The sequence below is a fragment of the Schistocerca gregaria genome, chromosome 3, assembly GCF_023897955.1.
Source record: "Schistocerca gregaria isolate iqSchGreg1 chromosome 3, iqSchGreg1.2, whole genome shotgun sequence".
NCBI lineage: Eukaryota > Metazoa > Arthropoda > Insecta > Orthoptera > Acrididae > Schistocerca > Schistocerca gregaria.
The window spans coordinates 473,271,049-473,415,227 of NC_064922.1; the positions used below are offsets into that span (position 1 = coordinate 473,271,049).

General features: G+C 40.1%; 1 protein-coding gene across 2 annotated transcripts; it reads left to right on the forward strand.

Moving 5' to 3' along the window:
• Positions 1-11,843: 11,843 nt before the first annotated feature.
• Positions 11,844-95,403, forward strand: LOC126354494 (lariat debranching enzyme-like). 2 transcript variants are annotated; one of them, XM_050004223.1, is made up of 10 exons: positions 11,844-12,063; positions 18,676-18,874; positions 32,979-33,270; positions 59,200-59,300; positions 67,163-67,289; positions 73,695-73,772; positions 77,217-77,359; positions 90,910-91,282; positions 92,171-92,417; positions 94,747-95,403. In XM_050004223.1, the coding sequence occupies exons 2-10, from the start codon at positions 18,678-18,680 to the stop codon at positions 94,860-94,862; spliced, it is 1,674 nt and encodes a 557-aa protein (XP_049860180.1). In that variant the 5' UTR covers positions 11,844-12,063; positions 18,676-18,677; the 3' UTR covers positions 94,863-95,403. The 2 variants fall into 2 exon arrangements, with proteins under 2 accessions (XP_049860180.1, XP_049860178.1); XM_050004221.1 differs by having other exon boundaries at positions 11,887-11,998.
• Positions 95,404-144,179: the final 48,776 nt, after the last annotated feature.

Genomic DNA, 144,179 nt, shown 5'->3' on the forward strand with positions numbered 1-144,179 from the left:
CTTTCAAAAATTTATTAATGGCTCATAAAAAGGTCACCATTTGACTTCAGGTTTGACCCAAAAAGATCAGCACAAATAACTTTTTGTCTTCGATTCTTTTAATTGCCATAAACTTCTTGACCATTGATAAAGAAACTGCATTAATTTTATCAATAATAATCATTACAAGATAGACAAAAATTATAATTTGAACAGTATCAATAATATCATTCATTTTAATTCTTCTTGGAGGATTATATGAAAGAGTTGTAGTTAAGTGTAATATTTCAGTTGCATTCAAAAAGTACTGATATTAGTCGACCGACCTCATATACAGGATGGTCCATTGATAGACCCACCCCAAATATTACACAAAATAAGCATCAAACGAAAAAACTACAAAGAACGAAACTCATCTACCTTGAAGGGGGGAAACCAGATGGCGCTATGGTTGGCCCACTAGATGGCGCTGCCATAGGTCAAACGGATATCAACTGAGTTTTTTTAAACAGGAACCCCCATTATTCATTATATATTCCTGTAATACATAAAGAAATAAGAATGTTTTAGTTGGACCACTTTTTTAACTTTGTGATAGATGGCACTGTAATAGTCACAAACGTATAAGTACGTCGTATCACGTAACATTCCGCCAGTGTGGACGGTATTTGCTTCGTGATACATTACCCATGTTAAAATGGACTGTTTACCAGTTACAGGAAAGGTCGATATCGTGTTGATGTATGGCTATTGTGATCAAAATGTCCAACGGGCATGTGCTATGTATGCTGCTCAGTATCCTGGACAACATCATCCAAGTGTCCGGACTGTTAGCCGGATAATTACGTTATTTAACAGGAAGTGTTCAGCCACATGTGAAACGTCCACCACGACCTGCAACGAATGATGATGCCCAAGTAGGTGTTTTAGCTGCTGTCGCAGCTAATCCGCACATCAGTAGCAGCCAAATTGCACGAGAATCGGAAATTTCAAAAACGTCGGTCTTGAGAATCCTACATCAACATCGATTGCACCCGTACCATATTTCACTTGGAATTGCATGGCAACAACTTTCCAAGTTGTGTACAGTTCTGCCACTGGGCACAAGAGAAATTACGGGACGATGACAGATTTTTTGCAAGCGTTCTATTTAGCGACGAAGCATCATTCATCAACAGCGGTAACATAAACCGGCATAATATGCACTATTGGGAACGGATATTCCACGATGGCTGCGACAAGTGGAACATCAGCGACCTTGAGGGTTAATGTATGGTGCACCTGTATGGGAGGAAGGATAATTGGTCCCCATTCTATCAATGGAAATCTAAATGGTGCAACATATGCTGATTTCCTATGTAATGTTCTACTGATGTTACTACAAGATGACAGAATGGCGATGTACTTCCAACATGATGGATGTCTGGCACATAGCTTGTGTGCGGTTGAAGCGGTATTGAAAAGCATATTTCATGACAGGTGGATTGCTCGACGAAGCACCATACCATTGCCCGCACGTTCACCGGATCTGACGTCCCAGGATTTCTTTCTGTGGGGAAAGTTGAAGGATATTTGCTATCGTGATCCACCGACAACGCCTAACAACATGCGTCACCGCATTGTCAATTCATGTGCAAACATTACGGAAGGCGAACTACTCACTGTTGAGAGGAATGTCGTTACACATATTGCCAAATGCATTGAGGTTGACGGACATAATTTTGAGCATTTATTGCATTAATGTGGCACTTACAGGTAATCACGCTGTCACAGCATACGTTCTCAGAAATGATAAGTTCATAAAGGTACATGTATCAAATTGGAACAACCAAAATAAAATGTTCCAATGTACCTATGTTCTGTATTTTAATTTAAAAAACCTGCCTGTTACTAACTGTTTGTGTAAAATTGTGAGCCATATGTTTGTGACTATTACAGCGCCATCTATCACAAAGCGAAAAAAGTGGTCCAACTAAAACATTCATATTTCCTTTCATACTACACAAATATGTAATAAAAAATGGGGGTTCCTATTTTAAAAAACGTTATTGATATCCATTTGACCTATGGCAGCGCCATCTAGCAGGTCAACCATAGCACCAGCTGGTTTGCCCCTTCACGCTAGACAAGTTTCATTCTTTGTAGTTTTGTCGTTTGATGCTTATTTCGTGAGATATTTGGCCAGGTCACGATCGATGGATCACCCTGTAGATTAAGAAGCGAGTTTTTGCAATCAGCTTCTATCTCGAAGTTTGGTAAAATATTACAATTATTCTATTTTGATTGAAGGCAAAGAGAGTTGCATTACTGTTAATAATGTAATTGAACAATTAAGTTATAATGAAGGAAATGTAAAGTCAATATGAAAGCTATTAATTTTTCATATTCAATTCATTTAACATCTCTAACAATTATGTAGTTTAAATAATCATTACATTTTCACTGTAAAAATAATACATTTATATTTATGAGTACCACCTAAAAATAAAAATATTTCCAAAAGACATATTAAAAGAAAAATTAACCAAAACAAATGTTAAAAAAATAAAAGTTAAAAGATAAATCTTAAATCATCGTTGAATATAACGATATAAAAATTACATGAATTAACAACATAAACCCTGACCATCTAATAACTCTCCCCAGCCATAATCAAAAGACTTTATGAAAGATAAGCCATATTTAAAGGAAAATATCTAACAAACGTAGTTGAAAGAAAAGATGTAGATCATATGGAATGAGCAAATCTAACAAAATGTAGTATATTCAAGGAAAATTAATCCTATGAAATATCAAACTTAAAAATAAGGTAACCAAAATAGGAACATAAAACAACAGTAATTGTCAGAAAATTTGAATGAGGAAAATCAATTATATGAGAAATAGGAAAAATCAGCCAAGAGTTGTGAGTTGCATCAGCACAGCTGTTGCAAGCATGATCATTGTCAGCTGGATGGTGCATTACGTGAAGACAGCCTACCACTAGAAATTCAAACCAGTAATATTTGTAATAAACGACTGTGGAAGTGAGATGGTTTTTTAACTGTTTGTTATTTGGCTTATTTGTCTGGTTGTTCCTGGCACCCCATCGAATATATTACATTGCTTTGATTAATTTTTTGCAGTAAACAATCCATAACGAATGTGTTTTTTTACTGAATCGTAAGCAGGGGATTCAGAGTTCGAATCCTGGTTCGGTACACATTTTCGCTCGATGTCCCCGATTCTGTTTAATGTCCTGCTGCAGCTGACAGCAGTGATACCTCTTCCGTTTACATATAGTACTTCAATGATGCGGGGTCTGCATGGTGTCTTTTCCTTTCTAAGGAAGAGACATCACACATTCATATAGCTAACAAGCCTGGCTGGGCAACCGATCCAGTTTCTTCAGTGCAAATACATGAAAGACGTCCAAACTCCTGTGAGAATATGTAAGGAGTGAATGGGAGTATAAGGGCAGAGACTGCTGAGGTGGCGCTTGGTGAGAGTGTGGATCGCCCTTGAGTTGTACCGAGATAGTCCGTGCAGTTGTGATGACGCTGTGTCCTGGATGTCCCAGTGGTTACTGCACCTGCCTAGTAAGCAGGACATCCAGGGTTCGAAGCCCAGTCCAGTGCACATATTCACTCGACGACACTGATATGGGTTAATGTCCCACTTCAGCTGATGACAGTGATCCCATTCAATTTACATACAAATTTATGTTCCACATGATGCGATTGGTTTGTGTAGATGTGATTTGCACCCAAAGATTTGAACAATTATACTAAAACCTACAGTTCCTATTGACACATGTGCACACAATTCACACCTTCATAAATTTCTGGTGCACACATTATGGTTTGTCTGCACAGATGTGATATGGGATGACATTTTCACAGACAAATCATTGTGTACTTTAAGTTAAATGGCTTTTTAACCTTTCTGACTGTCAGGGCAGCTGACATGACAGTGAAACATCATGTGTTTCCACTGGTCACTTCACCAGCAGGAGCAGTGGTAGGGATGAAAGTACAAGCATAGTTCAATAAGTGAAGTCATTACACTGCCTGGTGCGAAAGTTTTTACCATTTGACAGCTGGAGGGGCACTAGCACACCAAGTGGTGACAAGACAGATAGATAGTCACATACATGGAAAGGATAATGTTTGTTTTTAATTATTTTCTGTTTAATTAATAAAATGTGTGTTCCTAAAGTTAGTAAATTCCCAAGAGACCTGAATTACTGTGAAATACATGTAAAACCACCCGAATGAGATAGATTCAATGACATAAGTTACAGCTTAATCATGAAAAGCTACTTTCGCATATGTGTATGTTTGCAGCTTACTCCACTGAAAGCAAGAGAATATATGTTTATATTTCATGCTTTTGAAACCTATATTTCTATTGTTGTCTAAAGTTATTATCATTTGTAAATGTAATTATCTTTTGATTTAGAAGTAAATGTTTTGGAAGTTCTTGCCGTTTGTATTTCAAATTTAGCAACAATTATTGGACTGGTTTATCTGTCTTGAGAAATTTTCTGCTTTTGACGGTTCATTATCACGTCTGTGTTGTTTTCTCTTAAGCTAAGGATAAGGTGGCTTATTTTGTACGTTAAATAATGGATTACATTCTCTGTAGGTCTACTACCAGTCCAAATTAACTGATTTGGCTGAAAGTGTAATGAACAAAACTCCACTTTGTTTGGTAGATATGCTACGTCTTCCTGCAAAAGATCACCTCTTCCAGTGCTTATCAGCAATTTTTTGTTATGAAAGAAAAACGACGTTATTCACTAAATATCTAAATGCTACAAGAGAATAAAAAAAAACTTTTCTGTAATTTACTTTCCATGGTCCTTAGGAAACAAATGAATGACAAATGTGGTGTCATTATGTAGTTACTGTCGATTTTTATGGCAGTAAATACACTACCTATTGTAAAAACTATGTTACAAACCAATATAAATCTTTAGTATTCGCACTTATCCGCTATTGTATTAGAAGTGCTGCTTGCTTGCTACTTGGAGCATTGTTATTGCTGTGGGTATCAAGAGCGAGATAGAGTGTCGCTACTCTTATGTCTTTTTTTATTTATTTTTTACTTTTTTATTAGTTTCTAGCATATAAACTTTTTATCCATCACAATTTAAATATATTGGTACACAAACACATGGCAAGTTAACATTTGTCTTCAGATCGAAATTATTCTACTTATATCACATAGACACAGCTGATAGCAAACCACTTCCTTTTATTTAAGTACAGTAGTCACAATTCCGTTTAAATTTTTTTCTTTTTCAGATCTAAATCTGGATATCGCGTCGTAGGTCCTCCTGGCTGTATCTCTAGGAACTGGAACTGTACAAAGTGACTGGCAGGGACCATGTTCTAAATGTTCCTTTAAAAAGTTAACTCTGCCTTTCTCATAACTTCTACGCTGAATAAGATGCGGTTTATGTCACTAATTGTTTGCTCTTCACACTGACGGCTAGGTTGTCTCCGATACGCCGATTTTATATATATGGGTAGGGAAAAATCCGTGATCGAGATGCATTCTCGCACTGGGTGTTATTATTCTCCTTGAATGTTTGGATTTCGCAAACCATCGCTGTCTTGATGTGAGAGTCTGTATATGTGCATGGGTTTTACCTCTTTTTTGTTGACTTTCATTCCATTCTTCCTGCTATGAGAGAAGCGCTCGTGCTCTTATTACAGGCAGTATTCAGTGTATGGGAATTTAATATTCATAGGTGTTCCGCTGCTAATAGCATCACTCGCTACTTGATCGGATTTATCATTGTATCGAATCTCAGAATGTGATTTGACCCATAAATATCCTGTAATTTGATCAGTCTTCTTAACTTTGTGGTAATGATCCACTATGTCGAGAATGGATTTATTAGTTCTTTTGTCCCAGTTCCTGTAACTAATTGCTTTCAGAACGCTTTGAGAATCGGTAATTATTACTGCTTTGAGAGATCTTGCATATTTGATTGCCTCTATAATAGTGAAAGTTTCAGTTAGAAATATGGAATTGTCTCCTGCTAATTGAAACTTTCTTCTTTCTGCAGATTTTGGGGAGAAGAAGACGCATTCGATATGATTTTCCATCGTCATTTTTGTGCCATCTGTATAGAATTGAAGATATCCTGCCCATTGTTTTGCCAGGCATGATGGAGGTGAAAACTGCCCATATCCTTTTTCTTTGCTGGAACAGTCGACATATGTTACAGGCAATCATATAGGAACGTTAGAAGACCCTCACTTAGGTCTATTTCATTTGTATTTCCAGTGTTCGTACTGATCATATAAATAAAACGGCTGTTTCCTCATGTTTTGTTATTTCCTATTTGGGAGAGCGTGTTCCACCCCTTTATCAGTGAATGTTTAGTGTCCTCAGTTCGCTGCAATATATAACACAGGATTGTTCTGTGAATATGTAAAGGCATTTCTGATGCTTCCAGGAGAGGTCATTTGTGGGAGAAGAATGCATAGCAGAGGGTTAAGCTTCTGTACTGTAGTTCATCCAGCATCGCTACGTACTTGGTAGCAGCAATGTGATAGACTGTGCATCAATAGTCTGTATGGGAATGTATCAAGATGTGATATAGAGTGAGCAGAGTGCTGGAGTGAGCTCCTCACCATACTCTTGTCACCGATTTGATAAGATTCAATGCTTTTTTGCACGTACTGACGATAGTTTCAATATGAGGGACCCAACTCACTATGGAATCGAAGAGAACACTAATAATCCTTATATGAGAGTTTAGTGGTATTTTATGTCCAATGAGCCTTGCATTGTTCAAGCCTTTTGGTATAACTTGGTTTGTGAAAGGGACAAGTACCGATTTTTCTCGTGAAGTCTGTAACCCACATGTATATCATGTTTGATCCACTGCGCCCACGCCTTTAATAGCTTACACACAGCCTGATCCATCCCACTGGTCGATACATACAAACAAATATCATTTGCATACTGGAGGGGTTTAACTGGAGAAGGGATAATTCTCTTCAGCTCCTTAGTATATAGTGAACAGAGTGTGCAGCTGAGGACAGCTCCTTGTGGAAGACCTTTTTAAGACAACGTGGTCCAATTACTATATTTCGGAAACTGCCTTTTGTAAACCATTTGTGGTGGAATTCCAATGGATTCCAATTCTGTAACAACACAGGTACAAGAAAATTATCATACGCTCCAGCTACATCCAGAAAGATAGTGGTTACATTCTCTTTTCTTGTTGTTGCGCCATACATATGTGGGGTTACGCTATTTAAATTTTCCATTGTTCCTTTGCCTTTTCTAAACTTATATTAACTCGACGAAGGGATATGATGAATTTTAACCACCATTCCAAGACGACTGTTTAACAGGTGTTCTAAGGTTTTGCCAATATGGGAAGATAGAGCAATAGGTCTACATGAGTCGACCTAGTCTTCATCTTTATGCAGTTTTGGTGTAGGTTCTACTACTTTGTGTTGTCCAATCTTCTGTTAGTGTGTTGTTCATCCATATTTATTTATTTGTCCATATAAATCTCTTTTTCAGTATATATATTTTTCACAGGATATTGGACAGAAAACCTTTTTAGCTAATGGTTTTTCAAATGTCAAACATACATTATTTAAATTTTTATGACAAATTGGATCTATACAGTTAATAATTACAAATTTCTGAAATACTGTATATTTGTAACTTATTTCTACAATTAAAGATACTAATCGCATTTTTGCTTGTGTAAGATACTGTGAGATTGAACAGTAGCAGTTTTTCAGAAGTTAGGCTGTCACAGACTTTTTAAAACATTGTAGTTCAGGGAGAGATTTTATATGTCTTGGTAATCTGTTGTAAATTTTTGTTCCTGCATGATATACACCTTTTTGACATAATGTCATGTTACAATGATTATCATGTATGTCACTGTCTGACCTGGCATTGTAATCATTGACACTTTTGTTTTGAGGAAAAAGGTTTTCTTTCCTCAGTATGCTTTTTTTGACATGCAAGACTACTTCCAGTATATAAATGCAGGGAAGGGGTAGGATATTTAGATCTTTAAAGAAAGGTTTGCATGGTTTTCTGCTGCTCACTCGTTTCATTATTCTTAAAATAGCCTTTTGTTACCTGAAAACTGTTATGGCCTGATGTACATTGCCCCAGAAAATAATACTGTACTTCAGTATTTAATGAACATGAGCAAAGTATACAGCCCTAACGGTTTCTACACTAGTATTGTTGCTGATAGTTCTTACTACATAGCTTATATTTGCTAGTTTTGAATTTAGGAATGTGACATGAGTGCTCCATTTAAGATTCTCCTGGATATGAATCCCAAGAAATTTAGTTTCATTGACAGCACTAATGTTTGGGTTATCTATAAATATTACAGGTAGTGCCGGATTTTTATTTTGGTAAGTGTGGAAATTCATGAGTACCGTTTTTTGGGGATTAACTGTTAGCCTGTCTCTGGTGAACCATTCAGACACTCTTTTTGTAATATCTGATGCAGATGCAGTAAGATTTTCTTATTTATTCCCTTCAAGCAATAGACTGGTGTCATCTGCAAACAGTACTGGTTAAGAATCCTTAACGTGTGATGGGAAATCATTAATGTAGGCCAAAAAAAGAAAGGGAACTAAAATGGAGCCCTATGGATCACCATGACTTAGTCCACATGGTTCTAAAAGATGTATCTGGAGTTCATTTCCTTCCATGTACTTAATTTCAATTACCTGAGAGCGATATTCCAAATATGATTCAATCCACTGATTTGGCATACCTCTTACACCATACCATTCAAGCTTCCTCAGGAGTATAGAGTGATCAATCACATCAGAAGCTTTTGTTCAGTCCAAGAATAAACCTAAGATATTTCTGTGGTTGTCCACTGGATTTAAGACATGGTTTATCAGATTGAAAGTGGCTGTTTCAATTGATCATTGTGGTCTGAAGCGATGTTAACATCCAGAAATAAAATTATTCTTGTCGAAGAATTGAATTAGTTTTGAAAGGAACACTTTTTCAATAATTTTCAAAAACCCGGACAATAGAGACACAGGCCTATAGTTACCCATACATTGATGATCACCTTTTTTAAATAGGGGTATTACTTTTGACATTTTCAGTTGCTAAGAGAAGACACCACATGATAAGGATGAATTTCATATGTCCAATAAAGGCGAAAGTATTTGTCTTGCTGTTATTTTTATAATATAATCTGGAATATCATCAATACCAGTTGAATACTTACTCTTCAGTCAATTAATGGTATTTAGGAGCTCTGTTGGGCTTACTGCACTCAGGAACATGGATATATTATTTATTTAGATAGATGAAAGTTATTTCCATGTTGTATTAGGTGGATTTCCAAATTATTCCTTCACTAATTTTCCAGCAACAGTTCCATAATAAGAATTGAGACTGTTTGCAACTGCCCTAGGGTCAGTGACATTCTTGCCATCATGTGATATCACAATATTTTTGTGAGTTGTCTTCTTCCGCATAAGATCCTGCACAACGATCCACGTGGACTTACTTTTATTGGATGACTTCATAATATATTTGTCATTTTCCTTAATTTTTACCTCTTTTATGACCCGTTTCAAAACTAACTTGTATTTTTTGAAATAATTGATAACTTCTAGATTGTTGTGAGTTTTTGACTGTAGAAAAAATTCCCGCTTCCTCTTAAAAGATACTCTAATGCCTGATGTAATCCAGTTTTTGAATCTATCTGTGCTTTTGGAAATCACTTTCCTTTGTGGAAAGGCTATGTCAAAGTTATGCTTGAAAATGTTCAAAAATTTTTTCATCTTTTTGTTGGTACTAGAGGTATCATATACTTCTCTCCAAGATTGTTCGCTGATTAGATACTGGAAGTATTCAAAATTTTTCCTACTATAAATTCTTTTATGGATGACGTTTTCTATACTGGTCGAAATGTGATTTACACAGATGGTCAGTAATTGTGAAAGTTGGTCACTATAGCCGGTATCAAAGTTGTCTGATGTACACTTGTCCATGTTCACACATACCTGATCAGGGAGAGTGAAACTAGTTTTTGTTACATGTGTTGGAGAGCTAACAGTCAGACAAATATTGTAGACTTTTATAATATTTAAAAACGTTTCCCTAGGAGGGTTAAATGTCTGTAACAGTTTTCTGAGTGCCATGTCTGGGATATTTTCTGCCATTTGGTAGTGTATGAAGACTGTGGTACAAGTACATAGAAATTTTAATTGCCTTTGGAAATAGGACTATATCACAGTCTAACATAACCGTCGCAACACTCAGTGCTGTAAAAGTTGTTACCATTTGACCGCAGGAGCGACACTAGCGCTCCAAGTGGCGAGAAAGGATGCCAGATGCGTCGTAAGAATAATGTTGCATCTCTTTCCCACGTCATATACTAAATATTTGGACTATTTTTTTTTTTTTTGCCTCCAAGAGTTTGCGTAATATCAGAAGAAATAGATGTTTTTAAAAATGACTCTAAAATGAGCACAAGTAGGGATAAAAATCATGAATCCATTGGCAAACTACGACATGTTCTTGAAGAAACACTTGTGACGTTGGATAGAACTCCAGCTTACCAAGTTGATATCAACGAATTACAAACACATATATTCACAAGGAAGAAGCACTGACATTTACCTCTATGTGCAAAAGGAATCGACGCACCGTTTGTCATTCCGTAGGCCTACAGTCTTTTAACCATTGTTGCTTGTCGCCACAAGTACGAGGGCGAGCTTCACCTTTTATTATTCAAAGTGAGACAAGCAACTGCCAAACAGTGGGAGCAATATACTGTGAGTGTAATCCCCTAGTCCTCAAAGCCAATAACACTGTGAGAAGAGCTCTCATATGTGAAATTTTCCATTAGGGACTTTTTATCCAATGCTAGTTGCCCTAGTTCATCACTATGGAGAAACGTTGTACCTTCTGCTTTAAAAGGTGGAACATATTGTCACTTAGCGCAAACAGCTTATTTTCGTCTTTCCATCTCGCAAATGGCACGCTAATCTGGCTTAACAAGTCAAGGGCATCTTTTTTTAAATACCGGGGTCCTACAGTCTTCAAAATTTTTTTGTTCTTCTTCACTTGATCCTTCTGATACAGTTTTTGTTGCTGTCTGTACTTGGACTGAAAGGTACTTTTCTTGTCCCGCAATAGTTTTGCTCCAGGTATAGCGATCTGCATATTCCAATACTCCACTCATTTTTTGTAGACACGAATAACTGTACTTAATTCTTCCACTTCATCATCAAAGCAGGTCTGTGTTGACGATTCAGATGAATCTGGCACTGGTATGTGCTGAGTTTAGCTGGCTGCTACTGTGGCATAGGAGTTTTTACAGCTTTAGATTGTCGAAATTTTATGGCACTTTCCTCTTCATCGTCAGTTAAGGTGGCTTACTTTTGTTTTTTATTATTGTCTGCATTCATGAACTGACTTTCTTCGACCCGTAGCGTACAAAACTTAACATTATTATCAAGGTAAATAAGGTCTTTTTCATAAGATCCTCTCGTCTGCTATTCACTAGACGTTTTATGCTCCTAAAAAGAAACATTAATCATCGTTATACATATAGTTTGCCAGCGAATCTTGAGGATACAATTTAGTAACATGATGGTTTAGGCCTCCCAGGGTCCTTAGGAAACAAAAAAAAGACAGATGTGGTATCTTCTTCTTGTTGTTGTTGCATTTATTGTGCTACGCTACGCTCCCATTTGTAAAAACCAGTGTACAAACCACAATAAACAATAACTATTCACCTACGCTTTCACGATGTCAACACTTTTACTAACTGGCCGCTTGGTGCACTGTTGGCGCAGTAGGCAGCAAAATCGAGGCGAAGTGTCGCGACTGTTATGTCTGTGACTATACTCTCGATAACACTTTGACCTGACGATGCTTAACTGTTCTCTCTTTAGCGTCTAGCGATGAGAAGTGCATTGGAATTACGAAAAGTGACGACTTTTATTGTGCAAAGTTGGAAGAAGATGAGGTTAACTGTTATGTGGTTATGACGCAGGTGGATATAAAAAAAACATTTAATGGTTTTGTTTAATCTATATCAACAAAATTCATATGCATAAGGTAGGCAGACCACGCTATGCGATTATTTCTCGTGGAAAAATTGATTCATTTTGAAGGTAGCAGCTACAGTTTGGTATTAGTTTCGGAGGGAAGTTTACAGCATTTGTCTCTTGGTCTTAATTTCATTTGGACGTTTACCGTATTTGTATTTTCGTCTTAGTTTCGGTTTACCGTATTTGAAGCAGTCCGGACCCATCACGGCTGAGGACTTAATTTGTCATTTCTTTTTGTTTACAGTGGTGTAGTATTTTCAGTGTTTTAGAAGAGGAAAAATGTAGCAAGTGGTTTACATAATAGGACATTGACTCTATAGTAAACATGAAACTGTTTTTATGGAATATATACCATGCGTGGTCCCATGTATGGTATGATAAACATTGTGACACTGAAACACACCCTCTTCAGTTTTCAGTTCGTTTGCAACAAATTACGATTTTGAATTCTTATTGTTCCGTACTTTTGTGTAGATCTGTTTTAGCTGACATATTTCCCCTTAAGATTTTTTGTTTTTGTTTACAGAGTTGTCATTCTTATTGAATTTGACACTGCCATTTCCTTTCTTTAATCAAAAATTTAGGTTTGTGTATTGACACACACCTGTGGAGTTAATTTGCTTTCTTCTACATACGTTCACGTTATCCGAAAAGCTGTTGATGTACGTATTAAAAGTAGCATTGGTTCAAGTATTGATAAATCCATGATCGAACAGTGACAATAATATGTAAAGGATAGATTTCTACTCACTGTATAGTGCAGATGAACTGGAAATCAGGGATAACAAAAGGGCTGCTGGAAATCAGGGATAACAAAAGGGCTGCTAAACAAGTGACCTTTCAGTCAAAAGGCTTTCTTCTGAAGTGGTTAACACCACCACACACACATTCACGTGAGTGAGTGTCACACGTGCATGACCACTGTCTCTGGACATGTGAACGCTGAGGCCTTGGTGAGTGACAATGTGCGTGAGAGTTGCGCTTCCACCTGAATGCGTGAATATATCTCTCTCTCGTTTAGCAGTCGTTTTGTTGTGGCTGCCTGCTACTCGAAATCACCATTATATGATGATTGGCAATGTATCCTTTCCATAATACTATCATTGGTCGAATTTGTAGAATGTATGGTTAATTATATTGATTCAGATTGATGGCCAAAAGTAACAACTTGAGTGACACCATAAGTATGACTTAAGATTTTTAAAAAGCTTTAAAGTCTTGTAATGGATTTTTTACTTTCAGCAAATCTGCTGAAATGCTTTAAGGTTCTGCAGTACTTGTTTTTCTAAAACATCCCAGTATTATTAAGGGGAACGCGAATGCTGTTGATTTTGTGTTGGACCTCTTATGCATTAATCTGTGCACCCTGTTATCATTACAAGTCACTTTAATTTTGTGGAACAGCAACATTTTACTGAATAATACGCATAGCAGGAGAAGAATTTTGAGATATTTAAAAATAGGTTTACATTGAGATATTATTGTGTTATTTAATAACAGTGATTTTCAATTACACCGTATAACTACTTTGTGATTCGTGTTTTAGTGAGTCAAGTGGTAGGGCCAGACGTTTCTTGGGCTCCATATGCTCACTGTGTTGCTCGTTATGCAGTCACAAGCGTTGCCAGGTGGTACAGACTGCAAGGGGTTGGAGGAGACCAGGCAGGACACACTGGAAGGGTGACAGGGGATGGGGAAGGGCTGCCAAATATGCAGTGCTTTTTGCATGATCTGTTGTGTTGCAATAAAAATATTTTTATCCAAATAAGGCAAGACTGTATCTACTGAAGTCGGTACTTTGGCAGTTGTATTGGTTTCACAAGGCTATTGAAAAGAGCAATCTCCGATTCTGAATGTTTATATCAAGTGATCATAAATAAGCTATGTGTTTTTTCACATCTGGCAGTCTCATGTCATAGTTTGCCCTTAGTTATAAGAGATATTATGAGGTTTTGAAATTAAGAAACCTACAGCAGTTAATTTTGAGAACTTACAGTGAAAAATGTATTCGCTTGATACTTTTTGTTCAGCTTTGTGTTCCACAGCTGAAGTTGTCCCAGGGCTCTACCTTTATCCTAAATTTGTTTTCTTGTTTACTGACTTCACAGTTGTGTGTGTGTGTGTGGGGGGGGGGGGCACTTCCTTCATGAGTGACTGTAAGGTTTTAATTTTATTCCTAGGAATTACCTATTCTATTTGCATACCACATGCTTTGTGCCTTCCTAATAACATTTTTAGAAACCTTACAATACTGTCTGTAATAGGCTACTGTAGCTCAGTTATGATTATTTGTAAGGTTTTGATGTAATACCCTTGATATCCTTATATCTTTAGTCATCCACCCAGGTTGCCAGTTGGTGCTAGCTCCTTGTTTTAAACGTTCTAATGGAAAGCAACTTCAGAGGAACACAATAAATGTGTTGAGGGAAACATTATAATATTGTCTGCACTATCATCACTATAAACATCCAATCATTATTTTCCCTTAATGAGTTTTAAAACAGTCGATGTTACCATGTGATTAATATTTCTAAATGGTTTGTAATTATATTTAATGTGTGTGGATACAAATTCCTTTTAGTGTTAAAATTTGTACGTCGTGGTAAGAACGCCATTTATCTGTTCCCTAATGGAATTCCCATCAGGTAAAAGTTGATAAAAATGTTTTGTGTAGTTTTGCTACTCTTCCCCTGTCTGTGGGGCTGATCTTAGGGTATAATTATCATCTAATTTGTGTAGTTTTGCTACTCTTCCCCTGTCTGTCGAGGTGCTCATAGGGTTTTAATTATCATCTAAAAAAAATAAAGTGACACAATTAAAACTGTTTCTTCGTTTGTAGGTACTTGTGTGTAGTCTGTGTACACACTAAAGTGTCCGCGTCACAGTTCTGTAGGACACCACCAGAAGAACCAAAACAAAGCAGCACACCCATTGTCAAGTAGTGATGGATCGCCTCCTCTAGTGTCGTGTCACAGTACTGTAGTATGGACACAGTGTACCACGATCGCAGATATGTACTTTCAAAGAGAGTAAAAATAATTATGTGTCTTAATTTTTTGATGTGATAAAGCTTCATCTAAGTCATATACAGGGTCAAAAAGGAAAGTGTTAAGAAGGTTGCTTAGTTTTGACATGGGTAGAGAGGGGCGAATTATCAGAACTAGTACAGAACTCTTTAGGAAGAGTGCTAGAATTTTTAAGCCAAGTAGAGGGTTCCATGACGTCAGCTGCAATTTAGGCTCTTTGGTGAAGGATCTTGGAAATAACAACAGGAGATAAGGAATAGTTCGGTCCACAATATGAATTGTTCAGTTGAGGATGAGTCTTTAGGCACATTGCTGTCAATGCTCCTCACACTAGTGTGTAGGGAAGAACTGTTTCAACATTATGCAGGTTGGAGCAGTCTTCGGATTGTGTTAATTCAGAGAGTCAGAAAGCACCATGAATCAAGGAGACAGTCTCGCAAGAATGTACTTGATATATCATTCCTGAATTGATGAAATGTAATTGTTACAAGTTTCAAGTAACAGTAGTACAGGATTTGTAATTCTTAGTTCGTTGTTTGGTATAATGATGAATCTATAAGGCAGCAATGTACCAAACATAATTTTTTTAAAGACAGAGGGAGCAGAAGTTTTATTGCTCACCTAAAGAAAGAAAGACAAAAAGAAATATTCAAGCCAAATTTTTGCACCAAAATGTAAATAAGCTTTCGTAATAGATTTAAATGTAGCCCTACTCTTTTCATAGCTGTTTACAATTAGGAAATTTGCTCTCAGTTTTAAGATACATGATGTTAAACATAGAAAAAATAATGTTACTATGTTAGTTTAGAGCACTAATAACTTCATAAATATGTCTGTAGCATAGCTCATAATCCACTATTTTATGACAGGCAGGCAGACAATGCACTGACAAATAATCATGTTGCCCGTGGCCTTTCATAACTACCAATTCCTTTTTAAAATATGGGGAAAATTTGTCCCAACAAAATTTTTATGAAAGTTTGAAGAGAGGATGTGCCATGGACATTGCATTCTGATCTACATTTATGTTATTTTTGTAATCTGCACAAAAATCTGATTCAAGGCAGTGGCTTGTGTATCACTCTTATTAGGTCAGAAAATATTGCTTGCCAAACATAATTTCTTTCACATATTTCCATTTTGGAAATAGCTGCCCTCATACAGACATCTGTAGTACTTATACCACATTACATATGGGCTAAGATTTTGCAGAAGTCCAAGTAGGATTGTAAAGTGCATTCTGAACACATTTCAACCAAATTTAAGATGGTTGAGTTGGGAGCATATTACAGATTGGGGCACTTGGCGCAGAATGCCTTAGCAGTTATCTATATTTTAGTACAACATAGCTAACTTGGGGACATCGTTCCAGTTGCAGGTTTCCTATGTAACAGTTGACGGAGGCAAGAAGTAGTTTGATTTTCAGTATTTCATGCTGTTATTGAAATAATTAGTAAAGTGCTGCTGGGGGAGCATTCAGGGGCGAGGTGGAGATATGGTAGGGCAGCTAGGTACAGTTGGTAGTTTAGATGGAGTGCGGTGTAGAGGGGGGGGGGGGGGGGAGGAAGTGGAAAATAAGTTAAAAGACTGGGTGCGTTGGTGGAATAGAGGGCTGTGTGGTGCTGGAATGGAAATGATGAAGGGGATAGATAGGTTAGGACAGTGACTAATGAAGGGTGAGACCAGTAGGGGTATGGAAATGTAGGATATATTGCAGGGAGAGTTCCCACCTGCACAGTTCAGAAAACCTATTGTTGGTGGGGAGGATCAAGGTGCTATGGGCACCTGCATGGCACCACCCTGTGCCAGCCTATTCATGGGCCATCTGGAGGAATCTCTCCTAAACACCCTGAATCCTAAATCCCTCATCCAGTTCATATTCGTCGATGACATCTTCATGATGTGGATTGAGGGTGATGACACCCTATCCACATTCCTCCAGAATCGCAATGACTTCTCCTCCATTCGCTTCACCTGGTTCTATTTAACCGACAAGCCACCTGCCTCGGTGTTGACCTCCACCTCGAAGATGGCTACATCAGTACGTCTGTCCATATCAAACTGACCAACTGCCAGCAATACCACCACTTTGACAGCTGCCACCCATTCCATACTAAGAAGTACCTTCCATACAGCCTGGCCACCCATGGCCATCGCATCTACAGTGATAAGTGGTCCCTCTCACAATACACAGAGAGTGTCACTGAGATCTTGCAGACCATTATTCCCCCCTCTCCCCTGCCCCCTCTCCACATTCTACAAAAACAGATTTCCCTGACCTTTTCTTTTCAGTCACCCACCACCTCCCAAAGTACCACCATCTGGCTACAGAAGTGCATTCCCCTCATGTCTAAGCACCACCCAGGACTGGAGCAACTGCATTACATTCTCCTCCATGTTTTCAACTACCTCTCGTTGTACCCCAAAATGAGAAATATACTACCCACTATCCTCCCCCCCCCCCCCCCCCCCCCCAGTGGCGTTTCACCAGCTACTGAACCTGCAAAATATCCTCTTCCATCCCTACACTACCCCTGCTCCCAACCTCTTGGCTCATAACCCTGTAATATACCTAGATTCCAGACATGTCCCATACATCCTCCCCCCATTACCTGCTCCAGTCTAGTCACAAACATCACCTATCCCATCAAAGGCAGGGCTACCTGTGAAACTATTCATGTATTCTACAAGCTAAGATGCAACCACTCCGCAGCATTCTGTGTGGGCATGGTGTCTGGTCCTCATGAATGGCCACTGACAAAGTGCAGCAAAAAAACAACTGGACCACTCTGTTGCTGAGCAAGCCACCCAACATGGCATATTTCATTTCAGTGGCTGCTTCAGAGCCTGTGCCATCTGGATCCTTCCCACCAACACTGGCTTTTCTGAATTGTGCAGGTGGGAACTTTCCCTGCAATATATCCTATGTTCGAGTAACTCACCTGGCCTCAACCTCCATTAGGCATTGTTCTTGCCCATCTAACCCATTCCCTGTTTGCATTTCAGTACTACAAAGCCCCATATTCTCCCCTTTACCCCTCCTCCCCCTCTTTCTGCACTGCCCTCCGTCAACATCCTGACTGCATCTAGCTGTGTACCCTCTCTCTATCTCTTCCCTACATGCTCCCGCATCAGCACTTTACTGTCCGTAACCCTTATCCTGATATCCCTTCCCCTCCCTGCCCCAGCTTCTTCCTTACCCCCACCAGTTGCCTCTCCCATCACACACTGCTGTTATAATCTGGCTTCAGCTCTCAGAGACTGTGGTCTCTATTTTTGGCAAAGGTCTTGTTGGCCTAAAGCTTATTTTGTGACAGTCTTTTTGTTGTACATATCTGCAACTCAGCATGTCTGCTGTATGGTAAATAACAACTATCCTTTTCATAATATTGTTGCATTCCATCCTGGACTTTCCATTGTTTGTTTAAATTTTTTGTTGTAGCTGACTTTATTTTGGAAATAATTATATATTTCTAGCTAACTTGAATGCTCAATGCAGCGTGTAGGCTGGAAACACTGTGTTGAGATATTTTTGTTTCAGTCAACACGTAGTGTTGACATGTTTTAATTAAGTCCAGGAATTTGGTTTACAGATATGAAGATAGCAGTAGAAGGTTGTGCTCATGGAGAGTTAGAAAAAATTTATGAAGCAATTGAGCATCTACAGGAAAAAGAAAATGTGAAGATTGATCTCTTAATATGCTGCGGAGATTTTCAAGCTACAAGAAATGCTGAAGACTTGCAGTGCATGGCTGTGCCACGAAAGTATCAATCAATGTGTTCATTTTACAAGTAAGTTTGTAATGTAACTGCTGATGTCTTGGTATTGTAAGGGTCATTCAAGTGAAACCTGGTCACTAGTGCAAAATAATGGTAATGATTTTATTAACTCAAAAATGTAGTTATACACAATACATATATACTCAAAAATAGTCACCAAAACTGTTGGCACATTTGTCCTATTGCAACACTAACTGGTTGATTCCATCATTGAAGAAGCTAGTAGGCTACTGTTGTAGCCAGGCCAGGACCCAATGAAACACTTTGTCGTCCATCGCAAATCAATGTCCGCGAGTAACTTGCTCCAATGTCATCTTCACTGCATTGGGCGTGTGTGGGTGGACATTATTAAGCAGGAGGATGACGCCATTGGACAACATGTCTTGGTATTTTGACTTGATGGCTCTTCTAAGGTTCTGTAAAGTAGCTTGATAATGATGGGCATTGATGGTGGTTCCCCATTCCCGGAACTCGACAAGCAGTGTGCCCTTGTGGTAAAAAAAGGTGGACATCATGACCTTACCAGAATTGGTGTGCACAGCCTTTGATTTCTTTGTAGGTGATGAAGTCACATGTTTCCACTGCTTGCTCTGACACTTCATTTACGGTTCAAAATTGTGACACCATGTTTTGTCACCTGTGAAAACACACGACATAAAGCCGTATTCCTTCCCATGATAATGTTGCAGAAGGCTCAAAGACAGTGCCATTCGAGTATTGCGCTGGTCAGTTGGTGAGGAACCCACTACACACAGATTTTTCAAAAGTTCAAGTATTGATGCATTATGGTGTGGGCGGTGCCCAGGCTAGTACCCAGTAACTGACAGATCTCGTCCACAGTGATTCTGAAGTTGTCTAAGACTAAAGCATTCACTTCAGCAACCATTTATGACATGATGAGCCTGTCCAGGATGGGCATCGTCTTCCAGTGACTTGTGCCTCTCAAGGAATCGTTTGTGCCTTTCCACAACACTTGAACGACTCAGACTGTACTTACCATACACAGCCTTCAACTGTCTATACATTTCACAGCCCCCAACTCTCGCTGCCACCAAAAATCAAATCTCTCCTTGTTGTTCCAGCTTAATCGCCTGCATATTTGGTGGTAGACGACAACTTGTGTGACCACCTTCCCTTTGGCGTTAGACCACACTGGCGCTATGCAACATCAAACAATGTGCACGCACCAGCCTCTCTACCAATAGATGGTGGCACCATACCTACAATTACGTGGTGCCATCATACGTTTAAGGCAAAGGTAGACACACTGACCAGGTTTCATTTGAATGAACCTCGTATATAATACATTTGCTGTAGCATTCCTACCATGGAATTTTCATTTCACCTCTGGTGGTTTCCAAGGGATAGTGCCATCTGGAATCGAAAATTTGTTAACTTCTACATTTTCTCTGGGTAGTGCCTAAATACGCTCACCCCAGGCAGCTCAGCGAGTATTTGTCACTTGCAAGTGTGATAAATCCAGGTTTTGTGTCACAGCTAGACACAGACTAAAGTCCATGTGACAAAAGGTGACCCTGACAGTCAGTGTGGACCTGGCACAGCTGTTTTGCATGTCAGTCACCTAATTTGAATTTGTATACACCCTTACAATAATACCTGTTCTGCAGCTCTGTAGACAAGTTGTATCCAGTTGCATAGCTTCCATATCACTAGCAGCATTTTTTGCATCACAGTTGAAAACTGACAACAATGCGAGCCATCTTTCACTATACAAAGTTTACGCAAGTCATTGCCAGAAGCTAAGTTCAGCACTAAGTTCTTGGTTGAAAACATAGCAGGGAACAAATCTTTAGACTGAAAGTAAAGTGAACTCTAAACAGAACCAAAGAACAAATTCATTATTGTGTTAAACACAAGACACAATGATGATTGCAATTTAGAGTCCTGATCAGAAAATTAGGTAGCTGTTGTATTTTGGGGTTGGTGAGCAGAACAGATTTGAGCAGGCAGTTAAACTTCTGAGTTGGTCATCTACTTCTAATAGCGAACAAATGACTCTACATATGAGAAGAGTTTGCCGTGACCTGTGGAGTTGTGGTTGTTGTTGCAAACATAAATATCTGGTAAACAGATATTCGCCAATTCTGCGAATTAGTTTCCATATTGCTGGATTTGTGACGTATTGGTTTCCATATTGCTGGTGTTACGGGGTAATCGGTCGCTTCTCCATATAGTCAGCCAGTATGGGCTGAAGAGCTCCTAGTGGGCTAAGTCTCACGCAGTGGGGACGGTTGTATCTGTGCTGTGGAGGGGTGGGAGCAAGGATCCTCAATGGGTAGTATGTGCAGACCTGCAAGCTGAGGTCTGTATTTATGCCACCTGGGAGCCATTGCTGATGTAGGTGACACTCTCAGGGGCTAATTGTGCTCTGAGAAGGTGGTGTCAGGGGTGTAACACCATTTAGCTGTTGTGGCCAGTGTTGATTTTGATGCCCCATGAGTTACTCTTGTCTGGCTACTACTTTAAACAGTTTGTGCTTCCCTGCAACCAGTGATGATGCCTTAAGTCCTCACTAGTGTATGGTCATATGTAGGAGCCCAATCTAGGGAGTCCATATGGTAGTATGGACTACCATATTGTATGTGGTAAATGGCTTGAGGGGATTAGCTTGCTGGGATGAGTGCAGGAGATCAACCTTGCATCGTCTTGGCTGGACTGTGGTGGCATGTGAAGGTGGATACATACCGAAGGTCTAAACATCTCAGGGCTTCCTCAGAGTCACTTAACTGTTATCTTTTTCATTTAGGTCTTGGAACATTGACTAACTTCTCTGCTGATGTGTTTGAAATAGGATGAGGAGCAGTGGTAAGCTCCCATAATAGTAATTTCTCAAAAAACAGTGCTCATCATGGTAATGGTTGCAGTATATTATCTAGTAAGTTCAATTTGGATTCCGTAGAAATGTTGGAACACGAGAGCCAATTCTGACTGTACGACTTATTTTAGAAGATAGATTCAGGGAAGGTAAACCAGGTTGTATACAGCCCTGGACAACCAGGAGATCTGGGAAAAGCCTGGGAATTTTTTCAACTGGGAAAAACCTGGGAATTTTTTAGAATTCCACGAGTTTTTCATTGTTTCAGTTTTCTGTTAAATTTTTGTAATTTTGACTGGTAAGAACCATTACTCTAACAAAGGATATCACTATATTCTGCTATGCAGAATAATACTTCAACAATAAAACATAAACAAGAAAGAAAAATGAAAATAACTTAAATTGCAAAGGAAATGCGCCATATGCGACGACACACACAGTGCTCATGCAAGCGTATGCTGACTGCAAAATGTGTCAAAGGCTTTAGGAAGACTATGCAATGCTTCATAACAACAAATTGCCTCTGATGAGTGTGAAGTCATAACTGTTTACAATAGACTTTTTTTTAGCTTTTATGAGAGGGCACATACGCAGTTGAGTCATGTTTGAGTAGTTTTGGTCTATAATTATTCATATGATTTTGAAACGCATCCATCTTGCGTTGTGAACATTTTTTAACACATTTTAAGTTTATTTCTGAATGAATCAAAATTTGATTTTGAATGTGTGCATAGCGTATGTGATGTCTCTGTCAGGAGAATCCTCGTCGCATCTAGAAATAAACTTTCCGCAGACAAAAGGGGACGGGGCTCTATGAGCTGAGCAGAGTAAGGCTGATCGGATGAATGTCAATCGCTGTCTGATTGTATGGGTGATTGGGTTTGCGAATAATCAACATTGTTATAATTACTAGTGAAATCCATAGAATCAGACTACCAGTTGAAAATAAATGACTAACAGGTGAGAAAGACTATGTATTATCTTCTTGGTGTGTCCAAGAAAATGAAATATTGACAGAAAATTTTTGGCCAGATTGTTACACTAGTAAGGACCAGTTGTAAAATCCCCGGCTAGCAACCGCTTAAGTTCTATTCTGGAAGTAACACGGAAAACGTGTTGTACGAACATGTAACAATGCCTAACCAGTGAATAATCGTGGGATAACTAAACATGTGATTCTGGCAGGGTTAGTGAAGTTAACAGGCGAACAAGTTTTGGCAATGGTGGGAATAGCTACAGAATTGGTGATGACAAGATTGTTTGTTAGAACGAGGAAGGAGAAGAAACGGGGACATCACACAAATTATGGAAAAATAATACAATCCCAAATTTATATAAAAATTTCGCATTACTGCTTATCGATCTCATGCTTGAGATACTGGTGCGTATGAATGAAATGTGAAACTATTTCCTAGTGTAAAGCTTTTAGCTTGTAGTAGGTCTAATAGGCATTTGTTATTAGTGATATTGGTACTTCATGAATTGTATTCTGTCGTGTTATAAAAATAACCATTTGTGCCAAAACAGTCTCATTTATTTGGTGTGTGTTACAAAACTGCTGCAATATGAAAAAGGCCTATTTTGTTTTATCTAGCAGACAGTGACAAAATATACATAATCAGATCGAGAAATCACACCAGTCTTGGGTATTATTTGTATTAGTAGCTTTTTCGGTATTAGATAACAACATTTCTATTTTTCATGCAGCAAAACATTTGACGAACTTTGGTGAGGTAATAGATTCTTTCACAGAAAGGAAAACACTCCATGTAAAGCTGTAGCAAGATTAGAGAGAAAAAAATGCTAGGAGCTAAGGATTGAAGAAATGTGTACTTTCTTGCTTGTCTCTTCTCTTCATTAGTTTTATGTATCCTATATTTAATATTATGTCACACAAAACAGCAAGTTATTAGCTAATAGGCAATAAAGAGTTCAAATTTTCTGAAGAGGTCTTAATTCTCCCGATTAGAAGTAATCCCATTCACTATTAATTGCGAGATTTTTTTAAAAAAAAGGCAGGCTTTCAAACTGGCCAACTGGGAGGAGGAGAGGCACCACAGGACATTTCAGTTTCCACTGTCCTGAATATAGCATCCGTTACAAAATTTACACGTTTCAATTCCATAGAGTGAAATACAGTGTTGTGCGATATAAGACTGCTGCATGAAGAGGCTTGGCACTGCACTTTGGCACACTTAAGACGAAATAACATGTCTTTTACTACATTTCCTTTAACACATGTTTTATGTTTCAGACTTTTCAGAAAGATGTGCGCTACAAGTTGAACATTTTTTTTTTAACCATTGACCTGCTTAGCAATTATTGTAGATGCGGGGCTGATGTGCAAAGCAGTCTTGAGTTGTAGTGGGTCGTCTCCCCGTGACCCGTGTTTACATTTAGTGATTTTGCTGTTTTCCCTTCGTTTACTCTCACGTCAAATGAAAACAAAACCTATATCTGTGGCTGGGAGCTATCAAGTGAATTAAAATACATTCATAAATAGTGGAAGGCTAAAATATGTTATTAGTTTCAGATTTTATTTTATATCTGCCTTTCTGACAGTCAACCATTAATCACCTTGCAGAATAATGAAGTTATTTTTGTGTGTTTGCCAAAGAAATTTGACTTTTATTAACCTTTTCCACAGAGGCAGTCAATGTATTTGAAACGAAATGTTTAATTCCACAGTACTGGCTAGTTTCAACTGTTCACTGCATTTCAAGTGCACATTTTCATCTTGTAACACTTATGGCGTTATGCCATAATAAAGAACCAAATATGATACAATACAGTCCTGAAAACCACCTCAAAAGCTTAATATCAGGGCGAGGTCTATGTCATTGGGAATCTGGACGTATGTATGTGCACTTTAAATGTGCATGTTTTAGTATGGTTCACAAAGTTCTGATGCTCTTGCAGTAGCCTCTGATGTCTTGTTTCTTTTATGACATAATGTATGATCTTCCAATGTTTTACATACGTACGTACGGGCTTCCTACATCATGGTAGCTGTGCAAGTGCTGCGTCACCTGTTACCTGCACTCTCTAGCAACTGCTGAAATGAACCAATTTCTAACAAGGTGCAGGAAAATATGGTTTGAAAAGTGTTACTTTCAAAGTAAATATCCTTTTATGTAAGTTGAACTGTGTGCAAGAATGTACCACAAATTTCTTAAATCACAGAGCATTTGACTCTCATTTAAATATCAACACTTTGATGATGAGCCATTTACAAGAATTTCGAACCCTGAAGGCCAGATGTTTGACATTATTAAAAAATTTTCTGGCACATTTGTGTGATACATCTTAAAGTGTAACACATGCAAAAAAAGATCAACATTATATGTGAAAGCGTAGCTTTTCTTGCAGCTTGTTAGACTTAAAAACCAATATTATACGTGAAAATTTAGCTTTTCTGTAGTAACACTATGTATATTAATTTAAACTATTAACTTTCCCTGTTCGTGTGTTCGTGCTACTTAACAGTGATGTTGCTGATGGCTGACTACATCACATGTCTTATGCTCTGAATATCTGCTGTCATCAGCTGGCTAGATCACATGATATGAGCTATGACTGGCTTACAAAAGCGCACCCCACTCTCGATTTCGATGTTTTGGAAAGTAACATGCGATGTTCGGTGGAATTCCAATTTATACTTTTGTAATATGAAAATACACAGCGTACATGTTGCTGCACATCAAAGATATTTCCAAACATGTCTTTTTTCATGAGTTTCATTCTCTAAAGTGCCACGAAATTCTACGCCCATGTATAAAACCATAACCATTCAAAGGATTGATAAGTTTTGCTGTTCCAATGGAAAATATACTGTCACTTAACACGGAAAAGGTGTTTTCACCTGGGAGAAAGTGTATTTTTAACTGGGAAATGTGTGAAATATCCGGGAATGTTTTTTCCTTGTCTGTGTATACACCCTGTAAACCTACACTTCTAGCATTTGCAGACTTAGCGAAAGCTATTGACAATGTTGACTGGAATACTCTTTCAAATTCTGAAGGTGGCGAAGGGAGTGAGACAGGGTTGTAGCCTATTCCCAATGTTATTCAATCTATATATTGAGCAAACAGTAAAAGAAACAAAAGAAAAATTTAAAATGTAGAGTAGGAATTGAAGGCCACGTAGAAGAAACAAAAACTTTGGTGTTTGCCAATGACATTGTAATTTTATCAGAGACAGCAAAGGACCTGGAAGAGCAGTTGAATGGAATGGACATTGTCTTGAAAGGAGGATATAAGATGAACATTAACAAAAGGAATACGAGGATAATGGAATGTAGTCGAATTAAATCAGGTGATGCCGAGGGAATTAGGTTAGGAAATGACACTTAAAGTAGTAGATGAGTTTTCCTATTTGATGGTCAAAATAGAGAGGATATAAAATGTAGACTGGCAGTGGCAAGGAAAGTGTTTCTGAAGAAGAGAAATTTGTTAACATTGAGTATAGATTTAAGTGTCAGGAAGTCTTTTCTGGAAGTGTTTGTATTATGGAGTGTAGCCATATATGCAAGTGAAAAATAGATGATAAATAGTTTAAATAAGAAGAGAATAGAGGCTTTCGAAATATGGCGCTACAGAAGAATGCTGAAGATTGGATGGGTAGATCACATAACTAATGGGGAGGTATTGAATAGAATTGGGGAGAAGAGGAATTTGTGGCATAACTTGACTAGAAGAAGGGATTGGTTGGTAGGACATATTCTGAGGCATCAAGGGATCACAAATTTAGTATTGGAAGACAGTGTGGAGGGTAAAAATTGTTGGGAGAGACTAAGAGATGAATACACTAAGCAGATTCAGGAGGATGTAGGTTGCAGTGGGTACTTAAAGATGAAGCAGCTTGCACAAGATAGGGTAGCATGGAGATCTGCATCAAACCAGTCTCTGGGCTGAAGACCACAAAGACAACAACAACAACAAGTAGTTTGCTTGTATAGCCAAAAGGCAAAATTAATGGCTCGATATCTGTGACCAGGTGGAATTTTGTTCTGTATATAAAAAAAGAAATTTTTAGATACAGAAAATAATAGCCTGTGCTTTCTTTCCTTTGTGATTATAGTTAACTGTTCTAAGCCAAGGACACTATAATTTACTGCTCGAACAGTACACACACATGGAGTACAAAGTACAATTAGCAATACCGAAGAAGCTGGTGGAGCCTTGCACTATGGTCTATATAGACATTAGCTCCAACAGGGGCTGTCATATTATCAGGCTGGGTGACCTCTAGTGGCTGAATCAATCACAAACTTCATGCACCAACTATGAAGCAGCACACACATAAAATTTGTAGTTACAGCACTTCTCTTCCTTTGTGAAGAAGTGAGCACTATGGCCACTTCCGTTTTTTCCGTGGTTGACTTAGGTTGTTGGGTCACGTGATGTGCTGCTTCTGGTGTGTAGGGTCAGAAGGGGCACTCGCATGGACAGGGTTGGTTCCTGCCCCCTATGAGAAGGTACATGGTCGGACAGGTGATGCTGGCACTTCTTCCATTTCTATATCCGAGTTCGAACCCAGGGAAGGAGGTGGCAGTGTGACAGGCAGCACCAGCTCTGATGGATGCAGTAACAGCAGAGGCATTGGCTGCGACACTGCGGGAGTCGAGGTCTGGCCAAGCCCTGGACAGCTGAACTGGGCACCCACACCATAGGAGACAGCTGTGGAAATGTCAGCAACAGTGGTGGAGAAGGTGAAGGCATGGGCCACAATGTAGGAGGCAGCTGGGCAGGCAGAGGTTGTGAGGGTACCAGAGGCACACCCAAGGTGCAGCTGCTCACCTGAGGTCATAGCTGATTGGTGTGGCACGATGTGCTTGCTCCCCTCAGCCAAGCAGATGACACAGAAGTGTCAGCCACAAGTGCTCCCAGTTCTGGACTGCTGTCAGACAAGTGGCGGACCACTGAAATGTTAATCCCTTTTTCCAGTTATGATTGAAAGGATATGATATCTGTGCAGCATTTGGTATATATTTTCCATAGTGCTTTATCTGGGGCACAGGGAGATTGTCCATTGTTTCAGAGACATGTATGTGATACCATCTTTGCTTAGTATGCCGCTGAGGTACTGAATGCTTCGTTGAAAAAACTTCACTAAAATTTGAATTTCATCCAAAAACTCAATCTGTTGAATAGCTGTTAAACTTTTTTTAAGTTTTTACTTCATGGGAGAAATGATAACTATAGTCTAAATAATTTGTTGTGTGTGGTATCCTGTAGATAAGCTGCTTGTGTTTCTGAAATATTGTGGGGAGCACTTGCAACAGTTTGAATAGTGTACTGATTACCACATCATCTCTTGATTTTTGCATATATGGGCAATTGCAGGTAAGCATCAGCTAAATCTCTATTAAAATAGGACTCACTCCCCCCCCCCCCCCCCCCCCCAAAAAAAAAATAACTTTTCCAGTACCTTCTGGATAGCGAGTTGAGTAAACATAAGCATTAGATGGATAATATCTTCAAGTTGCCACAATTCCAAACTGTGTCTTTAGCCTCTTTAATGATTACCATCCTATTGGTGTCAAATAACACCTGTTTTTCTAATCGGTCAAGTTCTGCTTTAACTACCTATGTCCTGGAAGAGGCACAAGTCCAGCCCATAATGAACAAGGGATAGTATTATCTGTTCTCAGTAGCTTCAAAGTATGTGGGCAACCCAGATTAGATTCAAATAAATCAGAATACTCCTTATATAAAGTATCAAATCATTAAACTGAATACTATTCGATGTGATGATATTTGTGTATCTTTTATTTGAAAACCAGAGGTGGTAAAGACTTTCAGACAATAAATGTTGCTACTGTTGACGATTATGATAATGAGGATGATGATGTATATGTTGTCGTGTAATCAGTTGACTTTACCTACGAATTTGGTGCTGCTGCCGCCATCGTTTGATAAACTTTAAGTGTGGAATGCACTAACATCATGCTGGGGATTGAGTTCCTCGTGGCATGATACAAATTAGGCTGGGTGTGGAAATCAAGACTGATTTTAGATCACTGACCAAAAATGCAGTAGGGAGGGACCATTCTGTCTGGTGGTAATGTGAGCTCAAATCACAACCATAGGACAAAGCCAGGATCCTCTTAAACTCAACACATACAATCTAATTTTAGATTGATAAAAGTGAGGGAACTATTGTATTTTAGAATCGACATGCGGTGGCTTCAACAGCAAGAAGCGAACTATCAACCCAGCTGGTGGGCCAAGTATTTATTTCCTGTGGCAGACCAATGGACTCGTGTGACATGTAAGCCATGACCTCAAGAATCTCAACTGCCACAAGCAAAACTATCTGCTATACAGATACTAAGTGCACACTTCAACTCAGCCTCTGTTACAGAGGGTGCAGGGAAAAGCTTGCAATCGGCTCATTGTCATTGGCTGCTGGGACAAGTTCTGCCTTGTTCGCCCAAAGCAGCTAGCTTATAGTTTGTAAAAGAAACAAACGTGTGAAGGGTCAGTGTGTACAGAAGTGACAGGAAATTTATGATGAGCTGCTGGCAGGATCAGATACATCACCTTTGCCTATTTTTCTGAACAATAATAGTGAGCGGTTCACGCAACACTTCACATGACTCAACACTATTTTCATATTTTCAAAATGGCTATTATTGCTGTGGTGTACAATGTTATGTGCCTAATGTTGGCAAGAGTATAAACATTCCAGAGGGGGTATGATGTCAGCTTTGACAATGGGCGTGAACATTTTCAGAGTGGCATGAAGTCAGCTGACGTTCTCCATTCAGAGTGGGGTCAGGTTAAAGTGTGTGATTAATATTATTGCCACCCCTACCTGACTTAGTTTCTGTGCCTCTGTCTTGGTGGATATTAGACAGATCTACTGAACTTGCTACTCGTCTGAATGGTCTGTGTGCTGTTATCATAAAATTAGTACATGGTTCAGTTAGAGTAGTGCGTATTTTTAAATATGAAGTGCAATTTCTTTAGTTGGAGTTCAGTGTCTGGTTGCCACCATGGTAATTGGAGACTTACAATGATCTATTTAATGACTTGTCCTGTCACGTTGCTTGAAGTTGGTTAAGAAAAAAGTTGGAAGATCTAATTCAGGATAGCGAGAGATTAAAACTCTGCCTCATCCTAACCCTTCCTTCCTGTTTTCTGACAATGAGTACATTGGCTACTGCTACAGCCAGCGTGTAAGAGCTACACAGCATTTGGAAATGTGATCAAGCTGTTCATAAAGAATTAATGCAGTATACATTAATGTAAATTTGCTTTAATTTGCTCAGCCAGCCATGCTGTGTGTAGATCATCTTGTAACAGTAAATAGCATTTATTTTTTATTCCTTCTGTTATGCTGGTTTTTTTTTGTTTTTTTTTTTTTTTTTTTTATGTACAGCACTCCAAATTCTGCCTGTAACACATCAGTTGTATTATAGAGATAACTTTATTACTGTTAAATACTGAGAGAAATTGCAGAGCATGTAAATATGATCTCTGCAACATAATTATTTTTGTGTCTTGTATTACACAAACAATAGCCTTGAATACAATGACTAAAATAAGCTTACCTTCAGAAGCTACAGGTCCCAATACTGTCAGTAGAAACACTTAAAGTAGAGATCAATATACCCTATTTTTTGGGTCAGTACAAAACTTGCTCAGTGAGCAAAGAGGCATTGATAGGGGAATGCTAGAAAGGAAAGGAAGAAGGGGGAAGGGTAACAAGTTTCTCAAATCCTAGCGTAAGATGGACCCATTCATTATGAGGAAGTGGCCATGTGCTTGTGATGTGTTTGAACATAAGTTTTCTTCTTCTGAAGAAGAACTTCATCTGAAAGCTGAAATATTTCTGGTATTCTTTCTCGTTGTGCCTCTTGTGTGGCGCAACACCTCCCCTATGTGGTGAATGGCAATCTATCCTTTCCATATTGTTGTTAAAACAAAAATAAGAACATTTAGTTAGGGGGGGAAATGGAAATAAGTATGTTGCAGAGGGCAAGAAGGGTACACAAGGTCCCAACAGGTGGTGTGGGGAGTATATGTAAGAGATGATACCATTTCAGTGCTTAATTTGTGAAAGTTGTAAATGGACTAATATGGTGAGGTGAGATTGTTCCCCTGTACTTACCTTCAGGAGATGAAATGTGTAGCGCTGCTCATAAACACAGATAAAAGTAAAAGTGATACACTGGAACAGTTGGGGAAGGTTTATTCATCTGTCCTCCCTGAGGAGAAATAGATAATGTGCCACCTATAAGTGTTTGTATTGGCAGTATTACACATTTTGCCTCTTGAAAATTAGTATTGGCCAGGAATTCTGTCTTTGATATGAGTAATATGTTGAGGCATTAAAGGCCTAAATAATGCTCTTTCGATATATAGCAACAGTCTTGCCAAATGTTTGAAATTGCTCATATTGTTTGCCACGTGATGTATGTTAAGTGCACTACTTTCTAAAGGGGGACAACCTACCATCAGATTGACTGAATGTGTGCATGAACATAGAAAAGTATCTTGAGAACATCTGGTACCCAGTTCCTGAGTATGTCCTCAATTGTGACTCAAGAGACCTGAATACCCATTATTCTATCCCCCCCCCCTTTCCCTGCCCATGTGCTCCTTCCCCCTCTATCCGTCTAATCCTCCCTCCTCTAAGTCGGTCTCCTCCTCCTCCTCCTCTCTCTGTTCATCTCTTTCTCTCTCTGTTCATCTCTTTCTCTCTCTATTCATCTCTTTCTCTCTCTGTTCATCTCTTTCTCTCTCTGTTCATCTCTTTCTCTCTCTGTTCATCTCTCTCTCTCTCTCTGTTCATCTCTCTCTCTCTCTGTTCATCTCTCTCTCTCTCTGTTCATCTCTTTCTCTCTCTGTTCATCTCTTTCTCTCTCTGTTCATCTCTTTCTCTCTCTGTTCATCTCTTTCTCTCTCTGTTCATCTCTTTCTCTCTCTGTTCATCTCTTTCTCTCTCTGTTCATCTCTTTCTCTCTCTGTTCATCTCTTTCTCTCTCTGTTCATCTCTTTCTCTCTCTGTTCATCTCTTTCTCTCTCTGTTCATCTCTTTCTCTCTCTGTTCATCTCTTTCTCTCTCTGTTCATCTCTTTCTCTCTCTGTTCATCTCTTTCTCTCTCTGTTCATCTCTTTCTCTCTCTGTTCATCTCTTTCTCTCTCTATTCATCTCTCTCTCTCTCTATTCATCTCTTTCTCTCTCTATTCATCTCTCTCTCTCTCTCTCTCTCTCTCTCTCTCTCTCTCTCTCTCTCTCTCTCTCTCCCCATCTCCTCTCTTTCTCCCTCCCCCCCCTCTCTCTCTCTCTCTCTGCCCATCTCTCTCTCTCTCTCTCTCTCTCTCTCTCTCTCTCTCTCTCTCTCTCTCTCTGCCCATCTCCTCTCTCTCTCCCTCCCTCCCTCCCCCCTCTTTCAGTTCAACTCCTCGCATCTCTCTCCACCTGTTTCCTCCTCACCTCTCTATTTGTCTGTTTGTCTGTTTTGTCCTCTCCTCTCTGTCTGTCTGTCTCCTCTCCCTGTTCTCTGTCTGTCTGTCTGTCTGTCTCCTCTCCCTGTTCTCTGTCTGTCTCCTCCTCTCTGACTGTCTAAAGTAATAAATTGAATTTTTTTTCCTTTCACTATTTTGTGGGGGTTGTCACAGAGAATTTTTTTTTTTGCAAAGGTTTGAAATTATAGTTGCACAAAGCGCTCTCATTCTCAAATACTGGATGAAGAAAGTCAGGGTATTCATGTGTTGTGAGTTACACTTCTTTTTCATCCCCGCTCCATGTTTGGTAAATTGGTGGTCTTTATCACCATAGTGATTCTTTCCAGACAGTAAATGATACATGTAACAAGTTTGGTTGAGATCAGTCCAGTGGTTTCTCTTGCAGTCCACCTTTACATTGTGCTCTGTCCCTTCTGTTTTGTCTGAATTGAAGCTTGCATAATGCTTACTGATGTACTGTCTTTAACTTCCTCCTCTCTCTGTACATTAACTTTATTTTTGCATTCCTTCTTCATCATAAAAGGTGAGTCCTTCTTACCCTATGGCCTGTGTCCATGAAAAAGGGAACATCTTGTTCTGAAACAGAGCCTTTTTTTGTTTTAAGTGGGAAGTTCATCCCCCAGATGCAGAAACTTACCAATCTTGTAGTCCCTCTCTGATTTTGATAATTTTCTACTTTCTAAATTGAATTTTCTGTGTTGTAAACTTTTATTAATGTTATGTTTTATAATCACTGAGCATCTGGTTGACAGATCAAAGAGCTTTATTATGAGCCAATAATCAGAAATTACATGTTTCACAGATATTATGCAGGTGAAAAAGTGGCACCTATATTGACTATTTTTATTGGTGGTAACCATGAGGCATCTAACCATCTCCAAGAGCTACCATATGGAGGGTGGGTAGCTCCAAACATTTACTACTTAGGTTATGCCAGTGTAGTAAATGTTGCTGGAGTTCGAATAGGTGGTTTGTCTGGCATATATAAAGGTCATGATTATATGAAAGGACATTTTGAGAAACCTCCTTACACTGAAGAGACAAAACGAAGTGTGTACCATATAAGAAACTTAGAAGTTTTTCGCTTAAAACAGGTAAGAATTATCAGGTTTCTTTCTCATCTTTAGTAAGTTTACTCTTGTAAGGCTTTATTAAGGTACTGTGTGTGAATGCTTGATAGAATTGGGTTATTATCTTTCAAGTAACCTAACTGTGGATTTTAATTATATCTATTGTTATGAGTATCTACTAACACACAATGTCTGGAGATGTTTATATGTGAAAGGAAATGTTATCATATAGAAGTCAGTAAGTTTTAAATTTTAGAGATTTCTCTAAATAAGCAATTAGTTTTAATAATACTTGCCTTCCAGCATGACATTAGGGGAGGGGGGAGGGGGGGGTGATGTCTAGATGGTGTTATGTGCGTGTGGAGTTAGTGCTCAGTCCATCTTTACATGCCAAAATTATTTGCTGAAGAGTCTGTAGGTGAGTAGATATAGTGATGTGAATCCATTTTTGGTACACACGCGAGACAGATATCATATAACTACTTTCTCTGAAAAAGATATATTTGTCTATTCTAAATCCAAATACTTAAAAACAACAAGCAATTATTTTGTGCTGTTAATCTGTTTAAAATATAGTACAGTCCCGCTCTTACTTTCCTGGAATGAACATTTTACTATCATTTACAGTATTATTTATTGCTCCCACTAAATTTCCTTTGTTAGCATGTTAATTCGCACTGGTGTGTGTTAACATATATTACTGTTTTCTCATGGTTTATGCTTTATGAAACAGTGTTAGTAGAGAAAAAAATCTGATGTAATTGACATCAAATGATACTGGCACGTGGTTGGCCTTAAAGCCAAGCAGTATTTACAAATGTTACGCGATTAACTTTCTTGAGCCCTGGATGCTCTTTTTCCCAGTAGATCTGAATCTGTAAAAGTTAGAACAGTTTGCTAGTGCTTCGTCTCCTGCCCCAAGAAACTGCAAAAAGGTGGGAATTTAAGGACATGGGATCTGGATAAGCTGAAAGAAACCAGAGGTTGTACAGAGTTTCAAGGAGAGCATAAGGGAACAATTGACAGCAATGGGGGAAAGAAACACAGTAGAAGAAGAATGCGTAGCTCTGAGGGATGAAGTAGTGAAGGCAGCAGAGGATAGAGTAGGTAAAAAGACGAGGGCTGCTAGAAATCCTTGGGTAACAGAAGAAATATTGAATTTAATTGATGAAAGGAGAAAATATAAAAATGCAGTAAATGAAGCAGGCAAAAAGGAATACCAACGTCTCAAAATTGAGATCGACAGGAAGTGCAAAATGGCTAAGCAAGGATGGCTAGAGGACAAATGTAAGGATGTAGAAGCTTATCTCACTAGGGGTAAGATAGATACTGCCTACAGGAAAAATTAAAGAGACCTTTGGAGAGAAGAGAACCACTTGTACGAATATCCAGAGCTCAGATGGCAACACAGTTCTAAGCAAAGAAGGGAAGGCAGAAAGGTGGAAGGAGTGTATAGAGGGTTTATACAAGGGCGACGTACTTGAGGACAATATTATGGAAATGGAAGAGGATGTAGATGAAGACGAAATGGGAGATAGATAATGCGTGGAGAGTTTGACAGAGCACTGAAAGACCTGAGTCGAAACAAGGCCCTGGGAGTAGACAACATTTCATTAGAACTACTGACGGCCTTGGGAGAGCCAGTCATGACAAAACTCTACCAGCTGGTGAACAAGATGTATGAGACAGGCGAAATACCCTCAGACTTCAAGAAGAATATAATTATTCCAATCCCAAAGAAAGCAGGTGCTGACAGATGTGAAAATTACCGAACTATCAGTTTAATAAGTCACAGCTGCAAAATATTAATGCAAATTCTTTACAAACAAATGGAAAAACTAGTAGATGCGTTCCTCGGGGAGGATCAGTTTGGATTCCGTAGAAATGTTGGAACACGTGAGGCAATACTGACCTTACGACTTATCTTAGAAGAAAGATTAAGAAAAGGCAAACCTATGTTTCTAGCATTTGTAGACTTAGAGAAAGCTTTTGACAATGTTGACTGGAATACTCTCTTTCAAATTATGAAGGTGGCAGGGGTAAAATACAGGGAGCGAAAGGCTATTTACAATTTGTACAGAAACCAGATGGCAGTTACAAGAGTCAAGGGACATGAAAGGGAAGCAGTGGTTGGGAAGGGAGTGAGACAGGGTTGTAGCCGTTGGATAAGCAGCTGCAGCAGCAAGTCGTATAACCCTAGCTTACTTATTTGTTAGATAGTTTAATTAATTTCTTTGCGTGTTTTTGGGTACTTGCATTGTTTAATTCATATATTTCGGGCGTATTATAGTATTTGAGGGTTGTAGCATCGCGCCTTAGTACCTGAATAGTGTAAATTCGCGTAGTCGTCTGTCTTCTGTTTTTGTTGTGAACGGCCAGTGTCGGTTGGCCAGTCAGTGTGCTCCCTGCCGCCGTTGGATAAGCAGCTGCAGCAGCAAGTCGTATAACCCTAGCTTACTTATTTGTTAGATAGTTTAATTAATTTCTTTGCGTGTTTTTGGGTACTTGCATTGTTTAATTCATATATTTCGGGCGTATTATAGTATTTGAGGGTTGTAGCATCGCGCTTTAGTGTTTACTTCGTAGATTCTTATTTAAATTGCGTGTGAGTTTCGTATAGGAGGTGCAATTTCGAGTTTTAGTTACTGTAATCGTAAATTCAGCAGATTGTAGCGCAGTCGTTAGGCATTTGTACAGGTTAGTTGATACATTCTTTGCGTGTTCCGCTTGCGTTATCTAGGCACGGACTCGTGTTTCGGTAACTGTTGTTAAACATCGATTAGAATGGACAGGGACTGCGATTGCTGTGTTCGGATGAGGGCTGACTTGGCATCCCTTCGCTCACAGCTGCAATCGGCGCTGACTTCGGTCGCGCAGCTTGAGGCTGTTGCCAATGGGCACCACTGTGGGGAGCCGGACTCGGGTATCACGGGGATGTCAACCTCGTCCCGTCTATCCCCAGATCGGTCTGCCGCTGTGGTTGCCCCGGTTGCTGCCCGCAGTGGGGCTGAGCCCTCGCCTGTGGTTGATTGGGAGGTCGTTCCAAGGCGTGGCAGGCAGCGAAAGGCGTCCCCGGAGGCTGATCAGAAAGCCTCCCCGGTGCGTCTGACAGACCGGTTTCAGGCACTGTCTCTGGCTGAGCCAGGTGCAGCCGCCTGCCCTGTTTCAGAGGATCATTCTCAGCCTTCAAGGTCCGGGCAATCGCAGAGGGTGGGCTTACTGGTAGTTGGGAGCTCCAATGTTAGGCGCGTAATGGGGCCCCTTAGGGATACGGCTGCTAAGGGGGGGAAGAAATGCAGTGTGCACTCCGTGTGCATTCCGGGAGGAGTCATTCCTGATGTGGAAAGGGTCCTTCCGGATGCCATGAAGAGCACAGGGTGCAGCCAGCTGCAGGTGGTGGCACATGTCGGCACTAATGACGTGTGTCGCTTTGGATCTGAGGAAATTCTCTCTGGATTCCAGCGGCTATCTGATTTGGTGAAGGCTGCCGGTCTTGCTTACGAGATGAAGGCAGAGCTCACCATCTGCAGCATTATTGACAGAACCGACTGCGGACCTTTGGTGCAGAGCCGGGTGGAGGGTCTGAATCAGAGGCTCAGACGGTTTTGCGACCGTATTGGCTGCAGATTCCTAGACTTGCGCCATAGGGTGGTGGGGTTTCGGGTTCCGCTGAATAGGTCAGGAGTTCACTACACTCAGCTGGCGGCTACACGGGTAGCGGAGGCTGTGTGGCGTGGACTGGGCGGTTTTTTTTTAGGTTAGAAGGCCTCGGGAAAGTGCGGGATGGGCTGCAATGTCAAAGGGTGCTTGGCAATTACAGGACGTGCTTGGATCAAGGAACAGTCGGAATTTTAGTTGTAAATTGTTGTAGTTGCGCTGGAAAAGTCCGTGAGCTTCAAGTGCTAATAGAAAGCACAGAAGCTGATATCGTTATAGGTACAGAAAGCTGGCTAAAGCCTGAAATAAGTTCTGCAGAAATTTTTACGAAGTCTCAGACGGTGTTCAGGAAAGATAGATTAGGCAGAATTGGTGGTGGAGTGTTGGTGTCTGTCAGTAGTGGTTTATCTTGTAGTGAAGTCGAAGTAGATACTCTGTGCGAATTGGTGTGGGTGGAGGTTATACTTAACAGCCGAATTAAGTTAATAATTGGCTCCTTCTACCGACCCCCAGACTCCGATGATACAGTTGCGGAACAGTTCAGAGAAAGTTTGAGTCTCGTAACAAATAAATACCCCACTCATGCGGTTATAGTTGGTGGGGACTTCAACCTACCCTCGGTATGTTGGCAAAAATACTTGTTCAAAACCGGTGGTAGGCACAAAACGTCTTCCGAGATTGTCCTAAATGCATTCTCCGAAAATTATTTAGAGCAGTTAGTCCACGAACCCACGCGAATTGTAAGTGGTTGCGAAAACACACTTGACCTCTTGGCCACAAACAATCCAGAGCTGATAGAGAGCATCATGACTGATACAGGGATTAGTGATCACAAGGTCATTGTAGCTAGGCTCAATACCATTTCTTCCAAATCCATCAGAAACAAACGCAAAATAATTTTATTTAAAAAAGCGGATAAAGTACCACTAGAAGCCTTCCTAAAAGACAATTTCCATTCCTTCCGAACTGACTATGCGAATGTAGACGAGATGTGGCTCAAATTCAAAGATATAGTAGCAACAGCAATTGAGATATTCATACCTCATAAATTGGTAAGAGATGGAACGGATCCCCCGTGGTACACAAAAAAGGTCCGAACGCTGTTGCAGAGGCAACGGAAAAAGCATGCGAAGTTCAGAAGAACGCGAAATCCTGAAGATGGGCTAAAATTTACAGACGCGCGAAATTTGGCACGTACTTCGATGCGAGATGCCTTTAATAGGTTCCACAACGAAACATTGTCTCGAAATTTGGTAGAAAATCCGAAGAAATTCTGGTCGTATGTAAAGTACACAAGCGGCAAGACGCAGTCAATACCTTCGCTGCGCAGTGCCGATGGTACTGTTATCGACGACTGTGCCGCTAAAGCGGAGTTATTGAACGCAGTTTTCCGAAATTCCTTCACCAGGGAAGACGAATGGAATATTCCAGAATTTGAAACACGAACATCTGCTAGCATGAGTTTCTTAGACGTAGATACCTTAGGGGCTGCGAAGCAACTCAAATCGCTTGATACGGGTAAGTCTTCAGGTCCAGATTGTATACCGATTAGATTCCTTTCAGATTACGCTGATACTATAGCTCTCTACTTAGCACTCATATACAACCGCTCGCTCACCGATAGATCTGTACCTACAGATTGGAAAATTGCGCAGGTCGCACCAGTGTTCAAGAAGGGTAGTAGGAGTAATCCATTTAACTACAGACCTATATCATTGACGTCGGTTTGCAGTAGGGTTTTGGAGCATATACTGTATTCAAACATTATGAATCACCTCGAAGGGAACGATCTATTGACACGTAATCAGCATGGCTTCAGAAAACATCGCTCTTGTGCAACGCAGCTAGCTCTATATTCGCACGAAGTAATGACCGCTATCGACAGGGGATCTCAAGTTGATTCCGTATTTCTAGATTTCCGGAAAGCTTTTGACACCGTTCCTCACAAGCGACTTCTAATCAAGCTGCGGAGCTATGGGGTATCGTCTCAGTTGTGCGACTGGATTCGTGATTTCCTGTCAGGAAGGTCGCAGTTCGTAGTAATAGACGGCAAATCATCGAGTAAAACTGAAGTGATATCAGGTGTTCCCCAGGGAAGCGTCCTGGGACCTCTACTGTTCCTGATCTATATAAATGACCTGGGTGACAATCTGAGCAGTTCTCTTAGACTGTTCGCAGATGATGCTCTTAATTTACTGTCTAGTAAGGTCATCCGAAGACCAGTATCAGCTGCAAAGCGATTTAGAAAAGATTGCTGTATGGTGTGTCAGGTGACAGTTGACGCTAAATAACGAAAAGTGTGAGATGATCCACATGAGTTCCAAAAGAAATCCGTTGGAATTCGATTACTCGATAAATAGTACAATTCTCAAGGCTGTCAATTCAACTAAGTACCTGGGTGTTAAAATTACGAACAACTTTAGTTGGAAAGACCACATAGATAATATTGTCGGGAAGGCGAGCCAAAGGTTGCGTTTCATTGGCAGGACACTTAGAAGATGCAACAAGTCCACTAAAGAGACAGCTTACACTACACTCGTTCGTCCTCTGTTAGAATATTGCTGCGCAGTGTGGGATCCTTACCAGGTGGGATTGACGGAGGACATCGAAAGGGTGCAAAAAAGGGCAGCTCGTTTTGTATTATCACGTTATAGGGGAGAGAGTGTGGCAGATATGATACACGAGTTGGGATGGAAGTCTTTACAGCATAGACGTTTTTCATCGCGGCGAGACCTTTTTACGATATTTCAGTCACCAACTTTCTCTTCCGAATGCGAAAAGATTTTGTTGAGCCCAACCTACATAGGTAGGAATGATCATCAAAATAAAATAAGAGAAATCAGAGCTCGAACAGAAAGGTTTAGGTGTTCGTTTTTCCCGCTCGCTGTTCGGGAGTGGAATAGTAGAGAGATAGTATGATTGTGGTTCGATGAACCCTCTGCCAAGCACTTAAATGTGAATTGCAGAGTAGTCATGTAGATGTAGATGTAGATGTAGATGTAGCCTCTCCCCAATCTTGTTCAATTTGTATATTGAGCAGGCAGTGAAGGAAACAAAAGAAAAATTCGGAGTAGGTATTAAAATTCATGTAGAAGAAGTAAAAACTTTGAGGTTTGCCGATGGCATTGTAATTCTGTCAGAGACAGCAAAGGACTTGGAAGAGCAGTTGAACGGAATGGACAGTGTCTTGAAATGAGGATATACGATGAACGTCAACAAAAGCAAAACGAGGATAATGGCATGTAGTCAAATTAAATCGGGTGATGCTGAGGGAATTAGATTAGGAAATGAGACACTTGACATAGTAAAGGAGTTTTGCTATTTGGGGAGCAAAATAACTGATGATGGCCGAAGTAGAGAGGTTATAAAATGTAGACTGGCAATGGCAAGGAAAGCGTTTCTGAAGAAGAGAAATTTGTTAACATCAAATATAGATTTATGTATCAGGAAGTCATTTCTGAAAGTATTTGTATGGAGTGTAGCCATGTATGGAAGTGAAACATGGACGATAACTAGTTTGGACAAGAAGAGAATAGAAGCTTTCGAAATGTGGTGCTACAGAAGAATGCTGAAGATAAGGTGGATAAATCACGTAACTAAAGAGGAGGTATTGAATAGGATTGGGGAAAAGAGAAGTTTGTGGCACAACTTGACTAGAAGAAGGGATCGGTTGGTAGGATATGTTCTGAGGCATCAAGTTATCACCAATTTGGTATTGGAGGGCATCGTGGACCGTAAAAACCGTAGAGGGAGACCAAGAGATGAATACACCAAGCAGATTCAGAAGGATGTAGGTTGAAGTAGGTACTGGGAGATGAAGAAGCTTGCACAGGACAGAGTAGCATGGAGAGCTGCATCAAACCAGTCCCAGGACTGAAGACAACAACAACAACATATCCAGTGAAGACAGTGTCATATGCTAGCTAAGGCTGACTGTGTTGGTTGTGCCAATGAACCTGTCATTACAGACTGAGGCAAGTCAAACTTAATGAGTTGGCGCAGTGGTTAGCACACTGGACTCACCTTCAGGAGGACTGTTCAAAGCTGCCTCCAGCCAATCATATTTAGATTTTCCATGATTTCCCTAAATAGCTCCAGTCAAATGCCGGGATGTTTCCTTTGAAACAGCACAGCCAACTTTGTTCCCCATGCTTGACGCAATCCGTGCTTGGGCTCCGTCTCTAATGACGTCTTCCTTTTGAGGCAAGTCAACATCAATCGATAGCTTCTCCCATAACCACTGTGCCAACAGTTAATTGTGTTTATCTCCATCTATATGATTACTCTAACAATGGAAAATCCAGATGGAATGTAACAATACCCCCTCCCCCCCCCCCACACACACACACACAACTTGCATACACATCTGCAGTCTCAGAGACCTGAGACCACACTGCAAACAGCAGCACCAGTGCATTATGGGAGTTGCAACTGGGTGGGGTTAAGGAGGCTGGGGCGGGTAGGGGGAGGGATAGTATGGTGGGAGCGGCAGACAGTCAAGTGTTGCGGATTAGATGGAGGGCAGGAGAGAAGTTGGGGAGGGGGCAAGTAGCAGAAAGGAGAGAATTAAAAGACTGGGTGTGGCGATGAAATGGTGGCTGTGTAGTGCTGGAATGGGAATGGGGAGGGGGCTGGATGGGTGTGGACAGTGACTAATGAAGGTAGAGGCCAGGAGGGTTACGGGAACGTAGGATGTATTGCAGGGAAAGTTCCCACCTGCGCAATTCAGAAAAGCTGGTGTTGGTGGGAAGGATCCATATGGCACAGGCAGTGAAGCAGTCATTAAGATGAGGATATCATGTTTGGCAGCATTTTCAGCAACAGGGTGGTCCACTTGTTTCTTGGCCACAGTTTGTCGGTGGCCGTTCATGTGGACAGACAGCTTGTTGGTTGTCATGCCTACATAGAATGCAGCACAGAGGTTGCAGCTTAGCTTGTAAATCACATGACTGCTTTCACACGTAGCCCTGCCTTTGATGGGATAGGTGACGTTAGTGACTGGACTTGAGTAGGTGGTGGTAGTTGGATGTATGGGACAGGTCTTGCATCTAGGCCTATTGCAGGGGTATGAGCCATGAGGTAAGGGATTGGGAGTGGGGCTTGTGTAAGGATGGAAGAGTATTTTGTGTAAGTTTGGTGGACGGCAGAATACCACGTTAGGAGGGGTGGGAAGGATAGTGGGCAGCACATTTCTCATTTCAGGGCATGACGAGAGGTAATCGAAACCCTGGCAGAGAATGTAATTCAGTTGATCCAGTCCCGGATAGTGCTGAGTTATGAGGGGAATGCTCCTCTGTGGCTGGCGTGTGGGACTTTGGGAGGTGGTGGGAGACTGGAAAGATAGGGACAGGAGATTTGTTTTTGTACAAGGATGGGAGGATAATTACAGTCAGTGAAGGCTTCAGTGAGACCCTCGGTATATTTTGAGAGGGATTGCTCGTCACTGTAGATGTGATGACCACTGGTGGCTAGGCTGTACGGAAGGGACTTGTTCGTATGGAATGGGTGGCAGCTGTCGAAGTGGTGGTTTTGCTGGTGGTTAGTAGGTTTGATAGAGACGGAGGAACTGATGTAGCCATCTCTGAGGTGAAGGTCAACATCTAGGAAGGTGGCTTGTTGGGTTAATTAGGACCAGGTGAAGCAAACGGGGGAGAAGTTGTTGAGGTTCTGGTGGAATGTGAATGAGGTGTACTCATCTTCATTCCAGATAGCAAAGATGTCATCAGTGAATCTGAACCAGGTGAAGGGTTTAGGATTCTGGGTTTTTAGGAAGGATTCCTCTTGATGGCCCATGAATAGGTTAGCATAGGATGGCGCTATGCGGGTGCCCATAGCCATACCACAGATTTGTGTTTAGGTAATGCCTACAAAGGAGAAGTAATTGTGGGTGAGGATATAGTTGGTCATGGAGGCTAGGTAGGAGGTTGTTGGTTTGGAATCGATAGGGCGTTTGGAAAGGTAGTGTTCGACAGCAGTAAGGCCTTGGGCATTAGGAATGTTAGTCTACAGGGAGGTGGCATCAATAGTGACGAGCAGGGCACTGTGTGGTAAAGTAATAGTAACTGTGGAGAGTCGGTTGAGGACATGGTTGGTATCTTTTATATAGGAGCATAGGTTCCGGGTAATAGGTTGAAGGTGTTGGTCTACAAAAGCAGAGATTCTCTCAGTGGGGCCACAATGGGGCGTCTTGGTGGTTGGGTTTATGGACTTTAGGAAGCACGTAGAAGGTGGGAGTGCGGGGAGTGGTAGAGGTAAGTAGAGAGATGGACTCTGGGCAGTGGTTCTGGGATGGGCCTAAGGATTTGAGTAGTGACTGGAGATCCTGCTGGATTACTGGAGTGGGATCACTTGGCATAGTTTGTAGGTGGAAGTATCTAACAGCTGATGGAGTCCTTCTGCCACGTAATCCGTGCGGTTTAAAACAACGGTGGTGGAGCCTTTGTCAGCAGGTAGGATTATAAGGTCAGGAGCAGTTTTTAGATGGTGGGCTGCGGTTCTTTTTGTGGATAGGTTAGTTTGCATGTTGAGGGATTTGGCGAATGACGTTGGGGCAAGGTTGGAGGTTAAGAAAGTTAACAGGAAGGGGGGGGCTTTGGAGGCAGTGGGGGTGGATCACAGTTAGATGGAGGAGTGAACTGAGTTAGGCAAGGTTCAAGGGTTGGTAGCAAAAAAGTGTTTCCACTGTAGGGACTGAGAGAAGATCTTTAACTAGTTCTGCATGGTTGAATTTGGGAGAGGGTCAAAAGGTGAGGAGGCCTTTGGAAAGGACTGATATTTCTGTGGGACTAAGGCTTCTGGAGGAAAGATTCATAACTGTGTTGTGGGTCTGTTTAGATTCTGGGTTCTGTGTGGTGGTGGGACGGAGTTCTGGAGGGTGGGGTAAATGTAGTAGGTCTGCGAGACAGGGTTTGTCAGCTATGAGGGGGCATGGGGTAGGTTTGGAGGTGGTTGTAGAAGTGGTGGACAGTGGTACTCCGAGGTGGGAGTAGGAAGTGAGTAGGATGGAGTGTTTTTTGAGGTAGTGTTGTGAATGTTGCTCAAGTTCCTGCAGGGCAAGAGTTTCAATGTGTGTTATGGGTTCCAGGAATTTGTGTTTGCATAGCAGGAGAATTTTGCAGCTGGAGAGAAGGTACTGCAAGGAGGATTGGGCTTGGTTGATATGGTTTTGCAGGACTGTGTTAGTGAGGACTAAGGATTGGCGGAATCTGAACAGGTGGAGGTGATTGTGGAAGGAGGGGTGGCAACCAGAGATGGGTAATTTGATGGTAAGGCCATTAGGGGGATTTCACGAGCAAAGCAACAATGCAGGAACAATATGTGGGACTGGGATCTGGCTAGGAATAAGGAAAGTTTTCTGTATTGATGCAGATGGAAGGAGCATGGATCCTGGGTGATGCAAAAAATGCGAAAAATTACGTAAGAAAGTAGAATGATGTTTGAAAAATTACGCAAAAATACACCCAAATGCATGTGAAAAGTATGAAAAGGACGAAGTGGATGCACAAGAGAGGGGGGGGGGGGGGACGAAATGACGAAATGAAATCTGAGGAAGATGACGATTGTGGACGGCGAAAACTCGGTAAAATTTAGGAGAAGTCACAAGGGTCAAAGTAGAAAATAACTAATCAATAATAAATATATGTATATTAATGTGGGTAGCAGGTTTAATGGCGGATAAGCGTAAGGGCGATGGCAGATGTGACTGGAAGAGGGGGATTTAGTGGGTGCGAACAGGCATAGAACGGGGAAAGTGTGGGGGTGGGGAGAGGTTCGCAGTTAGAGATGTAAGATCATGTGGCACCGTAAAAGTGCGGGAGATAACATGCAAAAATCTGGGAATTGACACAGGGAGTGTGATTAGTTTGAAGGTATAGGCTTCATTATATCTGCAGGAGTAATGTAGGACCTAAGCTGCTGCACTAACAATCAGCATGGTCTTGAGGCTGTCGATACAGTGTGGCTCATAAGTATAGCATGCAGTGTGGTTTGTAAGGCAACAAGAGAAACACAGGAAAGAAAAGAAAGAAGGAAGGACACTGAGTATAGCAGATGCAAAGGAATGTAGTTACAAAGGAAAACAGCACAGAGTTAGGATCGAAGAAAAGCAGTCAGGCAAAAATCAAGCAATGGAAAATCCAGGATGGAATGTAACAATACCAGAGAAGGAAAGTTGCTACTCACCATATAGCAGAGATGCTGAGTCGCAATAGGCACACACAATTCCTTACCCCCACCTAGTTGCCACTCCCATCATGCACTGATGCTGCTGTTCACAGTGTGGTGTCAGCTCTCGGAGACTGCAGACATGTGTGCAAGTTGCATTTATGTGTGCGGGCGCCTGTGCGTGCGTGCGTGTGTGTGTGTGTGTGTGTGTGTGTGTGTGTGTGTACTGCTGAAAAAGGCCTTAATGGCCGAAAGTTTTAATTGTGTGAATCTTTTTATTGTGCCCATCGCGACTCCGCATCTCCGCTGTATGGTGAGTAGCAACTTTCCTTGTCTGGTATTGTTATATGATTACTCTGAAATTTAAAATTAAGTGGCTGGCAGAGGGTTCAACAAACCACTTTCAAGCTATTCCTCTTCTATTCCACTCTCGAACAGCACATGGGAATAACAAACACTAACATTCATCCATGCAAGGTCTAATTTCTCTTATTGCATTAATGAGATCATTTCTCCCTTTGTGAGTTCTAGCAAAATATTTTCAAACTCTGAGGAGAAAGTTGGTGATTAAAATTTCATGAGAAGATTGTACCACAGCAAAAAGGTCTTTATTTTTATGATTGCTTCCCCGAATTCGCATATCAAATGAATGGCACCCTCTTCCCTATATCGCAATAATACAAAATGAGTTGCCCTTCGATGCGCTTCATCACACTGCACAGCAGTACCCCAGAAGACGGCAGATGAGTGTAGTGTAAGAAGGCTCTTTAGTAGACCTGTTGTATTTTCTAAGTCTTCTGCCAGTAAATGACAGTCTTTGGTTTGCTTTCCCCATAGCATTATCTGTGTGATTGTTCCAGTTTGTTATTCGTCATTTAATGCTTAAGTATTTAGTTGAATTTAGAGATTTCAGATTTGTGTGATGTATCATGTGACCAAAATTTAGTGGATTCCTTTTATTACTCATGTGGATGACTTAACACATTTAGTTATTTAATCTCAGTTGTCACTTTTCGCACCTTGTCTAAATCATTTTGCAATTGGCTTTGATAGTTTGGTGACTGTAAATGACAGCATCATCTGCAAACAATCTAAGAGGCCTGCTAAGATTGTCACCTAAATTGTTCATGTAGAGCAAGAACAGTAGAGGGCCTATACCACTTCCTTGGGGAACACCAGATATTACTTGTGTTTTACTTGATGACTTTCAGTCGTTTACTGTGAACCGTGACTTTTCTGAGAGGAGACCTCGAATTCAATCTCAAAAGTGAGGTAGTATCCATAGACATGGAATTTTGTTAGAAGTTGCTTGTGAGGAAATGTATCAAAAGCCTTCTAGAAATCTAAAAGTATGGTATCAATATGAGCTTCACTGTCAATCACACTCATTACTTTGTGAGAATAAAGAGCTAGTTGTGTTTCACAAGAATGATATTTTCTGAATTTTTATTAAGTGATTTAAGCTGTTTCTATAAACCAAGCCTATCTACCTCTGAATTACTCATGTTGGTATTTGTTCTCGATTTGAATTCGGAAATATTTATTTTGTCTCCTTTGCTTAAGGAATGTAGAAAACTGTTTAGTAACTCTACTTCAGTGGCACTGTCATCAGTAACATCACCATTGTTATTACGCAGTGAAGGTATTGATCATGTCTTACCACTGGTGTCCTTCACATATGACCAAAATCTCCGTGTGTTTTGTGCCAGATCTCGAGACAAGAGATTTGTTATGGAAACTATTAAAAGCATCTTGTACTGAAGAATGTGTAAAATGTAGCCAATCTTGAGGGTTTTGCATTCTTTTAAAATTGACATGCTTTTTTGTTGCTTCTGCAACAATGTTCTAACCTGTTCTGTATACCATGGGGGACAGTACCATCTCATATTAATTTATTTGGTATATACCTCTAGATAGCCATCTTTGTACCACACCTGGTGCACGCTTCCATAGTCGGATTTGAAGGAGTTGATACTCTTTTATAGCAAAGCTTCAGGCAAATTTTTATGTACTTTTTTAAACAATGAAAAATCCAGGATGAGATGTGACATATTTTGAAAAGGAAAGTTGCTACTCATCATGTAGCGGAGGTGCTTAGTCTCAGATAGGCACGACAAAAAGACTGTCACAAATATAGCTTCTGGCCAGTAAGGCCTTCGTCAGAATTATACAGCAAACACACACACACACACACACACCTGTGTGCGCACACAAAGGCAACTCATACACACACACCTGTGTGTGCACACAAAGGCAACTCACACACACGACTGCAGTCTCAGGCAACTGAGGCCACACTGTGAAAATCAACACCAATGAATGATGGGAGTCCCTCCGTCTAACCTCCCGACTGCACAATGCCACCCTACCCTCTTTCCATCTCGTCCCTCCACACTCCCAAACAGCACGTTACTGTCCACCACACCTACCCTTCTCTCTCTCTCTCTCTCTCTCTCTCTCTCTCTCTCTCTCTCTCCCTCCCCCTCCCCCTCCCTCTCTCCCCCCCCCCCTCCCTGCCACAGCCTCCTCGTTACCCCCACCCAGTTGCCACTCCCATCATGCACCAGTTCTGCAGATCACAGTGTGGCTTCAGTAGTCTGAGACTGCAGTCATACATGTGTGAGTTGTGTTTGCATGAGTGTGTATGTGTGTGTTTGCCATCTAATGGTGATGAAGGCCTTACTGGCTGAAAACTATATTTGTGAGTCTTTTTGTTGTGCCTATCTGCGACTCAGCATCTCCACTATATGGTGAGTAGCAACTTTCCGTTTCATAATATTGTTGTATCTACTTTTTTAAAAAGATGTATGTTGTGTTTATTTGTGATGGATTTAAATGTCACGGTATTGTGTCTCGCTGCATCTACATCTACATTTATACTCTTCAAACCACCATGAGGTGCATGGCAGAGAGTACGTTCCATTGTACTGATTATTAGGGTTTCTTCCCATTCATGTATGGAGTGAGGGAAGAATGGTTGTTTGAGTGCTTCTGTGTGTGCAGTAGTTATTCTAATCTTATCTTCACAATTCCTATGTGGGCAATACCTAGGGGGTTGTAGTGTATTCCTAGAACAATCATTTAAAGCTGTTCTTGAAGCTTTAGTAGACTTTCTTGGGATAGTTGACATCTACCTTCGATAATCCATAGAACTGGGCACGGTTTTTTTATTCAAGGAATCTATGGTGGATTATAGTTAGAAGAGGGAGTAACTCAGCTGCAAACTCAGTATGGAATCTAACTGGGATTCCATTAGACCCTGGAGCTTTGTTCAATTTTAATGACTTCAGCTGTTTCTCAACACCACTGACACATACTTGTCATTTTTACAGTAGTACAAGGGTTACATTGAAGCAGTTCTCCTGGGTTTTCCTTTGCAAAGGGACATTTGAAAACTGGGTCAAACATTTCAGCTTTAGTTTTGCTACCCATGATTTAAATTCCTATGTCATTCACTAGGAACAAGACATTAACTTTGGTGCCACTAACCGCCTTGACAAATGACCAGAATTTATTTGGGTTCTGTGAAAGATCACTTGAAAATATTCTGATATAGTATTCATTGAAGGAATTAAGCATTGCTCTCTTGACAGCCAAAGTGTTTCATTCAACATATCTATCTATAGCCCTACACTTTGTTTCACACCTATTATGCAGTAATCTCTTTCTATCCAGCGCATAATCAACTATTCTTTTAAACTTCAGCCATGGTTCCTCTACATACATTTGCCATGTGCTGAAAGTATCAAGTTCCTCATTGAGGTATAACACTGCTGATTTTTTTTATCTAGTGTCTTGAACATATATACCTTTCTGCTTGGTCGAGTTGTCCTTTGTACTTTGATAATCATTGTTGCCACAACAGCATCATGGTCACTGATGCCATTTTCGATGTGGACATCCTTAGAGAGATCAGGCCTATTTGTTGCCATTAGATCCAGTATATTTCCATCACGAGTGGGGTTCCTAACCATCTGTTCCAGGTAGTTTTTAGAGAAGGCATTTAGTAAAGTTTCACAGGATGTCGTATCACACCCTTTACTAACAAGATTGTAATTTTTACCAGTTAAATGTTGGATGATTAAAGTCTCCACTGATGATTACAGTACGATGGGGGAACTTACGTATAAGTGAGCTAAGGGTTTTCTCTAAAGTTTTTGGTTACATCAAGAGATTAGCGTGATGGGTGATAGGAGAATCCAATTATCATTTTATGCCCACCCCTGATGCTGAGTCTTGCCCAAACAGTCTCAGATGCAGCTTCAATTTCTAGCTCGGTGGATTTGAATTTTTTTTTTCTGCTGTGACAAATACAATACCCCCATTTCCCATTTGTCTATCCTTTCAATATACATTTCAATTTTCCCCAAAAATCTCACTGCTATCAATTTCAGGTTTCAGCTAGCTTTCTGTACCTAGTATTATGTGAGCTTCACTGCTTTTTATGAGCGATTCAAACTCTGGCACTTCGTTGTGAATGCTTTATCAGTTTACCATTAGGATTTTAATACTCTCATCTGTGGGAGGTTTTCGATCTTTCACTGATACTTCTGGGTGGCCTATAGCTGTCTTTATCTGGATTGGATGAAGAGTTGCCTAATCTGAAAAACATTTGTGTGCGCCCCACACCCAGTCAGGTACCTGAGTAGCAGCCTCTGATGTGTAGTACACACCTGATCCATTTAGGAGGACCCTACAGTTCTCAACACGATGGCACAAATCCAGGAAATTGCAGCATAGCTTGTCACAGAACCTTCGAAGTCTCTGATTCAGTCCTTCCACTCGACTCAGAACCAAGGGGCCCTGATCAGTTCTGGGGAGAATGCTTCAAATTGTGAACTTCATTGAAATCCCCTCTACAAAGCTTGTCTTCTCAATATTCTCTGCCAGTTGCTGGAATGACTCAACAATGACAGAATCCAGATGACAGTCATCATTTGTTCCAACGTGCACCACAATCTACGAGTGGTGCCATGTTGGCTGCCGGAATAGCCTCTTCAACATTTTGATTGCATACACACTGAGTGTGCCTAGTGTTCTTTCCTGCCCCTTGCTACCGATTCCATAACGGGTATCATCATCCACCATATGTTTGAACTGACGATGATTAATAGACCCTACCTTTTTGTTTTTTTTTTCTCCTCCTGAAATCATATGAAACAGTTTTCCTCAGAATAGGTGAAGTGAGTGTCACCGGCTTAGTTTCAGTGAAAGACAGCACTTCAGACTTGTTGGTTAGGGGGATTGGTACAACACCCTGTATAGGATGCCTAGCTCTACCATTGACATGTCACTCGCAGTCAGGTAGACTAGTAATGGCGGTTCCTGTGCTTTCTGCAGAGGAAACAGGATCCACAGAAGAGGATAGTACGTGAAGTATCTCTGGTAACTGGTGTCGCAAATGTTCCAAAATTCACGATACATCACAATATACACTGGTACTGATACAATCAACGAAAGATTGAGCAGGAATGATGCAAACAATAAAATATTAATATCTAGAACTTAAAATCAAATCACGATCTTGAACATGCGACCTTGTGGTCACTGATCCTTGTATCCAAAAACGTCCCCTATTTGTCTGGGATTATTTGTTGACAAAAGGTCAAGTATGTTTCCATAACCTTTTATGCTTTGAGTGAGCTTCTAAACTAATTGTTCACATTAGTTTTCTGAGAATGCATTCAGTATGATTTTGGGTGGTTGTTTATGGCTTCCTCCAATTAAAAACATGTTTTTTCCCCAACATACTGAGGGTAGGTTGAAGTCACCACCAAGTAATGTGAATGGGTGAGTTGGATACGTATTTGAAGTGAGACACAAGCTCCTTTGAATTGGTCAGCAACTGTATGGACAGAGGCAGGAGGTCGGTAAAAGGTACCAATTATTAATTTATTCCGGTTGTCAAGTATAACCTCTACTTGTACTAACTCACAGGGAATATCTGTTTCAATTTCATTACAAGGAAAACTATTTTTGACAGCAGTAAACACTCCAGCACCAACTGTATTTAATCTACACATTCTGAACACATTTAGGTCCTTTGTAAAAATTTCGGCTGAACTTATTGCCAGCTTTCCACAGCTATAACGATTTAAGCTTCAGTGCTTTCTGTTAGTGCTTCTCTGGTTCTTCTCCCAACACAGCTATTATTTACAACAACAATACTGATTGTTGCTAGGTCTATCTTCCTGTGTTTCTGCTGCACCTTTCTAGACTGATGTCCTTTCTGTAGTTTCCCCGGACACTGTAACCTAAAAAAATACCTAGTCCCTTCCACACAGGCCCTGCTACCCGTGAAGCTACTTCCTGTGTGTAGTTGACACTTGACCCAATAAGTGGATCCTGAAAACCCACCATTTATGGGAATAAGTCAAGGAATCTGAGCCTACACAGTTGCAGAGCTATCTACGCCTCTGATTCAGACCCTCCACTTGGCTCTGTAGCAAAGAAACACACTGGGTCCTGTCAAAGATGCTACAGATATTTAACAAGCATCTTGCAGGCAAGACTCACAGTCTTTACCACTTCTGCTAAACACCCAAAACCAGAAAGAATCTCTTCCAATTCAAAGTGACATACGTCATTAGTACTGATATGAGCCCCATGCGCAGTTCGCTGCACCTTGTGCTTCTCATGGCATCCGGTAGCAGCCTCGCCAAATCTCGAGTGACTCCTGAAATCCCTCCTTGCCAGCCGCATTCCAAAGAGGTTCCATCACGTGCATAACATTGCAGCTCCCAAAAACCAGTAATCCCACTCTATGTGAATGCCCATACCTTGCAGGCGAAAAGGCTGCATGTGGAACAGGACGCGCGACTGCATGTGGCTCAGGGACCACAGAGGAGGGATTGATTTAGTGCAGGTGGTACCAGGGGTGGCTGCAGTAGTGGACTGATTGGAAGACACGTAGAACTTACTAGGTGTCCCTCAGATCTCCATATCCAGTGTTTCCAGAGTGATACTCAATGGCAACATCCTCAAGCTGTGTGACCAAAACCAACACAGCCTGGAGCTGTCAGTGAAGTGTCGCTAATTCAACTCAGATCTGAACACAGCAATCACAGTTTGTATCCACACTAAAAATGGTGAACAAGGTACTCCGGGCAGTAACCATACAGATAACTGAGAACTATGTAGAGTTGTTTTTAGCCTTGCATAAGTGATTGTAGTGTTGTGTTGTTGGCTGTTTTAAAGGAGCAGATGTTCATTGTGGAAAAAGCATTACACTTAAAAGCTGCTGAAAGATAGCACCATGTCTCACTTCCCTTTTACTAGACCAATGAAAGATGTGCATGTGAAAAACATAACTTTAATTAGTAGCATAAAGAGTATCTACTGTGTCTGGGTTTGTTGGAATTTATGTGCAGATATGTGGGGGAAAAAAATGCGGTCACAACACAACAATGTTGTTATGTAGTGTCTATGCAATGCTATCTCAAGTTAAGTACGAACTTAAGGTTTTGGGTCAAGCGTTGAAGTATCATGTATGAACATGTTGTCTGAAAAGCTTTGTTAATTATTCATTGTTGAGCGTTGAGAACTTATTTGTGTTGTGATTTCGTAGTGAGTTGTTGAAATGTAGAAACTCCTATAGCCTTCACCCCTCTGCAATTAGAAAAGAAATCAGTGGCACTCCATAACAGGACCACAACCTCAAGAGAAAACAAGAGTGACAAGAAAATTCAGAAAAGAAGACTTGACATCTTGCAATATATTGATCAATTAAAATCAATTCAGAATGGGGGAAACACCTCAAAGGGCTGTGTGGTGTACAAATGCAAAAACTGTTAGTATATGACAGTGTGTTAGATTACAAGAACATGTTAAGCAGTATAAACTGAAAGCCGGCTGGAGTGGCCAAGCGATTCTAGGTGCTAGTCTGGAACCGCGTGACTGCTACGGTCGCAGGTTCGAATCCTGCCTCTGGCATGGATGTGTGTGATATCCTTAGGTTAGTTAGGTTTAAGTAGTTCTAAGTTCTAGGGGACTGATGACATCAGATATTAAGTCCCATAGTGCTCAGATCCATTTATGAACTGAAAGACAACTTCAATATAGATGTAACTGATCCATGCTTCAGCATCCTTTCAAATAAATCACTTCAAATGAAAAAAATTGCAATAGAGTCAAATACTGTAAAGCTCACCTCACAGTAATGCTATACACAAATGCTGATATCTCTAAAATTAAAGTATTTGTGAATGGGAAATTTTTAAAAAAAAGTTGTTTTAAAAATGTAAAAACATTGCCGATAACAAAATGTGGACGACACCAGAACTGTTTGAGAAGCAGTTGCATATCATCTGTTTGTGGATTTTTGCCCTGTGCAACAACATCAGCAGAACCAAAAAAAATTTATATACAGTTAGATTTCCTGCTACCAGACTGCACAAGAAAACTGTGGCCCTTGGGTTTGGGCATTTATCCAGGCCTTCAAAACTTATTGCAGGTAAGCCATTAAGGCATTAAAATTCATGGCAGCTGGAAAAAAACCATCCACCTTTAAATTGTCAATTTCAGATGCTTTGCGTTATAGTCCCAGGGCATGCACAGAGGTTAAAAGTCCACCATCTTCAACTGGATTCAAAAAATTGTATTCATTAAAACAGATTAAGGAAATTGATGACATAGCAGATGTAATAATGACGACTTCATGTTTAATTGTGGGAAAAGCTACAGCTGGAATATCCAGTGCAGTATTTCCTACACATGGACAGCAGTGTCATCACTGTTGAGAAAGTTTCATGTACAATCTGCCCTGACAGCCGAGTGTGTTAACCCACTTATTCCGGGACATGGGGAGGTGAGCGTGACCTACCTTGGATTTATCTTGGGGATTAACAACAAGGGCTGGTGAGCCGGCAGCCTGTATGTGGTTTTTAGGTGGTTTCCTACATCTTACTAGGTATAAATGCCAGGTTGATAACCACATTCTGCCTCAGATACAGGCTCCACAAGTATTTAGAAAACGTTCTCACATTAACATATTAGATTTACTTGAAACACCAACAGGTGGTGTGCGTCACATATTCCATCCTGGAAGATGAATAAGAGATTGGTGTCCCTAGATGTTTAGTGTCTTCAATCCCATAAGCACAGTGACCACCACAGGGAAAAACGGTGACACTGTAATAAGTGATAGTCATTATGACATTAGGATTTCTTCTATTGCAGATGTAAATGCTGCAGTGAAGACTATATATAATAGAGGGAAACATTCCACGTGGGAAAAATATATCTAAAAACAAAGATGATGTGACTTACCAATCAAAAGCGCTGGCAGGTCAATACACACAAAATTCAAGCTTTCGCAACAAACCGTTGCTTCATCAGGAAAGAGGGAAGGAGAGGGAAAGACGAAAGGATGTGGGTTTTAAGGGAGAGGGTAAGGAGTCATTCCAGTCCCGGGAGCGGAAAGACTTACCTTAGGGGGAAGAAAGGACAGGTGTACACTCGCACACACACACATATCCATCCGCACATACACAGACACAAGCAGACATTTGTAAAGGCAAAGAGTTCGGGTAGAGATGTCAGTCGAGGCGGAAGTACAGAGGCAAAGAAGTTGTTGAAAGACAGGTGAGGTATAAGCGTCAACTTGAAATTAGCGGAGGTTGAGGCCTGGCGGATATCGAGAAGAGAGGATATACTGAAGTGCAAGTTCCCATCTCCGGAGTTCGGATAGGTTGGTGTTGGTGGGAAGTATCCAGATAACCCGGACGGTGTGTCACTGTGCCAAGATGTGCTGGCCGTGCACCAAGGCATGTTTAGCCACAGGGTGATCCTCATTACCAACAAACACTGTCTGCCTGTGTCCATTCATGCGAATGGACAGTTTGTTGCTGGTCATTCCCACATAGAAAGCGTCACAGTGTAGGCAGGTCAGTTAATAAATCACATGGGTGCTTTCACATGTGGGTCTGCCTTAGGTCGTGTACACCTTCTGGGTTACAGGACTGGAGTAGTTGGTGGTGAGAGGGTGCATGGGACAGGTTTTACACCGGGGGCGGTTACAAGGGTAGGAGCCAGAGGGGGGGGGGGGGGGGAGGTGGTTTGGGGATTTCATAGGGATGAACTAAGAGGTTACGAAGATTAGGTGGACGGCGGAAAGACACTCTTGGTGGAGTGGGGAGGATTTCATGAAGGGTGGATCCATTTCCGGGCAGGATTTGAGGAAGGCGTATCCCTGCTGGAGATCCACATTCAGAGTCTGATCCAGTCCCGGAAAGTATCTTTTCACAAGTGGGGCACTTCTGTGGTTCTTCTGTGGGAGGTTCTGGGTTTGAGGGGATGACGAAGTGGCTCTGGTTATTTGCTTCTGTCCCAGGTCGGGAGGGTAGTTACGGGGTGCGAAAGCTGTTTTTAGGTTGTTGGTGTAATGGTTCAGGGGTTCCGGACTGGAGCAGATTCGTTTGCCACGAAGACCTAAGCCGTAGGGAAGGGACCGTTTGTTGTGGAATGGGTGGCAGCTGTCATAATGGAGGTACTGTTGCTTGTTGGTGGGTTTGATGTGGACGGACATGTGAAGCTGGCCATTGGACAGATGGAGGTCAACGTCAAGGAAAGTGACATGGGATTTGGAGTAGGACCAGGTGAATCTGATGGAACCAAAGGAGTTGAGGTTGGAGATGTCATCAATAAATCTGTACCAAACTTTCGGTTGACAGGCCTGCGTAACCAAGAAGGCTTCCTCTAAGTGACCCATGAATAGGATGGCGTACGAGGGGGCCATCCTTGTACCCATGGCCATTCCCTTTAATTGTTTGTATGTCTGGCCTTCAAAAGTGAAGAAGTTGTGGGTCAGGATGAAGCTGGCTGGTAGTGAGGAAAGAGGTTTTAGATAGGGTAGCAGGTGATGGGCGTGAAAGGAGGTGCTCCATTGCAGCGAGGCTCTGGACGTGCGGAATATTTGTGTATAAGGAAGTGGCATCAATGGTTACAGGGATGGTTTCCGGGGTTTTAGATTGGGTAAGGATTCCAGGCATTCGAGAAAGTGGTTGGTGTCCTTGATGAAGGATGGGAGACTGCATGTAATGGGTTGAAGGTATTGATCTACATAGGCAGGGATACGTTCCGTGGGGGCTTGGTAACCAGCTACAATGGGGCGGCCGGGATGATTGGGTTTGTGAATTTTAGGAAGAAGGTAGAAGGTAGGGGTGCGGGGTGTCGGTGGGGTCAGGAGGTTGATGGAGTCAGTTGAAAGGTTTTGTAGGGGGCCTAAGGTTCTGAGGATTCCTTGAAGCTCTGCCTGGACATCAGGAGTGGGATTACCTTGGCAAACTTTGTATGTGGTGTAGTCTGAAAGCTGGCGCAGTCCCTCAGCCACATACTCCAGACGATCAAGTACCACGGTTGTGGAACCCTTGCCTGCCGGAAGAATGACGATGAATTGGTCAGCCTTCAGATCACGGATAGCTTGGGCTTCAGCAGTGGTGATGTTGGGAGTAGGATTAAGGATTTTTTTAAGAAGGATTGAGAGGCACCCGGAAGGTATACACGATCAAAGGCAGAGCCACATGTGAAAGCACCCACATGATTTACCAACTGACCTGCCTACACTGTGAAGTTTCTATGTGGGAATGACCAGCAACAAACTGTCCATTCTCATGAATGGACACAGGCAGACTGTGTTTGTTGGTAATGAGTATCACCCTCTGGCTAAACATGCCTTGGTGCACGGCCAGTAAATCTTGGCACAGCAACACCGTCCGGGTCATCTCGATACTTCCCACTAACACCAACCTGTCAGAACTCTGGAGATGGGAACTTGCCCTTCAATATATCCTCTCTTCTCATTATCCGACAGGCCTCAACCTCCGCTAATTTCAAGTTGTCGCCGCTCATACTTCTCCAGTCTTTCAACAACATCTTTGCCTCTGTACTTCCGCCTCGACTGACATTTCTGCCAAAACTCTTTGCCTTTACAAATGTCTGCTTGTGTCTGTATATGTGCGGATGGATAAGTGTGTGCGCGCAAGTGTATACCTGTCCTTTTTCCCCCTAAGGTAAGTCTTTCCGCTCCCGGGACTGGGATGACTCCTTATCCTCTCCCTTAAAACCCACATCCTTTCGTCTTTCCCTCTCCTTCCCTCTTTCCTGATGAAGCAGCCGTTGGTTGCGAAAGCTTGAATTTTGTGTGTGTGTTTGTGTTCATTTGTGTGTCTATCAGCACACCAACGCTGTCGTTCGGTAAGTTACATAATCTTTGTTATATATATATAAAATAGAAAGAAACTTCCACATGGGAAAAATATATTAAAAACAAAGATTCCAAGATTTACCAAGCGGGAAAGCGCCGGTAAATAGGCACAAAGAATAAAACACACACACAGAATTTCAAGCTTTCGCAACCGGCTGCTGCTTCGTCCTTCCCTCTTTCCTGACGAAGCAGCCGCCGGTTGCGAAAGCTTGGAATTCTGTGTGTGTGTTTGTGTATTTTATTCTTTGTGCCTATTTACCGGCGCTTTCCCGCTTGTTAAGTCTTGGAATCTTTGTTTTTAATATGTTTTTACTCTCTCTCTCTCTCTCTCTCTCTCTCTCTCTCTCTCTCGCAAGCTAATTAAGTCATACATGCTGAAAGACTTAAGTTAATGTTGGAGGATATCTCAGGTGTGAGTAATCTTCAATGTTCAACAATTCGTTGCTCTATTGCTACACTTGCCATTTTTCCAGCAAAACAAAAACAACAGCTATACACACCTGAAGGCCACAGCAACACTGATTTGTCTACAGACACCAGAGATGCCTCATTCAACTGAGAAGCCTTCATGCTTCACACTTCACAGCTATTGGTCATTTATCTTTGGCGCACGTGTACTTACTCAGTGACAGTGTCAGTCCCATTATTTTATATACGCACTTCATAAGTGTGCACCTTATAATGCAAATATAATTTTAATGGTGCAGTGAAAATTATGCCTCGTTGTTGCAGCTGTTTAGTTGTTTAGTTCTTAGTTGTTTGTCAGTGTTTGTCAGAATTACTGCCACGAGTATATTGTAGTCCCATTTTCATATACTATTTATCAAACTGCCTACTTATTTATGGTTTGTAAAATCATCAATTTGTGCATTCCTTTTATCTTATGTAATGCTGTATTTTACTTTTCTCACATTCACTATTTCAGGGATGGACTTCCCTCAGTATGAGGGAGCAAAAGTGACAGAAGAGCTCCAACTTCAGTTAACACAAGGGGTATTCAATAAGTAGTGCAACTCATTTTATCTCAGAAAATTAGTTTAATAAAGTTTCAATATGTGTCGGCGATATACATAGCGTCAGAGCGCCACCTGTAATGGTGATTTGTTCCAAGCAGAGAGTTGAAATTGAGTTTCTTTTGGTGGAAAACCAGAACTTCTCAGATATTCATAGGCACTTGCAGAATGTGTACAGACACCTGGCAGTGAACAAAATCATGATGAGGCATTGGGCAAGGTGTAGGTCATCATCGCAATAAGGTCGACCAATGTGACTGATCACCCGCATGCCAGCCAGCTGTGACTCCTGCAATGTTGGAACATGAGAGTACTCATTTGAGGTGATTGATTTATCACAATCAAACACCTTGTTGCTCAACTGAATGCCCCTGTTGGTAGTGCGGACACACTCATTCACCTGTTGATATTCAAAGGCATGTGCCCTTTTGGTTCCTTGTCATCTAACTGAAGACCGTAAAGGGCCTCCATTTGTTTGGCTCAATGAAGGATGCAGTCCATGGGAAGCAGCATATGGTTAATGGGGAGGTTACTGATGCAGCAAGACGTTGGCTCCGACATCAACCAGTAGAGTTGTACCATGCAGGTACACAGGCCCTCCCAGTAAGGTAGTGTAATGCCATCACATTGAATAGAGATTATGTTGAAAAATAGGGTTTGGTAGCCAAAAGAATGGTGAATAATGTGACGTATTCGAATCCTGAATAAAACCATCCTGCTTTCTGAAAAAAGGTGTTGCGTTACTTACTGATCGCCCCTTGCATGTTAGATAACACGTGGTGCACTTATAGCTGCATATATTTTGTTTGTCCTAATTACTTTACACATCGCATTCATTTATTTTTGGTTAGTTATGAGTGTACATTTGCTAATAGTTTTTCGTATTTTCTTATGTGTTGCTCATGTTGTTTGTTACAGTTGCAGGAACCGATAGATATATTTTTGTCACATGATTGGCCAAGGGGTATTTACCAACATGGTGACACAAAGGAACTCCTTAAACGTAAGCCATTTTTTAGGTAAGATGGTTAACACGCTTTCAGAACCTGATACATTTGTAAGGAGTGAGAGGTGTATTTTCTTCTCCAGAAAGTAAAATGTAGTATTATATATATTATGTTCTATACTTCAGCTATTTAACTAGGACAGTCAGGGGAGAGGGGGGGAGGGAATGTATTTTGCTGTGCTTAAAAGTCACCAAAATTATTGACCATTATTATTAAGAAGATGAAAACTAGAAAAATGGCTTTTGTCAATGAAAGCATGACACTTGCAGATGTTTTAGAGCATTCATGATACTGCAAGTGGAAGATAATCTTTTGATGTAATAAATACTTTACATCTTTGTGAATGCTTTCTTTTCATTCACAATTAAAAGCCTATTCCACCCATAAGAGAAGAAATGTATAGATAATTTAAGGGTCTCTTGTAGTATTTCATCTCATATGAAGAAAAAATCTTGGAGGTTTATGACTGGGGCTGACAGGTAAGATGCAGTGGAGTCTTCTGTGCTGACAGTTGCCAGATAATGATAGGTTTTTGCTACTGAGTTGTTGAAAGATGAGCTGAGAGATTTACAGTTTTGGTTATATCATCCGACATAGCGAATTTAAATTATGTTGATCTTTGGTGCTTTAATTGCAAAAATTCTGTTGCTGAAATAGGCACATCAACTTTAGGAAGTTATAGAAAAATTGTTAAATTAGCTAAAGCACTTCAGGGTACACAAAGATTGCGGTAATGCATCAGCATGTGCCAACTTCTTGCAATACGAAATTAAAAACTGTAAAAAATGGGACCAAGCCCTACAGTGATGAAGAAAAACTGAATTATAACTGGCTATTCATTCACAGAAAAAAATCAAATTTTACTTATCATATACAGTTTAAATATGTTTCTTGTATCAAAGGAAAATTCAGTTGAGAAAACTATTCTATTCTGATATATCAAGGGGAAATGTTACTAACAAAAATCTCAAATTTCTTGACCAAATTACTTCTGATTTTTACATGATTCTTGAATAAACATTTGGACAGTCATAGACTATTGGTTTGTCAAACACCAATGTGCAGCCTTTCTTTTAAAATTGACCATGAGAAATAAAATGCTGTGCTGTGCAAATGTGCTGTTTCACTTTCTACCTTGCAGTCAATTTATCAGAAAATCTGTATACTAGGAAGTGGTTATTTATGGCTTATTGGTTTATGATTAGTATACTACTAAGCAATTTGAATCGTCCAAAACTTTGTAATGCTACCCATTCACAGATTAAAACTATGCAAAATAATGTCATTGAAGCTACTATCCTCACAGATCCAGCAGCTGGAGAAATCTCTCTCATATTCCGTTTACCAGTGATCCCAGCTAATTTACCCATTCAGTGTAAGAAACTCAGAGTTTTGTTTCCAGTAACAGTAAAGAAGGCTCTTGGTCGGACATTCAAATAAATTGGAAATGATATTAGATCATAGTGTTTTCCACATCGCCAGTTCTATTTTGCCATTTCCTGTACCGGTAGTACTGAAAAGTATTTCATACACTTATGACACAGTACCCAGAAAATGAAAAAGTATTCTGAAGTTTAGTAATCATACTGTGTGGGGACTATAAAAATATGTCTGTTTCATTCGTATTCTACATGATTTATTACAGTTCACATTCCACACTTTCAAAGTGGGCAAAGTTGCAATGAGGAGCTGAAATTTCCATCCAGAGTTCCCTGGCATAACCAGATTAGGATTTATATCTAATTGCCATTCATATTTCACGATTGTGAAGCTTTGTTGGGTTCACTAGTAAGTTGTAAGGCCTGTACTTTCTGTCAGGAGGTTATATGTGTAGTACCACACATTGGAAGTGAGGAAGGTAGCATACAGATATCTTTGTCTGTTGACAGTACAATAATGTCTAGAAGAAGTGTAGGCACTCGATAGGTTTCGGCTTGCCTGCCGCTAGGTGGCTCTACTGACACTTAGCACTGGGCGAAGAACATTTCAATGTATGTACTAGTCAGATCTTACACAGTTTTAAAATGCTGTATTTGACAAGATTAATACAAGATAAGTGAACTATGCCATCTTCGTTGAAAGTATAAAACTATGATGACCTTAAAGGCAATTACGAAACATCGAGTCACGTATGTTGAGCAAATAAAATTTACTGTCGAAGATTGAAATACAGCTTAGCATGCAAAAATTCATCTATAGAGGCACATACCAATCAATAGTACAGATTAAAACATAGGAAATAAAGATAATATAAACTCACCCATATGATTTGTAGCTGTTAGTTGTCAGAAACTTTGGAAAGCTTGCATGATGACTTCGCAGACTTTGCTGCCAAAAGCTCTTTGCAGATTTCTTTCATGCGAAAGAAAAAGCAACACCTCATGAAATCAAAAATTAATTTACTGGTAAGATCAAGTTTGTTTCACACGTCATCCTAAATCACCTGTTCCTAAAACAGTTATGTCAGTGCTGTATAAACACTCATGAAATATGTCACCTCACAGATTTGAAATGGAAGGCAGTTTCTGTTCACAAACTACTTCAAGCTGTAAAAGAATGTTGAAAATTCTTTCGAACAAGTAGGTTAAATAAGAAAGGCCATTTATCAAGCCAAAGTCTTTTATGGGAGTGAAGGTTGTAGCTATTGTGTTAGACAGCCTTTCAAACACAAGGGTTTGAGGACAGTTCACACAGCTGCTCTGTTTACTAAGCTTTTTAACAATCTAACCTGCTATGGGATGTTGCCTTTAGATGGAATAGAAAGATCATTCTCTCAGTCTGCTACCACAATTTTCTCCTTAATTTTGTCTTCAGCGGAAAAGTTAATGTGTTTCTTCCGTACCTCCCTCTCTTTAGCACATACACAAATCAGATTAACAAATGACGTAAGAGGTGGCACTGAACTTTGTTTATAATTTGCGGATTTAGATATAGATGTCCTAACAGGGACATACATGCTCTGTAACATATGTTATTTTAGAAAATCTACAGCTGATTTTTGGTCGTCACAACTTACAGGCCTCATAATTCGGAAATGATGTTCCAGAGGGTCTTTGTTGAATTTTCCTGTCATTACGTACTTAAAATCTTTGGAGCAAAAATACTGAGAAAATTCTGGTATATTCTTTAATGTGTCTCTGAGAGATTCCATTGTTCTGTTTCAGGAAAAGTGTTGTTTACTAAGCAAATAGTTTCTTAAAAGTCAACTAATATTTTGTGTGAACAGGAATCTTTGTAGAGTGAATTGTTTGGTATTCTAGAGTTGAGCACATCTGGTATGTTAATCACATTTCTCATGAATAGTTCCGTGTTTTTACCACCGCTAAAATTCATGGGATTAGTTTTCTGGAAATTTTTAATTGCATTTGCAGTTGAGTAATTGAATAACTGAATAGCCAGCTTCACATTCATTCTTTGGAAAGACATAAGCTCTATAAGTCAATTTTGGACAAGCTGCAGTGCCTACAAATTTATGGGACAAGTCCAAAGCATACACATGTCTATAGAAATTACAATCTGTTTCTTGGTTTTTGTACAGCAACCTACTTTTCTCGTGAAAATAATTTCTCATACATTTAAATGTGTGTATGTAGTCCGAAAGGGTCCAAAGTTTTCTGTCCCGATGAACTGGATTTTAAATACTACATTTAACATTTCCTGGTTTGCCAGTAATTCCTAGATTAATTGCAGCCTTTCTGTTTGATTGACTTACAACACTTGTGAAGCTTATGATGCTCGCTCCAGCTTGTTGCGGCTGTATGATTAGCCGTATCAATATTTTAGCTGGGATATCACCAAAAATTGCATTTCTCCATGCATAAACAGCAACCAGCTGGATCCACTTATAAAGGAGTAGAATAAACTTGAGTACCAATGCATGGTTCACCAAAATGTTCCTTCTCTCTCTCACTCTCTGGAGTTAAATCACCCAAGTCTACAAAACCATCCACTTTGAGCGAGAATCAAACTGAATGTCTTTCCTTACTTCATCAAAAATTACAATTCCTAAATGTTTATTTTCATCTAGATTATTTTTAAATACTTCTCTGATAGTATTTATGACATGCGTGCTGACACCATATGAGCATTTATATCCCTTGCAGAGCTTTCTTTAATAATCTTCAGAAGCAGAGAAAATAAGTCATGCCTTTGACAATACATGTAGCACTTACTAGGTACTGCAACCGGTGTACAAATCACTGAAATTTTGGTTTATAATAGGACTACTCCCCCCTCCCCGTTCTGTTTGAAGATTTGCGAGCTTTCAGGTGAGTTGTTAAATAGGTTGGCAACTTAGGCAAAATGTGAGGTGCTGACCCTGGCTTCAAATTCTTCCGTCCGTCCATCCTACATCTGATGGAGGACTGAGTGCTGTATCTAAATACTATCTAGAAAGTTTTTTTTTCCCTCATTGCACCTATCTGATATTCAACACCTGTTCTATGTGGTTGGTAGCGACCTATTCTTGGCGTATTGTTGTTGTTACCATCCTGTTCCTTGTCCAGGTATGGAATGTCTCTCCTCCAATCCTGGGTTTTAACCGACAGCCACCCTGGTTACTGCAGAGGCCCAGAGTAATTTTAGAATTAATGCAGTACAGGAGAGGCTGCACTGGTGCATCTGTTTTAAATACTTTATTTTATGACATTTTAAGCAAGCAACACAGCTATGTGGTTGTATTTATGGATAGGTCTAAACATCTCTCTTGCCTGCTCAGTTGTTTATCCTGATGATGTCCTGAAGATCTGACTACCTTAAAACTTCAGTGTCTTCGATGCAGAATTATACATGATCTTGCAGGCACTGGAGCAGCAAATGCTAAATTTCTCTTCTATTCAGACTCCCTGAGTGCCCTTCACTCACTACAACACTTGTACCCAGCAATAAAGTACTCTTAGGACACCCTTCTCCACTTATAAAGCCAGGGGCAATAGGTGTCTGTGCTGGATGCCAGGGCATATGGATATTATGGGTAGCAGCCAAGGAGGCATGTTAGAGTCATCTGATAAATTCATCGTGCCAACCCCCTGCATGCTATTGCCTTGCTGTTACCGTGCTGAGTCATGGTTTGATGGGAAGCAGTGTGGCTGGGAGTTATAGACAATAAGTTGTGTGTAGTAATGCTCATGATGCAGCTGTGGTGTGTCATCTTCCAGTCACACATTCTGGATGAGGTCTGTGAGGTCCTCCTTACTTGTCTTCACATAGGATACACCTCCTGATGCAAGGGTTCTAGCTCCAGTGAGAGGCCTCCAATTTATGGCAGTTTGTGGCTTGCAGTTCATGGTGCTGCCACATTTTAGTAGATTGTATCTCTGTATTTTATATTCAGACAAAAGGGCAGCAGCACATTTGCTGAGTTTCCCTCTATTTTAACTGACAATGACATGAATGGGGTGCATCTTTTAAGATTATGTGAAATGTCCAACTGGTTCCCTAAAATCTTAGGACAACATTTTCAATGTGTTATAATTGTGGCTGGCTCATTTATTTTTAAGTGATCAGGTATCCACATATTTCTATAAATCTTTTTTAGTGTTCTTCTCCTCTTTCGTTTTAATTGACAATTTTCAACATATGACCATTTTATCACTATCTTACAAGATTTAAACTAAAGTGATTGTGCTTGTAATCATAAGTATGATTAGGAGATTGCTTTGTGCTATTTGCCATAATTTGTGCTTCCATATTACCAATGGAAAGTGCCACATTTTTATAATTTGCCAATAAGTGATAACTCTTTCAGTCATACACATTTGACAGAATACACATTGGGGAAACACTAACTCCATAATGTAGAGGAGATACACACTCAAAATAATAAAATTGTGTAATACATATGCAGATTTTAATGCCATGAAACACATAAAGAGATGCTATTTGAAATATCCAACATTCCGCAACCAATTCTCAGTTTTTGAGTCTCATAAGAGAAAATTGTTATTTATGTGCATAAAATGATGCTACACAATTAATTTGACAATAGCACCATTGAAAGGGAACTTTTTATATTTTGTCTTCAACTTGGTCATGTATTATAGATCAAGTCTTCCCAATTTACCCTTTCTTCTTTCTCTTTATCCCATATATGTCCTTGTTTTCATCATTATAAGTCTCCTCAACTATAGCACTGTTGTTAACATTTCAGACCACTCTTCTTAAGAGCAGTTTATTTAAATTTTATCATCAAGTGACAGTTCACCAACATTGTAACTATTCCCCATATCTCTGTATGATGCTGACCACAGTTTTGTTTCTGCACATTTCTTTTCCTACCTAATTAGATAGGTGTTTTTTAAAATGGCTTCTGTGTGATCTACACATATCAAAAGGAGTTTTGCATTACGTCGTTTTAGAGAGTTCCGGAACCTGTGCAGAAAATTGGAATAGAGATCAACATAAACATCATTTCTGCCCTTTTTATTGCTCACGAAAACTACACACTGCATGTTGTACCACCATACAGTGAGACCTTCAGAGGTGGTGGTCCAGATTGCTGTACACACTGATACCTATAATACCCAGTAGCAAGTCGTCTCGCATAGATACATACCCGTTTTCGTCGTTGCATGCTATCCACAAGTTCATCAAGGCACTGTTGGTCCAGATTGTCCCTCTTCTCAACGGCAGTTCGGCGTAGATCCCTCAGAATGGTTAGTGGGTCACGTCGTCTATAAACAGCCCTTTGCAATCTATCCCAGGCATGTTTGCTAGGGTTCATGTCTGAAAACATGCTGGCCACTCTAGTCGAGCTATATCGTTATCCTAAAGGAAGTCATTCACAAGATGTGCACAATGGGGGTGCGAATTGTCGGCCATGAAGATGAATGCCTCACCAATATGCTGCTGATATGGTTGCACTATCAGTCAGAGGATTGCATTCATGTATCGTACAACCGTTACGGCTCCTTACATGACCAGTAGTGGTGTACGTCGGTCCCACATAATGCCACTTCAAAACGGCAGGGAACCTCCACCTTGCTGCACTCACTGGACAATGTGTGCGAGACCTTCAGCCTGAAGGGGTTGCCTCCAAACATGCCTCCAACAATTACCTGGTTGAAGGCATATGTCACACTCATCAATGAAGGGAACGTGATGCCAAATTTGAACAGTTCATTCGGCATTTTGTTGGGCCCATCTGTACCGAACTGCATGGTGTCGTTGTTGCAGAGATGGACCTCGCCATGAACATTGGGAGTGAAGTTGCGCATCATGCAGCCTACTGCGCACAGTTAGAGTTGTAACGTGACGTCCCGTGACTGCACAAAAGCATTATTCAACATGTCGGCATTGCTGTCAGGGTTCCTCCTAGCCGTAATCTGTACGTAGTTGTCATCCACTGCAGTAGTAGCCCTTGGCCTGCCTGAGTGAGGCATGTCATCAACGGTTCCTGTCTGTCTGTATCTGCTCCATGTCCGAACAACATTGCTTTGGTTCACTCCGAGATTCCTGGACATTTCCCTGGTTGAGAGCCCTTCTTGACACAAAGTAACAATGCGGATGGGATCAAACCACAGGATTGACCGTCTAGGCATGGTTGAACTACAGATAACATGGGCCATGTACTTTCTTCCTGGTGGAATGACTGGAACTGATCGGCTGTCGCACCCCCTCTGTCTAATAGGTGCTGCTCATGCGTGGTTGTTTACATCTTTGAGCAGGTTTAGTGACATCTCTGAACGGTTAAAGGGACTGTGTCTGTGGTAAATATCCACAGTCAACATTTGTCTTAGGGAATTCTGGGAACCGTGGTGCTGCAAAACTTTTTTTGATGTGTGTATTTTATCCCTTTTTTCTCTTCTTACATTGTCTTTTCATCTCTGCTTGTTACAGGCACTAATTGTCATCATTTTCTTCTTTCTGAATTACAGCAGTGAGATAGAGTCAAATACACTTGGAAGCAAACCATGTGAGGAGTTATTACGTCATCTAAAGCCGAAATTTTGGTTTGCTGCACACATGCATGTGAAATTTGCTGCTATCTATCCCCACAACACAGTAAGTGAAAGACTTTTGAGGATTTATGAATCTCACATTTTAACTGTGCAATTTTCATTCTTTGGTAAGCACCCAGAGTCAAATATTTAGAACACAGATTTGTTTTTATCTGTCATATTTTTTTTGGTTTGTCCATTTTTGTTAGTGCCACAGATATTCCAATTACATTAATTCCATGGATGCTATAGAGTTAGGGGCTAGATTCACTAAACTAATTAAGGCAAATGCCAGGACAATTCCTTAGGGTAACACAGTGCTGATTTCAGTCTTCATCCTAGCCTCATCTGAGGTTGTGCTCTTACTCTGATCATCGCATTGTCAATGAGACATTAAACTCTAATCTTCCTTCCTTTGTATACATGCCCCAGCCCAAAGCATTGGATATATATATAGAAAGCAGGATACATATAGGAGCAGGGTTCTTAACATTAAATGCGAATGATGTTAAGTGAAACTTATGACTGTCAGAGTTTCAAGGAGATGCACTAAAAACTGTGCTGCTTCTTGGAGAGTTACTATTATGTTAGACTTACCAAAGCATATTGGTTCTTTTCCTTACATTTAGGGATTAATTAGAACTTACAGTGTGAAAAACTGAAATTCTCTGTATAGTTCTCTGTTGCTTTTTCAACACTTTTCCCAGGAAGTAAATTTCCAGCAGATTCATAAAAAAATTAAGAGTAATTTTTGGAATAGGAGATTGTGTCAATACCTCTGTATTACCTCCTTTCTCTATTAAAACCAAAGGAATTTCAAACGGATCAAAATATATAAAATGATTGACATGGAATCTGTGTGGTTGAAACTGTTGGAGTCAGAGGAAGTGGTCAGATGCCTTGGAAACACTGTGGGTAGCATTCAAGAGTCTATTATTACAGTAGTAGAAGGGGACGGGGTGCCATGCTGATGGCTTCTGTATACAAGAAGGGTAAAAGAAACGACGCGCAAAATGATGGACCAATATCTTTAACAGCAGTTCGCTGAAGAATATGTGAACAAATTCTCAGTTTTTTCTTGAGATGGAAAAGTTTCTATAGACAGTCAGCATGATTTTAGAAACCATTGCTCATGCGAAACTCAGTTTGTCTGTTTCTCACATGATGTCCTGCAAACTGTAAATGGAAGGCAACAGGCAGAGTCCACATTCCCAGATTTCTATACAGTATTCGACATGGTGCTACACTACAATGTACTATCAAAGGTACAGTCTTACAGAATAGGTTCCCAGATATGAGAGGCACACGAAGGCTTCCCAAATAACAGAACCCAGTAAGTTGTCCTCTGTGGCTAGTAGGGTATCATCAAGAGGCCCCCAGGTAAGTGTTGTAGAACTGCTGTTCTTGATATGGCTGTCAGTGGAAGCAGAAGTCTGTGGTTGTTTGCTGATGATGGTGTAGTGTATGGAAAGTGTCATCATTGAGTGACTGCAAGAGGATACAAGATGACTTAGACAGACTTTCTAGTTGGTGTTATGAATGTCAATAAGCTCTAAATGTAGAAAAATGTAAGTTAATGCAGGGGAGTAGGAAAAACAATATTGTTACGTTTGAATACAGCATAGTAGTGTGCTGCTTGACACAGTCATGTCAGTTAAATATCTAGGCATAACACTGCAAGGTATGTGAAATGGAATGAGTGTGTAAGGATTGTTGTAGGGAAAGTGAATGGTTGACTTTATTTTACTGTAAGAATTTTAGGAAAGTGTGGTTCATCTGTAAAGAAGACCTCATATAGGACACCAGTGCAGCCCATTGTTGAGTATTGTTAGAGTGCTTGGGATCCACACTACAGCAGATTAAAGGAAGACATCCAAGTAACTCAGAAGCAGGCTGTTAGATTTGTCACAGTTGGGTTTGAACAACACGGAGGTAGTATGGAGGTGTTTCAGGAAATTCAGTGGGAATCACTGGAGAGACGATGAAGTTCTTTTGGAGGAGCAGTATTGAGAGAATTTAGAGAACCAGCATTTGAAGCAGGCTGCAGTACGATTCTAGTGCTGCCAATGAATATGTCACATAATGACTATGAAGATAAGATTAGTCACATAAGGACTACAAAGATAAGATCAGAGAGATCAGGGCTCATGTGGAGGCATCTAGACAGACATTTTTTTCTCTCTGTATTTGTGAATGGAATGGGAAAGGAAATTCCTGTTCATGGTACAGGGTATGGTCTGCAGCACAGACATACAGCGGCTTGCGGAGAATGTAGGTAGCTTTAGGTGTAGGTGGCCGTAATGTGTCGGAGAAAGATAAATGATTGTAAAAGGAAACAGTGAGTGTAAGTTGTTCAAACAAAGCTCACAGTTCTGTCAGTCCACTTTTGGCTGGTGAGATAAATCAGTTTCCTTGAAGAAACATACTCAAATTAGACCATTTCCTCATAACATAGTCTTTTCTCTTCCTTGGATGGGACCCACCACAGCATTATGCCTCAAGTATGGTATTTTGGTACACTGAGTGTAGATACTGTTTTATATAAGTATTTACACTATGTTTCAGGTAAAAACTTAGATGTGAAGTAATAACTGTAAAAAAATAATCAATCAGTTAATTATTTTATGTAAAGAAAACTTATGTTACAGTGACACGTTCCACATCATTACGAAATGTCATATTCATGATCTATGGAACAAGGATTAATGTATGTATGTAATCAGGCCTGAGTTGTGTGTGTTCATTTAACTCATTTGTATTTTGTTTAAGCAATAATGATCTCTTTGTCACAGTTTGCCACTTTTGTCAAATCCAACTCTCCTGCTTTCTTCATACAGTGTTTAGAAAGAACTAAGTTTAATTAAGTCTTGTGTCCTGATATAAATTGTTAAAGGGTCCCTTAAATCATTTAGGATATACTTGGAATGGGACACAGTAATCCCAACCTCCCTTGTTTTCGGTTTTCTTTCATATTCATTCCTTTTACTTCCCTTTGCTTTCTTACTAAAGTTTTCATGTCATTTACCCAGCAAAGTGGTTCAGTGATTAATACATGTACTTTACATTCATGAGAAGTTTAAGGCAAATACTGAGATGTTACATTTGAAAATGGAGTAGTTGATGTCCGTTTTTCATTTTATTACAGAAGGCCAAGCTTCACAATCAATTTCTTTGTTATTATTTTCAACTGCTCTTCTGGCTTTTTCAAAGTTCCCTTTTTTATGGTGTACTGCAGTTCCCATTTCCACCCATACCCTCCACCCATTTCTTCTGGAAGGAATTTTCTGTTCAGTTAAGCCCTTCACCCTCTATTAGACTGCAGAAATGGAATATTCGGTTTTGTTAACTTTTGATGCCATTTTTATGTAGGATTAATACAAATAGCCTAATAAAATTTTCTGATCAAAAAACCTGTAACATCATGTGGAGTTTTTGGTGGTGTTTTTGATTTCCTTTTGTTGCTTGTCACACAGTGAAGTCAGTGATCAGTTCTTGCACACCATTAACACAATGGCATACTGATGTTTATATTGTCAGCACTAGACTTCCTGATTCATATTATGACAAAATAAAATACAGGATGTTACAACAACAGAAATTTACTGGGGAAGCAGTTCTGTATTTTATTAATGAAATTTTATTTTTGTGTTTAACATAATCTGATTATTCAAAATTACAAACTGTTTTATTGACATGAAGTATATCAATATCTGACAAAAAAGAGAACACTGTCTATTGTAAACGGTTGTTTTTCTCAGATTGATTATATGATGCTGATACACAAGTAGTTTTTCGTCAAACACCATGGGAAGTAACTATGCTAGTGGTGTTTTTTATTGTAACATAAGCCCCTACCATCTTCATGATAGTCACACACCAGTCCTTACTTGATTTTAATTCCGTGCTGCATGAAATTGGGAAAGTTTCTTTATCTCCAGCACATTCATTCGGATTATTTTTTGAATGACTGGGAAGCCTTCACTACATTTATCTTGCATTTATTGAACAACTTGCTGCTCCACTTCATAAGGGCTTCCCTGATTAGGTCCCCTGAAAGTCTGGCATGTACAGGAGGCTGTCTGATACCCCATTTAAACTGTTACACTATTTTTTTTTCTTGCTGCAACGTGTCTTATGACCTTGGCATCATGAATCACCATGAAATTAAAATTATCGTTGTACCACCTGTGTGAACCAACTGTGAATCACAAACTCGTAGATTAAGGTTTCTCAACAAAGTCACATCTGTGATGTGCCTTCATTGCCAATTACTGCAGTTTACTGTTCAAACAGTATTGACTAATGTCAAAACAGAGTGCGTTCGACTGCTGCCCCAGTCAGCAGTCTCTTGATGTCTAACACATTGAAAATATCTGATCACGGCTGAGAAAGAGTTATGCCACCATTTGGCAGTCATTACATCTGCCAATCTTTGACATAGAGTTGAACCAGTATGGTGTAACATACCCACATCTGTCATCCGAAGTGAATTCAACTCGATGCCCACCCAGGTCAGAACTGTTGTTGCGGCCAGAATTGGCAGCTCCGTGTCCTAAATTTCGAACCTCGTACCCATAAATTATGTATGAATTGTATTCTTCCATCTGTTTCTCTTAGAGAACCCACATTTACAGCAGATTGCAGAATGGTTCTACTGCTGCCGATATACATTTCGTGAAGTACTGTGAAGATAGGGTAAGAGAAATTAGGGATTATGTGGAGGCATATAAACAATCACTTTTCCCTTGCTCCATGTGCACATGGAACAGGAAAGGATACGCCTAGCCGTGATGCAAGGTACCCTGTGCCATGCATCATATGGTGGGCTGCAGAGTATGTATATATGTAGATGTAGACATAGTCAAACTGAAAAATACAATATGTTAATTCTCTTGGCTCGCTAGTGTTTTGTGCTAACAGGGTGCTTCGTCTTTTGTAGCTAAACTGTAAAATCAATAGTGCTGTCAAGCACCATTGTTGAACTATGTTTCATTTGTTGTAGTATGTTTTAGGTATCCTGTACTGTCCTATTTATACTAGAATTAACAAGTCTCTTTGCAGAAATAGATACTATTGCTGAATCCATTTGTATAATCGGTTCAATTCTGACTACATTTGTATCCTGACAAACTTCAGTTTAAACATCATAGGTGTTCATAAAAAGCGAGGTATGCCAAATGCATTCCCACAATTGGCAGCATGACACAATTTTGTGCCCACTCATCACTGCCCTCGGTGGATGCTGCCAATCTGATGCCACACTTCTAAAATCACTATCTTTTCTGCACATGATCTCTGCTTCCATGAATGCATGATGACCTTTTCATCATGCCAATATACAACATAAAATGTTTATCTCAGCAGCCTCAACTTTATCTGTGACTGTAACACAACCTTGTACTTTTTGAATGATGAATTTGGGAAGAAACCTTGTCTAATAAGCGGGTAAATAAGGTAGTTTCTTGACTTAGTTAAGGTGGAGACTTTGCTACTAGTCTAGTGGGAATCGAGAGACTGTATATGGTCCTGTAGTTACCGTAGTGTTGCAATCAGAAACAGAATAGGCAAGCGGAGAAATCTCTCATTATTTGTAGAGTTTGTATATGTGTTACCTAAAACATGTGGAAGGACAGGTCTTGTATGAATGTCTAAGTGAAACGCCATAAGATATTCAAAAAGGCTATTGTTGCTATATGACTTGTGTGTGGAAGAGAACAGTGAATGTAAAAGGGACAGCATCACAGTTTTTGTTGCCTGAATATTCTTAGTTCCCATCATAAATGGACTTAACATGTTTTATGCATTTTTACTCTTAAACAGGACTGTATCTTACAGTACCAATTGAAATTTACTACTAATGATGAGCTACACAAAAGTTCTGAGAGTCTTAAGTGACTTCAAAGCTGGATTGGTCAGAAACACGGATTTTTCCCCTTGAAAGATTAAATGTAATTTTCCGTGATTTGAAACACCAAGGGCTGGAAAATAGTGATAACTTCTTTTAGGTTTGATTATTTTTCTTGTAACCAGGCTCTCAACTGTAACCATGTACCTACCCATCTACCTATCTTATTCTTGAAATTTCAAAATACATTATTTCCTGCCCTGTATTTTCGCTTTCTTGCAACCTGTGACTTTTTCGTGATGCGAAATAAGATATTCCTGTTGAAACTGCACCATTTTGGCGCAGCTGAGGTGGACCGGGTGGAGTCACAGGAGGTAATCAACACAGTCTCACTTCTGAACTTCCTGAGATGAGTGGAATTATGAGAATAACTGTATGTATATCCATAGAGCCTTTGTTGAAGGCACCATCAGTAATAAGCCTTATGGTAAGTACACTTGTAGATGATTGAACTGGCGGGACTCTTTGAGTAGTTCTTGTTGTAGCTGATCAAATTAAATTTCTGTATACTATAACAATTCTTCAGCTGTGCAGTATTGCTTATATAGTTAATTTTCTCTTCAGGTCGCTGAGGAAAATGAAGAAAAGATAACAAAGTTTTTAGCTCTGGATAAGTGTCTTCCTAGACGGCAGTTCCTACAGGTAAACATCTGTTGTGTTAATGTAAAGCTATGTTGTGTCAATATGAACCTACCTGTAAACAAAACCATATCAAAAACGAGTGTGAGTATGTAAGTTGAAAGGGTGAAATTCGCATGGATGACATCACAGTATATTTTGTCTCGTACCTGCTGCCAGGCAAACAAAGTTAACCACAGGTTCATTTAGCCAACAGTTCCTTGAAAATGCAAATGTCACTTTTGCTGAAGAGCAACTTGATCAAATATCAAGGAATATGTGAATGGATGCAATATGAAAATGGAGATTCAGTTAGAGCATTGGATAGGGAAAGTTTATCCTTATATTGATACAATATCAAGTTGCTGACGATTGTGATCTTCTCTTGGAACCACAGTGTGCACCATTGTTTATAACCTGTGACTATACACTAATCAGAGAAATGTGTGAAAAGGTTTTAATGTACTTTACCAAAAAGCCGTATTCTAAAGTGGCCTGTACTGTGGGAAACACTAATTGTGGATGTTAATATAACAACAGAAATAATCAATTATTGATAATACAATGTAAATGCATAGATAAAAAAATCTACTCACCAAGTGGTGGAATGGGAACACACACACACACACACACACACACACACACACATAACAGGATTTAACATTCACAAACTTTCGGAAGCAACAGAGCCAGTGGCTCCTTCTTCTGGCAGAAGAGTTAAAGGGGAGGGAAGAGGGGTGAAGGAATAGAACTGGATAGGTTTAGGAAAAGCGGTACAGTCCAGAAAAGTCACCCATAACCCTGGGTCAGAGAAGACTTACTGGGCAGGATGAGAAGGATGGGTGTCTTTTCTGGACTGTACCGCTTTTCCTAAACCTATCCAGTTCTATTCCTTCACCCCTCTTCCCTCCCCTTTAACTCTTTTGCCAGAAGGAGCCACTGGCTCCATTGCTGCGAAAGTTTGTAAATGTTAAATACTATTTGGTGTGTGTGTGTGTGTGTGTGTGTGTGTGTGTGTGTGTGTGTGTGTGTTCCCCTACCACCGCTTAGTGAGTAGATATATTATCTATCCATTTACATTTAATTGTGTATGTTGTGTCATTACGGTGTACTAACTTACATATTATTTAGTACATGTAACACAACATTTGTGTGTACACTCTCTTTAAAAAAGTAAATAAATAATATAAAATACATTACGAAGGAATTATCTGAATGGTACGGAAATTGGGAGATGTGATGTACATGTACAGAAAAACAAATGGTTGCAGTTTTAGACAAATTGAGTGATCTGTTAAAGAGAAAGAGCTTCACTAATTGAGCAAGTCAATTATATGTTGGTCCACTTCTGGCCCTTATGTAGATAGTTAATCTACTGGGCACTGATTCTTAGAGTTGTGGATGACCTGAGGGATATTGTGACAAATTCTGTCCAGTTGGCCTGTTAGATTGTCAGAATCATGTGATATTTGGAGGTCACCCCCCATAACGTTCCAAACATTCACATTGGGTGAGACACACAAACCTTGCTTGCTAAGGTAGGATTTGGCAAGCACAAAGACAAGCATTAGAAACTCTCACCATGTGCAGGTGGGCATTATTGTGCCGAAGTGTAGGCCCAGGATTGCTTTCCATGAAGGGCAACAAAACATGGCCTAGAATATCGCCAGTGTACCGCTGTGCTGTAAGGTTGCTGTGGATGACAACAAAAGGGGTGAAATGGAATGATAACCCAGACCCTCACTCCTGATTGTTGAGCCATATGGCGGATGACAATCAGGCTGGTAGCCTACCGCTGCCCAGGGCATCTACAGACACATCTTTGCTGGGTCATCAGGGCTGAGTTCAAAGTGGGACTCATCAGTGAAGAGGATTCTACCTCAATCCGTGATATTCCATGCCAAAGACGTGTCTGGAGGTGCCTCGGACTGCAGTGTCGACTGCCTTGTGGCCTGACGACCAGAACAGATGGTCTTGGGAGCCATTTCATCTATAGCAAGACCCTTTTGATTGTCATCCACAACACCCTTTCAGCACAGCGGTACATACTATGGCCATTTCTGTTGGGTGTCATCACAAGCTGTCCTGGGCCTACATTTCAGTAAGATACTGCCCTCCTGCACTTGATGAAAATTTCTACTGCTTGTCTTCGTGCTTGCCAAACCCTGTCTTGGCCAGCAAGATTGACGGATGTACGCAGCTCGTGATCTAGTGGCAAGCATTGCTGCCTCTGGATCACGGGGTTCTGCGTTCAATTCCCTGCCGGGTTGGGGATTTTCTCTGCCCCAAGAACTGTGTGTTGTGTTGTCCTCATCATTTAAGCATCATAATCATCATCTGTGACAGTGGCTAAATTGGACTGTGTAGAAATTTGTACTTTTTATGGGTGCTGATGACAGTGTAGTTGTTCGCCCCACAGACCAAACATCGTCATCAAGTTTGACAGATCTCTCCCCAGTTGAGAATGTTTGGAACATTATGGGCAGAGCCCTCCAACCATCTTGGGATTTTGACAATCTAACTTACAATTGAACAGAATTTGGAATAACATGTCTCAGGAGGACATCCAACAACCCTGTGAATCATTGCCAAGTCGAAAAACTGCTTGCAAAAGGACCAGAGGTGGACCAATGTGTTATTGACTTGCTCAATTTGTGGTGCTCTTTCTCTTGTATAAATCATACAATTTTTCTGAAATTGTAATTATTTGTTTTTATGTAGTTGTACATGACATTTATCAATTTGCATCCCATTTTTGGATAATTCCTTTGTGGCACATCTTTTGTTACATAAAAATTGGTACAAACACATGAAATAAATGGCCATCATAAACCTGGAAATTGGTGGGTGTATCATAGGCTAAGGCAGGCAAGTCATGAGAAGAAAAACATTCACAGTCCAATGAGTCTAGTGGCAGCAGATACAGGCAAACTCCAACGAGCAAAGCAAACACAGTCCTGAGCACTGCTCCATCCATTATTAAGTGTCCACTGAATAGAATAGTAAGACGCAGGTATACGTAAACACTGAAGTGTTTTGTAATAGGCTGTGACTCACATGGTACACAGCCGTGTGTCCTTGACAGACACCATAGCAGTTAGAACATGTGTTTTCTGTATCATTGTCACAATGTATTACTTAACATTACTTTTGGCTTGCGTTTATTTTACAAAACCTTACTCAGCTGCTTTGCTTCACAAGACAGACATGAAGTGTTAGTATACAACGCAGGACGAATTGAAAATTGAATACTGTTTAAAATCTTTTGCACTCTATTATCAGCTCATTGGAGAAGAAATGCAAAATAATGAGGAACAAAAATACCATAAGCACACTCCACCTCAATTAGTATAAGCTGCATCATTGTCCCTCCAGGCAAACATTTAACATGGCTGATCTGTAAGTATGTGCTTATTTATTTGTTCTTTATGCTGAATGTAGAAAATCACTTGGTGCTTTGAATTTAAGGTCTTGGACATCCCTCATGACACCAACAAGCCTGTGGAACTAGAATATGACCTTGAATGGCTGACTATCCTTCATGCTACAAATCATCTGTTAAGTGTAAAAAAGGGCATACATTATATGCCAGGACCTGGAAATAATGAAAGGTATATATGAAATTCATGAGGAAATGATTTGTATCTATTCACTATATTCAATCTCGTATATCTTAGAGACTTATCAAAGGGATAGAAGAATAGTATAGAAGATTAATTTGTTGGTGCCTCTTCTGTCTATTAACTCCCCTGTGCAGCATTTCGTTTGTCCTTTCTCCCCATTTAAGTCTTCGGACTGTTATGCATCTGCCATTTTGAATAAAAATTAATGTTGCCCTACTAAGTGGTTCTGTAAGCTATATGGGAAATCAAATGAAAGTGCCAGCGATTCATATTATGATTAACCAACTAATGTACCACAATGAAACTTCCTGGCAGATTAAAACTGTGCCAAGCTGTAGTTTCTGTGCAGTTTAGAAAGTAGGAGAGAGAGAATGACAGAAGCATTGCATGCAAAAGGTAAGGTTCCCAATTACAGGCTTCACCCAGCACAGTTTTTACCTTCCAGAAAGTTCCAAGCAATTAACAGTCTTCTGCAGGATGAATGTGTGTGTGTGTGTGTGTGTGTGTGTGTGTGTGTGTGTGTGGCTTTTTTTTAACAAAATACTGAGACTTGTTTAAATGTGGCTTTGGGTTGTATCCTTATTTTACTAAACCATTCAAATCACTGGCATTTAACTAAGCCCACTGTGCTCCATTGTGTAATAGGAGCATCTTTGAAATCAAATTGAGAGCAGAGGTGCAAGGTAATGAAACCGGATCAGTAGTGTGAGCTGTGTAGAAGCTAGAAAACAAAATATTTGTATGTGGTTTACTATCATGTTCTACAAAAATGGCAGATAAATTAATTTGTTCTCTTAAAAGTTAATGACATCGCGTTCATGTTACATAAAAAGTAAACGCTATTAGTTGTATGTCAATCATATTATCTGCAATATGTTTCACTTTATTGCAAATTTCATCCACAAAATACCTTACAAGATACTTCTTCCAGTGTATTTTAGCACTTTGTCTATCAGTGAAACTGTATCTGTAAAGGAATCCAGAAAAATGGAAGTGAATAATAACCTCACAGCAAACAGCCCAGTGAAAAAAACCCTCTCAACAGCACATGAAATTCTTTTGGGCTGGGTAAGTAATGACTTGAGCAATACATTGTTGCTGGCAAAAGATGATTCCCTTTTAAATCAGATACTGACTCTGTGTTATCTGTTATATTTCAGGAATCACATATAATACAAATGTGGCACCATTTTTATTGTTGGTGTTATATAACACGTTCCTTGTGGCATCTGAACACATTACTTCTTTCAGATTACTGGGAGCAGGTTATCACCATCTCCAAATACTGGAGAAAGGATTCAGAGAATTATAGGAGATATGGAAAAGTCAATTGTATTGTGTTTTGGAATATGCTCAGCCACAAGATGGTTTAGTTGGGCTTACAACAGTTTTCCAGTGGCCATACAAGCAAATACGTGTTGTTTGGTATATCAGCCATGGAGCCTTTGTAACTATGAGGGACAGAGGAATAAAAATCAACTTTTTGTATTCTTAGGTGGATGATGGATTTACATTTTGGGAGGGATGGGAAGGCTTGTGAGGATTTTCCTCATTTTGGGTTATAACAAATAGTAGCCAAATCCTCATGATGCTATGGGAGGCTTGGAGAGAAATGGCATAGCTAATTTTATTGATGTCGTCTGTTTACAAGCAATCACCCAAAGTAATCTAACTAACACCTGGGACCATATCTGGCACACAATACACATCTGTGGTGACAACATGAGCATGGCACCCGAGGGAGGAGGGCCATTGTCAGTTGCCAGAGCTGAATGTTCCATCGACTGAAACAAAACGACAGTACAGTAAGGCAATTTGCAAACGAAAGCCTTAGAAGCTGTAGTCAAATTGTTAATTACTGTAACAAAAATGTTGAGCATACCAAAAACACTGTACATAAAATGACTAAAAGTAACCTGAAGAAGAACGCAAGAGACAACTAAACGAAACTGATGAGCATGTGTTGCATAACCATTGACACCTGATACTGAAGAATAGAAAAACCACATAAGAGTCTTTGCACAATAATTTCCAAAAGCTCAGTGTAGGGTGTGTGAATATACTGAATTGGATCACTAAACTACTAGACAAAATGAGCCTGCAAAAAACGAAACATGCTGGGATGTTGGATGTAACCAGAACTTGCAGCTAAATTACCCTGAAGGTGCAACACGAACGAAAGATCTACGAGGTGCTACTGTAGATGCATAAGTTGCTAATGGCTGGAGACACCCAGGAGAGGCAGAGAGAGCTATACTGCAGCTGAAAACTCCTGGTGTGCTGGAGAAAGACAGGAACAACCAGTGGGTAGTGCAGGCAGGGAGGTGTGCAGTACTTCTACCACCAAGTCCCCGGAGTGAATCTACACATCAGGCACTGGGGGCAACAATGACAAGATAAGAGGAGAAGTGTCCATGCGAACCTGAGGAAGGGATAACAAATGGGATTGGTGGCTCCAGTGGGAATGGTGAGATTGGCAGTAGGGCTGGTGGTGATGGCGGGAGTGATCGCAGGAGCAGCAATGGCGCATCAGCAAGTTGCCTGTGGAGGCGGTAGCGGTGAGTAGGCCAGTGTCAAGAGGGCTGCAACAGGGCCAGTGTTAATGGTAGTAGTTGTTGTGGTTATAGTCTTCAGTCCTGAGACTGGTTTGATGCAGCTCCATGCTACCCTATCCTGTGCAAGTTTCATCATCTCCCAGTACCTACTGCAACCTACATCCTTCTGAATCTGCTTAGTGTATTCATCTCTTGGTCTCCCTCTACGATTTTTACCCTCCACGCTGCCCTCCAATGCTAAATTTGTGATCCCTTGATGCCTCGGAACATGTCCTACCAACCAATCCCTTCTTCTGGTCAAGTTGTGCCACAAACTCCTCTTCTCTCCAGTTCTATTCAATACCTCCTCATTAGTTATGTAATCTACCCATCTAATCTTCAGCATTCTTCTGTAGCAACACATTTCGAAAGCTTCTATTCTCTTCCTGTCCAAACTATTTATCGTCCATGTTTCACTTCCATACATGGCTACACTCCATACAAATACATTCAGAAACGTTTTCCTTCCCATTGCCAGTTTACATTTTATATCCTCTCTACTTCGACCATCATCACTTATTTTGCTCCCCAAATAGCAAAACTCCTTTACCACTTTAAGTGTCTCATTTCCTAACCTAATTCCCTCAGCATCACCCGATTTAATTTGACTACATTCCATTATCCTCGTTTTGCTTTTGTTGATGTTCATCTTCTATCCTTCTTTCAAGACAATGTCCATTCTGTTCAACTGCTCTTCCAAGTCCTTTGCTGTCCCTGACAGAATTACAATGTCATCGGTGAACCTCAAAGTTTTTATTTCTTCTCCATGGATTTTAATACCTACTTCGAATTTTTCTTTTGTTTCCTTTACTGCTTGCTCAATATACAGGTTGAATAATATTGGGGAGAGGCTACAACCCTGTCTCACTCCCTTCCCAACCACTGCTTCCCTTTCATGCCCCTCGACTCTTATAACTGCCACCTGGTTTCTGTACAAATTGTAAATAGCCTTCCGTTCCCTGTATTTTACCTATGCCACCTTTAGAATTTGGAAGAGAGTATTCCAGTCAACATTGTCAAAAGCTTTCTCTAGAAATGTAGGTTTGCCTTTCCTGAATCTTTCTTCTAAGATAAGTCGTAAGGTCAGTATTGCCTCACGTGTTCCAAAATTTCTACAGAATCCAAACTGATCTTCCTCGAGGTCGGCTTCTATCAGTTTTTCCATATGTCTGTGACGAATTCGCGTTAGTATTTTGCAGCTGTGACTTATTAAACTGATAGTTTGGTAATTTTCACATCTGTCAACACCTACTCTCTTTGGGATTGCAATTATTATATTCTTCTTGAAGTCTGAGGGTACTTCGCCTGTCTCATACATCTTGCTCACCAGATGGTAGAGTTTTGTCAGGACTGGCTCTCCCAAGGCCGTCAGTAATTCTAATGGAATGTTGTCTACTCCCGGGGCCTTGTTTCGGCTCAGGTCTTTCAGTGCTCTGTCAAACTATTCACACAGCATCGCATCTCTCATTTCATCTTCATCTACTTTCTTTTCCATTTCTATAATATTGTATAGACCCTCTATATACTCCTTCCATCTTTGTGCTTTCCCTTCTTTGGTTAGAACTGGGTTTCCATCTGAGCTCTTGATATTAATACAAGTGGTTCTCTTTTCTCCAAAGGTCACTGTAATTTTTGTGTAGGCAGTATGTCTTACCCCTAGTGAGATAAGCCTCTACATCCTTACATTTATCCTCTAGCCATCCCTGCTTAGCCATTTTGCACTACCTGTCGATCTCATTTTTGAGATGTTTGTATTCCTTTTTGCCTGCTTCATTTACTCCTTAAATTCCCACCTTTTTGCAGTTTCTTCAATTTTAATCTGCAGTTCATAACAAATAGATTGTGGTAAGAGTCCACATCTGCCCCTGGAAATGTCTTACAATTTAAAACCTGGTTCCTAAATCTCTGTCTTACCATTTTATAATCTATCTGATACTTTTTAGTATCTTCGGGATTCTTCCAGGTATACAACCTTCTTTTACGATTCTTGAACCAAGTTTTAGCTATGTTAATGGTGTCCAGTACGAAAGCTAGGCCAAAACCATAGGGACTCCCGCCATAGAACTCTGTGAACGGGAAACGAGTGTTGCCAGGCATGACAAGATTGCAAACAAACTGACTCGAGGTGGCCCACCTTGCCAATTACAAAGTACTTGTATGTTAAGTCTGAAACACTGTTCATGATCACGCTCACATGAACACTGGGTAAGATTGTCTGTCAGTAGCCAAGGATGTGATGCACATACAGGTCGGTTGGAGGTAACTGTCACTGCAAAAATGGTCATCCAACTGTTCCACTAAAAGTCATAGTCTGTGTCCTCCAGATGGGAGTCTTAAAAAACTGACAACATAAATGAAAGATTTCTGCATATGGGCTTGAAGTAATGTGAACACTGTGGTGCACACCTTGTAGGTTGCATGCTGTGAAGTGCATCTTCAGTTGCTGAAGTATATGGCCCAGTGCTCTTTCTGGCCATGAAACTCAATCTTCAATGGGTTGCTGAGATGCAGCCATGTTAGTAAGCATCTGAGGAAACTGAGCAATGTTTCTTTATAGTTGAAGTTACTGACACCAGAACAGTATAACAGTAACTGAGTGAGCTAAGTGATGCCCTGCAACAGCCCCTGGATTTTGAGTCAGAGAGGGCTCCATTTTTTGTACAGACATAAACAGCTTCTGAATTTGAACCAGATAGCTTGAGTAATTGAACAGCCATTATAATTCAAAAGAGACTCAGTTCGATGCAATAACACACTGCTGTGAACTGGAAACTGAACTTTCACTGAATTATGAGGGTGCACAAATTAACCTAAAACAACCATGGGAATATACTGCTCGAAATACGCAGAAAGAAAAAATGCCAAGAAAGTTACATCACAAGCCTGCATCTACTAAGAAAACTGATACACCATGTTCAACGAACACTTACCAAATATCAATACAACCAAAATCGACACACGAGTTTAATATAGTTACTGAGTCCAACATAAGAACGGTTCTCGTCCGGTGCCCAGTTGGACACACTATGGTAAAGCATTAAGTCATTGTCCGGTACATAACTGGTCAGATGATATGTTTCCTGCTGTATTTTATAAATGTTCATATGGGGAGGAACTTTTGTGTAATAATTATGATGCTGTGGTGTACAGATTTTCAGTTCTTAAATCTTAGCATTAATATCTTTCTTTTTCCTTTCTAGATGCCTTGAACAATTTGTCTATACTATTTTCTGTTTTATTACTTAATTTATGCCTTAATTCATCACTAGATGTTTTAAAGTCATCTTTTAAATTATTTTTTAATTATGTCTTTACAGCATCTGTTGTAATATTCAGTTTTCATCTAATTTAATATTAAAATTTTTGCTGAAACTTTTAAATCATTCTGGGATGTTGGCATCCATGTTACTTGTCCCAATAGGCATTCAGTTATAAAAGACAATAACTTATAACTAGTCTAAAGCACATATTCACTGTTATAGTCTCGCACACAACAGCACCGCGGTTTCCACGAAAGAAAGAAAACGTTAAAGACTTCGCTCACCAAACTGCATTGCTTTCATTGTTAAGACACCACTGCATTGCAGTGACAGCGTGCTAGGCAAGCTGTTGTGACACAGGACAGTAATGGGCACTGGTTTTTGTAACCTTTTCTTTGGTAGACTAAAACATGTCAGCACAGTGTAAAATCACAAAAATGCTCAAATGCGATACAGGACTAGTAGCATAGCAACATCCAAATCTCGAGGGCTGCACAATAAGTAATAGTGCACAGCACGGCTTTGACTGAAGGCAGGGCACTCTTATTAGCCTAGATATAGACAATTGAAGAGAGCAGTGACGTTGGTGGCACTAGTTTTGAGGTGGGGCATACGGCAGTGTCGTAGACTTGTGCTGTAGGTCAACAGTGGAACCTCTGATGTATGTCCCCGCATCAACTGATAGCAAGCCTTAGCTTAGTGCATCGAGTAATATCTGTAGTGTGTTGGCGTGGCCATTTGCATGTGCGGCCAGTGCAGCCACGAGGCTGACAGCTTAAGATGGTAATAACTGTGTGTTTACCACATGAATGCCTTCGCTGAAGGGGAATGTGTGGATGCTGGATGAGATGAGCTGGTGACAGAACAGTAGTCGGCTGCACTTATAGGCGGGGAAATATGGCCAATATAATGTTTATTTTAGAATTCTTCTCCTTTGTAAATCGAGTTACTAAATTTGCATTTGCTTCCACAAACAATTAATTCTTGTTATTTTCGTCAGTGTCAGTGCTAAAACAGCTTATGTATTGCCGCAAAGCTGGTTGTTGATCTTATTGTTCAGGACAACCATGATCAGTCTCTTGAAATTTTTCGATGAAGATTTCAATTTATTTTTATTATTTTCTCGTTAATTTTCTCTCCAACAGTGAAATGTGTAATGTCCCGTCATGGTCGACAAATGGGATGATTCCTGTTGTATCCGATGAGTGTTCAGAGGGGAGAGAACTTCATGTAATAATTACTATGCTGTGGTGTACAGATTTTGAATTATTGACTTGTTTATTTGGAGTATGTTCCAGTATCTGGATTTTCTTTCTGTGGACTTTGTCTCCTGTGTAGTGTGGTTCGCGCTGGAGATGAAATTTGTATTTATTTAGATTCACCAAGCTACCAAACAATTGAAGTCTCTTTTTGAGGACTTGTATCTTTTCTTCCAACTTATACAGCTCTAGAGACTCCCATACACTATTTTTTGTAGATTAGCTTTGACAGTTAGATTGAGTGTTAACAGAATTATTGAAAACCCTATGTCCACACTCTTGCAGATTTTTTCACGGACTCCAGTGGAATTCACTCTTCTTTTTTTTTTTCTTGTGACGTAGGCCCATGCTGCATGGAATAAGTGCCAAATCAGCAGGTGTAGGAAAGATTGACCAAATTGCAAAGCCACTACTAATAAAAATTAACTGCGTGTCTGACGAGCATCATTTGTTTATACTGTTAACATAAAAGTGACATGTTACACCTCACACAGTACCCCATTATGTCAAATTATAACACACGCAGATATCTAGTTGTTTGAAACCACTCACAAAGGCCGGCCGCAGTGGTCTCGCGGTTCTAGGCGCGCAGTCCGGAACCGTGCGACTGCTATGGTTGCAGGTTCGAATCCTGCCTCGGGCGTGGATGTGTGTGATGTCCTTAGGTTAGTTAGGTTTAAGTAGTTCTAAGACCCATAGTGCTAAGTCCCATAGTGCTCAGAGCCATTTGAACCACTCACAAATAATTTAGAAGAAACAAATACCCCTGTTAGAATCAGCTTGTTGCCATTTCCTGTTGGTTGCTGAGTGATACAACAGGCCAGAATCAAAATACACGCATAGCCATAACATCTCTTCATTTATTAACTATGAGCAAAACTCAATACAGGTTTAGAGAACGAATGTCAACTGCTTGATACAACTGAAATGCCAGTTCTTGATGGTGTCTAGAGGGTGCTCACTTTGAGAAGTCCACGAATGTCACAGTAGACAAGGAGCGGGGACATGCCATGTAGGAATAGTGGCATGGTCCCATGAGGCATTTAGCTCATCAGCATGGTGCTGTAGTGACCCAACCTATGAGCTCAGAGCCTCGTCAACACGCAAGTATTCTGAAGCAGTGGACAACATAGTCCCACGAGGCTGTGAGCTCATAGACAGTCAAAATGCAACTCCAGTTAAGCAATGCCTGAGGAATGGCTGATGGAAGTCCAGCATTGTACGGTGAGGACAAGACGACAGCAATGATGGGCAGCAGGAAAAGCAGCGATGGCGGGCATTGAGTTAGCAGAATAGACTTGAGGGTGGCTGACACAAGTCCAGAGCCTGGAGTGTAACTGTAGGCCAAGTGGATGGGCAGCGATCTAAATAACTGACAGTGGGAAATACTATTGCTGCGTCACATGAATGTCTGACTGAGCAGAAGCAAATTGATGCTTGTGACTGCAGCACTGTAAGTGTTGGAGCCTTGTATGTGGGGGTGCAGCCCTGCACTCACCACACAATATTTATGGTGTTTTGAATAGTAATGTTCTCTGTTTACAATCATAAAAGTAGAAAATTGAAGTGCATTGGGTTCACCGATGAGTGAGGTCAGCTTGAGAATTGGAACCAGTGAAGTAGAAATAATTAAATGCAAGATTAAACACAATAAAAAAGTAACTTTTTAGTATCAAAAATATAAATTTAATAGCAGTGAACAAATCTTACCACACAGCTAAACATGCAAAATGTGAAAATTTAATTGAATATTAATGAAAGCAAGCTTTCTTCAAAAAGCAACACTTATATTGAGGAAGTCGACTGCAAGAAGAAGACTGCAAACATTTCCACTCTTATAGTGTATTGGACAATCCAAACTAAATGGGTTGATAATACATGGATTGGAGGGGAATGGGGGATGGCGATCCGTTGGAATTTTATTACTTAGTGACAGAGAAGTTTGTGTGGCATATTATAATAGTTGTGGAAGCTAATCAAATGATAAGAATTAAAAAATTGTGTTTTTATGGGTAGGGTTTGTCGTACCTTGAAATTGCAGTACATACATTCTATAACAGTACCACATTGACGGATGTGGGAAAGACGTGGCAATGAAACCCAGTTGAATTACAAGCCTTAGAGTGGGCTAATAATAGTGACGGAAGCTTAAGATACAAGCTACCTCATCTGCATATCAGTTATGAATCCCATAGAATTTCTTCTGGAATAACTTTAAAGCCCTAGAGCATTATAGAGATGTGCTTCTATAGGTCAGTTGTGTCTGCAGTACTGTAGATCGAATACACACATCTATTTGCGTAGGATATTTTAGACAACAATCCAACTATATGTCTAGTTACATTGGGTTTGGTAACACAGGCTGATACATCCCAATTGGAAACAGATTGTCTTTTCTGGTAAGTCTCATTTAATTTTAGGCCACAATGATCACCTAGTACACGTATTGCACCCGGCAAGAAAAGTGACCCAAGTTGAAAAATGAAAAATATGTGTGAATTCCCCAACATGCACAAAAAATATCATGGAATTTACTGCCAACGATACTTACTTGAAATTTAAAGGAAGCTTTTACTATTTCATTATAAGTTTTATAGGAATAATCATCTAAGTCAAGTTTTCTTAAGTGTCGTATTTTTCTGAGTTGTGACACTGTTCGTGCCGGGGTGCAAAATGAGGTAGGGTAGTGAACCTGTCCCGCATTTTACTAGACAAATTCTTGGCATTATGTCTTATGGTGATATCAGTATCGTGAACATTGTGTCCTGAGTTTCGAATAGCATATACATTGCTGGCCATTAAAATTGCAACACTACAAAAGTAGCATGCAGCAAACTTCAAATTGTGTGAAGTGTACTACATATTTAAAACAGAAAGAAACTTCCACATGGGAAAAATATATTAAAAACAAAGATTCCAAGACTTACCAAGCGGGAAAGCGCCGGCAGACAGGCACATGAACAAAACACACACACAGAATTACGAGCTTTCGCAACTGGCAGTTGCTTCGTCAGGAAAGAGGGAGGAAGAGGGAAAAATGAAAGGATGTGGGTTTTAAGGGAGAGGGTAAGGAGTCATTCCAATCCCGGGAGCGGAAAGACTTCCCTTAGGGGAAAAAAAGGACAGGTGTACACTCGCGCACACACACACACACACACACATATCCATCCGCACATACACAGACACAAGCTTGTGCTATGTGCGGATGGATATGTGTGTGTGTGTGTGTGTGCGAGTGTACACCTGTCCTTTTTTTCCCCTAAGGGAAGTCTTTCCGCTCCCGGGATTGGAATGACTCCTTACCCTCTCCCTTAAAACCCACATCCTTTCATTTTTCCCTCTCCCTCCCTCTTTCCTGACGAAGCAACTGCCAGTTGCGAAAGCTCGTAATTCTGTGTGTGTGTTTTGTTCATGTGCCTGTCTGCCGGCGCTTTCCCGCTTGGTAAGTCTTGGAATCTTTGTTTTTAATGTACTACATATTTAGATACACTGATCAACCTTGAACATTATGACACTGAGCTGCTATTGATACAAACCTTTTTAGGGGGAAGGCAGCATCAGCTGTTGAGAATGACTGGTAGTCACACACACGTATGGTGGATGTAGTATCAGTGAGCATTTTTTCCATGTTGTGTAGAATGGGGAAGGTGCAATCTGTCTGAGTTTTACCAAGGGCAGATTGTGATGGTCTGGAGGATAAGCATGAACATTTCGGAAACTGTATGACTCATAGTGTTTTCAAAGAGTGCTGTGATGAATGTCTTCAACACGTGGTAAAACCACATTCAGACGTCATGGGGTTGGGCGGCTATCTCTAGTTACTGCTGTCAGACATTGTAGGCTGGGCAGACTGGTAGAACAGCACAGGTGGAACTAACATCAGATTTTAATGCCAGGCAGAGTACAAGTGTGTCTAAACACACAGTGCACTGAACACATCTAATGATGGGCCTCCTCAGCCAACGAGCCACGCATATGTCAATACTAACATCAGCAACTACAACTAAAATGTTGGCACAGTGGCAGAGTGTTGCATGGTCTGATAAATCCTGATACCTTCTTCCTCGCGGTAATGGGAGGGTGCAAATCTGTCATCTGCCAAGGGAACAGCTCCTTGCCACCTGTACTATGGGATGGAGATGAGCAAATTGCACCTCCATTATGCTCTGGGCGCCATTCACAAGGGTGTCTGTGAGTCAGTGGAGCTTGTGGGAGACACCATGATGGGCAAGAAGTATTGTACACTGGTTGCAGACCACATACATGGCTTTATGATAATTGTTTCCCACTGACAGTAGTATTTTTCATCAAGATAATGTGCCATGTCATAAGGCTAGGAGTGCGATGGATTGGTTCGAGGAATACGTGGTGAGTCCCAATTGATGAGCTGCCTCTCAAATCAACAGATCTGAACCACATCGAACAAGTCCGGAATGTGATTGAACGAGTCGCCACAGCTCATCACTCCCCTTCCTGGAATTTATGAGAATTAGATGATTTGTTTGTGCAGATCTGGTGCCAGCTCCCTCCAGTGGCATACCAAGGCCTCATTGCTTCCATGCAATGTGTCGCTGCTGTTATCTATGTCAAAGGTAGACATACAGGCTATTATGTATCTGGTCATAATGTTCTGGCTGATCAGTGTATATACAAATAATTAACATTTAAGCACAACTGCACAGAATAAGTGAAAGTAATGCCATTTACATTCTGTGTACAAGAAAAAATTACACTATGGGTTTTGCATTTGGAAGTTGCTTTTTTTGTGACATGATGATAATAGGCATCGTGTAAGAAGGCGAAACAAATACCTGCATATGCTGGAAATGGGAACATGACTTGTTTATCATTCTGTGATATTAGGAGGGCCGTGTGCATTGTCACACAGGATCTCAATGCTCCCATGCTACAAGTGCCTGGGACAGACTTATTGATCACTCAGTCATGCAGGATCATACAGCTACCTCATGTTCCTTGATTCAGGAAATGGCATGTTTCTTAGCAAGACAAGTATCTACACTGACAGTGTGTGATGTCTGGAACACCACAGACTTTCAGCACACAGACCATTGTTGTGGCTTCGCAACAGACTGTGGCTGACCAACAGTAGTAGATAACACTGGTCACAGAAATGGCACCAGATCATCTTTTCAGATGAATTCCAGTTCTGCATACAGCATCAACATGACTCCGTCCATGTGTAGAGTCCATGTGGAGAATGAATGTTACCAGATTGCTTTTGTCATCACCTCATAGGGGCCCAGCACCTGGTTTGAGGGTGTTGGGTGCCATTGGCTACCTAACATGCTCTCCTTGGGTTCACATAGGTGGTAATTTGGACAGTAGATATTAAATTTTAAGGCTAGTAGCTGTGCTCTGTCTTTGAGGCCCCCTCTAATGTTATCTGTCAACAAGATAAGGCAAGACCCTATGTTGCACATGCTGTCCTGACCTGCCTCAGCACAGAGAGTGTTTGACTATGCCTTGACCAGAACATTCAGATCTCTTATCAGTGAGGACACCTGGTCATGTTGGTGAGAGATTGGCACATCATGACTCACTAACCACTACAGTTGATGAACTTCTGAGTTGAAGCAGCATGGACTGACATACCCTTATCTGTCCCCCAAGCTCAGTTCAATTTCATGCCCAATCGAGTTACAACTGTTGTTGCTACCATAGGTGACAGCACTGAGTACCAATTTTCACATCCTCTACACCCTGAAATTACCCACAAATTAAATCAAGTAGTCTTCCCACTGTACTACAGTAAGTAAAATTTTGTTATTTGTTGTCTTTCCTGTTGCCATTTTAAGGGCTAGCAGTGTGTTCTACAATTTTGCCTAAGTAGCAGGTATAGTGGAAAATTATGCCCTTCGTCCTATACAGTCCCTGGGTGGTATTCCAAGAGAACACTTTTCGTCTCCAAGGTCAAGAATAAGAAGCTGTCCTCAGCAAGACAGATACCATACCTTTGTTAATAAATGGTGCTACATAAGTGAGTGTACAGTGAAATCCCAAACACATTCTGTGATTCATTGTTCCGTGCTTTTGATGTTACATTCAAATAGCAGCCACTATGGTTGAACTTGGATGTGGATGAAATCTGCATAGTAACCCATTTGACAGAGTGCATTAATCTTGAATCCTCCTTGTTCCAGTTCCATTGTGTAGAGAGGTTCTCATCGCATTACATTATTTCATCTTGCACTGACTTGGAGTCATCCTCGCTTGCAAAAATATTTTAATACAGCCCATACATTTATTTCTTTTTATCGCTATTGTTTGCTGGCTGAGTAAATTTTGCTATTTTTAATTTAACTAATTTCTCAGGATTCCTTCTTGTTGCTGCAACTGTCAATGATTTTCTTATCTTAGTCTGTTAGTGGTACATTGACTAAACTGTAATTGCAATGTTTCTTTAGGTGGACTTTTGCTCCCACTACTGAAGAAAAGGATCTGATTCGAAGAAAATTTGACAGTAATCTTCGTATCCCATCAAACTTTTGCCGTACAGTAATTCCATTTGATGGCAATACATTGTCAACATCTAACAATAGTCAGCAACCATGTGCACGTGTCAACCCACAGACAACAGAGTTCTGCGAAAAAGTGGGAATAGATGATCCATTGGCTATATTGTTGATGGCTAGTGATGGTATATTATGTGGAACAGATTTATACAGTCCAAATAACAGCCAGCATTCTGTTTCTTCACTACCAAGTTTCTTAACACCTGAGAAGCCAGGCGATCTCACACAGGTGTCGTTATCACCAGGCAGTGAAGACCTTACACAAGTAAGAGAATTTTAAAATTTAATTTGATGCTGTATATATATTCTCTCTCTCTCTCTCTCTCTCTCTCTCTCTCTCTCTCTCTCTCTCTTGCTCCCTCCTCTCTCCACCCCTTGCTCCCTCCTCTCTCCACCCTTTGCTCCCTCCTCTCTCCACCCCTTCCCCCCCGTCTCCCCTTCCCCCCCGTCTCCCCTTCCCCCCCGTCTCCCCTTCCCCCCGTCTCCCCTTCCCCCCCGTCTCCCCTTCCCCCCCGTCTCCCCTTCCCCCCCGTCTCCCCTTCCCCCCCCCGTCTCCCCTTCCCCCCCCGTCTCCCCTTCCCCCCCCCCGTCTCCCCTTCCCCCCCCCGTCTCCCCTTCCCCCCCGTCACCCCTTCCCCCCCGTCACCCCTTCCCCCCCGTCACCCCTTCCCCCCCGTCACCCCTTCCCCCCCATCACCCCTTCCCCCCCGTCACCCCTTCCCCCCCGTCACCCCTTCCCCCCCGTCACCCCTTCCCCCCCGTCACCCCTTCCCCCCCGTCACCCCTTCCCCCCCGTCACCCCTTCCCCCCCCCGTCACCCCTTCCCCCCCCCCCCCCCCCCCGTCACCCCTTCCCCCCCCCCCCCGTCACCCCTTCCCCCCCCCCCGTCACCCCTTCCCCCCCCCCCCCGTCACCCCTTTCCCACACACACACACATATCTCTCTCTCTCTCTCTCTCTCTCTCTCTCTCTCTCTCTCTCTCTCTCTCTCTCTCACACACACACACACACACAGCTACATTTTGCTGATGAGTTGGGACTTTTTTTCCTTAAAATTAATTATATTCCACCAAAGACTCAAAGAAAGTTTCTGAAAGAACTACTTTTTATGTTTACTGTATTTTTATACTTATAGTTCTTCTTTCAATTTGCAGGATACTTTGTCACCAAGACCTGCTCGCCTGAGTCTGGTTTTGCCAAGTCCCCAGCACAGTGGCGCTAATGAAATAATGGCAGATGCAGGTGCTGAAACTGTTCAAAACAATGGGAGTTGTTCTATACACACTGTAGTGAAACGTGCCAGTTTAATTCTTTCCAGTCCTCTTAGCAGTGATGCAGAAGAGAAAAACCGTGAGAACTGTGGGAAGAGTCCAGAGGCTGACCGTGACAGTTTGTGTAAAGGTATGATCCTTAACTGCAGCTACCGAACTCATATAACAACAGAAAAATTCTGTATTAAACCCGTACATTAAGAATGAGTAAAGATATTCACCATTTGTGTTGGCACCTAATGATCAATGTGGCAACTATAATGTCTGTTATTTTGGAATTATGAATGCAGTATTTATAGTTAGGAGATGTTTATTGATAATTTTATTCCCCAAAACTAGATGTCAGTGTCTCTCTCTATTTCTCTCCATTTTTTGTTGTCATTGTTGTTTACACTTAATGGTTAAGAACATTAGTTGCTGCAAGATTGATAGTAACCAGCAAAGTAGTTTCTTCGTGATTTATTTTATATTTGTAAATGGATACTTTGTTCTGAGTACCTGATATAGAAACATGCCAATTATTTTATTCATAATTTATAGCTAGAATACTTCAAACTATTGGATACTGTGATTTGCCGATGGCACAGGCACATGATGGGATGCACCACTACATTACTAGGAACATTGTAACTTCATATTGCTCTGCCCCCCCAACCCCCTTTCATTTTCTGGGGCTGTGGCTCATTTGTTGAATTATGACATTTGTGATCAGCTGTTATGGACTGGGCAGATTTTGTAGCCATATTGGATTCATTCTGAACCTTGATTATGATAGTTTGACCATATTTCACAGATGATGTGTATTGGAGTACTTGCATTAAAAATCATCAGAATGTTGCAGAAAACACAGTGGGCATAATTAGTGACTTAAAACAGTTTTTAAGTAATGAAATTTCTGGATCTGTAGATAGTTTTTTATATAAAAGTTACATATCCATTCACAAAAGGAAGCAAGTGACAGTAAGAACTAAAGTATCCATGGGTATGAATCTACCTATAGCCTTATTGAGCATTCAAAAACAAAAAAAACTACTATCTTATAGAGTTCAGAAAATCTCAGTATCAGTTTCCTCTATTTGACTAAACTTCGGCCGGGATAGCGGTGTGCTGACCACATGCCCCTCGGTATCTGCATCTGGTGACACTGTGGGCTGAGGATGATGTTTCAGTATAACATACTACCTCATTCACTCTGCCACCTGCAGGAATGTTGTACCTGTCACAGTATTCTCCATTCTCTCCCCCCCCCCCTTTCAGTTACTCATATATGAATCAAGTTTGGTTGCAATTATTCGAAGTTTACGTTGGAAAACAGGCGTATGTATAACTGTCAGCTGCATATTTAAGAGTCTTTAAGAGGAAATTCTTTAAAATGCAGTTAACCTCGCTACAAGACTCTTTGTCATATCCTTGTTTAAGAAGGATCTTCTGAGGGCAGCACTGTTAATGTTTTCTCTGGCATCTTGAGTTAGAACAATAAGCACCCTTAAGATGCCTTTAGAATCACTCAATACAGCATGGAGAATAAGTGTTGGGTAATTCTGTAACGTATGTGTCGACGTATTAGTTGAAATGCGTTGTTTAAGTACACTGTAACAACTTGTGATAGCAAGTACATCATTTGTTTGTCAGATTTAAAGTTGAAGTCTAAAAAGATAACAATAAAGCAGCAGTTGATGCTTCTTTCTGTCTCCAGACATGGAAGAGTGAAAAAAGCTGAAATGAGGATACTCTTTTGCTAAGTGTTTTCCTATCCAGAGTGCCCATTGGATAGTAATGCAACACACCATGCAGAAAAAAGAACAGTATTTAGCCTTATATTTCTGTAGAAGCCTCTAGCATTCCCAAAGAGCAGGAAAATTAAATTTATATTCGCAGAATTGTTTGGCTTGACCTGAGGTACTGGTGTGCTCTGTGAGCTTTGTGCAAAATGAGTGACATGGGGGCACGACAGTTGATACCCGTCTTGGTATTTCAGCAGTTCTACGTTATCTTAAGTTGTGAGTAAGTGTTTTTATACATGTATAATCAGAATGGGTTAGCCAGATTGATTATTGCCATAATTTTAATGATAGTAAAATGAACACAGGGCCTTCAGAAGCATAAAAGGACATAAATAGTAGTGTTGACATTAAATACCTCCTGTTACACAGTTACAGTTTATTTTGTGATGTACTTAGAGGAATAGATCCAAAGTTTACGTTTTGACTGTTAAGTTCGTATTCTTTATACGTGTGCAGTGACCTGTTCAAATAATTTGAACAGTTTTACAGTGCAATACACTTGGGACTCTGAGCGACATATCATTCAAAATATGTAGGTGTGATATTTATGTCTCCTATTGTCCAGATGACTCATTTTGATGGAGATGAAATTGATCATATTTTGAATGTTGTAATTTTGAGTACACGAGACGTGACAAATGCTTGAAAGGGTCAATATTTTTGTTTCTTTTTCAGATATCCTGCATGAAGAAAGCACTGCAGATGAGGGCACAGAGAAATCACCTCAACAAGTGAAAAAGTTCAAACGGCGAAATGAAGCTTTTTATGTTAGTAATGTGGATGATGAATAATAGTGTACACTTAGAATAATCTGTTTTATATATGACATGAAAGTACAAAAGAAATTGTGGTTTTAAAAAGATTTTTGTAGTATCCTAAAAATATTTTATTGTACTTCTTTTTACCTTCAGTCATGCCATAGCTAATATGTCATTTAATGTGTACTGAATGAAAAGCATGTTTTGAATTAAGGGGAAGCACTGATCTCCAAAATGACCATGAACATTATAGTTGTGTCATTACATGTGTATCTTTTTGCAAATGTAGAATTTGCAATTGAAAAATTTAAAACAAATTACTTGTTTTTTTAATTGTTTTAAGACTTTTGTTTACTTTTCTGCACTATAGTTCATGAAACTTTCTCCAGTACTGTAAGTATATTTGGAGTTTAAAAAATTGTAATTAATTGATAAGTTTACAAAAGTGTAATTAATTGATAGAAGCTGAATGACTCATTCAGTAATCCTTGAATTTTTTTATTGCTGCCAGCTGTATGTACCAAACTCTGTGTTGAGTGCATCTAACATGACAATACACAAATCGATTTCAGAACTGTTGCATTAACATTTTGGTGATTGTTAATTTTGGATGTCACTTACACTGTTGTTGATGCCAGTCTGGAAAACACATTTTTATCTGTTATACTTGGCGACAAGGCAAACCTTGGAGGATGGCGGAGACGTACAACATGAGCATCATAAATAATATAGGTCCAGAAGCTCCACAAGTTTAAGTTAAAATGGTTTTCGGAAGTTGGTAGAATGTAACACCAGTTCGAGAGCAGGTAACCTTGTTAGCACACAGAGGCATGTGGAAGTTTGGCAGCAGTTTGACTACTTTTTTGCCCGGCACCTTTGCCAGACTGCAATCATCTCATTACCATGTGTCACTAACAATATGTGCCTACAGATGACAAGGCTGTCAGTTGAAAGCTGGTATTGGTGGGAAGGATCTAGAGGGTACAGGCTGTGAAGCAGTCATTGAAATGAAGGTCGCAGTGTGCTCAGCAACAGAGTGGTCCAGTTGTTTTTCGGCCACAGGTTGTCTGTGGCCATTCATGTGGAAAGACAGCTTGTTGGTTGTCGTGCTCACATAGAATGCAGCACAGTGGTTGCAGCTTAGTTTGTAGAGGTTTGGGATTCAAGGTGTTTAGGAAGGTTTCCTCTAGATGGCCAATAAATAGGTTGGCATAAGATGGTGCCATACAGGTGCCCATAACCATACTCCGGATTTGTTTGTAAGTAATGTCTTCAAAGGAGAAGTAATTGTGGATGATGATGTAGTTGGCCATGGCGACTGGGAAGAAGGTTGTTGGTTTGAAATCTGTCGGGCGTTGGGAAAGGTAGGGTTCAATAGTGGTAAGGCCATGGGCATTAGGGATGTTAGTGTAAAGAGAGGTGGCATCAATAGTGATGAGCAGAGATTTGTGTGTTAAAGGGATAGGAACTGTGAAGAGTCAGTGGAGGAAATGGTTGATACCTTTTATGTCGGAGGGTAGGTTGTGGATAATAGGCTGTGAAAGTGTTGGTCTATCAGAGCAGAGATTCTGTGAGTAGGGGGGCACAGTAAACCTGCCACAATGAGTGTCCTGTGTGATTGTGTTTATGGGCTTTAAGAAGCATGTAGAAGGTAGGGGTGCAGGGAACGGTAGGGGGTGAAGAGAGAGATGAACTTCAGGAAGAGGTTCTGTGATACACCTTAGTATTTGAGGAGAGACTAGAGATCCTGCTGGATTTCTGGAATGGGGTCACTGTGGCAGGGTTTGTAGGTGGTCCAATCTGATAGCTGGCTCGAGTCCTTCTGCCAGGTAATCCTTGCAGTTCAAAAAAAAAAAAAAAAAAAACAGTGATGGAACCTTTATCAGCAGGTCAGATTATAAAGTCAGAGTCAGTTTTTAGGTGGTGGACTGTGGATCTTTCTGCAGATCTAAGGTTGGTTTGCATGTTGAGGGAGTTGGGAATCGTGGTGAGACAAGGTTCGAGGTTAAGAAATTCTGGAAAGTTGCCAGGGAATGATTTGGGGCAGTGGTGGTGGGTGGAGGAGTGAACTGAGTCAGGCAGGGTTCAATATTGGTCTTTGGTTGAGTCTGCTTGGTAGGGTTGGTGGTGAAAAAGTGTTACCACTGAAGGGACCAGGAAAAGGAGAGAAGGTCTTTAATGAGTCCTGCATGACTGAATTTGGGGGGTGAGGCAGTGAGGCCACCCCGAAGGGCCCTATCTGCTAAGGTACTTTACCATGGTGTCAGAAAAAGGTAGAGTATGACTTTGCCACAGTTTCACCATCGCAAAAATCCGAAAATTGACCCTAACAAATTCCTGTGAAATGCAATAGAAAGTGAAGTATTTTCATGTAAGTCATCACCAAATTCTCACTACAATCGTTAATGTCAGTTTGTTCGTTTGTCAACACACTATAGAAGTGATACCTCAATAGTTCTGACTGGCGTCCCATCTAAAAATCACATATAAACCCAGCCATAGTATTCTTCATTATTCAGTTTTATAAAGTGTATGAAACTGATAACATTTTACTTGCAATTCTTACTTGGTCTTTTTACTACGTTCATAGTTTATTGAAAGCATCTTGTCATTGCTGTTTCACTTTTCTATGTGTTTTATAGTACTGTCATTTGAGAATAAAACTAAAGTCCTTATTCGTAGTTTTTTGTGTACCACATGTAAGTGGTAACATGCTATTAAATAAATGGCATGGAAATATTAACTGTCATATATTCATGTTTGGAGAAAAGAGAACCACTTGCATGAATATCAAGAGCTCAGATGGAAAACCAGTTGTACGCAAAGAAGGGAAAGCAGAAAGATGGAAGGAGTATATAGAGGGTCTATACAAGGGCGACGTACTTGAGGACAATATTCTAGAAATAGAAGAGAATGTAGATGATGACAAAATGGGAGATACGATACTGCGTGAAGAGTTTGACAGAGCACTGAAAGACCTGAGTCGAAACAAGGCCCCGGGAGTAGACAACATTCCATTAGAACTACTGACGGCCTTGGGAGAGCCAGTCATGACAAAACTCTAGCATCTGGTGAGCAAGATGTATGAGACAGGCGAAATACCCTCAGACTTCAAGAAGAATATAATAATTCCAATCCCAAAGAAAGCAGGTGTTGACAGATGTGAAAATTACCGAACTATCAGTTTAATAAGTCACAGCTACAAAATACTAACACGAATTCTTAACAGACGAAGGGAAAAACTAGTAGAAGCCAACCTTGGGGAGGATCAGTTTGGATTCCGTAGAAATATTGGAACACGTGAGGCAATACTGACCCTACGGCTTATCTTAGAAGCTAGATTAAAGAAAGGCAAACCTACGTTCCTAGCATTTGTAGACTTAGAGAAAGCTTTTGACAGTGTTGACTGGAATACTCTCTTTCAAATTTTGAGGGTGGCAGGGGTAAAATACAGGAAGCGAAAAGCTATTTACAATTTGTACAGAAACCAGATGGCAGTTACAAGAGTCGAGGGACACGAAAGGGAAGCAGTGGTTGGGAAGGGAGTGAGACAGGGTTGTAGCCTCTCCCCGATGTTGTTCAATCTGTATATTGAGCAAGCAGTAAAGGAAACAAAAGAAAAATTCGGAATAGGTATTAAAATCCCTGGAGAAGAAATAAAAAGTTTGAGGTTTGCCGATGACATTGTAATTTTGTCAGACACAGCAAAGGACTTGGAAGAGCAGTTGAACGGAATGTATAGTGTCTTGAAAGGAGGATATAAGATGAACACCAACAAAAGCAAAACAAGGATAATGGAATGTAGTCGGATTAAATCGGGTGATGCTGAGAGAATTAGATTAGGAAATGAGACACTTAAAGTAGTAAAGGAGTTCTGCTATTTGGGGAGCAAAATAACTGATGATGGTAGAAGTAGGGAGGATATAAAATGTAAACTGGCAATGGCAAGGATAGCGTTTCTGAAAAAGAGAAATTTGTTAACATCGAGTATAGATTTAAGTGTCAGGAAGTCATTTCTGAAAGTATTTGTATGGAGTGTAATCATGTATGGAAGTGAAACATGGATGATAAATAGTTTGGACAAGAAGAGAATAGAAGCTTTCGAAATGTGGTGCTACAGAAGAATGCTGAAGATTAGATGGGTAGATCACATAACTAATGAGGAAGTATTGAATAGGATTGGGGAGAAGAGAAGTTTGTGGCACAACTTGACTAGAAGAATGGGTTGGTTGGTAGGACATGTTCTGAGGCATCAAGGGATCACCAGTTTAGTACTGGAGGGCAGCGTGGAGGGTAAAAATCGTAGAGGGAGACCAAGAGATGAAAACACTAAGCAGATTCAGAAGGATGTAGGTTGCAGTAGGTACTGGGAGATGAAGAAGCTTGCACAGGACAGAGTAGCATGGAGAGCTGCATCAAACCAGTCTCAGGACTGAAGACCACAACAACAACTGTAAATACAAACCATACTTATGTTGTAACAAAACGTTTCATTATTTTCCCCATTTACTGTATACTATAGGATTTTTGTGCTATATAATAAAAAGTGTATTTCTTGAAAAACTGTGGGTAATACAAAAAAGTCTACATTTGGATTCAGCTCGTAAAAATCTAAATATCAGCTATCAAAGTTAAAAATATAAAAGTTTTTTCATTGGCCTGTGCTATTTTTGGACTTAATGGAAAAATGTATAGGCAAGGGGCGCACTGTTGTCATTGACAGTTACTACATAAGCTTGTCATTAGCTCGCCATGTGCTGAATAGAAATACCAACATCGTAGGTACCCTGCAAAAAATCAGAAAACATTTGCCCCGTGTCACCACAAAGTCATAAATGGGAAAAGGTGAAGTAATTGGGAGTCTAATGATTAGCAGTAACAACATGGGAGGGCAAAAGAGATGTGGCGTATCTCACTACTAAGCATGGCATTAAAATGCAATCCAGTGGGAGGAAATGCAGAAAACAGGCAAGGAAATATTTGAATCCACAGCCATTTTTAATTATAATGCTGCAAAGCGAGGAATCGGTGTTTCAGACCAGTTGTCAAGTTTTTTGCCATTGAGGAAAACAGTAAGATTGTACCACAAATTTAGCAGTTCAAATTATGTTCAATACGACAGTTCCCCCCCCCCCCCCTCCCCCCCTCTCTCCAGAATGTTGATCGAGATAAACATTTCTGTCAAGAATTTTAGGAAGGGTAAAGTTCGTGAGCCTCTTGGACACCATTATCAATATGCCGACTCCCAACTGACTTTCTAAAAGAGTCAAGAACCATACCCCAGGAGGAACCATGTAGGAGTTCAAGTGAAACAGAAAAATCCAGAAGTAGTACAGAAATTGCTGCTTGAAGATTTCAACAGAGAAAGGGAGAAATGATGTACAAAAGCTTTAACAAATATAACAACAATCTGTAAAGAATGTAATTCATTTGTCAGCACTTCTTGTTTTTAAAAAACTCAATTTCTAAGAAAAACACTTGTTCCTTTTTTATATTACTGATACTTGCAGTATATTGTTTGTTACATACATTTAATAAATAGTTTCAAATGGGAACCTTTCAGATACTTTACACCCTGATTCTTTATCAAGACGTATAAGAAAGCGAGGTAGCCGGCATCCTTGTGGCCCTTAATGACAACCTCTTTGAAGGTAGTTCCACTCAGAGCCATGTGGACACCAACTATCTCAACAATTTAAACTCTCTTTTGAATGTTTGGAGTAGGTGCTGCATAAGGCTGAACCAGTGGACCAGGGTATTGTAGATTGGATAGGCTGCAGAGTACCCTATTCAGATAGTTTGGAAGGATGTTCAACAATGCAGGAAAAGATAGAGTGCAGTACACCATAAAGATGAGACGTTAAGTTGCATACAGGCACAATCAAAAGACCTGTACTCAAAACTATGGTTACAGCCTTCACCAGTAAAAGAAAAACAAACATCATCCATTCACAAGCAAGCACACGTCACCGATGTCCGAGCTGTGGAGTTGGTGGTCATGTGTGCATGACGGATGCTTGATTGTGTGTATGAATGGTGTGTGTTTCTCTTTGGAAGGATGTTTCTCATGTCATAGTATTAATAAAGGTAGTCAAAGGCCTGGTGAAGGATCTTGTTGGGTCAATTCTGAAGAAAGGCATTGTCTGGAAATCCAGCAATGTTTTCAGTCTTGTGTGCGCGCCTGTGGACCACTCAATCTTTACCCCTTCCATTATTTGTATTTAACCTAGGAATGCCTTTCTTAGCCACATCTGAATCCCCTACTTACCACATTGTATGTTTATTTGGAAAACCTCTTTTCCTCCATGGTACACAAAAAACTGTTGACCTATTAGGCCAAGATTACATCACAACCATCAAACAGAATTTGTTTACAGCGTCGTTTCTCACCTTGTAAGTGTTAGGTGTTGCGAAATGGTATATTGCCTTATTCTCCCATATATGTAGAACACATTCAGAGGGTTCCACAGCAAGATGATTTGTAATAACTATTCCATGAATTTTGAAGACTTACCAGTTCATTAAGAACAGGAGCACTGTGATACTAGACCTGTTTTATTAGTTATTTTTCCTTGTGCAGTTCCATATTTTGTCACTAAACAACTGTCAATATTCACTGGGGGTGTGTTAGAGAGTGATTGTAACATTTATAACAAGGGCATGCTAGGCCAATATAATCAGCCACAAAAGTTCACATACGGGAGCCTAAATAGAAGTTCCACTGGAGTGTAGCGCCAGTTGCTAGCTTTCTACTTATACTCCTGTGTTGTTGACAACAGCCACAGTTACTTCCTACAATGTTGATAGAAATGAATATGCTCCACTATACTATATTATGACTAAGGAAATTAATCTACATGTCTTACAGTAAGGGGAAAAGCTACATCTTTGATCTCATTCAGACATTTTGTGAAACAGTGCCATGAAAACAGTTTCACTTAGAGAGCACTGCTAAAATATCACATATGAACTTTTAGTGTGCTGACCAACAAAAGCAGGCAGTTTAACATCACTGGAAAAAGTCATCGTAATGAGGTTCACATGATGTACAACTGGCACATCAGGAGAAATCAGCTTTCAACACGACATCATTGCTACCAATTATTAAAGATTATCTGCAGTTGTGGCTTTATCACTTTAATTATGGAGCTACGGGAGGTTAGTAAAACATTTCAGAAATAGACATCTTACAATTTTATATTAACAAAATTGAAAAAGGTACTGTTTGCATTTCACTATTCACTTGTTAATAAAATGTTATCTACATTGCAATGATTTTCCGAATATGCAGTAAACCTGTTTACAAATGATTTTGTCACCAAGGCTTATTAGAGGCACCTACTCATGTTGAAACATGTTCTGCAATATTCTTCACGGATAGTAAGGACTACTCGAAGACGGCTTCCTTATTTCGGTCAAACGTGACTGGTTTCATACTTCACGTAGAGCAGTGGCTCTTGTTATGCAGTTTGATTAGACTTTGCTAAGGGACTACAATATTTAAAGGAAGAATGATGTGGTACTGAAAGAGCAGAGTGGCTGGGTTTATAAGTGACGTAACATTCTTTACTCATTACACACAGCTGTAAATGCATGTTTCCTTTGGTATAATAAAGAGCGTATCTGGTTAAGCCAGGTTGTCACAGATTTTATTGAAGAGTCATCCTCTCCCTGCTGCTATCACTATTAATTGTTTGTGTCCCTCGACACATTAATGCGACCACTAGAGCAACACACACTTAAGGCGGGAATTCAAAACACCCAAATGGGAATCTGTGTAAGTGCTCATCATTGGCTCTTTCTACTGAAATTTGAAAGAAGTTATTTCATTAACTACTTCAGTTGGGAAACATCAGTGTATGCTTGGAAATTACCTTAGCCATTAGACATTCTCAAACGAAAAAGGACACCGGGAAGGTGTTGGGATCATTCAACTTATTTGATGTTCTTTTCTCTGTAACTTATCTCTAATTATGTGCCATTGGATGGTGACTTGGGCTTAAGTTCTAAATTTTAAAGTATGTAGATGTATAACTCTGATATTAGTGTTGCATTTTTATAGAACAAATTTGGTAGAACATAGTATTTCTTAAAGCATGGGTGTAAATGGTGAAATGAACATTCATTAAAAGGAACAAATTTTTGGGATAAATGATTTGTTCTCCTGTCTTGCTAGGTTTAAAGATCTCAAACTTTCGATGCATCATCCTCCACCAGTGCCATGAACTGTATTATTGAAAGAACCTTAGTGCCTTCCCAGTTTTTGCCATTCGCCATCACAAAAAGAGAAAAGTGAAGGGGAAGTGCAACTACTAGTGCTCTAAAACACATAACATACTCACAAGCCACCATACAGTGCATGGTGGCGGGTACTGTGTACCAGTACTAGTCATTTTCTTTCCTGTTCTGCTCACAAATAGAGCGAGAGGAAAATGACTGTCTATATGCCTCCGTACAAGCCTTAATCTCTCTAATCTTATCTTCATCTTATTTTAAACAATATGTCGCAGATTTTTGTGACTAATATAACGGAAATATCAGTACAGCAGTATCTTTATAGCACTTGGAGATAAATGTTAATCACTTAAGTTGCTTTTGACAATTCAGTATTGTATGTTAGGAGATGCTTATGTAGATTTGAGGATATTTACGGTATTCTGTCAGTTTCAGCAAATTAAAGATGATGCTGAAAAACTACTTAAGGTCAAGTATAGGTGAAACAGGTTGTCAAATTCAGACCTCTTGTCAATAGAATATGACACAGATGCTAGATATGACTTCAATGACATTATCAATGAGTTTGCTGCATCCAAAGCAAGTAAATGGAAAGTAAAATTAGAACAGCACAATTCTTGGAAAAGAGTTTGTTCACAACACACAATTATGTCACTGTCTTCATTTACTTCCAATTAATGATTCATGCACTGTTAATAATTTAATAGGAGCAAATAAAATTGTTCTTTTTTAATTTGTCCTGATATAATCAATGTGCAGTAGCTACCACAAACTGTAAGAAATAAATTTTGTTTCAATTTCAGTACTTTTATAAGGTGGTACAATTTGTAATTTAATTACTACAGTGATACATTCAATTTTTTCTGTACTATATTCTTCATCTATGCAGATGATTGAAGTAATATTTTCCAATAACATTTAATTTTCACTAAACCTATCTTACAAATTATAAGATTTCCTATATCTGTATAGAAGAAAATTGCAGAATGGCAGATTTGCTTGAGGGGTAGGTGCAGTTTTGGCAGTTCCACAGGCGTAGGATCTCTTCAGTATGGTTCTGGCTATGGGTCCAAACTGGTTGGCTCCAATCAGCATGGTCATGTCACACTGACTGCAGTTTTTGGATCTGGGGGTGTGGAGGGAGTACAGGCCTTCTGCCGCTGGCCCTCAGCATTGGGTGGTGAAAGGAAAGCTGTAACACACAATTTCTGGTGGGGCTGGGCTACTCTGGCCCCTAAAAATGAGCCACCCATGCGTACAAGGCTACACTCCAAGCAAATGCTTTCATAAAAAACTTCCTAACACTTAAATTTATATTAGGTGTAAACAAATTCTCATTTTCAGAACAGAGATGAATGAAAGACCATGTCTTTCAGATTCTTGCTCTGACGTCAGCTGCTGCTCTTCCATCTTCAGTAACTATACTCCTTAGCTACATGAACTTATTTATCTTTTCAACTGTAGTGTTACATGCCATTTAGGCAAATGATATTTCTTACTTCCTATTCGGGACAAGGAAAGATGGTCATGACAAAATAATGAAGTAGGATTAGGTAGGGAATAAGTCACGAAACATGTAGCATGTGCGCTCATTTTGTTTCACAATAGTGGAGAGGTGTATGTGTTGAGTAATAAGTGAGATGCGATGATGAGTAACTGTCTTCACCTGTTGTGGGTGGGCCTTTTATGTTTCGATGTCATGACGTGACAGTGTCTTGACTGTCAAGGAGCAGATACCGTCTCCAAGAAGGAAAATAGCAGTAAACAAAAGAAGCTCAAAATGGAAGGTCATTTCTTGTTGAGTCTTCGTGGTGGATGTTATATTTCATTTATATTTTTCTACTCCAAGTTAAAAAGTAACCGTGATCTATACACCCATTGAAACAAATATGACAGTCAATGAAGAAATGTTGACATCATTATATATATTGTTTTTTTCTGTCCATCCATAAAAGTTGCAAAGGAGAAGAGTTGAAATATTTCCAGGGCTACACACGGTTCTACGGAGATACTACTGTGCAGGGCCTTCCGCATAAAGAAGCTAATTAATGGTGAGCAATTAAAGGTAAATTAACACATGAGATTTTATATATGGAAAGAAACTTCCACATCGGAAAAATATATTAAAAACAAAGATTCAAGACTTACCAAGCAGGAAAGCGCCGGTAGACAGGCACAATAAAATAACACACACACACAAAATTACGAGCTTTCACAGCCGGCGGTTGCTTCGTCAGGAAAGAGGGAAGGAAAAGGAAAGATGAAAGGATGTGGGTTTTAAGGGAGAGGGTAAGGAGTCATTCCAATCCTTGGAGCGGAAAGACTTACCTTAGGAGGAAAAAAAGGATAGGTATACACACACACACACACAAGCCATGTATATATGTATGGATGGATATGTGTGTGTGTGTGCGCGAGAATATACCTATCCTTTTTTCCCCCTAAGGTAAGTCTTTCCGCTCCCGGATGTGCGGATGGATATGTGTGTGTGCGCGAGTGTATACCTGTCCTTTTTTCCCCCTAAGGTAAGTAAGTAAGTAAGTCTTTCCAATCCCGGGATTGGAATGACGCCTGACCCTCTCCCTTAAAACCCACATCCTTTCCTCTTTCCTTCCCTCTTTCCTGACGAAGCAACTGCCGGCTGCGAAAGCTCGTAATTTTGTGTGTGTGTTCATGTGTTAATTTATTGTGCCTGTCTACCGGTGCTTTCCTGCTTGGTAAGTCTTGGGATGTTTTGTTTAAAACAAAGATTCCAAGACTTACCAAACAGGAAAGCGCCGGCAGACAGGCACAATGAACAAAACACACAAACACACACACAGAATTACTAGCTTTCACAACCGATGGTTGCTTCTTCAGGAAGGAGAGGGAAAGACGAAAGGATGTGGGTTTTAAGGGAGACGGTAAGGAGTCATTGCAATCCCGGGAGCGGAAAGACTTCCCTTAGGGGAAAAAAAGACAGGTGTACACTCTCGCGCACACACACACACACATCCAAATATATGTGTATGTGTGTGTGTGTGTGTGTGTGTGTGTGTGTGTGTGTGTGTGCGCGCGAGTGTACACCTGTCTTTTTTTCCCCTAAGGGAAGTCTTTCCGCTCCCGGGATTGGAATGACTCCTTACCGTCTCCCTTAAAACCCACATCCTTTCGTCTTTCCCTCTCCTTCCTGAAGAAGCAACCATCGGTTGCGAAAGCTAGTAATTCTGTGTGTGTGTTTGTGTGTTTTGTTCATTGTGCCTGTCTGCCGGCGCTTTCCCGCTTGGTAAGTCTTGGAATCTTTGTTTTTAATATATTTTTCCCATGTGGAAGTTTCTTTCTATTATATATATATATATATATATATATATATATATATATATATATATATATATATATATATGGTGTTTCAAAAATGACTGGTATATTTGAAACGGCAATACAAGTTTGCCTAGGTAATCCCATTCCTGATGTCCAGGTGGAGCTTCAAGGAATCCTCAGAACCTTAGGCCCCCTACAAAACCTTTCACCTGACTCCATCAACCTCCTGACCCCACCGACACCCCGCACCCCTACCTTCTTCATAAAATTCACAAACCCAATCATCCCGGCCGCCCCATTGTAGCTGGTTACCAAGCCCCCACAGAACGTATCTCTGCCTATGTAGATCAACACCTTCAACCCATTACATGCAGTCTCCCATCCTTCATCAAAGACACCAACCACTTTCTCGAATGCCTGGAATCCTTACCCAATCTGTTACCCCTGTAAACCATCCTTCTAACCATTGATGCCACTTCCTTATACACAAATATTCTGGACGTCCAGGGCCTCGGTGCGATGGAGCACTTCCTTTCACGCCAATCACCTGCCACCCTACCTAAAACCTCTTTCGTCATTACCTTAGCCAGCTTCATCCTGACCCACTACTTCTTCACTTTTGAGGGCCAGACATACCAACAATTAAAGAGAACAGCCATGGGTACCAGGATGGCCCCCTCGTACGCCAACCTATTCATGGGTCACTTAGAGGAAGCCTTCTTGGTTACCCAAGCCTGCCAACCCAAAGTTTGGTACAGATTTATTGATGACATCTTCATGATCTGGACTCACAGTGAAGAAGAACTCCAGAATTTCCTCTCCAACCTCAACTCCTTTGGTTCCATCAGATTCACCTGGTCCTGCTCCAAACCCCATGCCACTTTCCTTGACATTGACCTCCATCTGTCCAATGGCCAGCTTCACTCGTCCGTCCACATCAGACCCACCAACAAGCAACAGTACCTCCATTATGACAGCTGCCACACATTCCACATCAAACGGTCCCTTCCCTACAGCCTAGGTCTTCGTGGCAAACGAATCTTCTCCAGTCAGGAATCCCTGAACCATTACACCAACAACCTAAAAACAGCTTTTGGATCCCACAACTACCCTCCCGACCTGGTACAGAAGCAAATAACCAGAGCCACTTCCTCATCCCCTCAAACCCAGAACTTCCCACAGAAGAACCACAAAAGTGCCCCACTTGTGACAGGATACTTTCCGGGACTGGATCAGACTCTGAATGTGGCTCTCCAGCAGGGAAACGACTTCCTCAAATCCACCAAGAGTGTCTTTTTGCCGTCCACCTAACCTTCGTAACCTCTTAGTTCATCCCTATGAAATCCCCAAACCACCTTCCCTACAGTCTGGCTCCTACCCTTGTAACCGCCCCCAGTGTGAAAACCTGTCCCATGCACCCTCCCACCACCACCTACTCCAGTCCTGTAACCCTTGGTTTTATATATATTTTTCCCACATGAAATGTTTCCATATTTTTTATTCGGTACTTTATTTCCTCTCCTACCCAAGACCTATTCAAAAAAGCCAGACCGAGACTCAAACTCGGGACCTTTGCCTTTCGAGGGCAAATGCTCTACTGGTGGAATTAAAGCTGTGAGGACAGGTCATGAGTCGTGCATGGGTAGCTAAGTTGGTAGAGCACTTGCCCGTGAAAGGCAAAGGTCCCTAGTCCGAGTCTTGGTGCAGCACACAGTTTTAATCTGCCAGGAAGTTTCATATCAGTGCACACTCCACTGTAGAGCGAAAATATCATTCTAGATACATAACACAACATTGAAATTGATGCTCCCAGCACATAACGCAGGTACTCAGGGTAATGGAACACATCCACATGCTGATGTTGACAGAGAACAAATGTAAACATAAGTAGAATGCACACCTGTCTTTCCGTCAACCATCATCAGTTGAAGAGTTATGTGAGAAGAATGTACACCAACGAAGAGAAGGTAGAAATGATACTCATCTATGAGGAATGCAAGTTAGCAGAACAGTAATTACAATACTGTTTCCTTATGTACAGGTACATTTAGCACAGTAGTTTAGTTCTTTCAAATACTGTTGTTTAGCATAAGCATACAGTAAAGGCTGTCCTCCTACAAACTGCATCAACATAAAGTTTCTTTTATTGTTGTTGTTGTTGTTGAATGGTGGGCGAAATGTTACACAGGCAGCGGAACTGTACAGAGTGCGAAATCCTGACAAGAACCCACCTTCCTGGTGAATGTTTTATCGTCTTGTTGTGATGCTTCAGGAAAGGAGAAGTTTCAATCCACGACAACGCAATTGTCGTTGCACTCGCACAGACAAAGCTTCCGAAGTTACTGATCTTGCTTCCGTTGCTATGAATCCACATGTGAGTGCACAACAGCGTGAACAAGAGATTGGCATTCCTAAAACCAGTGTACGTTGTATTTTTACACTTCACTGTTTCCCTCCTTACCATGTACACCTACATCAATAATTGCTTGGGAATGATTTCCAGAGTCGTTTAAAGTTCTGTCAGTGGGCACAGCAGCTAATCCTCGGCAGCCAAAACTTCTTCTCCAATGTTCTATTTACCGAGGAATGTTCCTTCTCAAACAAAGGACAGGTAAATACAAAGAACATGCATCATTGGTTTAGCGACAACCCACGATGGCTTAGACAGGTGGAACATCAGTGTCAATGGAGTGTCAACGTCTGGTGTGGGATGCTTGGTACTATAATTATTGGCCCATATTTCATAAATGATAGTCTAAATGGCACAGCATATGCCAACTTCCTCAGACAAATTCTTCCTCCTCAACTGGATGAAGTTCCACTAAGAACCAGAATATTTATGTGGTATCAACACAATGGATGTCAGCACATAATGCCTTGTGCACACATCGTGTTCTGAACCGAAGGTATCCTGCCAGATGGATTGGTCAAGGAGGAACAGTTACTTGGCCTGGCAGGTCTCCTGATTTAAATCCTCTGAACTTTTTTCTTTGGGGATGCATTAACGACATTGTCTATCATGATATTCCAACAACTCCAGAGGACATGTAGGAACATATTGTGCTTACTTGTAATACTCTTCAGCAGGCAGCACTGGAAGCAATAAATAATTTTTTTATTCAACAAGTGCATCGGTGTCTCGAGTCACTACTTTGAGCACCTTTGAATGTTCTACTCCTGGACAATGGTACAGGAGAGTAAAAGTCAATTTTGTGTTATGTTTTTACATGTTTTTCGTTTGTTTTCTGACAACTCCAGCAAGTGGACGAGTTTGTGATCCCCGGCTCAAAGTCAATATCGTGTTATGTAATTAATAACAGTGTGTTTCAGTAAATGGTACACTGTGATATGTTTTTGAATAGCTCTTTAGGAGAGGAAATGAATTACCAAATAAAAAATGCAGGGTGCCATTTAAAAAAAAGTCGTACCGCTGTTCACACCTTTGTAAAAAACAAAAATGCAACAAAGGCACTTATGCTGATTGATGTCCCCCTGATGGCTAAAGAACATTTGCTTCACACATTTTGTAATTTTCATCTTTACAAACAGTTATTTAGGATGGTCAAGATAAATGGGACACCCTAAAATTTTGATTGGGTTTGGAGAAGAAAAGAGCAGTGACACGGTAGTAGCTGACATCACTGCGGGGGTGTTGCAGTATGCCACATTACAGCCTTTGAATCATTTCTTTCAAGACATCGGCTGTGCCAGGCTGTAAAACATGTCATGGTGCATTGCTTCAATACACACTGTTGCATTGGTTATGCACCCCAAGGAGGTAATTTGACAGAAAGGATGAGCTGTTACAATTCAAACCTGTAAAACATTTTGTGGAGATATTGTAACATTGTTTTTGTGTTACCATGTTTGTGTGAACTATGTGAGTTGACAGTTTACCAAATATACATGCATACTAAGTTGACACTCGGCACGATGGCTAATGGGAGCAACCTCAAAGGTATTTTCCATTCGTAGAATGTCTCCTATCAGCCACCATGCCAATTGTAGACTTAGATTGCGCGAAGTCAAGTCGAAGGCCAAAAAAAAAGGGGGTATATTTATGTTATATGCCAATAAAAAATGTATGGAAAGCCAGTAGATATTTATATCGATTCTGGTTGTGGAGCTTCAGCAATTTCATGAGAATTAGTGCCAACTATGCAAAATAAATCTCTTTCCAATATTGCCAGAACCAAAGGTAAGCCTGTTAAGCATGGAACAAGAATACCTATAACCATAGGGGAACAGGAATGGATGCAAACTTTATTAACAGTTGCTGTTATATGTTTACCAGTGTTACTTGATAAGGAATGACTGCTAAATTATAGTGTAGTTGTAAATTTTGGTACCGAAGCACTATTTTGTAATTTTAATGAAAATAGTAGTACAATACTATTTACGCCAGACACCAAGGTAAATCCAACTCTTGTTTTAAGTAGTAAATTGAGTTTGCTCAATTAGTGTATGACAAAATAACTTCAAATGAGATATCAAATAGTGAATATCTAATATATAGTAAGGTGTATGAATAACCCTTATTAATTGCAGAACAACAATAACCATTAATGATCTAAATATAAAGAAGTGTTTTCTGACAAACCAGGAATCTTCAGAGATTATATACGTAAATTTAAGATAACGGATCTTTTGTAAAACATACTCAGTACCTTTAAGTTTAAGACAACAGTCCAGAAAGAAATTAACAAATTGGCAGATAACCAAGTTATTGAGTGAAGCCTGAGTGTATTTAGCAACCCATTACTTGTAGGGGAAAAAGCTACAGAAGGAGTACATTTGGTGTTGAATGCTTGTTCATGAAATAAGCATATTGAAACAGAAAGGGAACAATTATTAGCCAGATCTGAAAAGGCCAAATACTTCAGCTCAACAGATTTGACGACTAGTTACTAGAAAGTCAAGTTACAGTGTCCTGTACTGTATTTCTATTTGACGGAAAATCTTACCAATTTTCAGTGTTGCCTTTTGCATCAAATATTTCTGTGTCAGTTTTTATATGAGCGATCAATGAAGCATTAGGTAATGAACCATTACAAAAACTGACTAGCTATATAGATGACATACTTGCAGTGTCAAAATCTTTGGAAGAACATTGTCATTTACCAATGGATTTTTTTTAATCTATGAAAAGGGATCGCAATTAAGCTGTCAAAATCACATTTTGCATGGGAGGAATTAAAATTTCTAGGACACTGGTTGAGGGTGAGTGGTATAAAACCAGGCCCAGAGAGAATAAGAGCTATCAAGGAGTTTCCAGAACCTCAGAATGTACAAGATATGCATTCGTTTTTAGGATTAGTGGGATTCTACTTTTGATATGTTCAAGGGCAAGCCTGGAATGATCCACAATTACTAAATCTTTTAAAACAAAGGTCTGTGTGGTCACAGCATTTTCAAATATTAAACAGGCACTAGCAGGTTCCTCTTTTGAAGTATCCTTTACTGAATGAACTGTTTAAGTTGGCAACAGATGTGTTGGAATACAGAGTCATTGCAGAATTATTCCAAAGGAAATGAAATCCCGAAGTGTGGGAACATAAGACAATAGCTTTCACTAGTAGAAGTGTAATGAAGCACAAAATTAGTCACATGACCACAGAGAAAGCGCTGTTAGAGATTGTATGGAGTATCCGAAAATTTCAAACACCAATATGAGATTCACAAATTATTATCTATGTAGACCGTCATGCATTGTCATTTTTTATGGAAAGCTGGTTATTGCATCACCCACTAATGTGTTGGGCTGTACTCTTACAGGAATACAATTAATAAATTAGTTATATAGAAGGATCATGGAATGTAGTGCCAAATGCATTGCCTCTAGGTATAAATAAAGTAAAAAGAACTGATGGACTGGGAGTGATTTTTGCAATACAGTTTTTGGGTTTAAGCTATTTATCTTTAAGAAGAAAACAAGACATGAAGGTAGATCATGATCATTATTTTAGTGAGAAGTATAATAGATGCAAATAACTAGCTTTACCTCAGACTGACTTAGAAAAATTGCAAGAGAGAGTGCAGGAGAACCTGCATACAAAGGCACAGAAAAGAACCAAGAATTGTAATGACAAATTTGTTACACCTAGCTTCCAAATAGATGATCTGGCATTAGTGCATTATTTTTGTCATAGTTAAAACTAAAAGAGGAAGACAAATATTTTTTTTCCTTGTTACAGAGGACCATTCAAAGTACAAGACATATCACACCCGAAAGCAGTATACTTGGTAGGCCCTGACACAAGACAGAATAAAGGATTGAACAATATAGGTACACTTCAAAGATTCAAGGCCCCAGGAAAATTCACATCCTTTTTAAATTCAGTTGATTGACAACCACCAGCTGTCCCAGTTAAATTGTTTCTGTATTTGTCTTTTTAGTTTTCCTAAACACAGTTTATTTCTTATTTGACTATCTTGGTATCTTGTATTAAAACAATATCTTCTATCACTACTTCTGTAAAAATAACTGTAAGAAACCAAAAGGGGACTGAGCTATTTTGTGCTTGTTTTGTGACTATTGAAACATTACATTAAGATAATAGATGATCAATTAGTCCAAAAACTTAACTGTAGCACATATTACATTTATTATGAATATATGACAGTTAACATTTATTTAATGGAGGAAAAGCTGAAAGAAAGAGGCCACTGGAACAGCCGAGAATGAGTTGGAAGGATAATACTGTGGGAGATATGCAGATACTTACTGGGTCTGGGAGATGAAGATGCAGATGCAGATGACAGGAAAGTGTGGAAGGCTGGACTGAGTGAGGCCAAGAACCAGCTGCAGTTTGTGTGGCCAGTATAAGTAGGTAAGTAATACTTATTTAAGTGCTTGTCTTGTACATGTGGTACACAAAAAACTAAGAATAAGAACAATTTTAGTTTTTTTTTTTTTTTTTTTTTTTTTTTTTTTTTTTTTTTTTTTTTTTTTTGCATATGATAGTATTAGTAGTGAAACTGTGGCAAAGTCATTCCGTAGGAAATGCTGAACACCTTCATCTTCTGTCACCAAGGTAAAGTACGTTCGTAGATATGGTCGTTGGAGTGGGACTGGTAACAATTCTATCCTGCCTGTGTCCATATGCAAAGTTCATATTGCAGGATCCCTTCTGTTTACAGTCCACATAATTGAAGTTACAATATACAACAGTAGGATTGCACTGTAGAGCATTTCACATAAGATGACAACAACAACCTGATAGAACTTTATGGAGTATTTATTATGTGACACATTTTAGTCACACCATGTGAGCAGAGTCCATGGATGATGAAGAAGGTCAGGAAAATTAATTGTGTGCTAATATGCATAACAGACCAAGAGATAGCACACTAAAAAGTCAACAAGCTAACGAGATGGTGTGCTAAATTACCTTCAGCAAGAAGTATGGTATGCAGGACAGGAGTTAGAACATTCACGTATCTGCACAATGAAGGCATTTATATAGACAGGATATGAGATGCTAATGTTCTCCTAGTATATTAAAAAGAAGTACAATGAATATACTCAAATGGCCATGTGTTGTCTACATCTAGTAGACATAAGAGAGCAAAAGATAAAAGAAATATGTATCATAAGTAAAAGCAGAATACATAGAAACTTCTAATTTAAAGTGAGCAATGATCGTAGAAGAAGGCTAGTAGCTGTGTTTACTGATGAAGTTGCGAAATAGGTGGAGCAGAAGAGAAAGATACGTGGATCTGTAGGAGGAATGGTCCAGGCCTTTGTCAGGTGAATCCATCTGAGGAATGACCTGTGTTAATTTATGTAGGTAGATGTAAGGATAGAGGAACCCATGGAAGGGATGATCTGTACCTTTGTCAGGTGACTCCACTGGAGGAATGACCTGTACCACATTTTTTTCATGTGTATGAATAGTAAAAGGGGAACACCCACACCAATAATGATACAGGGGTTTGACTCAGTGTCTGCCCTTAGAACAAGTGTAAGTACAGTTAATACAAAAGTAAAAAGTTGTACAGCAGCTGATGGTCTTGATATGGCAGTTTACTCCAAATCAGTTATGATAGCTAACATGAAGGATGGTTTGATGAGTAGAATTACTTGATAGCCAAGATGAAGAATGGTTTGGAGCAGACATATTCCACACAACTGGACAAGCGCATGTACTGATATTTGACTCTAGAGATTGTGTAGTAGACATATACCCAACAGATGACAACAACAGAAGAAAATGTTGAAAACTACGTTCAGACTCATGTATGCATATGCACACACATACTTATTTCAAGCAAAACAAGAATATAGTACTCAAGTAATAGATAAACAGGAAGAAATCTTAATGATGTTTTAGATTAAAGTCAATACAGTAGCTAATAGCATAAACAAAGAAAACACAAGAAAGTTTTAACAATTTTTTTATTTAAATCTTGTCAAGAAGATCTGTGCAGAAAGACTGGTCATTACATAAAAGTTATTGCAGTAGATAAACAGAATGTGAAGTATGTAAAACAAATGTTCTTAAGGTAACCCTGCATAGCAGAAACTGCCTGAAATTAAAAAAAAAGACTTATCTTTTCTTAAAAGGTTAAACTGAAAGGGCAGTACTTAAAATAGTGTTAAGAACTGCAAATGGCTGGCACTATACAAGACTTGAGCCTTGTTATTAAAGAAGAAGTATTTTCTAATTAACAAAAGGTGAATTGGCATTAAGTAATTATGTGTTTCATAGTTTTATGTTATAAGAATTCATTTGTAACCAGCACATTAAAGAGTTGTCCCAACATCTGTCCTGTAAATGGGTGAACCTGTAAGGTTACATGCTGTTTAGCTAAGTGACATTTCTCACTCCCTATTTATGACAAGGAAAGATGATCGTGAGAAAATAATGAAGTAGTATTAGGTAGGGAATAAGTTGCAAAACATAAACCATGTGCAGTTGTTTTGTTTCACATTTGTGCAGAGTTGAATGGAGAGGTGTGAAATTCAAGTAATCGGCAATATGCAACAGCGAGTAAATGGCCCCCTACTGCAGGAGGCACCTTTCATGTTTTGACACATCATGGCTTGGCGGTGTCTTGACTGTCAAGGAGCAGATACCCTCTCCAAAAATGAAAACAGCAATGAACAAAAGAACTTCTAAAATGAAAGCCCTTACTTCTTGTTGGGTCTTCAAGACAGATGTTGTGTTTAATTTAAATTTTATCTGCTCCAATGAAGTAATCATGAACTGTGCACCTGCTGAAACAAATATAAGACTGTCAATGAATAAATGTTGATGTCACCTTGTAATGAAAGTGTATATTGTTTTTACCTTCCACCAATAACAGCTGCAAAGGAGAAGAGTTGAAATATTTCCAGGGCTACACATGCTTCTAAGGAGATACTGCTTTGCGGGACCTCCACATAAAGAATATAATTAATGGCAACTAAGTTACGTTAAAGGTAAATTAATATACACTACTTCTACATCTACAAGCTAAGCTGGAACCACTGGGCTGCATTCTATGTGGGCATGATAACCAACAAGCTGTCTGTCTGCATGAATGGCCACCAATAAACTGTGGCCAAGAAACAAGTGGACCACCCTGTTGCTGATCATGATATCCTTCATTTCAATGATTGCTTCACAGTCTGTGCCATAAGGATCCTTCCCACCAACATTAGCTTTTCTTAATTGTGCAGGTGGGAACTTTCCCTGCAATACACCCTATGCTCCCGAAACTCTCCTGGCCTCAACTTTCATTAGTCACTGTCCTCACCCATCCATCCCCTTCACTGTTCCCATTTGAGCACTACACAGCCATAATTCCACAGTCACACCCAGTCTTTTCATTTCTCTCCTTTTCCACTACTTCCCCCACTCCCCACCCCCACCTTTCCACTGCCCTCCATCTAATCTGCAGCACTTCACTGTCCACTACCCCCACCATACTATCCCTCCCCCTCACCACCCCAGCCTCCTCCTTACCCCCACCCAGTAGCAACTTCCATCATGCACTGTTGCTGCTGCTTGCAGAGTGGATTCAGTTGCCTGAGACCGCAGGTGTGTGTGTGTGTGTGTGTGTGTGTGTGTGTGTGTGTGTGCTATATGGTGAGTAGCAACTTTCCTTATCATAATATTGATACACTACTTTGGGTGACACATCAAGTGTGAGTGCTCTGACTCAGCTTCAGTCACATAAGAAGAGGGACCAGAACAATTCACAACGTCCTCATTTTCACTCTCAGCTTTCTCAAATCCCTTATACTGATTTTCATAATCTTCATCTTGGTGGAAATTACTTTTAGCCCAACAACCTTGGCTTTGTGCTCAAGGTCCTGCAGCTTTCCTTCCATGTCAACACGGTTCTGCGAGAAAGGCAGATGTCGTCAACAAACCCAAGATCTACCAGTCGCTCAGTCAGTCCACACTGTATCCCTCTCTTCTTCTTCTCCACCTCTTCCCTCAGCACTCCATCCAGTCTGACTGGAGACAAAACACATCCTTGGCAAACTACAGACTTAACTGGGAAGTGCTCTGTAACTTTACCCCACATGGATGACTTGGCATATGTGGTTATTGTAAGGTTCTCTGGTAACCCTCACTTCCTTCTTTGGCATCACATACTTATTCAAAGGTTTTTCCATATGACTTCTTCTAATGGAGTCAAAAGCCTTTTCAAAGTCTACAAAAAAAAAAAGTGAAAACCACTGATGATTTGGTTTGATTGTTTGATAATGTCTATTTCTAAATTTGGCTTGTTCCTTGTGTATCTGCAGCTCAACTTGCACCTTGATTCTATTAACAATTATTAACACCAACACTGTGCTTGGAACTATAAGTCAAGCGATTCCCCTCCAGTTATAAAAGTTGATGATGTCTCCTTTTTTATGCTGTTTAATGAGGAGTACTTCTCTCCACTCCTATGACATGCCCTCCAAGTTCTAGATCTTTATCAAAAGAGGGTGGTGAAGATAGGTGACTTTGTCTAGGATAGGTGGCTGTGTCTAGGTCAATGGTCAGAAGTTCTGATGCAGTGTTATCTGTCCCTGGGGCCTTTCGTTCTTTAACTGCATGATTGCTGTCTTGATCTCTTGCTTTGAGGGTGGCTCTAAAGTAATCATATTTTCCACCATTTCAAAATCACCTTCATTTTTAGGTTCTCTTTCTTGTTCAGACTCTCCATCACCATCTTAATTAAGCACCTCCATAAAGTTTTCACACCATCCTGAAAGTTATGCATCATCATCAGAAAGACGTCCCTGTTCGCCTCTCACAGGTCAACTGTGAGCAACTGTCTTTTTGGTGAGGCTTCTTGTGAAGTCATAGAGCTCCTTCATGTTGCCAGCATCTGCTGCCATGTCTGTTTTCTCAGCCAATTCTGAGACCCACTTCCTGCAATCAGCATTAACACTCCTTTTCATTGCCATGTGTTAGCTTTATATTCCTCCTGCAGTTTAATCTTTTGAAGCCATATCTTGCTACTGTTCAGTTCTGGTTTTACTTCTCACAGTTGTTCAATACAATACCAAGCTGTGTTTGACATACATTCCTTTCTTCTTGGGTTCTTGAAGCCAACACTTTTTTTCAGTTGTGGTTGTAAAGGCTATTTTCACTCCTCCCAGTGTTCATTGAGGCACTCATCTTCATCCATCCAGAGGCCCTCAATCCCAGATTTATCCACTATGGAGGGCAAGAGAGATTTCCATACCAACTAAAAAACCAATATTGAGAACAAACGTGAAAGCAGTGTCACTTTACAGATGTGAAACCTCTGCAATCATCAAAAGTTTGCAGGTCTTCCTCTATATATGTCATAGGAAACTTCTGAAAAACTTGTAACCAAATGTGATATCTGACAAAAACTTTTGGAACAGACCTAGAGAAAAACCTATTGCCATCCAAATCAAAAGAAGGAAGTGGCATTGGATTGGATAAACCCTCTGAAAAAGCCAGCATGCTAGAGAGACAAGCTCTCCGTTGGAACCCACATGGTAAGAATATCAGGAAGACCAAAGACATCATGAGGAGGACAGTGCAGGAAGAGGCCAAGAAAGAGGGGAAAACATTAGCAGAGTTGAAATTTTCACCACAAATAGTGTGTGCTGGCAGAGCTACATCAAAGCTCTATACTCTGTATAAGAGCAACAGGAAATAAGAAAGTAAGTTTGATGCTAATAGCCAGTGTGCAATTACATTTCCTGTACTTTGGCAATCATCAGCTACTTTGCTGCTCAAATAGCAAAATACATCTACTGATCTTAGTGTCACATTTCCTAATCTACAAGGGGCATTCAATAAGTAATGTAAAAGTTTTTTTCTTGGGCAGTTTGGTTGAAAAAATGCAGAATTTGCTGTGGGACATCATAGAATATTCCTGCTCCAGCTCTATAGTATGCTGAAATGCACCCATCTGCAGGTGGTCACTCATGTCGGCACCAATGTTGTGTGTCACTATGGATGAAATCCTCTCTGGCTATCTGATTTGGTGAAGACTGCCAGTCTCGCTAGCGGGATGAAAACAGAGCTCACCACTGCAGCATCGTTGACAGGACTGACTGCAGACCTTTGGTACAGAGCCGAGTGGAGGGTCTGAATCAGAGGCTGAGATGGTTCTGCGACCGTGTGGGCTGCAGATTCCTCGACTTGCGCCATAGGGTGGTGGGGTTTCTGGTTCCGCTGGATAGGTCAGGAGTCCACTACACGCAGCAAGTGGCTACACAGTTAGCAGGGGCTGTGTGGCATGGACTGGGCAGTTTTTTAGGTTAGATGGCCTCGGGCAAGTACAGAAAGGGCAACAACCTCAAAGGCTGCGGGGGCAAAGTCAGGACATGTGAGGACCAAGCAGCAATTGGTATTGTAATTGTAAACTCTTGAAGCTGCATTGGTAAAGTACAGAAACTTCAAACGCTGATAGAAACCACTGAAGCTGAAATCATTATAGGTACGGAAAGCTGGCTGAAGCCAGAGAGATAAATTCTGCCGAAATTTTTACAAAGGCACAGATGGTGTTTAGAAAGGATAGATTGCATTCAACCAGTGGTGGCATGTTTGTCGCTGTTAGTAGTAGTTTATCATGTAGTGAAATAGAAGTGGATAGTTCCTGTGAATTACTATGGGTGGAGATTACACTCAACAACCGAGCTAGGTTAATAATTGGCTCCTTTTACCGACCTCCAGACTCAGCAGCATTACCTCACGCAATTAAACGGAGAACCAACTTGTGGAGATAACATCTTGGACCTACTGATAACAAACATACCCAAACTTTTCAACTCTGTAAGTGCAGAACAGGGAATCAGTGATCATAAGGCAGCATCCCTGAATATGGAAGTTAATAGGAATATAAAAAAAGGGAGGAAAGTTTATCTGTTTAGCAAGAGTAATAGGAGGCAGATTTCAGACTACCTAACAGATCAAAATGAAAATTTCTATACCTACACTGACAATGTTGAGTGTTTATGGAAAAAGTTCAAGGCAATCGTAAAATGCGTTTCAGACAGGTATGTGCCGAATAAAAATGTGAGGGATGGGAAAAACCCACTGTGGTTCAACAACAAAGTTGGGAAACTACTGTGAAAGCAAAGGGAGCTTCACCGCAAGTTTAAACACAGCCAAAACCTCTCAGACAAACAGAAGCTAAACAATGTCAAAGTTAGCGTAAGGAAGGCTATGCATGAAGCGTTCAGTGAATTCGAAAGTAAAATTCTATGTACCGACTTGACAGAAAATCCTAGAAAGTTCTGGTCTTACGTTAAATCAGTAAGTGGCTCGAAACAGCATATCCAGACACTCCAGGATGATGATGGCATTGAAACAAAGGATGATACGCGTAAAGCTGAAATACTAACCACCTTTTTCCGAAGCTGTTTCACAGAGGAAGACCGCACTGCAGTTCCTTCTCTAAATCTTCGCACGAACAAAAAAATGGCTAAAATCAAAATAAGTGTCCAAGGAATAGAAAAGCAACTGGAATCAACAGAAGGGAGTCCACTGGACCTGATGGGATACCAGTTCGATTCTACACAGAGTAAGCAAAAGAACTTGCCCACCTTCTAACAGCTGTGTACCATAAGTCTCTAGAGGAACGGAAGGTTCCAAATGGTTGGAAAAGAGCACTGGTAGCCCCAGTCTTCAAGAAGAGTCGTCAAGCAGATGCGCAAAGCTATAGACCTATATCTCTGATGTCGATCTGTTGTAGAATTTTAGAACATGTCTTTTGCTCGCATATCATGCCGTTTCTGGAAACCCAGAATCTACTCTGTAGGAATCAACATGGATTCTGGAAACAGCGATCATGTGAGACCCAACTCACTTTATTTGTTCATGAGACCCAGAAAATATTAGATACAGGCTCCCAGGTAGATGCCATTTTCCTTGACTTCCAGAAGTCGTTCGATACAGTTCCGAACTGTCGCCTGATAAACAAAGTAAGAGCCTAAGGAATATCGGACCAGCTGTGTGGCTGGATTGAAGAGTTTTTAGCAAACAGAACACAGCAGTTGTTCTCAATGGACAGACGTCTACAGACATTAAAGTAACCTCTGGCATGCCACAGGGGAGTGTTTTGGGACCATTGCTTTTCACAATATACAGGGTGATTCAAAAAGAATACCACAACTTTAGGAATTTAAAACTCTGCAATGACAAAAGGCAGAGCTAAGCACTATCTGTCGGCGAATTAAGGGAGCTATAAAATTTCATTTAGTTGTACATTTGTTCGCTTGAGGCGCTGTTGACTAGGCGTCAGTGTCAGTTGATGCTTTTTGTGTTATTGAGTAAGGCAGAAGTGAATCGACGACAGTTGTTCAACGTGCATTTCGAATGAAGTATGGTGTTAAACCTCCTGATACGTGGTGTATTAAACGTTGGTATAAACAGTTTACAGAGAATGGGTGTTTGTGCAAAGGGAAAAGTTCTGGACGGCCTCCAAGAAGCCCTGATCTTACCCCCTGCGATTTTTTCTTATGGGGGTATGTTAAGGATATGGTGTTTCGGCCACCTCTCCCAGCCACCATTGATGATTTGAAACGAGAAATAACAGCAGCTATCCAAACTGTTACACCTGATATGCTACAGAGAGTGTGGAACGAGTTGAAGTATCGGGTTGATATTGCTTGAGTGTCTGGACGGGGCCATATTGAACATCTCTGAACTTGTTTTTGACTGAAAAAAAAACCTTTTTAAATACTCTTTGTAATAATGTATAACAGAAGGTTATATTATGTTTCTTTCATTAAATACACATTTTTAAAGTTGTGGTATTCTTTTTTAATCACCTTGTATATAAATGACGTAGTAGATAGTGTCATAAGTTCCATGCAGCTTTTCGCGGATGATGCTGTAATATACAGAGAAGTTGCAGCATTAGAAAATTGCAGTGAAATGCAGGAAGATCTGCAGCGGATATGTACTTTGTGCAGGGAGTGGCAACTGACTCTTAACATAGAAAAATGTAATGTATTGCAAATACATAGAAAGCAGGATCCTTTATTGTATGATTATATGATAGCAGAACAAACACTGGTAACAGTTACTTCTGTACTTCATACACACACACACATATCCATCTGTGTATGTGCGGATGGATATGTGTGTGTGTGCGGTGTACACCTGTCCTTTTTTCCCCCTAAGGTAAGTCTTTCCATTCCCGGGATTGGAATGACTCCTTACCCTCTCCCTTAAAACCCCCAGCCTTTTGTCTTTCCCTCGCCTTCCCTCTTTCCTGAAGAAGCAACCGTCGGTTGTGAAAGCTAGAAATTTTGTGTGTTTTATTTATTGTGCCTGTCTACCAGCGCTTTCCCGCTTGGTAAGTCTTGGAATCTTTGTTTATAATATAAATTATGGATATAATATTACTGGAACATACCACCACAAAATCACACATTTGCTATACATGGATGATCTGAAACTACTGGCAGCAACAAATCACCAGTTCAACCAATTACTAAAGATAACAGAAGTATTCAGTAATGATATAAATATGGCTTTTGGAACAGACAAATGTAAGAAAAATAGCATAGTCAAAGGAAAATGCACTAAACAAGAAGATTAAATATTGGATAACCACAGCGACTGCATAGAAGCGATGGAAAATACAGATGCCTATAAATATCTAGGATACAGACAAAAAATAGGAATAGATAATACAAATATTAAAGAAGAACTAAAAGAAAAATATAGACAAAGACTAACAAAAATACTAAAACAGAATTGACAGCAAGAAACAAGACAAAAGCTATAAATACTTATTCTATACCATTATTGCCATACTCATTTGGAGTTGTGAAATGGAATAACACATACCTAGCACTCAATACACTTACATGATCACAATGCCACAAATAAAGAATACATCACATACATTCAGCAACAGAAAGATTCACATTAAGCAGAAAGGAAGGAGGAAGGGGGTTTATCAACATACAAACCTACATTATGGACAGGTAGACAATTTAAGAAAATTCTTTATAGAACAAGCAGAAACTAGTAAAATACAAAAAGCAATCACTCATATAAATACATCGGCTACACCATTGCAATTTCATAACCACTTGTACAACCCTTTAGATCACATAACATCAACAGATACGAAGAAAGTAAATTGGAAAAAGTAAACACTACATGGCAAGCACCTATATCATTTATCACAGCCACACATTCATCAAGCCGCATCCAACACATGGCTAAGAAAAGGCAATATATACAGTGAGACGGAAGAATTCATGATCACAATACAAGATCAGACAATAAACACCAGATATTACAGCAAGCATATTATTAAAGATCCCAATACCACAACCAATAAATGAAGACTGTGCAAACAACAAATAGAAACAGTAGATCATGTCACAAGCGGATGTACAATACTAGCAAATACAGAATACAACAGAAAAAATGACAATGTAGCAAAAATAATACATCAACAGCTTGCCAAACAACATAAACTAATAAAACAACATGTACCCACATAGAAGTATGCACCACAAAATGTACTGGAGAATGATGAATACAAATTATACTGGAACAGAACCATTATAACAGATAAAACAACACCACATTCCAAACCTGACATCATACTCACCAATAAAAAGAAGAAATTAACACAACTAATTGAAATATACATACCCAATACAACAAATATACAGAAGAAAACAGGAGAAAAATTTAAAAATACATCCAACTGGCTGAGGAATTCAAGGACATATGGCATCAGGATAAAGTCGACATTATACCAATTATACTATCAACTACAGGAGTCATACCACACAATATCCACCAGTACATCAACGCAATACAGCTGCATCCAAATGTATATATACAACTACAGAAATCTGTAATTATTGATACATGTTCAATTACCCGAAAGTTCCTAAATGCAATGCAACATATACCTTACAGTTAAAAGGTAGTCACCATTGATCAAATTCCACGTCACTTTCCATTTTTAACCAGACATAACGTCTGAGAAAGAAAAGAAATAATAATAATAATTGATAATAATTAATTAAAAGGGAATCTACTAAATGAAGAGAAAAGTGAACCTAAATATTTCACAAGCACCCACACACACCACTTTCTTAGTCTCTATAATGAAAATTATTTTTTGTCAGAAAATGCACACGATATTATCGACTACGTAAAAAAATCACTTCACTCTTTAGTTAATTCTACTCATTTTTACCCTTTTTATAGTTTGAAGTGAAGGTCGGTAGACTGGTGGCGTGCTGACTAAGGTTTAATTTAGGTTTCTACAATCTCAGGGAAATTACTAACTATCTTCTCGCCTCGTTATAAAATTCAGAATAGTTTAATTTAATTTTGTGGTTATAGAGTCGGCAACGTCATAAAAAATGTACTAAAGCAAAATCTGTAACATTTATAAATTGGGGATTGATGATGGTTACTATGAAATGAAATGAAATTAGAAATTCCAAATTAAACAATTATTATTTAATGAAAGAAGCTTTTTATACAGATAGCTAACATCTCGTGCATTAATCTCACAGTTTTGAACATAACAAAGAATTTTCACCGTATTCCAGCGAAATACATAAAATTACAATAATCTTAGCCCGACTCTGGAGCGAAAGAAAAAAGTATTCATAGTAAAGTCATATCAGTAATTGCAATTGGCGATAATAATGCACAACGAAACAAATTCCTAACCGGAACACAATTTCAGTTCATTTGAACAAAATGGAAGAAAATAAGAGTCGGACAGCGTAAGATGTTGTCAGAAAGGCGCGCGACTAAAGAAGAGGAGAAGGAAAAGACGAGCGCGCATTCTTAATGCGGGTCCACACTGAGCGCACCGCGCCACGCCGTGCTGCGCCCGCACTGTTCCACCCAGCGCACAGCTGTAAAGGCCGCGCGGCCGCAGCGTGGTTGCCATGGAAACGCCGTCAGCGGCGCGGCGGGCTCTGCGTCGCCGTTTGACCATGTTGAACCGCTTCCGCTGCCGCGTGCCGCGCTCCAGGTCCACGCCTCCAATCACAGAACGCGCTGAGCGTGACGTCAGGTACGGAAACACGGGCCACACTTTCACTGAACCGCTGGCGCGGACGTGGCGGCTGCTATGAAATACTTATCATCTGATTCCAAGGAAACTATTAGGTAGAAAAATTTGATTCTTGGCCATGTTACAGCCTGATATCTTCTCTCAATAAAGGGCCAAATTTCTTTTCGTTATTCGTCGTGGTTACTTGCTGTATCGCATTTACATAAACCTTTACACGAAATTTTAATGAGTGTGCAGAGGTAAAAACACATTGCGTGGACTTCGCGTACAGTTCATTTTAGGTAATACATTATTGCATATGAAACTTAGTCAACATATCGAAATTGTTTTTAAAGCTGAGAGCAGAACGATAGCTATCACCGTTCTCAAGATATTGAATGATATGTCGGCGGTGACCGCGCGGGTCGTTCGCGACGCGACCGATACTTTGTCTTGCTCGTCGAAAACCATGTGGTTGTATCAACCGCAAATTTCGTAAACGGTTCAAGAAATCGAAACGTGTTTTTTTGCAAACGATAACTTGTAAAAAGTCATGTATTTCGCCGCATGATAAATATCCAAAATCTGTTTATCTACCGAGATATGAAAGTAACTAAAGTTTTTCAGAAGGGGTAGTTGAATTTTTTTAAACGGCATTTAATAGCATGTGGAATGAGAAGTTAAACCGAAAGTAATTTGGTGGTATGTCATAAGATGTAATTTGCTAAGTATCTACAGCTATTGATTATTTCCTTTGGTAAGTAACAAACGTTTTTTTTTTTTTTTCTTTATCCAGTGTACTTTATTGGTTCAAGACGCGTTTCGCCTTTTACTTTAAGGCACATTTAGTGGAATCTAGAATGACTCAGTTTTGTTTTGATATGTGATACTTGCAGATTATAAAACAGTTCACATCTTTTTTTACATGAATAACTGATTACTTACAGTGAATCGAGTTTTTAGCGGACATCTGCGTTTCCCCTCACCTGGTCACGTGCTGGAGGTTGAACTAAAACTTAGATTATGGAGCATAAGCACATTTTCATGTTCGCTCTTTTTCCTTCTGTCACTAGCTGTAGACATTTTACCGAAAACACTGATTTGAAGTCGTAACTACAGTGTGTGCACCTCATGTCCCTTCCTGTTTGGTTTGTTTATATATATGTTGCCAACCTCAAGAATTATATGCCGAAAACTAATGCTTGTTTATTTCTGTTCTCTTTATATCTGTATGTGTGTGTGTGGCTAGCCAGTGATAGTTATAGAAAGTTGAAAGTGAATGCAATAGTTGTCAGACAGTGGTTGAAGGATTTGGTATTCAGCTTATTTCAGTTTTGGTTTAAATGTTTTGTGGAGGAGTGCATGGAAGAGTAAATTCACTGCTTACATTAATAGATAAAATAGTAGAATAGCATTTCAGCAGATCATTATTATCAGATTACTGTCACCCAACCTCTTTGTCCTCACTCTTTGACGCCTCATAATATTTCCTGTCAACTTACCCCTCTTGTAGTCAAAGTTGTGCCGTAATTTCCTCTTCCTCCTCTATTTAATTCCGTACCTCTTCTTTAGTTACAGGATCCTCATATCTAATCTTCAGCATTCTTATTGATCACCAAGTTTTGAAAGCGTCCATTGTCTTCTTGACAGAACTGTTCATCGCCCACGTTTCACTTACATACAAGGCTGCACTCCACACAAATACCTTTGTAAAATAGTACCCAATCTTTAGAATTTATATTCGATGTGAACAAATTTTCTTCTTCAGAACGCTTTTCTTGCTATTCACAGTCTTCATTTTATGTCCTCTCTACTTCTGCCTTCTCAATTACTACTTCCCTTTCAAGTCATTGAAGTCTTAGAAATGCAGTTTGGTTTCTGTATAAGTTGTAGACAATCTTGTAGCCTTGTGTTTTTATCGGTGACATCTCCAGAGCTTAAAGAATGTTTTAATTAAGATTGTCGAAACCTTTCTGTAAACATGCAAGTACTATAAACACAGTTTCGCAGTTCTTCAGTGTGTCTACTTAGCTAAGTGGTAGGATCAGTATTACCTTGCGTGTTCAGACATCTCACAGGAATCTAACATTTTGCTTATGTTAGTTTGTACAACCCCTCCCCCTCTCCTCTCTACATATTCCTTCCACTTTCTAGCCTTCTCTTATTTGCTTAGTTCTGGCTTTCCAAATGAGTTCTTGACAGTTGCTTCTCCTTTGAACAAAGTTTTCTTTGTTCTTTCTCATTTTCATTCCTCTATGTTTTCCAAGTGCAAAATCGCGTTGCAATTTTGGACTTTGTGTCAACGTCATGTTTAGACATTTCTATTTCCCATGGCCTACTTTATTTGCTTCATTTTTATATTTTTCCCACTTGTCAAATTTAATATGTCATGTTTTATCTAACGATTTCTACTGTACTTTCTTCCCGTTCACATACTCTGCTGAATTCACCACTTCTTCTCTCAAAGATATCCATTCGTATTCTAGAGGATTCCTTTCTCTGTTTCAGTCAGTCGTTGCATTACGGTAACTTTAAGATTATCAAAAAAATGTGGGTCTTTACTTATTCAAGTGCCATTTCCTTAATTTGCTACCGTTTACTGTCTCTTTAGTTGTAAACTGCAGCTCGTAAGCAATAAATTATTGTAGGTTTGTGTCTGCACCGAGAAATGCCTTATAATTTAAAATCTGGTTTCGAAAACTTTGTTCCAAATATGTATTATTCTTTCATGATTCTTAAGCAAGGTGCTGGCGATGATTACATTATGCTCTGTGCGAAATTCTATCAGGTGGCTGCCACTTTCATCCCTTCACCCAAGCCTTTGTGTTCTTACTGTTTTCCTGTACCTGCTACCGTATCACATTTTAAGTTTTTGTCTCGCTTAACTATCTGAATAAAGTCTTTTGTCGTACATTGTTTCAATGTGTTAGGAGATAGTGAACAATCATGAACGGTAGTCATGAACTCTGTTTATGGTGAAATGAGGAAACATGAATAAAGAAATATGTGAAAGAGTACATTGTACAGAAAATGAAAAATTTATATGTCTTCACCCCTTCATGTAGATGTAAGATATAATCAAATGCACCGAGCGTTTCAGTGACTGTGCGTCATTGGCTACCGTTAGCGTCTGCCGCTTCCAGATGGGAGCGCCAATTCCGCGAGCCGCCGCGTCAAAGCGGAAAACGCTTGCTGCTGCTGTTGCCGCACGTCGCGCTCTAGTGGGAACCGGCCTTAAGAGGAGTGCTCCGTCCGTGCCCCGCCTCGCCGCTCCGAGGCACACACTGTGTTCCAGTTGGAGCGAGCCAAGCTTGTGAGTGCCGCATTCATTGTGCTATACCATCAGTTAAAGGAAAAGAGGAAAAATCGTCTTCATTAGGTAACTCCAGTGTTTTTAAGAGTAGGGCATTGTATGGCGGAAATAAACATGTTAGTGAACTGCTTGCAGGCAGTTGTGGACAGTTCGTAAACTTTTATCGAATATCTTTCGAAGGCTTTGAACATCTGTTGAATGTGATCGAACCCGACATCATGAAGAAGGACACAAATTGTAGACGTGCTATATCTAGCAAAGATAGACTGGCAATTACTTTGCGCTCTCTGGCAACCGAAGATTCCTTTACAAGTTTGATGTATCTGTTCAAAATATCTAAACAAAGTATATCAACGATTGTCATAGAAGTTTGCACCGCTCTCAGTAATGCACTGAAACCCTTTGTAAAGGTAAGAAGTTATTCTTCATTGTCTTTAAATGGAATCATCCTTTTTTAAAGAATTTGTAGTTAAGTTATTTGCATAAAGTTGTTACCCATCTGCAGTCAAATGTGTACAAGGTAAAGAGATTGAACGCTGATAGCAATGGATCAAAGGAAATTCTTTACAAACAATTATTTATTGACTGCATTTTTGTTATTCTTTACAAGCTTATGTACATAAATATCGACATATAAATAAAAATGTTATTCAAATTGTAGAAACACGTTATTATTAACAGAATGCACTTAGGAATCAAATGTATTTGCAGGGGGCTGCAAAACAGTATATGTTGGAGGTTCTTGGAGCAGAGCTGAATCATGTAGACGGAGCGAGATAGAATCATGTGGTTCACTGCTACTGCATGGTTGATTAGGAGCAACTGTTTGATGTGAGACGAGCACATGTGACTGGGAGTGACTCGAGGGAGAAGTTGCGGAATAGGACTGCATCAGGGAGAGGAGCGGTTCGGATACTGCATTGGGGAGAATGGATGACAGAAGGAGAAGTATCTGATGTGAGGCGCTGTGAATACTAATCAGCCTCCACATCGAAGATCAAATTGTTCATCCTGTGCATTAGAACTGATCTCCTTCGGTTGTCAAATTTGCGGAGCTTCATTGTAATATGCTCTCCGAAAGTAGAACACTGGTCAGGACGTACATTTCCCACACTTTCCAAACTGCCATAAGCCTTCATCAGCATGGGATCTTCTTACGTTTACTGGCCGGTTTTTTCGGGGACTGGAAAACCTTTCCCTTGCACGTCATTTCTTCTTCTTTTTTTGAAGGCGCTGACTCGCCAAGACTCTCATGAGAACTGTCACTTACATGTAATGCTTCTTCTACGACATTTAGCGTAGAATCGTGTAGGCATTCTTCATCGCCAGAACTCTGAAATGAAACAGTAGGCCCAGTACCAAAATCCTATTTAATTATGGCACTGTACCAAGTAATTTATTTTTCTTTAATTGTCTTATACGGCCAAACCGATTCTACAACTAGAATAACTCGAGGATGATAGCCAAGTGAAATAAACAACTATATTTCTCAGAGAATTTGGAATTCCCACTAGGACTAGTGTGACAAGTACGGTTTCAATTGTAAACAATAGTAGATTGATTGTTATCCGATGTTTTCTGATGGCAATCATGATGCCATTGACTGTTAACAGATTATATTATACTTTCATGGCTGCAGTTTCCGCCTTAAGCCATTCTCAAGTTGAATTTCGAAATATTTTAATGTACATCATTGTTACAGGCATACACTTGTTCTGAGCATAAAATATTGCTATATGAATTTTGTATATGGAATTAAAATTCGATGAAAAATGTGTGACAATGGCTTAAAGGCCAAAACTGCAGTTGTGACATCATAATAAATATTTGTCAACAGTCAATGGCATCATGATTTCCTTCAGGAATTAATACTCCACTGTGGGCCCCTCAGAAGAGAACTTCTTCTGTTATCGCAAGCTTTCATTCTAGCACTGACCTATTGTACACGTTCATTTCAACCACACTTGACACGACTGTGTAACAATGACATGTTTCAATTCTTCAATTTTTAGACAAGGTATGTTGTAACTTCTTTGAAATCCTTTCTTTTCAGTTGGCGAGTACTACAGAAGAATGGAGACAAAGTTCAGAGGAATTTGATAAAACGTGGAACTTCCCTCATTGCCTGGCTGCTATGGACGGTAAACACGTAAGGTTACAGGCACCAATAAACACCGGCAGAGAGTGCTATAACTACAAGAACTTTTTTTAGCATTGTGTTGTTTGCTCTAGTGGATGCAAACTACCATTTCTTGTGTGCTGATGTGGGTTCACAAGGTCGTATATCTGATGGTGGAATTTTCAAAAACAGTAAATTGTTGAAGAAACTGCAAGATAACTCCCTTAACATACCTAGACCTGCACCACTTCCTGGATGTGAACAGATGACACTATATGTTATATTGGTCGATGAAGCATTTGCTTTGCACAAGAATGTGATGAAACTTTACACAGGCATCTATGAGAAAGGTACAAACGAGAGAACATTCATCTATTGACTTTCAAGAGCCCGTCGAGTTGAAAAATTGTTTTGGAATCCTAACATCCGTTTTTAGGGTCTTGAGGGAACCAATGCTTCTGGGCCCAGAAAAAGCCAGTGTTATCGTTCTGACAACTATTTACTTGCATAATTATATGAGACAGAGCAAGAAATCTTCCAGTTTGTATGCTCCAGACGGCACAGTGGACAGTGAGCTACCCGATTGTACTTTGGTGGAAGGAACATGGAGGTGGGAAGCACAACCAATATCATTATGCAATTTAAAGGCAGTGCCAAGAAAAAGTTCGTCAAATGCCCAAGCTGTTCGCGAAGAGATGGTTGACTATTTTGTCGAAAATGGACGTATATCTTGGCAAGAGTAGGCAGCATGATTGCATATATAACTGCTTGTTATCACTACACCATTGTCAAGATAACATTTTGGCCTAATTAAATAGTGTGTTAAAGTGCTAATAAAATCTGACTATATTATAGATAATTGTTATATTACATGTACTTACATTTTCTGTTTTTATGGTACCAGTGGGAGTGTCTTGTTCCTTCAGGAATTCAAATAATGGAAAGCAAACCAGTTACTACTGAAAGTGTCTGCCAGCCCTGAAACAATAGAGCGATGTTATAATAAATGTAAATGGAAAACTGTGCTTTTACAAACATTGTTTATGAATAGTTACTTTTTCCAGTGCCCCTCGACTTCTTCATTTTCATTTTCTCCCTTCTGTACAAAGACAACAAAGAGGTCATCCTGTTTTTTGCTTCATCAATTCCACAGCTGACGCCACTTGCGACCCACTGCCAAGCATCATTTTTGTTTTTTGTTTTTGTGTGGTAATTATTGTCTTTTGGGTCCACAGTTCCCGCCTTTGTCTATACAGATCTATAAGGTTTTCAGTTGGTTTCCGGTCCCACTCCATAACGAGGACATCCCCTGCCTCCAACGTGAATTCACGCACGCAGTAAACTACTGCGCCCGTCAGCGGAAGCCCCATCTAAACTGAGCGGGCGCAAACACGCCACTTCCTTTGATGTACCGACAACAGCCGGAAAACTGCACGGCATAGTGCAGCGTGGTTTGCCGTCTAAACTAAGCGCGCAGAGGCGTTTTGTGCAGCGCGGCGCGGTGGAAGAAGTATTAAGAGTGTCTGTACAAGGAAGATGAACTTGCAGGCAGTATTGAAGAAATGGAAGAAGACATAGTTGAAGAGGAGATGGGAAGCATGATACTGTGAGGAGATTTGACAGAGTGCTGAAAGACCTGTGCTGAAACAAGGCCCCAGGAATAGAAGACATTCTTTCGGACATACTGATAGCCTTGGGACAGCCTGCCATGACAAAACTCTTCCATTTAGTGCAGAAGATAAGTGAGACACGTGAAATACCCTCAGACTTAAAGAAGAATGTAGTAATTTCAATTCCAAAGAAAGCATGTGCTGGCAGGTGTGAATATTACTGAGCTATCAGTTTAATTAGTGATTTTTGCAAAATACTAACACGAATTCCTTACAGAAGAATGGAAAAACTGGTAGAAGCTGACCTCAGGGAAGATCAGTTGGAATTCTGGAGAAATGTGGGCACACACGAGGCAATACTTACCCTATGACTTATCTTGAAAGATGGATTAAGGAAAGGCAAACCTACATTTATACCATTTGTAGACTTAGAGAAAGCATTTGACAATGTAAACAGAAACTCCCTTTGAAACTCTGAAGGTAGCAGGGGTAAAATATAGGGAGCAAAAGGCTATTTATAATTTGTACAGAAACCAGATGGCAGTTATAAGAGGCAAGGGGAATAAAAAGTGATTGAGAAGAGACTGAGACAGGATAGTGGCCTATCCCTGATGTTATTCAATCTGTACATTGAGCAAGCAATAAAGGAAACAAAAGAAAATTTTGGAGTAGGAATTAAAGTTTAGGGAGAAGAAATAAAAAACCTTGAGGTTTGCCCTGATGTTGTAAGTCTGTGAGAGGCACCAAAGGACTTGTAAGAGCAGTTTTAAAGAATGGACAGAGTCTTGAAAGATGGATATAAGATGAACGCAACAAAAGCAAAACTAGGATAATGGAATGAAGTCAAATTAAAGCAGGTGTGGCTGAGTGAATTGGTGTAGGAAACAGGGCACACAATATGATAGCTGAATTTTGCTGTTTGCATAGTAAAATAACTGATAAGGCTGAAGAGAGGGTATATAAAATGTAGTCTGGCAATGACAAGAAAAGTATTTCTGTAAAAGAGAACTTTGTTAACTTCAAATATAGATTTGAGTGTTAGGAAGTCATTTATGAAAGTATATGTATGCAGTGTAGCAATGTATGGAAGTGAAACATGAATGATAAACATTTTACACCAGAAGAGAAAGAAGCTTTTGAAATGTGGTGCTACAGAAGAATGCTGAAGATTAGATGAGTGGATCACATAACTAATCAAAAGGTACTGAATAGAATTGGAGAGCAAGGAAATCTATGGAACAACTCAACTAGAAGAAGGGATCTATTGATAGGACACATTCTGAGACATCAAAGGATCACCAGTTTAGTTTTGGAAGGCAGTGAGGAGGGTGAAAACTGTTGAGGGAGACCAAGAGATGAGTACAGTAAGCAGATTCAGAAAGATGTAAATTGTAGTAGTTATTTGGAGATGATGAGATTCCCAGAGGGTAGAGTACCATGTGGAGCTGCATAAACCAGTCTTTGGACTGAAGACCACAACAGTAACAACCATGGAACTTAATAATATCAACTGTGCAATACAGACTAGTACCGGTAACTTTTTAGGATGTAGGACATATGTAAAAAAGGCCACTATAATTTATTTTAATATGATTGTTTTATTAGGCATTTAATTTCTAATTAATTTTCTTTCTTGTTTCAGCTGGCTCTTTCTATTTTGTTTTGCTGGTGGATAAAAGCTGGTAACATTTTTACTCATAGTACACAAACAGGAAATGAAATATTCATTTGTATCCTATTTGGTAAACTATTATAGTTTTTAATAACCAAATGAAACATTATTTCTTCTTGTGTAGGTTTCAGAGTCAAGTAATACATTTTAAGACCAACAGTTTCATCTTTGAGCTAATTTTGTTCAAAAGAACCACAAATATTGATGCAGAACTATTATTAGTAGTAGAGGTTTTTTTATATATATTGAACATGTCTTATAATTACATTAGATAGGTCATGTTTGCACAGTGGGGTGTTTTCACATAACGCAGGTGTCTGTAGTTTAATGTTTGTGCAAACTTGTTTGTGACTATTTTGATTTACATGTACATTCCAGAATTTAAATGACTCTTTTGATTTACATACACACTCCAGAATTAAATATTAGGATTGTATGTTAATATTAAAGTGAATTGTGGCCAGCAGTGGATTTGTACATTTTGTTCTTGTAATCCACCTGCAAGAGAGCTTTCACATTGATAACATGTTGGTTTCACTAATGAGCCCATCTCTCTTCTTTTATTGGGTAGCTTAACCACGTGACTAATGTAGTTACAGTAATTCTCTTCCTGTGACTTTATTGGACTTAATCTGTTTCATTCATCCACTTGGCATATATTATCTTGTATGCAACCCATTTCGTTCTGGTAAGTTCCTCCCAAAATTTTTAAAATTCTCCTTCAGTTCTACTTATCTCTGCTTTGGATTGAAGTTTAATGGTAGGTGACATTTATGTTTTATTAAGTCACAAACACATTCTTCCGAAGTCCCAAGACTAGATGCAAGAGCTCTAAAACATTTAACCTGACTTGCATTTCTGAGATTTGTGTATGCACTACAACAAATTTTCATTCATCTGAATCTTTAACTGGTTCAGATCATGACTTACTGCACTAAATTATTCATTAATCTCTTCGTGAACCAATCACACTGTTTAATACCTCAGCATTTAACTGCTCTCTTCAGTTAGTATTTGACAACACATGTGGTCAAGAATATTGACAATATTTCCTGGATATGCTAAATATTGACCATCTAGGAGTGAGATTGAGAGATCATGCAATAATATTGATAATATCAAAAACTATTTTTCCATCTATGGGCAGTGTTGACAATAGCTTTGACAGATTCTTGCACTGTGTCTTATTGTCTTTGATTTATTTCTATTTGCTGTTTGTCTACATCATGTGGCACACATGTTTAAAATGAGTTATAATAAAGGAGGGGAGAGAGGGCACTTTCGTTGGAGTGCATTGAGATTTATCACTATTACTCACATTGAGAGCTGTGAGAGCTAAATAGTGCAAAAATCGTGGTCAAAAATGATTCTTACAATATTTCACTTAATAACTGTACAGAGTGCTATCCCCAGGCAACTAAGGAGTTTGTCTTAAAGAAATTCAATTCTTTGAGAACCAACTTCAGTAAGCATAGCATCTGCTATGTCTTTGCATATCACCACCCCAGTCGACTGTCAATTTCGCATGAACCAGTGAAGCTTGTGTGTTTAGTGGTGCAGTGTCATTGTGTGCACAGTACCAAGTGAATCCCACACCAGCTGCTAGGGGTGTTGTGTTTTCTAATAAGGTTTTATGTGTGTGTATTGTTTATTCCTCACTGTGAATTTTTATGTGTTTTGTTTGCTTGAAGTTTTATGTTCCATTCTTGAGCTTCACTGTGCATTACAGTAGTAATTGCTCACTGACTTCCATTGATGCATTTAAGAATGATTTATTTTAGACTTTATGTTCTGTTTAATACTTGGCAGATAGTAATAATTGTTCATTTCCCGTTCACCTTGTTCAAAAAATACAGTTTTCGCAATAAAGTATTTTCCTCCTGTAAACATCCAGTCTCAGTGTGTTCACATTTTGCAAACATCAGACACTCCAAATTTAGCAGTTTCTGGTAAGTGGTGACCTTGGCATGATCTGAGCTGAAGAAGGTTGAACAACCACCATTGGATTTTACTGTTACGCAAGATGACCAATATGTCAGCAGTGTCCAGACTAGTGGTCCATGTGCCTCCATTCTGGCCTAAAATTCCAGTCCTATCACAATCAGGAGCCAGCTTTTGCTACATAGGAATTATGGCTGACTTGACAAAATTCCCCTCATAATGTGTCCACTTAACCACTGCTACACCATGGAAGAACAAGATGTGACTACTGCACCACCTCAACAGGATTCATATGGAAGGCTTAAATCGGAATTAATCGAGAGAGTTGCAGCAACACATGATGAGTGAATCAGGCAAGTGTTGACACAAGAACATATAGGTGATCACAAATGTCATAGTATCTGCTTCACATGCAGAGCAAAATGGATAGAGTTATCATTCCTGACAATCTACTACACACACAGTGGAGCAGGACACTACCATTGCCGGTCAAAGCGATCACAAATGGAAATGTCATTTGATATAGTGGTGGAGCTTGCTGATCAAATTCAGGAGGCCATCATTCACCTATGTTAGTGCAATAACAAGGTTGGGCAGTATTAAATGGTGACAACGACAGTCATGCGCACAGTGTTTGCTTTGTTGATGGCAAAAGTGAAGACAATATGCATATAGATGAGTGCACTGCTGTTGCACAGTGGTGCTTGGAATAGTAGAGGACAGTATTGCTGGAGGTTCAGAAGCTGATCATTGACTAATATTGAGTCATTGATCATGAAACTAACTATGTACTGGTACCACCGTAGGTTTGGTGAACAACTGCAAAAATGTACAGCACTGTGTTCGTACCCAAATGCCAGAGGCAGTCGGTAGTAAGTACACCTTTCTGCCTCGCAAAGTAGAGCTGACAGAAAGTCCAGTCAGAAATATTTGATAGACACTGGCTTGTATTTAGTTATACTACTGAGAATTCAGTGTATAGCTGTAGACTGCTGATGGAATTCCCTTTATATGCAGCAAAAAGCTTGTCCATCTCGATGTATAAAACACAGCAGATCAAGTCGAATTTGGGACTGTGCTGCCTGTTCACTTGTGACTTCAGTGTCGCCAATGTTACAGAGCCAGTTATAGGAACCAACACCTTGTCACATTACTGTTCTTAACCACATGTAGCCAATTCTCTGCTGGTCGACAGCTTTAGTAGGTTAATGGCAGTAGGCTTTCACCATGATATGCCAGTGCTCAGTGCTAAGTTGATGCAGGTGTGTGACGAGGAACACACCTCTCTGCTAAGACAATATCTGACTTTTAGCAGACCTCCAGGCAACCCTAGACATTTGTCACACAATATGATGCATCATAGTGAAACTACAGATGGTCCTATGGTATCTTGTAGACCAGGCATTTGGCACCTGATTGTTTGGCCCTTGATAAAGCAGAATTTGACATGATGCTTAAAGAAGGGATATCTGACCATCATGCAGCTGGTGGTCATCCATACTGTGATATACCATACCTTTGTTGTGTGACTATAATTATTTGTTGCATGACACTACAATATTCAGTGTTTTGGACTGTACCAAAGCATAAATGCAGATACCTGTGGTGGAAGAAGACGTTCCCAAGAGAGTTTCATTTGGGCTTTTCAAAAGCAGATTCATGATGTTTGGGTTATGAAACACTGTTCTGCAAGGACTGCCATTTTGCTTCACTTATTTACACGATATATTCGATCAATGGGGAGCAACACCACCAGCATCTTCAAGAGATATTTAAACATCTGGAGCATTTTTTTGTAGTATTAAATATGGTGAAGTGCATGTTTAGGCAACCTGAGATAACATTCCTAGGCTACTGAATATAATCTACAGCCTTCCTACCACTGACTGAGAAGGTTGAAGCAGACCTACAGAACCACCCCTGACCACAATCAAGGAGTTAGACTGATTTCTAGGAATGTTAAACTTTTACCTCCATACAGTGAATGAAGCAATGTGTTCCACATTCAAGGCTGCAAAACAGAGTATGGCAAACGCATAAATCCTCATGCACCCTAAGCTGGACGCACCTTTGGCATTAGTGGCAGACACAATCAACAAATATCACAAGTTGCTAACCTACATTTTCAAATAGAATAGCGTCTACTGCTCTCTCCACCAGTACAACCATTTGGAATTTATAAGTCTATTTATCATGGGCATAAAGCACATCTCTGGCATTGCCAGTGTGGTGGCCAACTGCCTTTCATGGTTAGAAGTGTGTTGTGACCAATAGACCATTTGGAACTGGCCGAGGTGTAGCAGAATGACTGAGAATGCCATACCTCCATCAACAATACCACTTTTGCATTAGAGCTGCAGCTGGTCAGTGTTCCTGGCAAAGAGACTGAATTGTACTATTAAATTACATAGGATAGAGCACAACCATATCTACCAACTGCATTTCGGTTGCAAGTCTTTGACAGTTTCCACAATCTGTCACAATCTTTCGACTGGCCATGGATGGAGTGAATTTGCAGAGTGTGGACACACACAATCCTCCAATGTCAATGGTGTAAAATGTTCCATCATGTACACGTGCCCATTGATGACTGACACTTGCACACGACATGCTGGCTGGAGGCAACACAGGTGGACAACATCATTGCAGTAACTTAAGCTCTGCATTCAAATTAACTTGGCTAACTAGATTTGGCTGACCACTACACATAATCACTGATTGTGGCCAGCAATTCGAATCAGATTCATTTGCCCAACTGGCAAAGTTCTGTGGATACATACATTACAAGATTACCTGCTACCACCCAGTAATGGAATGATCGAACATAACAAGCCTATCAGCTACCATCTGATAACTGAATGGTCAAAAGATAGCATAATTCTCAGCAGGGAGTGCTAATATGTCATGTAGTGTCCTGAACTTCCACCCTTCCAGTAGTCCTCCTGAGCCGATTAACACAACATATAAGCAGAACTTGGACCCCTCAGTTGTGGAACTGGTCTGTGGTGAACCACTGTGTTTTCCAAGAGAATTTGTTAAAGCCAACTCACTCCAATCAGCAACGCAAGGTCAAGTGGACCCCTCAGCTGTGGAACTGGTCTGTGGTGAACCACTGTGTTTTCCCAGAGAATTTGTTAAAGCCAGCTCACTCCAATAAGCAATGCAAGGTCAAGTGGAAATCCTTCAGCTATTAAGGGATCATGTCATTCAAATGACCTCCCACAGTCTTTAGACATGGTATGCCAATCTCTTACATGCCCCATGACATAGAAAGCTGTACACACGTGATGCTGTGAAAGGACAATGTCAAGCCCTCACTGCAACCACCGTACTGTCACCTGTAGCATGTGCTACGAAGAAGCATGTAGACACTAGACATCATCGTAAGCAGAAATCCCACAACTGTTACCATCAGCTGTGTCAAGCCTGCATACATTTTCAAGGAAGAACAACCATCCACAGCACCAAGACTTCAGCATCCTCCAGTACCAGCATCACAATATCCATAGCAGAGGCAGCAACTGGCTGATGAAGATCAACAACAAGACCATACAAGCTAGACTGGCCACCAAGTGCATTTCCCTGCCCGATTCCAGGAAAACGCTCCATTTCCACAACAGCAGCTGATGCAGTGTCTGCTATGCAGTTGTGTGTTGTTGCTGTGGTCAATTGTCAACTTCACGCCAACCAGTGATACTTGTGTGATTAGCAGGTACAGTCAGGTGCGTATGTGATAACAAGTAAATTGCACCAGTCAAGCTGCTTCGACACCAGCCACCAGGCATGCTGTGTTTTCCAATAAGTTTTTACACCTGTGTATTGTTCAATACTGGCTGTGAATTTTTATATTTTTGTATATTCTATGTTTTATGTCATGTTTTTCATTCTGCAATTGTGGGCCATAGTAGTAATTGCTTGCTGACTTCCTCTCGAGTACTCATACATTTAAAAATGATTTACTTTAGGGTTTATGTTCCATTTAATACATAATGGACAGTAATAATTGCTGCGCTTCTTGTTCACCTTGTTCAATAAATACAGTTTCTGTAGTAAAATATTTTCTTCCAGTAAACCTCCAGTCTCAGGGTGTTCACATTTCACAAAGATTGGACAGCCCAAAGTAAAGTAAAGCCCCAGACAAAGTAGAGAGACTGAGAGAAGCAAGGAAAAGTGAAGCAGACTCTGAGGAAGTGGGACCTACCCCATTGTACTTTGAACAGGGCAAGCATATTCCAACCTCAAAATAAGGACACCCTCAACTAAGATAAGATAAGATACTTTATTGTCACATAACATGTTTTTATACAATCATTCAATTGAGAACATTGGTGACTCGTCAGTCTTTAACCTAAGTTGTTACAGTATTTTATATACTACAGGAAATACATCATACATACATTGCTTATTATAATAAAAATACAACATTATATTTTAAATCTTTTCCTAACTCATCGAATCATTACTATAGCCTTCACACATCTATATGAAGTATGGATGTACTGAACGGGATACAAATTGCCATATAATTTTATATATAAACATGAATATAAAGTGAATACGTATACTTTGTATCTGTCTGGCTTCTAAAGTATACCATTTGTACTTGCATCTTTACTCCCTATTCCTATTTATAAATTCTTCTAAACTATAATATTGCTTTTTATTCATTTAGAAATTCTTCTAGACTATAATAACATTTGCTTTTTAAGTATGTGCCAATGGTCCCCAATGTGGATTCACCAAATATTGACCTTATCTTATTTCTGATCTTCAGAGCCATGTAATATGGAGTATTTTCATATACTGCGAGTCGGTGACAAGGAAGCATTTATTTCAATTTATGTCTAGTTTCATAGGCATGTGTGAATGTATTTCCTTCAAACAGATGTGAGTTTTTCTGTTCAAAGAGAAGTATTTCATATATGAAGATGGAAGGGATTGTCATAAAGTCCAGGCTTTTGAATAGTGGTGGTGGTGGTTAGTGTTTAACGTCCCGCCAACAATGAGGTCATGAGAGACAGAGCGCAAGCTCGGGTTAGGGAAGGATTCGGAGGGAAATCGGCCATGCCCTTTCAAAGTAACCATCCCGGCATTTGCCTGAAACAATTTTAGGGAAATCACGGAAAACCTAAATCAGGATGGCTGGAGACTTTTGAATAGTGGTTTGCATGAATGTCTACTATTGGTTCCTGCCATTGCTCTGATTTTTTTTTTTTTTAATAGTTTGAAGATTCGAAGAAGGTTTGTCTTTTCAGCACCCCAAAATATTATTCCATATCTTATAAGTGTTATGAAATAAGCGTGGTATACAGTTTTCTTCACTGTTAAATCTGTTACTTTGTGTAGTACCCTCATTGCATAAACTAAACTACACTCCTGGAAATGGAAAAAAGAACACATTGACACCGGTGTGTCAGACCCACCATACTTGCTCTGGACACTGCGAGAGGGCTGTACAAGCAATGATCACACGGCACAGCGGACACACCAGGAACTGCGGTGTTGGCCGTCGAATGGCGCTAGCTGTGCAGCATTTGTGCACCGCCGCCGTCAGTGTCAGACAGTTTGCCGTGGCATACGGAGCTCCATCGCAGTCTTTAACACTGGTAGCATGCCGCGACAGCGTGGACGTGAACTGTATGTGCAGTTGACAGACTTTGAGCGAGGGCGTATAGTGGGCATGCGGGAGGCTGGGTGGACGTACCGCCGAATTGCTCAACATGTGGGGCGTGAGGTCTCCACAGTACATCGATGTTGTTGCCCGTGGTCGGCGGAAGGTGCACGTGCCCGTCGACCTGGGACCGGACCGCAGCGAAGCACGGATGCACATCAAGACCGTAGGATCCTATGCAGTGCCGTAGGGGACCGCACCGCCACTTCCCAGCAAATTAGGGACACTGTTGTCCCTGGGGTATCGGCGAGGACCATTCGCAACCGTCTCCATGAAGCTGGACTACGGTCCCGCACATCGCTAGGCCGTCTTCCGCTCACGCCCCAACATCGTGCAGCCCGCCTCCAGTGGTGTCACGACAGCCGTGAATGGAGGGACGAATGGAGACGTGTCGTCTTCAGCGATGAGAGTCGCTTCTGCCTTGGTGCCAATGATGGTCGTATGCGTGTCTGGCGCCGTGCAGGTGAGCGCCACAATCAGGACTGCATACGACCGAGGCACACAGGGCCAACACCCGGCATCATGGTGTGGGGAGCGTTCTCCTACACTGGCCGTACACCTCTGGTGATCTTCGAGGGGACACTGAATAGTGCACGGTACATCCAAACCGTCATCGAACCCATCGTTCTACCATTCCTAGACCGGCAAGGGAACTTGCTGTTCCAACAGGACAATGCACGTCCGCATGTTTCCCGTGCCACCCAACGTGCTCTAGAAGGTGTAAGTCAACTACCCTGGCCAGCAAGATCTCCGGATCTGTCCCCCATTGATCAAGTTTGGGACTGGATGAAGCATCGTCTCACGCGGTCTGCACGTCCAGCACGAACGCTGGTCCAACTGAGGCGCCAGGTGGAAATGGCATGGCAAGCCGTTCCACAGGACTACATCCAGCATCTCTGTGATCGTCTCCATGGGAGAATAGCAGCCTGCATTGCTGCGAAAGGTGGATATACACTGTACTAGTGCCGACATTGTGCATGCTCTGTTGCCTGTGTCTATGTGCCTGTGGTTCTGTCAGTGTGATCGTGTGATGTATCTGACCCCAGGAATGTGTCAATAAAGTTTCCCCTTCCTGGGACAATGAATTCACGGTGTTCTTATTTCAATTTCCAGGAGTGTATTTAATCTCTTCAGTAAACTGTCCACATGGTCGGTCCATTGCAAGTTTTTATTTAAAGTTATCCCAAGAAATTTTACAGAATCAACTGTGGTCAGTTCTTTACCGGAATATTCTATTTGTGACATACATTCAGTAGTTTGTTTGGTCCTGAAGTGTAAGATTTGGGTTTTTTCAAGATTTAATTTCATAGCATTATCTTTTATCCATTGTTCAAGTTCTTGTAGAGTTTGTTTCGTGGTCCTTACTAATTCGTCAGTGTTTTTGCAGCAGACTACAGCAGTTTAGTCATCTTCGTAAAGTATTGTATCTGTATTTACTTTGTTAGCCATGTCATTTATGTAATATAAGAACAGAAGTGGTCCTACTATCACGCCCTGAGGCACACCTGCTTGAATTTCTTTCCAGCTAGAGCAAGTTTTGATGTATCACCACCCTTTGGTATCTGTTTTTGAGATAAGATGAAAACCATCTTATAGATTTTCCATGGAAGCCATAGGTACCTAATTTTTGGAGCAGTAGCTTATGGTATACTGTGTCAAACACCTTTGATAGGTCACAAAAAATACCAGATACACTTTGTTTGTTGTCAAGGCATTTACTTACTTTGGAGATTAGTTCATTTACAGCTTGTAAAGTGTTTCGTCCCTTCTGAAACCCATATTGGTTATTGAGAATAATATTACCTTCCTTATTGTAAAAATTCTAATTGATTACATACTATTCGTTCAACTATTTTAGAGAAAACTGGGAGTATAGACACTGGGTCTAAATTTACAAAATCTTCTCGTTTTCCCTTTTTGTAGACTGGACAGACTTCAGCATATTTCAGTCTGTCTGGAAAGCAGCCCTCATCAAATGATTGTAAAATTTACAGAGTTGAGGTGCAATACTGTCACTTCCTGCCTTTATGATATTTGTTGGAATTTCATCCCAGCCCACAGATTTGAGATTTTTTAGGGATTGTATGATGTTAGCTACTTCATGACATGATACTGCAGTAAATTTAAACTCTCTTGATGCCTGCAGTACTGCATCAGGTCTTATTTGTGGAAGTATAAAGTTATGAATTTTGTTTGTGGTTATGAAGTACTTATTAAATTCTTCACAGATGTGCCGAGTGTTAGAAACAGTATTCCCACAAATTTCTAGTTTGTAATTAAAATGTTTTGTTTCTTCAGTACCTGTTTCTTTCTTGACACCCTGCCATACTGCCTTTGATTTATTTGAGGCATTAGCTATATATTTACTGTTTGCCAATGGTTTTGCTTGTTTAACTACCCAATCAAATATTTTTTTGTATTTGATTTTGTACCTAATAAATTCCGCATCATGGTTGGTTTTCGCTTCCTTATGCATTTCCCTCTTTCTAATGCTAGAGATCCTGATACCTTCTGTAATCCATGTCTTACTTTTATTGTATTTATCATTTGTTGATATGAGGGGAAAGCATTCATTGAAAATGTTCTTTAATTCAGATATGAAAGTGTTGTAATTATTGTTTACTGAACAATGGTTTCTGAAGGTCCAATGGGTTTCCTTTAATTTCAAGATAAATTTGCTTATATTTGGCTGGCTGAAATTTCTGACCAATTTCATTGTTGGCCTATATGTTTTGTCTATGTATGGCAATGACATAAAAAGTGCTGAGTGATCAGATATTCCTAAGTCTAATACATGTTTTTGTGTATTCCCATAATTTTTGCTGCTCACTATATTATTAATGCTTGTGGCAGAAGTGGCTGTTACCCTGGTGTACTCAGTAAAATTTAGTGTTAAGCTGTTTGTAGCCAACAAATCCTTCAGGGTGGTAACAAATCTGTTTTTGTCTCTTATATCTATATTAAAATCAGAACAAATTACAACCTTTTTATACGGTTTCCCTACCGGCAACCTACTTAGCAGAGATT

Excerpts from the sequence above, each read along its gene's own strand:
- LOC126354494 (XM_050004223.1), top strand. The coding sequence starts at position 18,678 with ATGAAGATAGCAGTAGAAGGTTGTGCTCATGGAGAGTTAGAAAAAATT. Across the intron at positions 59,301-67,162 it reads AAACGTAAGCCATTTTTTAG|CAGTGAGATAGAGTCAAATA; the intron begins GTAAGATGGTTA and ends TCTGAATTACAG. Across the intron at positions 77,360-90,909 it reads GGACCTGGAAATAATGAAAG|GTGGACTTTTGCTCCCACTA; the intron begins GTATATATGAAA and ends ATGTTTCTTTAG.